Source organism: Trachurus trachurus (assembly GCF_905171665.1).
Source record: "Trachurus trachurus genome assembly, chromosome: 24".
Taxonomy (NCBI): Eukaryota; Metazoa; Chordata; class Actinopteri; order Carangiformes; family Carangidae; genus Trachurus; species Trachurus trachurus.
Window position 1 is genome coordinate 16,112,727 of NC_139910.1, and position 111,316 is coordinate 16,224,042.

The 111,316-nt window shown below is 41.8% G+C and overlaps 4 protein-coding genes across 6 annotated transcripts; 2 read left to right on the plus strand and 2 right to left on the minus strand.

Moving 5' to 3' along the window:
* Positions 1-787: 787 nt before the first annotated feature.
* sgpp1a (sphingosine-1-phosphate phosphatase 1a) lies at positions 788-7,960 on the minus strand. Its single transcript, XM_084001121.1, has 3 exons — positions 6,861-7,960; positions 4,079-4,168; positions 788-2,839 (listed from the first exon to the last, which is right to left on the minus strand). Exons 1-3 carry the CDS (start codon positions 7,599-7,601, stop codon positions 2,288-2,290), a joined length of 1,383 nt encoding a protein of 460 aa, XP_083857247.1. The 5' UTR covers positions 7,602-7,960; the 3' UTR covers positions 788-2,287.
* A 2,126-nt stretch (positions 7,961-10,086) lies between these two features.
* kcnh5a (potassium voltage-gated channel, subfamily H (eag-related), member 5a) lies at positions 10,087-23,710 on the plus strand (the record flags this gene model as incomplete). The annotated part of the gene is made up of 11 exons (XM_084000774.1): positions 10,087-10,159; positions 11,361-11,484; positions 11,660-11,766; positions 11,850-11,978; positions 12,664-12,779; positions 13,448-13,840; positions 14,296-14,725; positions 18,511-18,710; positions 19,898-20,150; positions 20,310-20,506; positions 22,556-23,710. The coding sequence occupies 11 exons, from the start codon at positions 10,087-10,089 to the stop codon at positions 23,708-23,710; spliced, it is 3,177 nt and encodes a 1,058-aa protein (XP_083856900.1).
* A 1,769-nt stretch (positions 23,711-25,479) lies between these two features.
* l3hypdh (trans-L-3-hydroxyproline dehydratase) lies at positions 25,480-29,077 on the plus strand. Its single transcript, XM_084001137.1, has 6 exons — positions 25,480-25,542; positions 26,304-26,801; positions 26,886-27,055; positions 28,049-28,171; positions 28,253-28,390; positions 28,794-29,077. The coding sequence occupies exons 2-6, from the start codon at positions 26,324-26,326 to the stop codon at positions 28,917-28,919; spliced, it is 1,035 nt and encodes a 344-aa protein (XP_083857263.1). The 5' UTR covers positions 25,480-25,542; positions 26,304-26,323; the 3' UTR covers positions 28,920-29,077.
* A 2,314-nt stretch (positions 29,078-31,391) lies between these two features.
* Positions 31,392-82,955, minus strand: LOC311007859 (disheveled-associated activator of morphogenesis 1-like). Of its 3 annotated transcripts, none has more exons than XM_084001221.1 (26): positions 82,819-82,955; positions 55,023-55,317; positions 52,286-52,375; positions 46,666-46,737; positions 46,211-46,305; positions 45,340-45,673; positions 45,120-45,230; positions 44,920-45,023; positions 44,591-44,657; positions 44,353-44,470; positions 42,620-42,758; positions 42,330-42,388; positions 42,062-42,249; positions 41,516-41,827; positions 41,325-41,432; positions 40,281-40,310; positions 39,500-39,597; positions 39,320-39,404; positions 38,507-38,613; positions 37,693-37,781; positions 37,241-37,409; positions 36,912-37,019; positions 35,824-35,884; positions 35,555-35,686; positions 33,923-34,093; positions 31,392-32,929 (listed from the first exon to the last, which is right to left on the minus strand). In XM_084001221.1, the coding sequence occupies exons 2-26, from the start codon at positions 55,206-55,208 to the stop codon at positions 32,717-32,719; spliced, it is 3,246 nt and encodes a 1,081-aa protein (XP_083857347.1). In that variant the 5' UTR covers positions 55,209-55,317; positions 82,819-82,955; the 3' UTR covers positions 31,392-32,716. The 3 variants fall into 3 exon arrangements, with proteins under 3 accessions (XP_083857347.1, XP_083857348.1, XP_083857349.1); XM_084001222.1 differs by lacking the exon at positions 82,819-82,955 and adding an exon at positions 66,077-66,599; XM_084001223.1 differs by lacking the exon at positions 40,281-40,310.
* Positions 82,956-111,316: the final 28,361 nt, after the last annotated feature.

The window sequence follows — 111,316 nt, forward strand, 5'->3', positions numbered from 1 at the left end:
CTTGTAAAATGATAACAGGTAACTTGTGCTTTAACTCTTAAACCAAGAAATTACTGCTACAAGATATCAGTCAGTTATATTATACAATTTAAGTTTGTTTAGTCTGTCTATCTGGTGTCTGGTACTATCCCTAATAGGATTAATGGACATGGGTCTTTAAAAGAGATCTATTTGTAGCTATTAGTGATTTAGGGTGCATGGGAGAAAAGCCCACCTTGAAGAGAGGCCTACTTAAAAAAAATAGAGCTGGAATATTGTTTCACAACTACAGTATGTCACAAAAAAATAAATTCTTGTGAACCATGCTTTCGTCAGTACTGCTTGAAATCCTGGAATTAAAGGCAAACTTTTTTTGTGTACTTATTAAAGTAATACTGGTGACGAGGGAGGCTCAGGGACAGTCAGGCATTGTGACAGTGAATTCTTTGGATTTAGATACCAAAAACGGGCCATCAACCAAAGTTCAGTTTATAAAGACAGTACAGACTCCTTATCTAAGCTGCTCAAAGGTTGAGTGTGGTATTTGGGCGTAGGAGGTGAAAACGCAACCTTGCTTGCTAAACTACTGACCTCTTGTATTTTGAGCTATCAAAAAATCAGAGCCGACAGCAAGCATAGAGCTGTCGCAGCGATTCTCTTTATCTGAAATCTGTTTCTTTTTTTTTGTCTGAGAACTGAGATAAAAGTAGAATACGTAATGTTCTACAACTACTGATGCACTGGTTAGACTTCAATTCTGAAAATAACATGCATTCAAAACGTTTTCCTCTCTTTTCTTAGATTATTTTATTTTTTTCAGATACAGTCCTTGCATAACAGAAAAAAGGATGAGTGTTGATGGAAATATTAGATCTATAAATATTCCATGAGTACTGTTGAAATGAGTCTGGGATTCATAATCTGAGATGGACATTAGAGAAAACCATTATCACAACTTAACATCTGGTAAAAACAACAATTACAATGTTTAGACAAGTGCTAGAGTCAGTGTTTTATATACTGTAGTACAAGCACAGCTGAAATGCCTCTCAAATTCCTTGTAATAATATATTTATATTTCTTTTCTCTGGAGCATCATTTCAGGTCAAGATAGTTCAAATGATAAAATAATTTATCAAAAATATTTACTTTTCTTAGTTCTATACTTTTAAATGATTATTTAGGAGAACACCTGGTTGACATTTGTGCCAAAATTAGGACTGCAGCACAAGAAATGTACAAAAAGAAGGCGACAAGATAATGCTGACGATGGTAGAAAAACAGTAATAACACAACAAACCTGCACATTGACAAAAAAAATCTCCCAGATTTATATAGATCACCAACTACCCTGACACCTGTGAGCTTTAAAACTTCGACTATTTTACCGCCTCCAGGTTGTTTTGCATTTAAGCATGGCAACAAATGATACATGAAGTGCCTTCACACTGATTCGTGGTTTAGTTTATTCTTAGCGTATGTAATTCTCCGATAACATATTATGTTTTTTATTTAAATCAAACCATGAAAATGTACAACTTATTCTCCCCAAAAATGAACACAAGCATTGTTACAGTATACCTGGCATGTTTTGTATATATGTATGCAAAGTTCCAGTTAACACTTGAATGTGTGGCCCACAGGAGGATTTTAAAGGATGAACCAGGTCATATTCTATATTTTTGAGCTTGAAAACAAATCTAAACGAAAAAGTCAAAACCAACGCCGTGTTAGTTTGTCTCACGATACTTTTTAACTTCTCCCAGTGCAGATTTAAAGCTTTAAAATAATCACAAATATATACTCTACACTTTTTTTTTTAAAACCCTAAATAATTCCCTAAAACAGCCAGGCTCTGCAATTTGTATCCAGTCACAGCTCATTTGTCAGGGACTAGTTTTAGCCACAGATTAATGCATTTACAACTGCACATGTTGGATTACATCAAAATAAACTAGAGTGATTCTTTTTATTGGAATGAATAAACATGTCACTCAGTGCAGCTGTGTGGCTCACTGATGCATCTTCATAGCATTTGGCACGACAATGGAGCTGTGTTGGATGGATAGGCCATGTCAGGCTTTGGCTACATACACAATACTTGTTAGTATTAAGATACATTCATTGTTAAATTTGGTTCTGGGATTTGTTGACATTAATAGCAAAGAAAAATACAGAATATAACCAGATGAATCCTTAAAGTTTTTTTTAATTCTCTCAAGCATTTACCTGCATGTTATTAAGTGCTGTTTGCCTTCACCGTGTAGATGAACATGTCAGCAGTGCATCGACTGTTTCAACAACACACTCAGGCAAGGTTGAAGATACTGAAGAGGAAGGGGACCACAGAGACGCAACTAAAACCCACGACACTGTAGACAATGTATCGGTATGGCAACTCTACTCTCATGTGCTGCCTCGCTCGTCTTACGTCATCCGAGGGCAGCCCGAACAGTCGACATAAGAACGGAATAGTCACTGCTTTCATAACCATCCTCGTGACGAGGAGGACAGCGACTCCGATGAGGAAGCGCAGCAGGGAGCGGACCACCAGGCCGATGCTGACTGATGGTAAAGTTAGAGGAAGTGCGGACAGCGGCGGATCCAGCAGCAGCCCCAGCTGATAGTTCACGTGGGTAGCCAAAGCGGCTCCCACGCCGGTGCCCAGGGCCTGAGCTGTGTCGCCCCGTGACGTGCTCCAGGAATCCAGGGTGAAAGCTACGAGTCCGAGGCTCACGTGTGACACGATGATCACGAGCGGAGCGTAGCGGCCCATCATGTAGAAGGTGTCGATCTTGTCCAAAAGTGGCTGGAAGAAGGCGAGAATGAGAAGGCTGTACAGGAATCCAGTGATTACCTCCTGGAACAGACACACAGTAACAAGTTATTATAAACTCTGCATGAACTCTTTTCTAATAGCTTTATATTCACGTGTTTGATGCACTTACGGTCATCCATGCAATGTTTATGATTCATTAAGTGCTTTATGACATAATAAAGTTCTAACTAAAATGGCTACTAACACCATCACTCAGTCCGAAGTCTTTGTGCATCATCAGCAAACAACCTGTAGGTGACACCAAATGACACTTTCCACCGGGGCGTTTCACTTACAGTAAGCAGCAGCTTTTTCCTTGAAGGTCATGATGACCTGCTGAAGGTGTTACTACTGAACAACATAAACAATGCCTCCAAACAGCAGTTGCACTACCACAGAATCTAATCTGACTTTATCTGTTGGCTTCAGTGAGTTTATTGGTTCTGATTACCCGCAACTTTCCATCATGACCGTCATTATACCTTTGTGTGTCTGCTCTGTTATCAGCTGCAATAACGGGGTCACACATTCATATTGTCATTTTTATATTTCTAAATGTGTGGAAAAAAAGAGCAAATTAATGAAAAAGCCAACGAGCTTTGGAATTGAGTGTGTTTATCTAGTACTTGTGTTATTAGTTTGTACTTCAAACTTCAAGTTATTGTGTTCGGTAATCATGCAGGTTTTATCCCCTTTTTACAGCACGTAACCAGAAAAGGTGTCATCTTTTCCTCTTAATGTCATACAGTCAGACCTACAAGTGAAGACTGAAAAACTTTTCACAGGAGTTTGTTTTGTGTCTTTACTGAAGCCTATTTTTAACAACTGGTCTGACGACTCCTCTCACACAGAAATCTCAAATATGCACCAATGTGTTCAAAAGATGGATAGGATCGATAAGCCTGGTGCTGGCTGAGGATGTTCTCCATAATATGCAAGACTGGTAACACTTCATAATAAGTACTATTAAGCATTAATGAATACTGAATTCTTTATTTATAACGCATGGATACTCATTATTATAAAGTGTTACCGAAAGACTTTATTATCATCAGTGCAACATCAGGTACTGGAGTCATGCCAGAATTTACAATCATCCAAGATGCGTATCATTTTGTATTATTTAGGACCAATGGTGCCTTAAGTGCATTTTGTTTTCCTAAAGTCTCTTACCGTCTCTTACCATCCTGAACTGGACTGCAAACTATTGATTTAACTCTTATATTAGTGTGGTGGGATTGTTGGTTTGTTTTTTTGACATGATTTATTTAACGTGCTCACCAGGATAGAATGCATCCCCATGTAGACTCTGCTCACACAGACCAGGACGCTCCAGCTGAGAGCCACACTGAAGCCAAACAGGAAGGTGTACTGTGGGAGAGAGCAGAAAGAATTAGGTTTTTGAGAAACTACAGATTTGAGAAATGAATCTGAAGATGATGCTTTGAAAAATACAACCACCACCACCACCAACACACGTTCCTGGAGGAGCCATTTTAGAGGACTATTCACTATTCACATCCTGCTGACCATGAGTGAAGTATAACCCAGATATTCCAGCAGCACTGCCCCTTACAGGGAATTGACACTTAATTTCAATAAATGCAGGCAATGCATGCAGGAAATATAAGGTTTCAAAAAACCACAGTACATAGTCCATTTTGTAGAAAACTCACTGATATCATTCTCAGAAAGTATCCAGGCAAAGGTCACTGCATAGGCACAGTGTCTTTGAATGCCTTTTAGTGAACTCTTTGAGTCGTCCTCCCGCCCCGGTGGCTGTTAATAGTTTGCATCTTATCTCCTCTAACCTTCAGTAACCTCTGCCTTCTGAGTGCCTCGGTGTCTCGGCCTTGAGAGTCACGACGGCGGAGGAAACTTGATGACACTGGGTAAGAGTTCAGGCGGTTCAGACCGTCCAGCTGCATTGCATCCCCCGCATGGCTACGACTGCATACAAACCATTTGTGGTGTTTAGCTCTTCCTTCCTGGCGGTAACAACCCCTGCCCTGTCTGTCTGTTACATCCTTTGTGTCTCTCTCTGCCTGTTTTCATACAGTTGAGTAGTTTATCTCTCTGCTGGTGTTGGAAAATCCAACCGCTGCATGTCATATCAGTAGAAGAAGTTTTGTGGCTTTGAGCTCTGACCTGGGTGATACCACCCTCCACTCTTCTCTCGCTCTTTCTCAGTAACCGTCCCATCACTCTTTCCTCCATCTTATCCAAAGAATATTCATATCCTCCTATATGTGACTGTTTTTTTCTGTTCATTTGCTCTACTGCCAATTAAAAACAATCACTAAAACCTAATTTAATACTTTCCCATCCTCTAAAACTCACAGTTCCTTCTGTGTCTTTTCTCCTGTATTTTTCCTGTCACGTCCTTACAGTCTGCTGAAACAGAAAAATGTTTGTTGTCAACATCTGCAAGCATCAGTTATTACAAAGCCTAAATGTATTTAGCCTCATTTAATTATTCGGACTGGGCTCTTGTGCCTCATAAAGGACCGGGCTACAAGGATTAACAGGGATTTAAGTCTGTGCTTTTTTCAATCCTTTGGCCAAACTCACCCACTGACCCTCATTTTGGCACCGTGTGGTGCCTGCCGATAAATGTCATATGCTCTGTATACCTCCTAAACTCTGATCTTTTCTCAGACCAGCCTCTTGATGTTGATGTTACAAAGCAAGAAAAAGAAGAACACAAAGAAGAAGAAAAAAGAAGAAGGAGAGCACGTGCATCGCATTGTGAATTCAGACGTATCAGACTGTGGCTGGTACCAGTTCTCTGTAATAACACATTTCTACTTCCACATTTTGCAGTTGCCATAACACAATAATAGTCTAGGGAAAGTGGTGGAGGAGGCCTGAAAATGAGCAGTGGACTTCATTGTGCCCCCACCTCCAATTCCCCCCACTCCCTTTCCTCCTACTGATTGTATTCTTTAAACGTGGCTATTGTTAAGTCAGTGTACAGACTAATTTGAAAGGAGAGGGGATGAAATGGATGTGGGCGGCTTTACTGCCTCTTTAGAATAATTTCCTTAGAGGACAATGTTCACTTTAAGCACTGGACTCCAAGGCAAGATTATAATTAGTTTTATTTGATCTCATTTTATTGTTTTTATTGTACAGCTATTATTGTTTTGAATGTCTTTTAATTTATTAATTTGTATTTATATGTAATTGTATGCCTTATGTGAGCTGTTATGTCTATTATTCTGTGCAGCACTTTCATCCACTGTGGATGCTTTTTAAAGTGCTCAACAAATAAAGTTGGATTGGATAGTCTGTTGATTACCTAATGCTTTAATACATTTTTTGTTTTCCCCCCCAAAAACCCCAAAGATATTTCATGTGGAAAAAAGTGAATATTCACACTTAAGGGATGGAACCACCAGATAAAACACCAGTTTTAGCCTCACTACACTGGCTTCCTGTTTAATTTAGGATTGATTTAAAGATTTTATTGTTTGTTTTTAAGATCTTAAATGGCCTAGCCCCACCCTATTTATGTGACCTTTTAAGTTTTCAAGTTGCACCCAGAGAAACAAGATCAGCAAATACGCTTCTCCTGGGGGTCCCTAGAACAAGATGCAAAACTAGAGGTGACAGAGCTTTTGCGGTAGAACAAGCTTCCTAGACACATAAAATCTGCTGAAGATGTTGTGCAATTCAAGTCTTTGCTCAAGACCTACTTTTTCTCGCTGGCCTTCAATGTGGGTTAATATGGGAAACTCAGCTATGTGTAGTATGCGTATGGATCTGGAGTCTGAATGTGTTTGATATTATGTGTCTGATATGACTTGTACAGCACTTTGGTCAACAATGGTTGTTTTTAAACGTGCTATATAAATAAACTTGAACTGAACTGAACTGAACGTATTCCTACAAAATAAAAGTTTACCCCTGGAGGTCTGGGTTAGGTGACCCCTTTGCTCCCTTTGCTTGGAACTTGGTTAGTTGCCATAGCTACTGGTTGGAACTTGGTTAGTTGCCATAGCTACTACTTTTTTAACTGTCGTGCTGCGGGACATTTAATAACACCGCTGTGACCGCTCACCTCCCAGCGCCCGTAGGTCAGCATGAAGAGACAGAAAGGTATGGCCGTGCCCGTCATGGCGTGCGTGGAGGGCATGCTGTACTCGGAGTTGTAGAAGACCTCCACCTTCACCACGGGCGGGGAGGCCGGCCGGGACCAGCGGACCATGTCCTTGGTGGACTGGCCCACGAACAGGTTCCAGGCCCAGACCACGATGAGCCTCCGGCTGACCAGGGGGTCGATGTTCCAGAAGAGGAAGGGGAAGAAGACGATGAAGAACATCTCGTTGCCGAGCTCAGTCCCAAACGTGAACAGGTAGAAGAGGAACTTGTTGTGGATCAGGAACTCCTGACCCACGTCCCCGGTCAGGGAGTTTCTCCGGAGCGGTTTGGCTCTGACGGTGTCCGAGTCGGCTTCCTCATCATCCGCTCCCGCTCCCGCCGCCGCCGCCGCTGATGGGGATGATGATGGTGATGATGAACCGTCGGGCCTAACGGTAGCATCACCCTGCATCCCGTTAACCTGCGGAGCCGCCGCGGCATCCACAGCCGCTCCGTTCCCGAGTCCGACATCCGAGCCCGGGACCCTCCTCCTCAGCCCGGGACAGTCCGGGTCCGGCTGTCCGCTCTCCGGCTTGGTGGTGGAGGATTTGTCCGGAAACGTCCCCCTGACGCCGCACAGCTGCTGAAACCTCGCGACATGGCAGGGCTGCTGGAGGTAATTGCACATCTGCACAAACGACTTCACAAAGTCGTTGGCCATGACTTCACACAGCGAGGTTTTTTTTGTTTTGTTTTTTGTTTTTTTTAGTTCACAACACACGACTCTGCTGCTGCTGTCTGCGTAAAGATGGAGTTCATGTTCGTCGACTGAGCTCTAAGGAGAAGAAGTGCAGCTCGGCGGCCGACGCATTTACTCCGTCAACTAAACAACACAACACAGCGGAGGAGCAGCTACTTACACCTGAACTCTACCCGGCAACCGCACGCTCAAAACACCGACTTTGTACACCGACGTAGAAGTTCTGGACGACAGCATCCAAAGTCCGTTAGAGTTAACCATTACTTGACGGAAACACAGATCCGCTCCTCCGCAGACTGACGCTCAGCCCTGCGCCCTGTTCACGCTCCTGCTGCCGCTGCTGCTTCTTCTGCTGCTGCCGTTTCCTGTCGGTGCATCCACGGTGGAGAGCCGCAGGTGTCGCCCCCTGCTAAACATGCGGTGAACTACACACGGTGGATACATATTGAATGAATGATTTTCTGAATGATCTCTGTCCATAATAGGATTTTTTAAAGCAAAAAAAAATAAAAAATAAAAAAAGTCAGCATTTATCTCGGTTTGGGTGAAGAGTGCAAAATCATTAACTTTTATAAAAGGACATGGTTAATTTACCTCTTTATTTTTGGCATTCCCATATTATCTCAAAGGAATTTTCAATCGAAAGCAACTGGACTTGGTTATTTGTCTAGGAAGACGTTTCACCTCTCATCCAAGAGGCTTCATCAGTTCATGTACGCATCTGACCAGGCTGGGACTGGTCCAACTATCTGGTGTGGAGGCCCAGGTATTTAACCTCTTGTGGGAGCGTTCACAAGGCTGGTGATGTCACTGGTTCCCTTTTTTGTGCTTTTTTTGTGCTCCTATGAGAGGTGAAACGTCTTCCTAGACAAATAACCAAGTCCAGTTGCTTTCGATTGAAAATTCCTTTGAGATACTATGACCTGGACAAATGAGAATACAGGCCCATTCCCATATTAGTAACAGTAGTAAATGGTATTCCTTCCAGCACATTGATTCTGTGGCATCCTCCCCTTGCTTTACCTCTTGCCACTATCAAACTAACTAGCAACCAGCTACACATTGTAAGGTAACGTTGCAATACAATGAAGTCCACTTAGTACTTCAGTACTTGCTTAGCCTACTTCCTGTGTGTCCTTTCTTTTCTTTTTCTTTTACTCTAAACACAAACAAACAACAATATTGTTTCCTGTGTCGACAATAAAAAATAAATAGAATAAATAACAAGTACATAAACAAAATGTGAGAACCCTAGTGTTGGTCACACCCCTCTTCTTCCCTGTACCTGGTGAATACCATGTGTTTGTGTCACTGTTTGAACTTGCTCATGGTTGGACAATTGCCAGAATATTGACGCCTCAAACTATAAATCTACGCACAAGCCATAAAACATAGCCTACAAATCATTTCCCATCAAAATGAAGTGAATATAAACTGTATTGTGGGACTATTTAGGCACTACAAGTACAATGAATATAAATGTTTTTTATGAATGATGACAACGTAAATCATATTCATATTTGTTGTGACCACACTGACTTTTAAAAAGCACCGAATTCCCATCGACTTCTACACTTGCACTCAGTTTTTCCTGTGCCTGACAATTAGGTTTTTCAATACATCACAGAGAGCAGTTTCCCTCTGGATTTATAAGTGTCTCTGTCCCCTGGATCACTACATGATTTTGAGGACTCCTTGTTCTTCTTTCTCTGAGGATATATGTTCATATGTGCGTTATATAAAAAATGCATAAAATGGAAATAAACAATTTCATTGCCTATGCCTCAACATTGTGTTTAAGCACCATCAGTTCCAGTTAAATTTCTTCTCTCTCTACATATTGGTGCAGTAGCTAAGAGGACCTGTGGTATTTGAATTATAGCCTAGAAATTCCATATTTTCTAATATATTACAAATGTTCTTGAACTATAGTTTCCAAAACATTTTGCCACTTAGTATCAGATTATTATCTGCATGATTATTGTTACATGACACATGCATAATAATACATCTCTATATTGAAATAAATACATATTTCATATAAAAATTCAACACAAATTTCACAGATGAGGAGTCAGAAACAAAAAAAAATCTGAATAACACCGGAAGCAAGTCGTCTTACCTTCAAAAATAATAGTACCACACTACCCTCCTCCTCTTACTCCTCATAATCATATGATCCTAATCCTAACCGTAACTACATCTGTGACTGTTCTGATGATGATCATTATTACTGAGACTGATGTCTTTTCCAAATAACAGATGAATAAGGCATCTCTATCGACAATACGCTGCTTTTATTTTGGAAACTCTGGCCCGGACATTCACGTTAAGTATAGTTAACTCGACGGTGTCGATCCACGCTGCTCTCGGGCTCACAGCTGAGGGGCAGTCAACGTGAGGACGACCACCGAGCAGCAGCGAGTTTCAGTCCTGAACCCTCATAATGCATGGGGGCAAGAGAGGACTGGTGGCCCCGCAAAACACTTTTCTGGAAAATATCGTCCGGCGCTCCAGCGGTGAGTTTTCATCTGCAATAGAAACAGTAATGACTGGATGTTGTTCTGACATGTCACTGGGATGCTAAAGTAAACCTATAATGTCATTTATATGCCAATTAATGGGGAAAAGCTTCATCTAACTCATCTTTATAATTTGCATTTTTAAAGCTATACCCAACAATGAATAATATGCACTGAAAAAAGAAAATGCCATGTGCAAAATCCCAGGATTAAAAAAAATGAAATTAGAAGGATAAGGATATTAATTTATTAGTTTACATATTTGCATATTTTTTTAATCCCTGAAATGATTTTGTTTGTTTGGTAATTTGAGTACAACTGAAGAGGAATTTCACTTCATGAAAAACCTTTTTATCTTTCATTTAGGGCTTGTAGGCTGTAATTTAATTTGTGTTTTTGACTCAGTTGCACTCTGCTGCATTGTACTGTATCACTGCAGGTGCCCATGACCTGCTGAGTGGTGTATTGTGTTGCTGTAATGTTTTCAAGAACTATAACCTATTTATCTGTGCAAAACCGACAGTCTAAAACACACGTTAGAGTGAATGAGTGTGAGACTGTTTTTTTTTAGTATAAATGAAGATGCATGTTGGTGTGATGAAAGATCCTGCAACATGGAGGTAAAGTCTGTAAAGTTATTGTCTACAATATTGTGTAGTCAGCAGATTTTCTCTGTGGTGATGATGACCTAAGCTCTATTTTCGAAGATGAATCTGCAGGTGCTTTAGCTGCTTTTCTGGTGACTATGTATTTTTACTTGGAGACAATGTCCTCACTCTTTTCTCTGGAGGCTTCAAACTGCTGTGAAGCTGGAGAACTTTGCTGCTCTGCGTTAATATTTAATTAACATTAAGGGTGGAACATAAACATTTTATCTACAACTGTTTCTACCCACTGACTTGTCTTATTACTACTGTTGTTTTAAATATTCATGCTATTTGCCCCTTGTTTACATAGGGTTATTTAAATGTCATTGGAGAGTTTTCTGTATAGAGATTTAAATAATTGCACTAAATATTTCAGGTAGAGATTCACATTAGTTTCCTCACAAAGTTGTTCAGCAACTTTAAATAAAAAACATCAAAATGTGAGATTTTAACAATTATTTTCTTATTGGGATTTCCTGCAGGTGTGTTATTATTAACCTGCAATTTTATTTTTCAGGCTTTTCAATGCTATTTTTCTGTTTTTGTTGCAGAAACCAGTTTCCTGCTGGGAAATGCACAGATCGTGGAGTGGCCCGTCGTTTACAGCAACGATGGATTCTGCAAGCTGTCTGGTTACCACAGAGCTGAGGTCATGCACAGGAGCAGCACGTGCAAGTAAGATGGGCCTTTGTAATATCACGACAGGAATGTGAAGCTCCAGTGGATGGTTAATTCACAACAACTGTAGCATCTATTTAAAGAACACATTAAAATGAATAATATCTGTCTTTGATTATCTGCCTTTGTTTCTCCTTTTTGATTCCTGCTTTGTTTTGCTCTTATTTTGTAGTTTCATGTACGGGGAACTGACTGATAAGAAGACTATAGACAAAATCAGACAAACCTTTGACAACTATGAGTCCAATTTCTATGAGGTGCTGCTCTATTCAAAGAATAGTGAGTATCACTGCTGAGTCACTTGTAGTCAGTGAAAGCATTAGGTGCATAAAATGAACGATTTTTCTTCTCTTTTCCCGCAGGAACACCGATATGGCTTTACATGCAGGTTGCTCCAATCAGAAATGAAAATGACCAAGTGGTGCTTTTTCTCTGTACATTCAGAGACATTACACTTTTCAAACAGCCAATTGAAGACGAGGCGACAAAAGGTGAGAGTTAATTTTCTATTCACTGTTTAACTACACTTGCATTTGTCTCAATAAGTCCACCCGTTGGTCTCATAGCTCAAATATACTTGATATGACCATTTGGGAGGCAGCGCAGCCAAAATATTAAGCACATGACTTAAGAGACGTTTTTGTTTCCCTGATATGTAACGTACAACTGTCCAGGTGCTGTGTGTGCGGGTCAGTGAACACTGGTCTCTGTGGGTCTCCGCAGTGCCATGTGCCTGGGGATTCAATGCGCAACTAAGTCTCTCACATACATCAAGCAGAAACAAAGGACACTCAGACCACATGGGGATGGTGACTGTATGAAAATACTGCTTGTATACAGAGGAAATGAAGAGATGTCAGTCCACTTTAACACAAGTGTTTTCCAGCGAATGGAAAACTGCTGACTGGCTTCACAGTGAAAATACACCAAGGAGCTTATATGTCCTACTGTATCACTCTTTATATAGAGACACAATATGCCCAAGAAATGCAGTTTAAACTGTGGATTTAAACTCTGCAGGGGTGATGCCTTCAGGTACAATTTTATGTGCTGTAAAAATGACTTAATGATATAATTTCTTCCACATAAGTAGCAAACTTAAGATTTTAGAGGTCTTGGATATCATGTCGCGCAGCATAATAAAGAAAAAGTATCTGTGTTTTTGTCTTGGAGAAGGATGGACAAAGTTTGCCAGACTGACGCGGGCACTGACCAACAACCGCAACCTGCAGCAGCAGTTAGCGCCACTTAGCAAGACTGAGGTCACCCACAAGCCGTCCAGACTGGCTGAGGTACGTACGGTCTGAATGAGGTTGTTGAATTTTCAAATGTAAAAGAAAATAACTCAAGTTCAATCAGGAAAGTCACTTAGAAATATAAGATCTGGAAAAATAGGCCATAGGTTTTGAATTTAAAGGGGCAAATATGCTCAGAATTTCAGTCAGATTTCAAGGTAAAAGTGCTTGAGAAGTTTAACAGCATACAGTCAAATGGATTCTTCTTGGAGTCATGGCTTTTCTATCAATGTTCAACAACCATGCAGAGAAAACAACTTTTTTGAATGAGGAAAAAACACAAAATTTCTAAATTAATTTAGCCAAAGTGGACCTGCAAAGCAGTAACAAGGCAGGCTGTGCTTTGAGGGTTAATGATCTTCATATTTAGAGAACTATGCAGGTACAGGCGCTTTTCTGCTGCAGATATAATACTTAATGGCCATTTGTACCTCATACAACTCTACTTCAAAAAAGCTGAACTATCATTTTAAGGTGCCCAACGGCATAGTTCCTCTTTAAACATCTATAGGCCAGACCACACAGATTGAAAACAGAAATGTTAACTATCTTCTCAAGGCATCTGGGAAATCTAGAAAACACAAACTGTGATTTATTTCTAAAGAAGATACAAACCTTTATATGCTTCTTTGCTGATGATGCTGAATCTTCTGTCTGAATGACAGGCTCTGCAGCTGGGATCAGACATTCTCCCTCAGTACAAACAAGAGGCCCCCAAGACGCCTCCTCACATCATTCTCCATTACTGCACCTTCAAGACCACTTGGGACTGGGTCATCCTCATCCTCACCTTCTACACTGCCATCATGGTTCCCTATAACGTCTCCTTTAAGACCAAGCAAAACAACTTGGCCTGGCTGGTGCTGGACAGCGTGGTAGACATCATCTTCCTGGTTGACATCGTGCTGAACTTCCACACAACCTTTGTAGGTCCCGCTGGAGAGGTCATTTCAGACGCAAAGCTGATACGAATGAATTACCTGAAGACGTGGTTTGTCATCGATCTTCTGTCCTGTCTGCCGTATGATGTCATCAATGCCTTTGAACATGTAGATGAGGTGAGTGATATTTATGATTTTCAGATTTATTCTTTGTTGTGGGATTTGAATGGGATTCATTTATTACTGCTCAATTGTCTCTTTGAAGGACGTCATCACATCCACAGTTCCGACAACTCATCTACGGGAGCCAAATTTCCACAGGAATGCAACGAAGACTCTTGAAGACTCTTTACTTCCAGTAAGGAAATAAGTTTTTTCACAAAGTTTGTCATTTGGAAAATAGACTAATTTCCTTTTTTTCTGGGAACAAATGAGTTGATTGAAACCACTTGAGTCTGTTTGCTCAATAAGCCAGCACCTGCACTCACTAGTTGACTTGTTAAAATCTAATTTCTTTATTCTTCATGTATTCAAAACATGTCAAAACAGACACATTACTTTAGGTCCATTCTCTAGTCTGAATCTACAGAGGAAAACCTCGTGAACAGTCACTGAAATGTGTTTTTCTGTAGGGTCTCAGCAGCCTCTTCAGTTCCCTGAAGGTGATCCGCCTGCTGCGTCTGGGCCGAGTAGCTCGTAAGCTGGACCACTACCTGGAGTATGGTGCAGCCGTTCTGGTCCTACTGGTCTGTGTGTTCGGCCTGGTGGCCCACTGGCTGGCCTGCATCTGGTACAGCATCGGGGACTACGAGGTCATCGATGAGACCACCAACACCATAAAGACGGACAGCTGGCTCTACCAGCTGGCTTTGAGTATAGGAACTCCATACCGCTACAACACCACCGGCACGGGCCAGTGGGAAGGTGGTCCCAACAAGGACACGCTGTACATCTCCTCGCTTTACTTCACCATGACGAGTCTCACCACCATCGGGTTTGGAAACATCGCTCCGACCACAGATGGCGAGAAGATTTTCTCAGTGGCCATGATGATGGTGGGCTGTAAGTACTCAATCCCCACATTCACTATTTATTCCACACTTTAATGAAATTTAAGTATTTTCTAAATATGTAATAAGCTCATTGCTTTTATATTGTTTCGGTTGATTTGTTTTATTATTATTATTACAAAAGTTTAATCTTTTTTTTTATATCGCATAAGAGAAAACAGCAAACCTACTATTGGATATTACATAACAGTGTACTGCTCACATTACTGCTGCTGGGACCAGTCGTGGTGTTTAATGGAGCAGTAGATGGATATGCCATTATAAAAACTGCAGCAAACTCACACAGGCATCGAAGAGATACAATTTGTATCTACAAACGTGCACTTTCCACGTTCACATTTAAACAGCCTCCAGTTAACACAAGGCACCCAGCCTCTCCTGTTTCCCTCTAAACCACTGACAATAACACAAACTGTAAATTCATCATCAATTGCCAGTGGACAATGGGAATTCAAGTCAACAGCTTAAATCAAAGTGACCACAGTGTTTCTCCTTCAGTGAACAGACTGGAATCAAACCCCAACCTTGACAGTCCAAATAAATCAGAGTATAGAGGACAAAAGAACAGCAGCTTCACTCTTGCCTCTGATGCATACAGTATGAAGCCCAGACTGTATGTGATGAAACATGGATTCATAACATAAAAAATGAAAATATTAGATCGCAGTTTTGACTGTGCTGACAGATACCACACCTTTCCAGTTGGACTCTGGTATTTTAACGATTATTAGCATTAAGCCAGTGGCATGTTGTAAGTTAAATTCTATACCAACTCCCAAGTAAAGAGAAAACAAATCATTACTATTATGAGTAATTTGGCTTTGAAATAATTAGCTTAACTTGTGGCTGACAGGCTACCACAATGTGATGGTGTAAACATGCCTGGTAATCTGCGAGTAAAGTGGGATAAACGTTCAGTTATATGCAAATGGAACAAATGAGTAACATGTCCTTCATTAGTACAATATGCCTGATCAGCAGCTACATAGCAGTAGCCACCCTTCAGCTCAGTCTCCCCATCACTCCACACCAAACGAAGCGTACAATCCTTTGATGCTGTTTTCATCTCACTCATCCATTCATAACACGGCAGAAGAACCTCGCAGGAGCCGAAACAATCTGGATGCCTTTTACTTGCATGCAAACAAGATAATGTGCTCGCGCAGCCCTGCTGGCGATCCAACAGCTGCACTCGAGCAACATATGGTAGAGAGGCTGTGAGGATCATCACAGACGATAAGTGAAATTCAACAGTAATGATATCAGTGAAGTTTCTGTTTTAGATCATGAATATTGGACATGGATATAAATTGATAAATTTACTTTATTTATTTATCGGAGATAGTGCAAATTAATGTTTTCATATCGACTCAGCAAGATTAAACCGGCATTATATTTGTAATAAATCAAGAAAAGAACAGTTAATTCTGTCATTTAATTTTGATTGCTGACAGAGTCTTGTATAAATAAATACAATCCAGAAATAGTCCTGTACATTCAACAGTATGTAGTATTAGGTAATTCACAGGCTCCCTTGACTCTCGCTCATGTAATTCACATTTCGCTGCAGTCTCAGTGCTCGAAGAACTAGGGAGAGCTCAGGACTCGGCTTTGTCGATAACAAAAAGTGACATGTTCGGCGCCCAGCCTGCTCTGTGTGTGTCTGTCTGAAGGTTGGTCATCACTGGCCTTTATTAAAACAGCAGTGTCTATGTGTAAATTCACTACTGCTAAAATTATTATTAACTGCTTTTCTGCTTCAAATTATTTGTTTGAACTCAGGCATCAAATATTTTTTGCATTTTCTTTATATTGTATTATCACTGATGCTCCATGCAGAAATACTGGAGATAATTTTTTTTTTAATGTAACAAACATTTTATGTTATTTGGCTTGTTTATCTAATTGTAAATCTATATAAATTTATATTTATGGTATTGAAGTTTTTGTGTGAAATGAACTTAGTGCTGATGTGTTACATACCTTGGCATGTTGCGTGACACAGTATAAACATTTAGTCTTACAATATCATGGTAATTTCAGGAGTGATGAACATGAGATTCATTAATATCAGCTTCATTCATAAAAATAACTGAGTGAGGTTATGATAAATGAAACAGTGAGTTAAATCATCCTGATATAATTGAGTGTGAACGTCTTCACAAAAATAGAAGTGTCTATTTTTAGGTGTCACCACTCGCTGCAGTTACAGTAAGAGCTTCACCTTCAGTGTCGGGGCCTCCACTGTCAGCCTCTTCTTACAGTTCCTCTGTCACTGCTCGCCTTCGTGTGCTGACCTTTGGCCCACTCCTTTAAAACAGCATGGAAAGTGATGCAATAAAAACAGTGAGGGGAACACAATCTGACAGCCACGCTTAAAGGTTCGTACTTCCCAAAAGTAAACACCCATTACTCTGGTGGCGCCTCGATCACGAAGATCACTCAGTCACACTGCAGTGTCGTGTACAATTACGGCCGATAAATCTCCTGCCACGGATACAGTCATTATGTGAGAGGAGAGAGGAGGAGAGGAGATGCAGAGTTCGCCCGCAGGCTCCAGTGTAGTAAATGGACAATGAGCCATCACGTTAGATATGTATCCTAACCTCTGTGATCCTGCTGTGACGACTGGAGACGACTCTTTTCCTCTTGAGTGGATAAAACCTCAGGATAAGAGATACTGACTGACTCTTTGAGGTCACTGCAGCGCGGCAGAGCAGTGCTCCCACTGAGGAAATGTGCGTTATGAATTATATTATTAAGACCACCCATTGTGTATATGTGGCTGTGTACACGTTAACCTAAATGAGAGCTGTATTGTCAGCTGTAGTATACATTATTATAATGAAGTGCAGTGAAGGAAGTTATTCAACATAATCGCAGCGTTTGCATTAAAACATGAAGCACTTATAGCTTAATGAAAACATTACTACCGTATTTATTTTATGGTAGTTTTATTCATTTTTCTGTCTCATTAAATGCATTTTTTTTTACTACCATTAATATACTGATCATTATACAGTATACAGTTTCATCTGAATCCTAGGTGCACATTGATGTATGAAAATATTATCTATTTATTTGCATATTTTAAAAGGATTATACGCTTTTATTACAGGTCTTTAAGAGGCCCCATTAACACTTTGCAATAAATATTACAAACCATCAATTATTTTGTATCTTAAAACTACTTTTTATGATTTTTTTTTGATTTTTTTTGATTAATAATGATGATTGTTAAGGTAATTTTATTGTAATAATGGGATAATCTATACATGAATTATGGATTGTGTCAAATTATAGCATTTGAATGATTTATATGTCTGCAGGATTATTAAGGGGTTAAAAGACCATTTAAAACACACAATAAAATCAAAAACCTTAGGGGTTTCCAAGAAAGATTAAAATTTATAATTTTCATGGTTCATCAAATTCATCCCATGTTTGGGGTGAATTCAAATGATAGATTTATGTCTCTGAGGGTATAAGTTATGTGCAATGCTATTTTGTATATTTAAAGACTTTAAGGCAGAACAGGAGATTGTGAGCATGTGTTCTGCGACTTAAATAGTGGGTGAGGAACCACAGACTGTATATAAAAAGCTGAGGACACTGAACCATGAACTCAAGTTTGATCTGAAATCCTAATGATCACAAGTGATTTCCTAAATTAAATCCCTCTGCATGTAGCTGATAAATCTGCCCTGTTCATCAATGTGAAACTGCATTACCGCTGCAGTATCTGACGCTATACTTTATTCTCTCTTTTTGCTTCAGCTCTGCTTTACGCCACCATCTTCGGAAACGTCACCACCATCTTCCAGCAGATGTACACCAACACCAACCGCTACCATGAGATGCTCAACAACGTGCGCGACTTCCTCAAACTTTACCAGGTTCCCAAAGGCCTGAGTGAGAGAGTCATGGACTTCATCGTCTCTGCTTGGGCCATGTCCAAGGGCATTGACACAGATAAGGTATCATATGTAGTAGTCATGATTACCAGCGATAGTACGAACATTCATTTTATTAAACATCCAGGTATAATTAGTATATTAAATAACTTTAAAATAATAATAATCCACAGTGTAGTGTACCCTAATCTATATAGTGCCATTATTTTGTAAGGTGAACTTGTATGTGGGTCATTGTAGTTTATTCCTATAGGGTTATCACAACTGATACCGATCTATAGTGGCCTATAGTGAACACGTTTCATTAGTGAACAGCATGTATGGACTGGGTGAAAGGTGAACACTGTGATGTACACTTCAAAGGTCAACAGAAGATTTAGTGCACTCGCTGACACATTCTGAAACTGGATCTTTTGCACTTCTAGACAGTCAACGTCACATAGTTCATAATCACAGACTCTTAGTAAGTCGTATTTGTGCTATGCTGCAGGCTGAAGCAATAACTGACTGATAGCTGAGAGAGGTAATAATCAATAACTTTAATACTTAATTTTAAAAAGGGAAAAATACGCTTTCATCCATCCAAGACACCCTGAAGAAGAAAAGGCCTGGAGATAGGTGTCAAATGATTTTATACCACCCTCAACTTATATTTATCAAAGGCCTTTATTTTCAATACTACGGCACTGATAGGAGCTGATATTTATCTTACCTAACTTTGCCTAAAGTTTCCTGAAGTGGACAAATTTATACATAAAAGAGATGTCACTGGTTTTTATCTTATCAATGTATTCTCTCATTTGCCAAGAACGAATTTGATATTGTTTGATATCAGGCTTCAGATCTGTATTAGACTTATTACACTTCTATCAGAGGAGGCCTGTGATAGTCTCTCATTATCAGACTGCAGCTCTACGATCCCTGTGGACACATTTTGGTTAATTACAGTAGCCTCAGAGAACTTTGTGTGAGCATAGATGAACTCTAGTGGGATTAATTTGATGTGTCAAAGAGGTCAACTGGTCAGTCCCAGTGCCCGCTGGGTTATGATATATATATGTTATGATAACTCTTGGCTTGGCTCTAACAGGTGATAAAATATGTAACATTATTCAACTCTTATATAACCGAAATCTGAAAACATAAATCTGATAAAACTTTATTGACACAGATATTTTATGTTTGTGTAGTCGTTTTATATGATGTTGAAACACCTCCGTATGATAACGTCTGTGATATCTCACCTTCAGGTTCTCCAGATTTGTCCCAAAGACATGCGAGCGGACATCTGCGTCCACCTGAACAGACAGGTGTTCAACGACCACCCTGCGTTTCGCCTGGCCAGCGACGGCTGTCTGCGCTCGCTCGCTGTGGAGTTTCAGACCACGCACTGTGCGCCTGGAGACCTTATCTTCCATATCGGCGAGAGTGTCGACACCCTCTGCTTTGTAGTCTCTGGGTCACTGGAAGTCATCCAGGATGATGAGGTCATCGCAATACTAGGTAATGCAACACAATATTATGACACAGATCAGGACAAGTTTTATCTGAACGTGATAAAACCAGACAGTCAGTCTCATGCCAGAGTGTGTAACTGTTACCTGACACGTGAGCTGTTTGTTTGTAGTCAGCGCTTTTCCCTCGTGACGATGTCCCATCCAGGTAAAGGTGACGTGTTTGGAGATGCGTTCTGGAAAGAGACCACGCTGGCCCGCGCTTGTGCAAATGTCCGAGCCCTGACGTACTGCGACCTGCACGTCATCCGGAGGGAGGCTCTGATGAGGGTGCTGGAGTTTTACACAGCGTTCGCCAGCTCGTTCTCCCGCAACCTCATACTCACCTGCAATCTACGAAAACGGGTAAAAAAAAAAAGACAGAAACACTTACATTTCTTAGGTTGTCATATGCAACATTATATGTCTGCTGCTTGAAAAATTGATGGATTGATTTCCCACTGGTTCCGTTGAAAACAAATGCACATAGCCGAGAGGAGGGTTAGCAACACTTGCATAGTTTCCCTTTAAAACTGTCAAACCAAACAATGCAGTTAAATATTGTTATAGTGTATGATCGGCCATTACAAACTAAAGAAAGAGATACCAAATATGTCAAGCCGAATGCTGAATTACATCATATTGGTTCAGGTAGAGACAGCATGAAGACAGATATGAAGGTACCTCTTAGCAGTGAGTGACAGCAGTTGTGGCTTCAGTCCAAAACAAGAAACAACAGTAACAATCTTGATTTGAGCCACATACTCCTGATCTCAGAGCAAAACACCTTGTTGGTATTGTGCTCTCTCTCACTCTGGTTCTTCCACCACCCACCAGTTCTGCTCTCTGGAAATAGTTACTGTAACCAAAAAGCCAAAGGAGAAAACACACAAGCACTGTCCTCTTCTTCCTGTTTTGGTTACACAGTGACAGACTCCACTTGTGCCACAAATCAAAGCTACATCAGTCTTTCGTGTTTGGTGTCAGACAGAGTCGCGTAGTGAAAGCAAGTAAGCAACCAATCTGAACATAGATAGTCACATTCATATATTGAGATGAAGTGGAGCAATCTCAAACATCATGAAAAATAGTCCAAACTAAGAAACTGATTAATATTTGATAGATCTTTTCCAGGCTATACATTTTAATCCCATTAAAGCATGATGATGTATTGCTTTCCAGTCTCAGAAGCTGTTATATATATATATCTCTGTAATATCATCCTATGGGAAACACATTATATAAATTCTTAATGGATAGAGGGGTAATGGGTACATGTGATTTATTGTGCTTTTTGTTCAGGGGCAACTTATGAAATATTTCTGAAGTTCAGTGGATGTGGATACTGAAAAGTCTCATTAATGAAGGAAGTGAACGGATGCATCATCTCAGCTTGTCAAAGCAAAACACAGATAATACAGTGAGAGTGTGTGTACAGAGACACGCAGGGTTATACAACAGGTCTCTGTGTCATTATGATTTATATTATCAAGAGTAACTACTGTATGAACTTTAAATTTACATCACTGACTTCTCTAGTTTGTTGGCGCTCCGGTCTAAAAGGCCTTATGTAAGCATTTACAGTGAACACACACATCCTCTGTGATGAGGCTCTAAATCTAAACAATTTCAAAATAAACCGTGGCAACTTGTTCAAAAATGTATGGCTCTTACTTAAAATGTATTAAATGATAAGAAAAGCATCTATTATTTATCTGAGCAGCTTCAGAAACTGCTCATGCCTGCAGAGGTTCAAGGTTTAACCCCCGCCATACTTAGTTCACTTTCGTGTTTGTGAATGTGCATTAAACCTGCACATGAACACAGACTGGAGGTGTTCATGTGGAATCAGTCAGCCAATCATTACACATCTTATTTTATCAGCATTATCAACATTTTAAACCTTTCCCTTCCCAAGGGGAATGAATCATTGATATAACTATTAAACAGAAGACTCTGGCCTTTTGTAGTTCTTAGAAAAGATGTCCCTGTTGGTTTCATAGGCTAAAACAACTAGGAGCTGCCTGCAGACATCACAGGTTGTTGTGGTGAAAGATATAATTGCGATTACTTCAACAACAGAGGTTGAAAATGTTTGCAAACACAGCGAGATGCTGAGTTGTTACAACTTTTCTTGTCTTCAGAGACAGAGCTTGGCTGGGCGTGGATATCGCTCCAGTATTGCATTATTGCTCCATTAACTGTTTCCCCAGTGCACCGCTGCTTTCAGGTCATTAATATTTCAACAAACACAGCGGGTCTAGAAGGTTATAGTTGCTTTAAAGCTACATTATATATGTACGTTCTGTTGAATCCAAGTAGAGCACGATGGGCAGAAAAAAAAGAGCTACACTGCTGTAAATTCAAAGTATAACCCACATCACAGTTCTCATGCACCGACTCTCCATCTTGCAGATAATCTTCAGAAAGATCTCTGATGTGAAGAAGGAGCAGGAGCGTCAGAGAAGTGAGGTGACTCTCTCCATTCCTGAAGACCACCCGGTGCGAAAGCTCTTCCAGAGGTTCAGGCAGCAAAGAGACGCTCCAACACCGGGGGAGGCTCACGCCTATGTTGGTCCAAACTGTGTGCAGGTGGAGCCACAGCGCCACCATCACCACCACCACCACCAACACCACCACTCTGACTCAAACTCCTACACCCAGAGTCAGACTGTGTCGTCTCTGCAGCCCGACTACGGCTCCACGGTGCAGAACAACGCGCCCTGTGCAGGAGGAGGTGGCAACATGGCTGCACCTGCACAAGTGTTTGTCCTCAATGAAAAGTCAGAGCAGAGCTCCACACAAGAGGCGGGAGCGTCTATACCGCTGCCTTGTGGAGAGACTCAGAGGGCGAACGCCCCTGCCAGACCCGGTGGTGCAGGTGGACTGGCAGCTCCAGGCGGTGCCAGAGGCGCCAGAGGCTGGGCAAAGTTTAGAAACGCCACCTCTGCCGCACCAGCACCTCCTGCTCCCGAGGAGCAAGGGAAGCAGACACCGAAAGGGGAAGAGTGGACCAAAGGATCTCAGTCCTCGGGGCAGCTGGCAGCCATCAGCATCTCTGAGGAAGCTGGAGAAACTCAGGCCACAGAAGGCAGCAACAGCGCAGAAGCGGACGAAGAAACAAGCGCCTTGCACAAAACGGACTCCTGCGACAGTGGCATCACAAAGAGCGACCTGCGAATCGACCGAGCAGGAGATTCGAGGAGCTCCTTCGAGCGAAGCCCGATGGAAAAGAGCCCGATGGAGAGAAACCCATTCGAGCACAGCCTCGGCGGTGGCGTCGACAGCGAGGTCTCCCTCAAACACTCCTTCGTGCAGCCGGCGTCCGAACCGGCGCTCCTTCAGGCCACGCTGCACGAGGCCAAGCTGGAGCTGAAGGGAGACATTCAGTTCCTGAGCGGTCGGATGTCGGTCCTCGAGTCTCAGGTGGGAGAGATCCTCAGGTTGCTGTCGATGAAGAGGAGACTCTCGCTGCCGCCGTCCGCCTCTCCAAAGGCCAGAATCAGAAGTCAAGACTCGGTCGCCGCCTCCAGGCCGGTCACTCCTAAAACAGACGAGGGGCCTTTTTGACTTCACTGATTAAAACCCCCCACAGACTGATCTCAGCTATCGTCACCGTGCATGTCCTGCTGCTGGACTCTGGCCTGCCAAAGAAACTTCTTGCATTAGACACTTGACTGCATGTGGAAATCCTCTTCCATGTTACCTTAGCACTACAGAAACCCAGGGATTTTTCTAACAGACTTTGACTTATGAGGCACTTTTTATGCTCCTGTGTACGCTACGTTTCCAAGAGCCGAGAGGAAACACGAACAACTCATGAAAACTAAGAAATTAGTATGTTTTTATAAGAACATGATACTCTCATGAAGGCTTTTGTCAAAACATCTCAGCCTGACTGGACCATCACTGGAAAGATGGAGGTTTTTTTTGTTTTTGTGGAAAATTTTAATTTTCATGGTCTTTTATTCTGAAAGTTCACCTGCTGTAACTTTCATAACTAAACACCCTGGATGTTCAGTTGATCTTATTGAGGACTGTCTTTCTATGACTCAGTTGTCAGGTAATTGAACATGTGCCTTACAATACAAAGCCTCATTCAGTGTCGCTGGGATGAAACAAACTGTATGAAATGACAGGATAGTCGGTGTATTTACTTTATAACCATGCATGTGAAACAGGAATGCTGTGATGACAGTTGATTAATTTAAAGGTTTATATTGTTAATTCTCCTTATTTGGAGATTTGTTTTCCTTAAACATGAAAGCAGTGGAACTTATTGTCCTTTACTTCATGTAACTTTGCCTCTTGCTCAGGTATGTTTGTTCTGATATTGAATTGCATTGTCTTTATTTCGATGTTAGTTACTTTGTATTTGCCTGCCTGTATGATTAAATTGTGATGCAAATAATGTTTGTAGAAAATTTTAAATTAGTCACTACACACCTTGCTATGCAAATCTAAATGAACCTATTTGTCTATTCTGTGTTGATAAAAAAAATTGTAAGAAAGTTGCAAAGTTTTAGTTTATGATGTTTTTGTTTTTTTTGGTCTGTCAGGATGTAAGCATGTGACTGTTTAATGATTTTATCTTGGGTACGTAAATGACCTTGCATGCACTCGAGGAACCTGTCAACGGTGAAGTGAATAATGAAACTGATGCCTGATCACAATCTGTTGTTTAGTCTCATCTGTTATGAAAAACTGTTGATACAGCAACATGAAAACTGTTTGTTTCTGTCGATACGGGTGAGTCAAAGGCTCTGAGGTTGAAGTTATCCCTGGGTACGGAAGTTACAGTGGCCCTGAGAGCTCAAAACACTGCAACTTGTGCACAGACAAAAATGTGCTACAAAGCCAAAAAAAAAATGTCATAGTTTTGACTCACAACATAACAGAAGTGCTTCCTGTGACACAATTACATTACAACACATTTGCAATCTAAATCCTGCAATGTTGATATTATGATAAACCAAACAAACAGCCTGGTTCGTCTCTTTTTTGTGTCCCCAGAAACACTTGTTATTTATTCTTTTTTTTAAATTGCAGAGTCAGTTTTGTCAAATATTTTTTTTTCTGAATCTGCAATGTTTCAAAATTTGAGCACTCAGGGCCACCGTAGTTGAGCCTGGCAACACACCTGACCTTCCACCTAACCTGGTCACAATTAATTAGCCTACTTTTATTCATTCGTTGCAGCAGAGACAGACAGGACCATAGATATCCAGACAGAACAGGCAACATGTGAGTAGCCTGCTTCATGTAATGCAGCCCTCCAGGACACAGGGTGGCGCTAAGGTCTCATTTTTAGTGTTAAGTGTAAACTACAACACGCAAGCACAAGAAAAAAGAGTGGAGGCTGCAAAAGTTTGAATCCGAAGTTCAGAGAATCTGTGGAGCAGGTAAATATGACTCTTTGTGGGTTGTCCCAGTTTAAAAAGTCGCTGGTTTTATGCAGCATTTCATTTTATCGGAGAGTGAGGTCACGTCACATTTTTCCCTACGAGTTGTTGCCGTTTCCCCAATTCACTTACACTATAAGCGTCTGAAAGGAAAATCTTAATGACATGATAATTAGTTTTGTGACGGTCGTATCCACTTTGATCCAGGTCTTTTGAATAAAAATGAGCCGCAGAGCTCAGTGAAGTGGTGAATAGCTTTTGCAGGAATTTGCAGCTGTGGTAGATACAGTAGCTGGGATTTCCACTTTTCTACAAGGTGCAGTGAACGCAACAGTGTGTCAAACTTGATCATGTCCAATCCAAACTGCAGTGCCAGTGAAGCCTGTTTTTAAGAAGCGTTTGTAGTTGATTTATTGTAGTTAAGTTATTCATCCTGCCAATGATATCTGTGCTCACTGGAGCTTCTGTGAAAGGCCAGAAACTTCATCATTTCTAACAGAGTCTCTGACTTTAAAATATGTTTGCACCTTGTAAAATATGCAACAGGTTGTGTTATGTATAGCTTATTTATTTATGTTTTTAAGACACCCTCAGGTCATGGGCAGATTAACCTCCATATATATTTTAACTTGGTAAATAATTTTCAATGTTCTCAATTGACACCATTGTAAATGAGGACCTTCCTCAATGGTCTTATAAAGGTTATAAATAAATAATAATAATAAACAGTTGTTTAAAAAACTGCATTTTGTTGTTTTCAGTCTTTTTAATCAGCGCCGAGATGGAAATGCAGCTTCCACCTCATGAGGGAGACGAGCTCTCGGTGGTCGACATGCACACAGGTGGAGAGCCTTTACGCGTCATCCTCAGCGGCTACCCAGAGGTCAAAGGTGACAGCGTGCTGGCCAAGCGGCGGTACGTCCGGGAACATCTGGACCACCTCAGGAGGGTGCTGATGTTCGAGCCCCGGGGACACTACGACATGTACGGCGCCCTGATCGTGGACAGCGAGATGCCCGAGGCCGACCTGGGGGTGCTGTTCATGCACAACGAGGGCTACAGCACCATGTGTGGACACGCCGTCATCGCCCTGGGACGCTTCGCTGTCGACTACAAACTGGTGAAGGAGACCAAGTCCCCGGAGACACAGGTGAACATCCACTGCCCCTGTGGGCTGGTCAAGGCCTTTGTTGAGTTCTCTGGGGGTAAAACAGGAGGAGTGAGGTTCCACAGCGTCCCGGCGTTTGCATTTGCTACAGGTAAGATAGAAACTGGATGCACAAGAAACCAAACTGTTTTTAGATCTCCCCCCCGGACCAACTTCCATCACCACCTCTCCCTAGATGTGAAGGTGACCGTGGAGGGGCTCGGTGATGTGACGGTGGACATCAGCTACGGAGGAGCCTTCTACGCCTTCGTAGACGCCCAGAAGTTTGGCCTGGATGTGTCCAAGTCCAGGACTCGAGATCTGGTGGACGCAGCCTCAGCTGTGACGAAGGCTGTCAAAGCTCAGGTGAGATGTTCATGTTGCACAGACTGTGATGATCGATGATCGTGATGGTGTGAACCTTTGGTCTTCTACAAGTCAGACAGATGTGGAATGACAGCAAGGAAACTTCAGGTGCAAGATGTTATAGAAAAACCTCTAATTCAGAGTTTGTCTAAGTCACAATTTTTTTTTTTTTAAATTCATTTTAAACTCTACACTTGCACTTTAATTTATTTTAACTTATTTTATGTTCTTGTGCTGTCTATGCTCTATGTTAGTTTGTGCTCATTTGGATGAATTGGAGGTGTGGCTGTTGGTATGTTTTTTTTTGTGATGGGCTCCCTGACATTTGAATTTCCCTGCGGGGATGAATAAAGTTTAACTCTACTCTCCTCTCTACTCTATTTGGACACCAATACCTGACACAATTCACGGTTAAGGGCGTTGAAGGAGGAAATCCAGCTGTCATTAGATGACACTTTGCACTTTTTATTTTACTTTTACATTCGTTCCCAAATTTGCATTCATTTTGTTGACCTTGTTAACCATCATCATGAATTTTTCAAAATCAAAAGTTTTTTTTTTAGAGGCCTCATGCATGGAAATGTGTGGGAACATGGTGACAGCACATGACCAAGACACTCTTCTTGTACTTATACGTTTTGCTACAGTGGTAGGATTTCCCTAAATTTTAACAAGATAGATAGATGTATACTTTATTGTCCCCCTGGGGGGAAATTTGGCTTGGGCACAATGCCGCCAGACCCATCAACCACATACAAAAAAAAATACACATAAAAACATAAAAATCGCCATAGAGAGTGCACACTAAGATTTACAAAGAACACAATGGATCATAAAAAATCATAAAAAATGTAGCTATTTTAAGCTCCTGTTCAGAACACCTAGAGGGTTAAGCCCAGTTGTTAAAGCTAACCTCAGACAAGAAGTGTCAGGAATATACAGTATATTTGCATGTGTTTTTTTTTCACAGTATTTTCCCTTATTCACTCCAAGGTGAAGCTGCACCACCCGACTAGTGACGACCTGGCCTTCCTCTACGGCACCATCCTCACTGATGGCAAAGACGATTATTCCTCCGAGCCCACCGCCAACGTCTGTGTGTTTGCAGAGGCTCAGGTATTTTACAGACACCTCATCATTTGATCATGGCTGGGTTATTAGTGTTACGGTTAACCGGGTTTTAAATGTTGTTCTCAGGTGGACCGGAGCCCCACGGGCTCGGGCGTCACAGCTCGAGTGGCTCTTCAGTATCACAAAGGTCTCATCCAGCTCAACCAGACCAGGACGTTCCAGAGCGGAGCCACTGGTTCCCAGTTCACAGGGAAAGCTGTGCAGGTACCTGATGAGTGGACTGACATTAAATGAGTGTGTCTGTGATTATTTGTTTGATATATTACAGTATGTTAGAGTTTAATTAGAATTTGGGGCCTCCATCTCTGAATCAAACAAATTCACCTCTGATCCCTCTGGTTGTACATAAAATATCTCTTTTGTCCATCTTTAAAACATGCACTGTTTATACACACTGCTAACATCACACGATTTTCTTTTTTAATTAGTTCAACTGTGACCCACAAACCCCCAGGACCAGGCACAAGTGAATTAAAGTGTTTCCCAAAATGCTACTTTCCCATTACAAAAAACAGAGCTCAAAAACTTTCCTGTTCATGTCATGTTACCTGTCGTGTTTCATGTTAGGAAGTGTTTGTGACTCTCTCTCTTTTGTGTTTCTCATCAGGAGACCAAGTGCGGAGACTTCAAGGCCGTCGTGGTGGAAGTCGCTGGCAGAGCTTTCTACACCGGAGTGTCACGCTTTGTGCAGGAGGCGAATGACGAACTGACACACGGGTTTCTGCTGAAGTGAACTTCAACTTAAAAATGGAAATAAGCAAAGGCGGTTAAAAATATTGAATTGCAGCATTAAAAATATTAGATTTACAAAATGAATCATCTCAAAACTCTAAGGAGGGAATTTAACCTACAATAAACTCTTAAAGAGATACTAGTTTGTTTTACTACTATAACAATAACTCTCTGACAGCACCAAACTGCTTTAAGAAATAGAAAAATGACATTGCCCTGAAATAATACTGTACATTAGCGAAGTTAGTAGTACATGATACTAGCTGACATCCTGACAACATTTCTATGTGAAAAAAGCTCACTTTTTAGTAATAACACAACAAATCCAGGCAGTCTAATTTTTCAGTCTTTTTTTTTGTAATGCATTAACATTTGATTAAAAAATGATATAAACAAATCTGTACACATGTTGAGTGTCTGAAATTTTGAACAGGTTGTATCAGGAAATGTTTGGATTTGTTTTATCTGTAAGAGGTGGAGCCACAGTGGGCTGTGAAGAGCAGGTACTGACCTGTAGATGGCGCTCTGAGCCTGGCTGCTGTCAGGGTCCGTGAAGTTGGATACACAGAAAAAAAACAAAGAAAGATTCTTCTGAACCAATAGTCAGGGGGCTTAGCACCCTTTTTTGGGCTTACCGATACGGAGCGGATAAAAGCGTGAAATTTGGCACGAGGCTACCTCAGTACCTACTATACGATTTTAGCCTAGGAGCCCACCAGAATTTTTTTGAAATATCCATAAAAAGAACCATATTCTCTTGATCGAATTATATGATGAAAAATGTCACTTTTCTGAAGTCTTAAGAAGAAATTGATGGTAGCTAATTTGCTCTTTATAGGCCATTGTATAACCTGAATCTGCTTTTAATTTGTGCACTGACCAGTAACCTTTCAAATGATGCGTATAAAACATGCATTACAGTATCATTATGGATTAATTGTGCAAAGATGCAAAAGCATCTGGAAGGGGTGGATAAGCACTGGAGACTTATCATTCCAAAGTTATTATAAATTAAATTAAGTTAATGAATGTCGTAAATTGATAATCTATTACTAGAATGGGCAATCCTTTGTTGGATGATTTCAAAGATCTCGTAACTCTTGACAGTTGCAACTGCACAGATGCATCTGGGGTAAATACAGAGACATAATTGTAGCAGGACACAGATCTGGACAAGGCTACAAAAGAAGACCTGCTGCACTTATTGTTTCTAAGAGCACAGTGGCCTCCATCAAAGGTTTGGGTCAACCAGGACTCTTCGTAGAGCTGGCCATCCAGCCAAACTGAACAGTTGGCGGAGTTGGTTTGAAAGGTAACAAAGAACCCCAAAAACAAAAAAAAAAGCTGAGCTCCAGAGATCCTTTTGGGAGAGGGGAGAAAGTTACAGAAGATGGCTCAGAAGATGAGCCATTGCTGCAGCCTCCAACAAGCCTCCACCAATCTGGGCTATACAGCAGAGTGGACCACAGTGTTACACACATGAAAGGCTGCGTAGAGTTACTCACAACCTTTAGGTGGTTGTTTGCAAATTCGAACCTTTCATATGGCATTCACTGACCACCGCTTATCCTGCACTATAGGGTCACGGGTGAGCTGGAGCATCTCACTTCACTGATGAGAGGAGGGCCCCAGCCGGTGGGTTCGAACCCAGAACCCCCTTGCTGTGAGGCGACAGTGTTAACCACTGCACCATCATGGCACCCATAATTAGCAGCCTGAAATTGAAGGGTTATCAAATTTCTTTTTGTAGCCTTGCCCAGATCTATGCCTTGCTACAATTGAGCTCTTGGGGCAGTTCCTTTGACCTCATGGATCTCACTTTGCTCAGATATGCAAATGAGCTGTATTAGCTGTATCTTATTGAGGTGTGTCTTTCAAATCATGTCCAAACTATTTATTTCAATACAGTTAGGCTCAAAGATGAATAAAATAAGTTGACAGCTCCTGAATGGCACACATGAGCATTGCAGCAAAGGGTCTAAATGTTCAGGTGATATTTAATTTTTTCTATTTTTATTAAATTGCAAACATTTCTAAAATTCTGGGTTTGTGCTGTCATTAAGGGGGGCTGGGTGTAGATTGATGAGGGGGGAAAAAAAAGATTTTATTTTCTTTCTCGCTTTTAATATAAAGCTAAAACTATGCAATATACACACATATACTGTATGTAATAAACACACATATGCAGCACACACACACACACACACATATGTAATGTACCCACATTTTGTGTGAGTATTCTTAGATTTTTTAAAATCATTTTATGATGCTTAGAGGCTTAAAAATAGCAGGTGTTTTGGATTGATAATGATGATTTTGTAATATGATATTTTACAGAAAAATTTTTCAGGGCTCCTAGGTTAAAATTATTTGTTAGACTATAAAGAAACATCATACAAATTTTTACGCTTTTATCCGCTCCGTAACGGTAATTCTGCTAAGCCCCCTGACTACAAAGACCAAAGCTCAGGACTGTTTTCTCCCATTTATTTTCATCAGGTCATTGTACAATGGAAGGCAATATTTAAATTATAAAAGTCCAGTGGGGGCTGTGTGTGTGTATGACACTGGATGGATTCACGCAGCTGCTGAGGGGACAAATTGAAATCAGAAGGTACATGCTGCAGAAGGTTTTCGTTCTTGTAGAAGACCTCACATGTGGATCACAGACTGTAGAATCAGGATGTTGATCCTCAGTTATTTTTCTTTGTAAATGCAGTGTAAATCCAGCCAGCGTGCAGAAAACATCTTTCATCTGTTCAAATAAAACTTTAAAGGAGGGCTTTCCCCTCAGAGAGGAAAAACAAGTGTATTGCATCGATTGGGGATGGTTTTAATGGTATTTTAGCATAGTAATTATGAATTCATATGTGCAAGTGTAACAAGCACGCAACCTTATATATAGATATATGTAATCTATGACATGATGAGTGTCCACACTTGTTGAGAAATTGCAGATTAGGCCCAGGCCTTTGAGAGTATCCACTCAACAATTAAAGTCAACAGAGTTAAGGCCAGCTCTTAACAGGAAAACGTTCAAAAAACATACAGTGATCAGATATATAAATGCTGCGTGTCAATAATGATGAATAGAAAAAAAACAAACAAAAACACTCTGCCTCTCAACTGTGCTACTTGCAGTTAAAACCACGTCTGTTTAAAGAAGCAGCGTCCCAGTCCTCTAATGGTTCTGACTGCAAGAGAGTGGCAGCGTCAAGAGGAAGTTCAGATTCAGTCCTTCTCTTTTTGTCTCTCGGACAAAACACTCGCAATCTATGAAATCAGTCCGTACAAAATGGCCCCTTGTGTTTTTTAATGGAATCATCTTCCTGTTTGGATCGAGCGTCAAGCCCTGAACGAGTCTAAAAGCTGCACGTTTTCACTCTGTGCATAGATTCTGACGTACAAAAAGCAGCGCAGAACGCACCCTATCAAAACCGTGACCATCTCTCACACCTGGAACGAGACAGAACATCCTGGTCCTGCGTGACACAAACTTCTTAAAAACGTTTCATTTGCCCCAAAAAACTGATCCTTCGGCGGGAATTATCAGATTTTGGTCATTAATAATAGTTTTTGGCTTCTGCTCCGTTTAACATCGAAATCTGAGAGGATGAAAGGTCCAAACATGTGCTGTGTGTGGCTTTGCTGCGATGATGCAACCGTGGTGCGTTCAGGCAGCGCTGGGCGGGAGCGGAGGAGGCTGCTGAGGAATGTTAATGTCAGTTTGACCGAGAGGGAAACTAATGATGTGCAGGGGGAACGGCTGCCGGGTGGGCGATCCCGACCTCTGCTGCTTTAGAAGTTGAGCTTTGTGACCGGTCGCTCTCTGCCCGAGTCCGTGCTCTGGTTGTTGATGCGTTTGCGGTTGCGTTTCATTTTGGACAAGTCCTTGTCGAAGACTTCGCCTGATCGTAGCGCTGACACCAGGTCGTCAAACTCGCCGCCGTCATCCTCCCCGTTTGCCTTGGCTTTCCGGGCCTTTCTCTCCTTCTCTCTCTGTTCTTTCAGCTGGTGACACACAAACACATGCTATCATATTAATAACAACAAACAAACAACAAACTCAAGTAATAACACAATAGTTGTCAGACTCGGACACCATTCAAGAAAAAAAGTTCTGCCCAGATGATGCGTCAAGAACAAGCTGCAGTAAGTCCCAGGCCAGAGCTGCAGGAAAAGAGTGACGTCATTCTTTTCTTGCAGCTCTGGGGGAGAAAACCAATTTCTCAGCTCAGTGTCGTCAAATGGCCGTTGCATACTCCACAGGAACAGAGACTGAAGGTGTGGGGACACAGTTTGCCTGGCTCTGTCTAAAGGTGAAAAAAAAAAAAAGACCCAAAAGCTATTTTCTTGGCCCGTGGCAGGGGCTTCCTCCTTATCAGTACTGTCAGGTTGCTAGGCAACCAGCTGAGAATCAGTCCAGCACATAACCCCAGAAACACAAGGTATTGTTTTCCTGTTTGTGCGGATTAAAAAAAAAATGAGATAGTGTGCTAATTAGTGATCTTTAGGTGCTGCTGTATGAAGTTTGTTAGCGTTGTAAGGAGGCAACGCTAGCAGCTTCCCTGTTTATGCTCCCTAAGCTAAGCTAAGCTAAGCTAAGCTAAGCAGCAACACTTTATAATAAAGTACACACTATTATGCATTAGTTAAGCATTAAATACTGAATTCAGATGATGATGAAAGTGTATTTGACATAATGCCAAATTAATATCATAGATGTCACTCAGCAACAATAAGCTACAGGTCATACCAGAGGAAATGGTGCAGCAGTGGCAAGACCCTGAATGTAGCCTATGAGTTAAGCTACGTGTATATAAAAGACTTTTCTTTTCTCTTCCTTTAAAAGTTACATGGTTATTTTCTATAATACTTTGGTCAGTGCTCTTTAAGACTGCTCTAAATGTCAGAGGGTTGAGATCGACTGTGACAGGTTCTGTGTAAACAGAGTAGTGGTTCTTTTTGTCAAAAATCACATGGAAGCGGCAAACGGTGATGTACCTGGGCTTCCATCTTGGCCCTGCGCTCCTCCTCCTCTTTTCGTCTTCGCATGTTCTCGTTCTCCTGCTGAGCCTCGGTGAACGACTGCAGGAACTGGTCAAAGATGCCAAAGAACTCATCTGGCTGCATCTTGCTGGCATCTTCACCGAAGTGCTTTACTGCCCTCAGGAACTGTGGGACCAAAGAGAAGTGGGCACACGGGGAGGGGGGCATGTGAGATTAGATTTACAGCAGGACACAGTGAAACCATGTTTTACTCCATCTTTGACTGTTTTACAGGCGACTCATTAGGTCTGAGCTCTTTGAAATCAGAGCAGGGTACCAGTAGTCGGGCTTTGAAGCCCATGTTAACCCAAGTCTGACCAGCTACTGATTACAGCTGAGGCCCGAGACTGGAGCCAGGGCCCAAATTAAGGCAATGTGTTTGTTAGGTATTTCTCACAGTAAGTAAAAGACGGAGAACATCCAGATGTGAGATCATGCTGCGAACATATACCCTTAGAGATCTGCACGCTAACGGCGACTCTGCCCATGTCACGCAAACTCCAGAGATACAGGTAAGTTACTCATCAGGTCAGAAGATATATCAGGTTTTTACCTTCTCAACAGGAATCAATTGGATGTAATTTCTATGAGGCATGACTACAACGCATGAAATGTCTTTTTTTTCTCCCCTTAACATCTTCGTTTTCTGCAAATATATATTATATGCACATACACCCACCAGATGGACGGAGGTGTTTAGAGGGTCAGCGGGGGCTCTCTTGTTCCCAATCATGAGCACAGAGGACAACTGTAAACACTCTCAAATATTTAACTGTGGGACACCGTAAATGATTCACAGAGACTAATGGTTGCCATGTGACCGAGCTGAGTGCTCAGGTCAATGCAGCTCAGTCTCGCACTGTGGGGCGAAAAACATGCTCACGGATGAAAATACTCTTCCTGCCGTCCACCAATAAATGTGGACAGACGCATAAATCTGACTTCAGGGTGTCAGGCGCTCCATTAAAAGGTGAATATGCTCAGGTTTCTGCTTGTAAAGAGCCCGAGTCCCTCGAAAAGGCCATCTGCAAAAATCAAAGGTTTGTTTCTTCTGTGCTGTGATTGCTATTCTGCAGCACATGAGCTACGCCGGGGAAAGCTGAAAACTCATTGTGTCGGCCTACCAGAGCTCATTTAGCCTTTTAATTTTCACAAGGACCACCCGCGCTTTAATGCATTCACAAAAACGACATGTTAAAGCAGTTGGCAGGTGTGAGACGCACAATGTCCGTGTAATGCAGAGCACAGTCGTCTAAAAAACGATATCCAACCCTCCGCCTTATGTCCTGGTCTCGCTCTTGACCCGCACATAAGACAACGAGCCGACCGACCAATAAAGTGTCGGTGGCGCTGCGGCAGGAAGCCGAAACACTTCACTCCTGCTGTTAGCTTTCCTCCAAAGGTGACTGATGAGGTCAATACAGCGCGTAGAAACAGCTGTGTGGAGAGGAAATGGGATGCAAGCTTTCAGCGTCTGTGTCTACAAGTGATAGCGGCTCTATCCGGTCTGCTCAAACACAACTTTGTTTTTTTTCTTCTTCCCCCGAAGTGTGTCAGAAACACACCACGCAAGACACGATGACTTACCAGTTCTTTGGCCTCGGTGAGAGAGTCCTCCACATCGGAGAAGCTGAAGCTGGCCACGGTGATGAACTGACTCACCACAGACACAAACTTGTCTCCCAGCTCCTGTGGTCGTTTTTTCTGGTACTCCAGCTCCTAAGAGGAAGAAAATCCAAGAGAGGAAGCTGAAGGAGAGCGACACTAGATCTGCACCGAACACACAAACAGCACAACTACGTGACCAATACGATAAAAATGTACTGTTTGTATCTGAGAGATCTTTTGTGACTCACGCTCTCGACGCTCTTCAAGCCGCTGCGCAGGTTGCAGATATCTTTTTCCAGCTCTGTCATACTGCAGACAAAGAAGAGATGGTTGTTGCAGATGGAGTGAAGGGAAACAGAAGCAGCTTAGAGTTGAGGAGCAGGTTCTCCAGGGCAGAGGTTCCCAATCTCTTTAAAACGACACCACTTCGTTTTATCGGGTCACTTTGGACTTGTCACAGGGTGCATATGTCTTACGGTTTAGGTTGATGAGATTTTGAAAGCAGAACGACATAAAATAATTCTGCATTACTTAAAGAGACATGAGGGAAAAAAATGAAACAATGTGTAGAATATGCGTTCCTCAACTGCAGCCAGTCCAATAATCTGTCCCTGTCCTCTAACTTGGATGTGAAACAGAAATAAGTGGGTCATGTTGTAAACTGCACAGGACATTACATTACATCGGTCTGAAACGCTGTGAAACTGACAAAACTACTGCAGAAAGATTTAGAAAAGGATGTAAGGTCTTTTAATTGTGGGGCCTCCCATGTAGAAATATAGCCACTGTTAATGGAAAAAATGTTTTATGACTTTCTTATGTTTGCTGTGAGTATTGTGGATTAACGGCTCTTCTTTCTGTTAAGGGTTGGTGTAAAAACATATTTGAGTTGGCTCAAGTATTCGACATATCAAACAGGTCGCTTCTATTAAGTCTGGCAACACTGTCTGTGTATTGGACTTGATTTTTCCTCCATTATTGTAAAAGGAATCTCCTCGACCTGAAATGTTATATAACCTGAGATTTATCTGCCAGAAAGACGACTGCGACTTCCTGTAAACTTTTTAATACGCTTGCTCTCAGCTCAGTATCTCAGCTGCGTTTTTGTGTTCCTTGTGGATATTCTGTCTCTTTTACTGTGGAAAATATGACTATCCAAAACATATATTCAATAATAAAGAGCAGAGGTTAAATAAAAGTCAATAAATGTACTTTGTGTGGCAGAATCTGATCTAATTTCCAATCATGCAAATCATCGTGCAACCCATATGTTTTATCTTATAAACCCTATGAGGGCTCTGCAGATTGGGAACCACTGCTCCGGGGCTTCACCTACTTGACTTTGGCTGCCTCTGAGACGCTCTGCAGATCCTCCTGGAACAACAGGACTTTGGGGTATTTCTTCTCCAGAATGGTGATCAGGTAGTGCAGGAGAGTGATGTTTCTGTAACAACACAAGAGAAATACAGAGAGTCACATTGAGCTGGAGTTAATGTGTCAAATGTGCAATATACTGCTTTTATTATGTAGGTTCAAATATGAATGACCATATGGAGTTTCATAAATAACACATCCCCAGGTCCAGATGTGACTTTTATATCCCATACATTCACTCTCCTACTGGCTGCAAAACTTATAATGTTATGACTGAAAAAGTGCTCTTACTTGTCGATACTGGATTTGGTGTCTGCGATCTTGTTGAGTGAGGACACCTTGAAGCCGTAAGCGTTTCCTCTCTGACCCTTGTTCATGTAGTTTCCAAAGGCCAGCACCACCTCCAACAGCTGCTTCAGGTTTCTACTGTGTAAGATCTCCTTCGACGCTTTGGTCAAAGCTAGAACATAAAGAAAACCAATGTTTGTAGTGGATCCAAATGTATTTATAGACTTTAGAGGAACATCTGTCTCTGGTAGCTTGCTTGTTAATTCCTTGGCAAATATCAAAAGTTAAAACTACAAAACATAAGAAGTTTGAAAAGCTTTGGGAGACAATACTTTCCTTAAGTGAAACACAAGGGCTACCAAGTTAGATATAAATAGACTATAATGCTTTTCAGTCCTACTCTTTTACATGTATATGAAAGAAATCGTATCTTTGGTGTACAGGAGTCTTCCCACCTTCAACTTTGGGTTTGAGCTCAGCTATCCTCTCTGCAAACTTCTTTTTGAAGTATAGAGACTGCAGTCTCTGCTGGTAGTGGTTTATTCTGGACAGGAGATGGAAAATGCGTGTCAGAAGAAGGGAACGAAAATAGACAAAAATCATAAATCTCGAACAGGGAAATCCACAAATTTAGACAAAAAGGCCACGAACATACACATTGTGCTCAAGCAAAATCAAACAAACCGCCTGTTTGCTTACATGTAAAAAGTTTTAGTTATGGTAGTAAAACATTTTTTTTTTTGCAGTTTATGATTTTGGATTATAAACCAGCAACTCCACAGCTAATGACTAACACTGTGACATCTGTCCACCAGTCCATTATGTGTCCTGATCAAATGCAAATGTAACAACTGTCAAACTACAGTAAATTGTGAATTAAATTGAATTAAAACACAGTTAAATATGTTTTTACTGTCAGTCTAATGTGGGAACCGCTTGGATCTTTGCTAATGTATTTCTGCACTTACGGGCCGATCGTGACATGTTTCATTTGTTCCTTTGGTGTTACAGGACTTTGTTTACAAAACCGTAATTCAAATACTGTTATTACATTACGGATTCTATTTATTCACCAACAAAGTGATTCAGACAGACGGCCATTGTTCCCGGCTAAGTAGAAACCCATGTGTCACTTCGTTTATCTAGTATGACGGAGAGGAAACAATGGCCATTGTTTGTCAGCTGATCTGCAGAGTGCCACGCTGACCTGAAGGTGTCAGGTCTGAGATAACAACATGTTTAATACTGAATTAAAAAGCTACAATTTACCTGCTCATCTCGTAGAGGAAGCGGTCAGGCTTCGCCATTCTGTCGAGCTCGTGTTTGTGCTCTTCCAGAAGATCCACATCGCTCTTCTCAGGGACAAACTTCAGCAGCTGAGGAACAAAAGCAAACTCTTTACTCAACATTTTTAACACACATTCATTTTTTGCTTGTTGAGTTAAATGACAGTGGAAGCATTAGCCAGGCTGTCTCAGTGTGTTAAATCAAGTTTTCATAAGATAAGGCTGAATCTCTGCTAACATGCTATTGCATCTCACTGTCCCTTCACTGCAAGACAAACATTTTCTCCTGGAGAAAATACATTTATATCATTTTGGTTGATATCACACTGAAATTGGGCTGCAAATATATTGTGTCATTGTGGATTGTGCATTCAAAGTAGTGATGTTGCAGGTTATGTAATATCTGTGACATTTCAGTTTGTTTCAGCGTTTTAATAAACTTACAAAATATTTCTATCATTCTGTTTTTGATTTGCCACTGATAGACATGAGGCTGTAACATAAAAATGTGATGAGATCCGACGAATCGAATGCACCTGCATACAGCAAGTCAGGTCACTATCACTTAGTCAAGCAGTAGCAATGATACAATGCACTGCTCCTTAATTTATTTAGCTTTTTTTGGCGTGAGGAGTGACGGTGCAGAGCTTCTTCAACAGAGAATAGAAAGTGACTTACCAATAAATACTAAATAGTTTGTGTTGGTTTACTACCTCTCTGTACCAGCTGTGGCCTGTTGCTTATAAACACACTGTACACTTGACAGCAATCGTGTGCAAGAAACTGGATGAAGTACCTGCTCCAGCATGTCTTTGGGAAGGTCCTCTTGTTCATCCATAGTTAGAATAGCTCGCTTCATCTCCTCATTAGAAAGCTTCAGCCTGCAGCACACAGCAGACAAATCCATTAAAAACCCTCAACTGGGCTGTGTCAGCAATTTGTATTTCAAGGGGTTACAATCATGCTTTAAACCTACCTCGAGAGGAGGATGTTGCAGTTTTGAGCTCGACGGCCATCAATGACTGACAGCTCCTTGACTTTTTTAGAGCTCAGTGTGTCGTCCTCTGCCTCTTTCTGTGAGCACAATGATAAGGGTTTGAGGGAAAATGGCCATTTTTAAGACACAACAAAGCTGTGAAAGCAAAAAAAATGAAGACTGACACATGCCATAAAACCCCAAACACGAGCCGAAGACATCAAACAAGAAATAACGTGACACACATGGACAAAGGATGTTGACCTGGACAAGAAGGTCTATGCTGCTGTATAAAGTGTACATATACAGTTGGACAACGATGACACACACAGCTGAAAATACAATTATAATGTATAACATGAGGCTGCACAATTAATTGCAATCTAATCAATATTGCAATATGGCAAAAAAGCAATATCCAAATCGCAGCAGCTACAATGTTTTTGAGTGTTGTGTGATGTTTTACGTGTTGTGTTGCTACAGAGACGCTGCAGCCAACGAATCATATTCTCCAGATGTAAAGAGATGTGTTTGTTTTGTAGGAGACCCAACGAAAAAAAAAATCACATCATCAATTTTATGTTTTTTGCGTGAAAATAAAAAGCACATTTGAAAACTAAAACCACATCACAATTGCATTATCTTCCGATATAACTGCAATATGATGCGATATGATTTTGCATATCGTGCAGCCCCATGATTATCATGTTATAAACACACAATAAACAAAGTCTGATCGATTTTCCACACTTTATATGTATGGTACTGTACGTGCACTCACCTGTTTGCTGTTATTGATCATAAAGAAGTCCTAAAATGCAGGCAGGAAGCAGGGAAGATGTAAGCACTCATTAGAATAAGTAAAAGCAGTTACGTGATTTGCAGCCCATAAACACAAACAGCAAATGAATCAGGCACTTAAGACGACAATGGATCCATCAGTAATGAAGTGAGCAGCGGAGAGACATGAGTGGCTGTTCAGGTGATCAATACGTGCTTCTAGTTCACATGCTGTGCACAAATAATAAATAAATCTGGAGTCAAGGGTGTCTTGTTCCTTTTGGCAGCTTTTTGTGAAACTAATCAGGCCCATGCTGAGGATCTAAATGGATGTTTGTTTTGTATTTGTGGATGTGATTAGAAAAAGACCAAATGAATAATTTTTTAAGCCTCTTATTATGTGTATTCATGCTTAAGGTCAGTATGTGTGAGCGCTGCTATTTAAGACTGATGTACAGGAAAAGGCCTGTTGACATCTCATTGTGCAACTAGGACAGATACTATTGATTATAATGATCTACTGACTACATGGCTTGCACACTAAAGCCACAAGAAAGAAATAAAAAAATAGCTGATCCTGAGCAGCTCATTCATGCATTTTAAAATCACATATGGCAAAAATGATCAAAACCACAAACAAAACAAAACAAAAAGGCAAAATGTAGCATTCCGGTCAAATGTGAGAAGATATTTAAGATGATTCAAGCATGAAAGGTTTGCATTTAACAAAAATCTTCCTTCTGCTTTAAAAAAAAAAAATCCAGGATGACTTTTGTTTTATTTTTTTGCAGACTACCTGACCTCTTCCCCTTCTTTCCCCTATAACTCTGCTTAAGAAACCAAAAAGTTGCAAAACATATGAAATTTTTTTGAGAATCAGAAAACAAGCCAAGTTGAATTTCAAAAGAAAAGCCAAGCCAGCTGAGCTCTAAGCCGCCCCTCCCCTCCCTCCCCCAGCCCTCTCCTCCTCTCTACACACAGCCTGCTCTGACACTGGATGGGAACCAGTTGGTGAGTTGATGATGAATGGCCTCGTCTTCAGTACCTGCTGTCTCTGATAGGCTGAGAAGGTTTTTTCAAGGTCCTCCAGATCCAGGATTTTGAAAACCTTGCCATCGTCCACATCCATCCACACGGTGCCGTCCAGCTTATTCTGAACAGAGAAAAACAACATGTTTATACCTCATAATCTAACTCGACGCATCCAGGTTCTGTCCGTGTCTCCGCTGCTCTCACCTCAGCTAACTTGGACCAGTTGAAGGACTTGAGTGCATTGGATGGCTGGGGAATGTTTTTCTGCTTCAGGGATGGCCCCAGCGGCGCTCCCGGCGGCGGAGGGATGCCTCCGATGGGTGGGCGTCCGGGAGGAGGCGGAGGGCCGCCCGGGGGAGGCGGCGGTGGAGGCGGAGGAGGCATCATACCACCGGGGGGAGGAGGCGGGGGAGGTGGGCACAGGCCTGCAAAACCTGGCACGGGCGGAGGAGGCAGGGGGCCGCCGGGGGGGCCGCGGGGGAGGGGGGGGCCTCCAGGAACAACAGCTGCCTGCCTCTGCAGGGAGAGAGTATGACATCAGTGGTTTCTAACGTTTCAACCAGGACAATGCAGCGATTTTAAGGACTTTCTGTAGCAACATGTTTGTGTTAACTTTCTCAAGTTGGATAATGTTTGTTTTTTTCCTTAAACGTACACGTCTTTCTTCAAATATATTTTATGTGTCGGGTTTTATTTTCAGGGTCATCATAAAACGAGCCAGTGAATATGTAAAGGGACAGATAAACGTACAGTGCTGAGTTCATGCAGTCTTGTAGTGAGTTCGGCCACTTGCTGCTTGACATTCTTGTGCTCGGTGCTCTCCTTCTCCAGCTTCTCTTTCATCTTGTTGAGCGTCTGCATCATGTCCTCTTTCTCCTGGGTCTTTGCATCACATTCACGCTCCTTCTTGTCAAACCTCTGCTGCAACTCGTGGTGTTCTGCGAGGGAGACGTCACTCAGTCACCCCGTACAACCTTTGATTTATTTATTTATTTATTGCTATAGAAATACTACTCACCTTTTCTCATTTTCTCCGCCTGCTCCTTCCATTGTTTGACCTCGTTCTCATTGACCAGCCTGCAGAGAGGATGGCCCACTTAATTAGCTGCAGTGTCTACCAGAACAATCCCTGCGATTGTTTTTCAGAACTTAAAGGGAGGCTATTTTTGAACCGACGCTGCTCAGCACATGTCTTTCAGATCTTTGACAAACACATTACAGTTCTACATTCTTCAGCTAAGTCATCTGTTCCAAGCATTTATTCATTCATGTGTCGGTCTGTTTTGCTGCGGAAACTGGAAGACTCACATCCGGACGACGTTCTTCACGTTAAAGTTCTCCAGTGGTGTGACGTCGGGGTCGTGACCTTTGTCATTCTGCAAGACCATCTGCTGGACGATACGATCCAACAGCAGCCAGTACTGCACCGTGTTGCCACTTCTCTTGTCTGGAGAAAAAGACACAAAACACAGAAAGAGGAGCACGTTTCCCATTTAGTCTCTTGGCCTCAGTTACTCCCAGACATCTTGTTAATATCCCGGAAACTGATTGAAGCTGGATTCACACCTCCTCTTTGATTATGATCAAACTCAAAGGAATGGTGTGTCATGTTCCAAAATAACAGTGATGAGCCAAAGGGAGACGGTGTGACTGCATGTTACAGCAAGGTGACACATGTATTAGATTGGTGAGACCACATCTGTCATGAGACGACATGTTAACTGCTGCTCTGTTGTTTAGACTGAAAACTTCAACACACGCGTACAAAGACAGAATCTAGTTGGGGCGCACGTCCATTTATTAGTCCTTACCGGGAAAATCGCAAAATGCTCAATGCACAACATCTTATTTAGTAATATCATTCAGATTCCTCTTTTCATTCGAGTGCCATCAAAAGATTGCAGTTGATTAACTCACATAGTAACACTTGTATTTGCAGCTGAAGTGTTAATTACGCTCTTTATGCCTCAGCATGACTGTAGAGGGTCTAAGAGCCACTCAGAGGGGAAGCTGAGCAGCAAGAAGAACTGCTTTTTCACTTCCAGTCAAATGATGTGGGAGAGGTGGCCAACTGGAATCTGACTTAATGCAACTGTTGCAGAAACTAGACCAAAAAAATAAATGATTATCCGTCAAAAGTCGGTGATTTCTGAATATGTGCAGTCTTCAGATTGGCTGGGAATGAGCGTATCCTTCTTCTTGACAGTCTAATCTGAACAGAGTCAATACACTTATCTTTTCTGGCTAGAAACCAGAAGGTACATATGTTCTGTGTATTCTGTGGACGTGAGACGGCAGCGTTGCAAAACTCTGGACATGCGTGGGAAAATTCCACAGTGAAAGGAGTAAATACGACTACTGGAGCAAACAAGGATCAAAACATGTTACCGTTGATGCATTGTTACTTTTTATTTCACGGTCTTAAAAACAGCTCCTTCTAGCTTTTTTTTTTTTTTTTAACAACTCGAACTATCCAGATGTTGCTTTGCGGACTTCATTTGCTGGCTTTTTGTGATGAGGTCATAGGTAAGCTTTTCATGTGATGAGACTGTGTTCCTGCAACTCCTTTGCGGTCGCATGGGAGGTTTTGCTTTGCCTCTCTGCCAGACAAGAAGCAGACGAGAAGCTTTATCTGAAACTTCTCTTGGTCTTTCAGATCATAGCATTTCAGTTTCAAGCTGGAAGCACTTTGAATGTTTTTTTATAGCCCTGCTCTACTTTGTGGGCATCAATTAGAATTCATTTTCTCACCACAACGTTTGAAGAGTCAGCGAATTCATCATCAGCTGAGAATTCCTAATGACGATTACGACAACCTGCTTTAGAAGTCCTAAGACGTCAATTAAGGCCTAATGAGTTAATGAAGTTCTCGGTATTTTACGAGTAAAAAGATGCCCAAGCTTTTTGCACGTGATGCAATTGCTAACAGTGCATTAACTAACACAGCAGACAGACATTTTCCATTCTCCAAAAACACTTTCTGAATGCACTGTGTGTAATATGCCGTTCATTGACTTATATTAATATAGATAATCACTCACGTGGCATGAGGAGACAGTGATGAAGGACAGACATAAAGTGCGGGTATGCATCCGTGTGGTTCATCTTCTTGCGGATGAGATCAAAAACTTGGGTGGCACTTTTGGTATCTATATGTGCCTAGAGGAGAAGGAGTAGACAGAAGAAGCAATCATTGAATAAATTCATCAAAATATAATTTAAAACAAACACATAATGCACGAGTAAAGAGGAAATGTGTTCTTTTTTTTTTAAACTTACCGACTCAAATCGTTTTGACAAAGCCAGCTCATCCTCATTCCGCAGCATCTCAAAGTAGTCTAAATGCCTGAGTGTCAGAGGGAAAGACGGGATTAGAAAATGTGCATATGTGATGCACTCAAGTACTCTTGACTCAGGGAGACGCACAAGAGGTTCCTATGTACATGCCCAGTGATGCACCTGTGCAAATGGCAAATAAATTCAAATCTAATCTTATTTGAAAGATTTAAAACGTGGAGGAAAAATCTATTTATAATTATATAAGATTATAATAATATATACGGTATACATAACTGTGTTTTGGACAGACTTGTTTTTGCATAACTCACCTGTCTAACGTGGAGTTTTCATGAGAACGTAGCTTATCGATCACAGGTTGGATGCCCAGCATCAGAAACTCATATCTGAGGTGGATACGGAATTCCAAACTTGTCTGTATTTGAGAAAAATGTGTTTAAAAACGGGACACGACGACCTTGTAGAGCGACAGGGAGCATGACAAATGAGCACAGTGCAGTGTATAATTCACCTCTCCAGCTCCTTGACTCAGCACAGCATTAATAAACGACATGATGGCTGTTTTCAGGTTGACCTCGTCTCTGTATCGGCCCGTACTCCGGTCCAGATCGTTTATTAGCGTCTGAGGGAGCAGACAAGTCAGTTCACTCGTTAAATGCTGCTTTTAAATGACTTAATCTGCGAAAGATTTAAAACCGTGCACAGTGCACTTGGCTTTTTCTTCACCCCACCTGGAAGCGCGTCCTCTCGCAGGCAAAGCGCTGGTAGTGCAGCATGGACTCCAGGATTTTTTTGTGGCCACCGGGCACCAGACACACAGCGCCCATGATCTCCAGCACCGCCACCTTGGTCTTGATGTTCTCCGTGGCCAGACTCTGGGCGATGATGTTGATGCTCTCGGTGTGTGAGAGGACGTGCGCGCGGCCCTGCGAGTTGTTCATCAGAGCTTTGATGCAGCCGATTAGAGAAGTGTGGATTTGCGACTCCGTGGTCTCGTAGTCCATGCTCTTCAGGAAGTTCAGGATACACGTCAGGCCGTCCAGGTCGATGAACCGAGTCACGAACCTGAGAGGAGAGGAGAGCCGGCACAAAGACGTCAACCTGGTGTTCTGACAGCTTTCATTTAGTATTTCTAAGGTGGACTTGTTTTGAAAGGAGCAAAAGTGCTGCAAATATCCTGAGGTAATGCAGGAGTTTCAAATGTCAAACAGAAAAATGATTGTATGTGTATGTATGTCTACCTGTCCTCTCTTTTCCTTAACTTAACCAGACAGTTATTGAATTGTCTGCAGCAAATGTAATAAGTAACTCTGGACATTTGCTTTTATAGTGTAGTGAAAAGCTCAGGTTCCTAAAATGGAAATTAAACATTTCCATAGCCCCTGTTTAATGTATGCTGACATCAATGAGAAATCTTTAACCAATGCTGCAGTGACCTTTATGGCTGCCCAGTTCTTAAAGGACTCATTTACATACGGCTGTGAGGAAGTGAAAAGAGTGACTGACAAGGTTAGAGGTGAACTGAAAGCGATGAGAGTTGACATTAAATGTAAAGAACAGAGACAGCGGAGAGCGGGAGAGATTGTAAAGAAATCTGTCCACCTCATCGGTTGCGTCCTCAGAGCCGTCTTTAGGCTCTCTATGGTTTTGTTCCTCTCCTCCTCATCCTCCTTCTCCAGAGCGAGGAGCGTCTTTCTCTGTTCAACCAAAGATGAAACAACATAAAGAAGAAGTTTTAGCTCTAAGTCACAACAAAGTCAAAACAAGGCTGGATTTGATTTTATTATGACAATAACATAATTGTTATGGTTTGCGTGTTTGTACATGTCCAAAATTGCAATTTCCCACTTTTATGGCTTAAAGTGAAGATACAGAATGTGATGAACAGCAGCATGTGTGCAATTATAGTATTACACAGTTTAATGACACTGTTGTTGTTTTGTTCCTATTAGCACGGGAGAGAAATCCTAAGATGTCTGTTCAAGTTGTATTATTGTGGCTATTTTCTGACCATTCTTATACGAAAGAAGAATTAAGTTCATGTTATTATTACTTACAGCTGCCATTGAATTGAGCTGGTCAATGTAGTATTCTGGCCAACTAGTTGCACTTTTGTTTTCTTCTTGTTCCTGAAAGACAGAGAATAACAGTCATGTCACACAGTGATAAGTGAACAGACAGTACATGAGACACATTAACGTGACAAAGTTGTCGTTTTATGAATATTAACAGTGCGTGAGCTGCACAACAGGACGTGAAGGGAATAATTCAAAAAGTCAAATGAAGGGATAAGTTATTTGGTTTATGTTACATGTTTGAAACAAACCAGATGCAGCGTTTCATACCATTGTTTTTCAGATCGTTGGCCTTCAAGGACATGAAACACACACAAACACCCACAAACACACATGGAACAGAAGGTCTGAGGCATAAATAGCCAAAAGCTGAAAAATGGAGCAGGAGCTCAAAAGTAGGACGACACAGATATCCTTCCCATTTTATCCTCCAGCGCTTCTCTGAGTTCTGAGCGATGGTGAGAAGTGCCGAAAGGAGAGCACAGCCGCTTTGGTAAAGTCTTGAGATTAGCAAATGAATGCTAAAACGGCAGATTAAGGATGTGGACTGACTTATGCTGAGATTAATCTCCTGACAGGAATGTTTTTATTACACATGGAGGGAAAAAAAAGTTACTGCAAGACATTTCTTAGATGATTTAATTTTCAAACTCATGTGGAACACTGAGGAGAAAATGACTTGACCCTGAACTTGGCTTGTACATAAAAGGCCCACTGGCTTTCATTTTGACTCTTGCTCCATTAAGCACAGGCGAGCTGTGACCATAAGAAACTAATTGGGCGTCAGTTAATAAAGCGGCCTTGGCAGAGACTTGGCCGCTCTTGCAGAAACTGCGGCCCTTGGCTGGTCTGCAGGGATCGTGCGGAGACAGGAAGGCCTGATCCCGCTGTTCCACTTGCGCCCAGTGCCAGCTTGACCAGACTGGTGCTGGAAAGAGTTCAGTCCATTAGAGGTGGGGATGACTTCCTTTTACATCTTTAAAGAGTTTATCTTTTCGAATTCGGAAGTCAGCGGTCTTCAAACGCTGACAGTTCATTTCAGGTCATGATGATGAGAGGGAAAAGAAGGGGAGTGTATTTCAGGGAATTTTTCCACATTTGCGAAAGTAAAGATCAAAGGCGCATCAGGAAACAGGAATCAATCTCTGTTATTTAGGGGTTATAGGACAGTATGCTTGAAAGAGAAGCTCTGTCCTCTCAGAAGTCAAACTGTTTTTTTTTTTTGTTTTGTTGTGTTTTTTGATGAAATTTGAAGCCTTACTGCAAAATCTCTGCTAACAACCAGATCAGTAAATCTGCTTCTTGGCAGATGATGTAGCCGAGCAGAGAGCTGACAAGAAGCAGGAAGAAGATTGATTCTCTACAGCATGATTTCATCAGCTCAGGTGCCTGGCCAAACCAAACAGCTAAAGCTTTCTTTGACTGACTCTCTCGGCCCAGTCCAACTTCTCAAGGACCGTATTGCCAAGAAATGATTGGCGAAAAAGAGCATGCTCATCTTTCGCGAGCTTGGGGCGACCCGATAATGAACCCACTTTCCTCCGTATCACTCCCCCCAGACTCGCATACAAAAGCTGCACCTGTGGAAGTGAAGCTTTCCTGTTTGCCTTGGACAACCGAGCACTTCCTTTGCCTCTTTTCTCCGCGCGCACACACACACACACACACACACCCTTCCTCCCTGAGCTCAGATGCTGAGTTTGTATCTGTCTGGGCCGGGGCCAGAGCCTGCTGCCGAGTCAGCAATATCGATGCCTTTCTCTCCGCACATAAAGATTTTTGGCTCGGCTAAAAAACCCGCCCTCCCTCCACCTTTACACTGGAACGTCCCGACATGTTCTTCTTGAAGCTGAACAGAGGCAGCGGAGTCAGGTTTATTATGAGGCGACTTTGGGGCTGTGAGGCCATTAACTGGGCCACAGTAGGAACAGGAGCATGCACGTGCTGTTTCCATTTCCACTATCTTCCTTTCATCGCTCGCTGTGTTGCTGCTGGCTAGCGGACGCTGTGTGCAGCCAAAGTCAGCCATATGTGCATCAACACTGAGACAAAGACAGAGTCTGACAATGTAATGGCCTGTGACGTCACGTGTCTAACACACTGTCTTTACTTACATATCTACTGTAAATCCTTCCGAGGCTTGATGAGACTAATTATACCACTTTATGTCTGTGCATTAGCGTAGCAGCTGGTTAGCTTAGCTTAGCATAATGGAAGGAAACAGGGGGAAACCCAAGACCAAAAGAAAATTCAGCCCCTCCAAGTTTCCTAAATCCAACACATACAAGTCTGTGGTTCAGACATGTGAAATGCAGATTTACAGCGTGTCTATGGTGGCTTTTTAAATTTCGTCATGTCATGTCCGTCTGCAGCTGCGTTCACACCGACACAGACTAAATCCCACCACTCCTCACGTCCAAGTTTGTTAACCGGATGTAGGAAAAGATTTATAAACCTGCATTCCCTGTCTGCATATTAGTCAGGACAGGATATCCTACACACTCATACCTACGGCCTTGAGAGCCACTGCAGTAAAAAAAAATGTAAGGCAGGAGGAGACAGGGCATCATCTGTCATAGCTGGGAAGCCCGACTGGATTTGATCTTAACTAGAACAGGCGTCTGCGTTTCCCTGCTTGCAGCGGGCGAGTTCATACACAGGGAAAGGAGGAACAGCTGACGTTTCTCTTGTCAGGCAGAGACAACGTAATGAAATACGACACTGTCACAGAGCCACGGAGTATGTTATGGCTACGTGGACGCTTTGATATGGAACAGGTCTATTATCTAAAAGAAGAAACCACATGATTAAAATATCCTTGCCTCGGTGGGACAATCAAACAATGAGACAAGAACCTTATTGTCTGGGAGAAAAAGCACAACACTTGGGAGGTACAAGAAATAAGATACTACTTTTAAATTCTACACTCCCGCAATATATTTCAGTGCTTTATAATACCTGACAATGCCTTCCCTGTTAGCGGATTATCTAATGGAACGGGCTGGATTTAGCCTTCATTTTACTCCCTCTACACATCACTATTTTTATATCCACCTTGTGTAACATCTACTCAAGCTGAGTAAGTGAGTTATTCATGGTGGAGCTTTGATCAGGTGCTTCAGACGTTTATGTTGTGATGGAGAAGAGTGGCTGTTGAGGAGAAATATAACACACTGGGGCATAAAGATACTAAACTACACTTAAAGTGACATGAATGGTATGAGGTGGTTTGACATGTTTGGGCATTTCTGTCAACGATATGTTAGATAGTGGTGTACGTACTGTAACATTACATAAGGTTTTGTGAGCTTGATCACTGAAAATGATTAACATGTACGTCGTTAACCAGTTACAACGATGAGAACAAGTCTAGGCCTTTATAATGATCAATGATCGTCTCCGACCTGCTGGGACAAGCCGCGGTGCCATGAAGGTTACATATGTCTTCAGGCAAAATGTCGTCTGCACCGTTAAAAGCAAGCCTGGGTGGCAAAGTGAAGAAGCCTTTTACAGTAACTGTTTCACATCTGTGATAGGCCGCCGACCTATCGAGGGTGTACCCCGCCCTTGCTCAAAGTCAGCTGGGACTTCTTCTCCTGTCCCCTCGTGAACCTAGAAGGATAATGGGTAATGGGTCGATGAATGGATGTAACAGTTTCACACCATCGCCTTCTTACTGAGAGCTTGGTAGGAATAGCTGGGTTGCATTTTAAAAAATGAAAACAAATCTAGTTCAAACACAAGTAAATGCACCAAAAATATTTTATATTATAAGTATTATACAACCATATATTTAGACCTATTTATATTGTTTTTGATGGATGTAAAGAAAGATATTACTTAGGTCCTGGTAAGAGATCTACAGAGATCTACATAGTACATAGCTCCATACACACCCTGGATTATAGCATATAGGATAATTCCTGCAGGCCACACCTGTGAAGGAGTGGGTTCATTTGAGGGCAAAGGTTTGCCTGCAGTGCTTTACAGAATCTAGTTGATATGACTTGCTCTAAACTAAAGGATTTACGATATTATATCCAAGATTTTCAGGTGTGTTCTCATCTCATAATCAGTTGATATACATCTCAGGGTTTCCCGCAGCGCTTTCCTGTTAAGGCGGCCGCCTTAACAACAAAGAGCTGCCGCCTAAACTAACGTCTTAAAAAAATTAAAATGTAGCGATATTCACAGCACACACACACACGACGGTGACATTAACGCGCGCCGCCACGTCTGCTCATAGCGCAGCAACAATGCAGCAGCGTCAGGCCGTCACTGAAACGCTCCGTGGAACCGAGACATGACACGGCGGGCCCGGTGTAAAAGTTCTCAGAATCAGCCCCGGTGACCGCGGTGCTGACGATTGGGGGTGAGTCGCGAGCGTCATATGTCTTGGAAGAGCACGGCCGCTGCAGCGACCCTCCGACAGTCCCATCGCTGCGTGTCAATCCCCCCTCTCACTTTCTCTCCGCGTCCCCGTCTCTCTCCAGCTGCCCTTTCAAAATAAATGCATAAAAAGCCAGAGAAAAAAACAAAGTAGGGGAAACACTGCTTTGTTTTCTCTGTCTTTTTATGGTTTAGTAATTCTTTCATTGGTGTAGTAGCAGCGTTCAGTTACAACGAGCATAGTTGTGACCTGTTGTGATCATAGATGGCGTGGCATATGTTTTTTATGTAAGTCCCTTCGAAAAGTCCCATGACCAGACAAACTCCTAAAAAAAGCGTGATTTATAGTTCATAACATGGTACTTTTGGCATATGGCACCAGGGCCGTTGCTAGGAATCCTGGCCCCCCTGAAAGTATACTAAAGTGGGCCCCTGCCCCCTGACTTTTCCACTTTTACGTATCTATTATCATTTCTTATTTAGCCTACTTTGTTTTGATGCTAATGCAGCATTACTATGAGTATCAGTCAGGGTCTTATGCAGAATAAATCAGTCATACAAAGATTAGACTACTAGGTTTTTGTGGGCCCTACTGGGCGCTGGGCCCCTATAATGATCATCACCTTTCTCCCCTATACAACGGCCCTGTATGGCACTACAGGACCAGTTAAATATAAAACACAATTTTATACAATATACTATAAGTAGGGGGTCCCCGCTCCATCTCTCCATCAGTTTGGGGGTCCTTGGCCTGGAAAACGTTGAAGACCCCTGCTCTACACACCACAGAGAAGCGCACATGCATAACAGCAGCGCGCATGGTGAAAGCGAAACTTAATACGGCGCACCGACCCCCCCCCCGCCAATCAATCGATCCGCTGGACCCAACAGGACAGACACCACCTTAACTAACACATTTTCTGGGGGAAACACTGCATCTGATGTTGAAGATTAAAAATGATCATCTGCACTGCAGTCCCCAGATGGAGTTTGCAGACAGCACGCTCATGCCGGGGCTTGTCGTAAACACACGGACACAGTGATGCAAGGCACTGTGGTCTGTGTTTTAGAAAACAGTCTTCAGGAGTGACGCATGAAATCGCACAAACAGAATATGACACATTTTGCAGATATTACTCAGGACGTGCAGCCAGACACAGCAGCAAACCTCTGGAGGATTACTGTATGAGGAGGTTGACATAAAGCCCTTTACCTTCTTTTTGCTGCAGTAGATTTGCCACTTCTTCTCCGCAGGCAGGGCGAACATGGCTTCCCTGTGTTTCTCGGTGAGGTCGAGCTCATCCTGCAAAGTGGGGAGGAAAAAAAAAAGGCTTAGTAAATGTTTGGGAAACTGGATGAAAAATAACTATTACTGTGTTCACAATCCTTCACGGGTGGCTGAACGGACAAGATAATATTCACTGCTTCGAAATAAAGCATCGCCCTAAAAACATCCTTCACAAAGAGCAGACAGGTTTCCACAGGCTATCAAACCATCATGCTGCAAATTTAGAAATATCTACATCAGTCAATTTTGTTTTGTTTTTTCCACCCCCAAAAAACAAAAAGCATGTGCCAGAAGTAGTTGCAAGCAGAGCTCTGTTTTCAGTTTTGATATGGGTTTGTGCTAAATCTCTCCATGTTCGGTGGGATATCACCGGGTGCTCGCATCGTAAATTCAGTATAACTCTGAATCAAATCAGATGTCTCGCAGGCTTCAGACGTGTGAGTAATGGGGGAAAAGATGAGGCGTGGTCTGCCTACTCGACATGTGGTAAATAACATCTGGAAACAACATGCGTCACAATGTGTAACAGATATTTCTCGGAGGCACACAAAGGGTGCTGCTGGGAGCTGTTTAACTTTGAGGGAGCTCTGGACAATTGAAACATATCAACGCGTTTTAATTGGCATCTTTACCGTTATGGAGCATAAAGCGGAATTTTAAAGTCGGGGTCAGGATGTAAAACGCTTTGTCGAAAGCGCTCAACGTCACACATTCTTGGGGGAGAATTCAAACGGGAGACGAGACACAACTCAATAATTTAATATTGCATCGACAACAAAGAGTCAACTGTAGATTTGTAACTTATGCAGGAGTTTTCCGCGCTTTTACATACAGTATTTGTGTTTCAGTCCAAATTCGTTCCAGTCTTAAGTCAACTATAGCTAAATGTGCTTCATGTGAGAGATGCTGTAAGTCATGAGAAGGCTTTTAAGTAATTTAACCCTAAAGAGAGACAAAACAGCAGTGTGAAGTCTAAACACAGCCTCATTTCTTTCTTATGGCCATCTGGGCAACAAATAAAATCTGCTAAAAGTTTTACAGCGATTCCTCATAATGAGAATTGGGGATGTTTTTGTGCTAAAACTCCAGTGAATCAATATGTGCACTGATCAAATGGTTGTAGGGGGCTATTGATTGATCTTGTGAATTAGGTCCACATCCTCACTCATAAATATTGAATGGTGAAAAGGAAGCTGATTAAAATGTGTGCTTTGCTGATTGGTTCATTGTTTGATAGTAGATTAGAGTAACTGCGTCTCTCTGGGTTCAGTATAGGAAAAACAAACAAACACGTAACCTCCATTTACAGGTTTTTGGAAAATCGTTCAAGTTCAAAGGTCAGGTTTTATTGATCGTAACAGCAGCAGAGCACAACTTCTTCCACAACGTGAGTCTTTTTTTTTTTTTTTTTTGAAGCAAACCCGTTCCGATTATGCACGCACATGGTGGCTCGCCTCGTACTGGGTGAAAAGAAAAGCACGTGGCTGTTGTCTTTTGGTAAACAGAGCAACTGAAAGCCTCCTTGTCGTCACACTCAACTTACTCAATTATGTCTTCATAAAGGGTGGTAGACAAAAACAAGCAATTAGCAGACGGAGGAGGCCGAGACATTAAGAGCTCCTGAATGAGGTCTATTGATGTGCAAAAATGTCATGCTTAGATTACTGTGGAAACCATGGGAGAGAAAAATGGGGCCAGAAAAGACAGGAGAGCACGGCAAATTAGAAGTGACAATAAGACAGAGGAAGAATGGCAGCCTGGCCCCGTTCCTCTCCAGATAGTGTAAACAGGGAGGAAGTGACGGTTCATTTGTGAATGTCTCAAGACGTAACAGAGTAAACAATCAGGCAAGAATATATGTCAGAGACTCTTCAGACTTCAATAATGATGAAATGCAATGGCTGAAGTGCAAATTCAGTAAAAGAGACTGTGTTTTTTAGTGTTAATATCTTAATCTTGTTGCTCCATCAGCTCTACGACAATAACAACTCCAAAATCTTGCGCAACAGATCAAAGGAGGGGTGCTAATTATCAATCATCAATTATATTCTGATAACAAAAGGAGGCTGAACATTATTACAACAGTTGGTTCTTTCACACGAGATATGCATCACTCTGAGTTGTTAAGCTGACTTAAGAAGAACAGAAAACTGATATGAGGGTTTATTGAAGGATAAGTGACGTTATTTTTCAATGCCACAAAGAGACCAGATCCCCCACGATGTGTAATGTTTGTAATACATTCCCGCTTTGCTTCCCTGTCTCTGGTGCTCAGCCCCAGGCCCAGCTACGTCAAAATAAGAAAAAAGCAGCTCAAACATGTATATTTTCATTTTTGAAAAGGGCTAAAACAGCTGGGTCCTGTAGTTTTTGGCTGACATCACCCAAACAGGAGTAAACGGTGTATCTGTTCTGTTGGGGACTATTTTCAGCCGTGGACACTGTTGAGTATTATAGCAGCAGGATGGCGTAGGTGGGGTTACTTCAGTGCAACGATGTGATGTTTTTTTAATCGTTTTTTGTGTAACAATGGAGCACAACAAAATAATCTACATCAGGCTGTAGCTTAACAGACAACTCAGATTCACCCACTTTATCAATTAAAACAAGCTTTAAAAGATCTACACTGAAACATGAATGGACACATTGTTGATTATCTTACCACCAACTCGGAGAACATGCCATCCAGCTCGTCGTATCCCGGCATCGGCAGCGCCGGCTCCATGGCCTGCAAGGCAAAGTCCTCCCGCAGCCTGTAGGTGATCTCTGGGTGATCGTTGCTGTTAAAACAGCAGAAGATGAAGGAGAGGCCACCTCGCCCGCCGCCGCCGCGCTTCCGAGGAGCCATGGCTGTCCGCTTGGGTCCAGCTGGTCAGGTAGGGAGGGGGTGGGAGAGGCTCCTTCAGTGCCTCTTTACAGCCTCCTCCACCTCAGAGTTCGGCCTCCGTCAGAGAGAACTGCGGACACGACGAGGGGAGACGATGAGTTTGGAAACACAAACACGAATCAAGCCTCAAAAAAGCACGATTGAGTCTTCACTTAAGTTTGTGATTTTAAATTGGCATTCATGAAAATCAGTAACAGAAGTAACAAAGTTTTCCCAGAGACGGTTGAATAGGAAATAATAACTTCCACAAATACAAAGATGTATCAATTTGAGCAGTACCAAATACAGAGACTAACACTTTCTGTTCTCTTCGATGATCCAAATCCCCATAACAACCCTTGGGCCAAACTGGCTCGGGACATATTGTCATTAGTGGAACTTTTCAGCAGCCGGTTGACACAAGCCCTATTAAGACCATGAGGCTTTTACACTTGGAACATGAACCTCTGCCTCTGGTAATGAATAAAAGCCCAGGGTCATCATTATTGAGAGGAAACTACAATACACTGCAGATTTAATTACGTTGTTTTCACAATAGCGTCTCAAGAGAGTGTGATTTTTTGAAATGGAGACCATAATTTGCCAGGATTAGCGTATTATTCAACCCTTTTCATCTCCCCTTCCTCCCTATTCAGCATCAGCTTTCCTCTAAGGACCTAATGAGTACTGATTAAAAGGGTGTGTTTACAAAGACTGCGGTGAGAGGTGTGTAAGGCCTTTTGTTGTTTTGGAGACCGGCTTGGTCACAGGCGCTAAGAGCAACAACAACAGTCGTTCTTGTAAACCCTGAGATGCTTAAACGGCGTCTAAGTTGGCCTGCAAGCTGTCTGAATGACAGGTGATATTTACAACATTTGGAGTCGGCATCAAACTCGAGCATACCCTGCCTCAATCGTCATCACCACCAGCTCCTTTTCCTTTAGAAGACACAATCACACATTTGGTTTGTTTTCTAGCAGCTGCAGCTTTACTAGCAGCGTAGGAAATGTGTGCAATCCTCTTGGACTCTTGCCCCCTTCCGCCGCGCCTGTATATCACGGATAAAAATACATAGAGATCAGCTGTCATAAATGAACAGAATTGCTGAGGAGGGTTGAGCGCATTACAGGAAGTTTCCTTCCGCCAGATGACAAGCCAGCCGGATTGACAGCATCGCCAGTTATGTAGGTTTCCCAGTGCTTAAGGGTATTTTTTGATGGGTTTTTTTTTTTTCTTTCAGTCGTGCTGAGGGGTGGGGCTCAAGAGATGGCAATGTAAGTATATCTGTCAACACAGCTATAATCTAGAGTGAATATTTCAACATCTAGATGGATTACCATCAAATGCTCTTTGCATGAAATGTCTTGACAGACAAATGCTAGTACGGTTACATGCTGAACTTGCATGGTGAACATCTTTGATATATTATCTGCTGAACATCAGCATGTTATCATTGTCACTGTCATTATGTTGTCATGCTAGCTTTAGCATTCAAGCCGTACCACTGCTGTGTCAGAGTACAGCCTCACAGAGCCGCTACCATGGCTGTAGACTCTGGATCTTGTTCATGTCACAGCCCTTTGATCGTCTCCTCTGAGGATATTTTAACCTGGAATCAGATAAAACTGTATGTGCATTTGGTCCTCAGGTTACAACGATCAAAACATTGGAAGCTTAAATTGTTACTAAAGCTAGAAACTTAAGATTTTAGGACAAGACAGTGCTAAAATCTTACTAGCAAAAGCATAAACTGGTCTGGTTTGTGACAAACTACTAATTCACACAAACACAGTGTGTGAGGGAGGAGACAGCTGCGGTACGTGTTCTCTGAGCCGCTGGCTCGACTCCATGCTGGGATAATGGACAAGATAATAAGTGCACTAGAGTCGTCCGCTGTGTAGCAAATAAAAGATGTGGTGTTCAGATATCCACGAGGACACTGTCGTCAGCAATGTCACAAAAACAGCGCTCCGGTCTCCCTGCTGCATCCAGCGGTGTGATGCCAAGTGTCATAAACCACAGAGGCTGTGCTGACCTGCAGGAATTTCTGGACGTCTTTTCTTAGTGACCGGCAGCCCGCCGAAACATAACCACATTCACTTGACCTTTCCCAGTGATTTCCTATAAGTCAGAGGCTTCGCCCCGGACAGAATGCATCATAATGCCGCATAGTGCATTTCTAAATTCAACCTGGTCAGGTCAGCTCCCTCATCTTCTCTATGCTCAGTGGGCTGAGGCAACAGACGACAGCTAAAGTTATCTCTTTCCAAAAGGGAAAGTGAGGACATTTCCAACGGCGACTTTGTCTAAATAGAGTCTGCTTATAAAAAGTAAATTTTGTGGTCTACTTAAATAAAGCCTGATGCCATCACTGTCCTATTTTAGTCACTTTTTTTTTTTTTGCTTCATCTGTGTTTCCTGTAACCAGCGGCTGTAGGTTTAACATTTTGGAACAGACTCTAGAGACCTCGTTTTTCATCCTAAGAAGTTCTTTAATCTTTGCTTGACACAGGCCTGCTTTAATATACCAATGCTAACAAAAAACTAAAGAAGCTAATCCCAAGAAAGGAATAGGATCAAAACACAAAGATAAAAAAACATATATCAATGTAATATTTGCTTCCAAGGCAAACTAATAATGAACTGCTACAATGACCATTTGATCACACACAAGAGTCCACTTTACAACTTCTGTCTCATGCTGGCTGACAAACTACCAATTACTGCACAAACTGTCAAAACAAAACTAACAAAAGCAAAATTTAAGTCATTACTAAAGTAATCCCTCTGCTCTAAATAAAGACAGCAAATGAATAAACATACACAATGTTAAATGAATGAACAAGCTTATGGTGTACTACACAGACAAAGTGCCAGGGGACAAATGGCCAAACGTGGGGTAAAGTACACACCAGCTCACTCCATGAACACACACACGGTGTATTTATTTTGACACATCCTTGACTTTTCCAAATAGACTACCACAGGCCTAAGCAGCAGCCGCTCGGCTTCACGCTCACCATCTATTCTAGTATGAAGGGAAGGAGCCATTCAAAGCCCTCTTTGACCATATTAGTCCACAAAACTACCCATCTTTTCCATTAGCTAAAGCGAGCTGTAAACTTTGTACAAACCCCTGAGGCGGAGCGAGACCGCGCTGGTCCCCGTCCAGAACTCAGGAACCTGTGGATGCGCCACAGCTCGGCCATGTGTCGGGGACGCAGAGACACAGAAACCACAAAGAGGGCAAAGAGACAAGGAAGCTTTTAAGCACATGCAAACTGTGTTTTAATGTGAAGACTTTGTGTCGAGCGTGGTAACTGTTAACCTGTGAGACGTGAGTGCTCTGATAATAACCCCCCCTCCCCTGGAGGTTGGTTGTCTGTCAGACGGTCAAGGTTGCCAACATAACAGAGGCCTGTTGGAACAAGAGGACATTCCTCCCATAGCCAGGTGAGCCCTGTGTGACCCTGAACAACACCCATACAACAACACCTTCGACTGTCACCTGCTCGCTCTGAGAGACAACACAGACTACCTCTATGCAGTTCGTGCATGTGTAACTTAACCTGTCAAACAGACCCTTATCTGTTAAATCAGTAAAAGCCAGCAGAATCAATGGTTATACCAGGAATTATCTTCGTATTAGGCACGTCTGAAATGTTAACAGTGTGCGAGATGATGATGATGAAGCTATGAAACAGCTGCACTTTCCACATAATCAAGACAAATACCGTTTCTACTAACATAAATAGAGTCTTGGACTGCGGTGGAGAAACATCATGACTTTTCCTGCTTATAGTACAAAGCAGCTTGTTTCGGCGGATTATTTTGCACTTCTTCATTCATACACGTCCAATAATTAAACCCGCCCACCCATATTCATACAAACACTTCTCCCTTTGTCTGAAGGAGATTTCTATCCTTGGATAGCCTTGTTGTTTTCTTGACCATGTGGTTTAGTGGATGACCTGGCACGAGTCCAGACTGTAAAAAAGGATCCCAGTGTTTGTAAAGTGAGTGCGAGCCCTCGCATGGTGCCTGCGCAGAGACCTCTCCGTTAAAAAAAAAAAAAACCTGCCGCACAACTCAACTGTCAGGTCGGCTGGAGAAAAGGCAGAAGTCGAGAACAGCATCTCAAGCTAAACACAAGAGAGAGTCTCACGTTACTAAACATGTGCGAAGAGGAATGAAGAACGGAGAGCGAGAATTCAAAGATGATCTGACACTTTTCATCAATCTGTCTCCTCTTCTTTGTCTCTTTTACATTTATTTTTGTTTAGTTCTGTCTGTTTTATTCAACCTCCTTTCCTGTCCACACTTATTTTAACACTTTAATTATTTACTTAATGGTATTTCAGCACAGACAGAAACAAAGCAGGATAGATTAAAAATCTTTAACTGGTCAATAATTGATCATTGCAGTGAAATTTGAGCTGTCCATATGCAAACACTTAGAAATAAAGCAAAGACTTGTGTTGAACCACAAACCAGCTTTTATTCAAAGTAGACCCACTTAAATACTACAATCATGTAGTCTGTCATTAAATAATTGCCGGCATAAATAGGTACCTTCTTTTTTTAATTTATAAATAAGAACAGGTCAACTTTAAGCTGATGCTAATAACCCGACATGTGCCTGACTTGGAGCAGGAATTCAACCTTGGAGAGAGAACACAGTGGACAGTAGAGTATTGAAAACAGATGTGTGAAATACCTTCTTCTGCACCAGCTGGCATCTCTCAGCAGTTTCTGGCTCTGAGATGTACTTTACTTTTAATTTTTTTTTAAATCTTAATCCACTAATGGCTGCCCGTATCACAGACCACACTATAATACTGGTGGGGACAAGACACAGCTGAACACTTCTCCTGCCATGTTTCTAATTAAGCAGAGAAAAATGTGGGCCAAGAGCAATGTGGGGAAAAAACCTTGAATAAGGATGTGGATATAAAGACACTGTTCTGCTCGACTCTGACCTTCTGACCTCTGTGTGAAAATGAAATTACTCTTAGGAAATGGAATCAATAACGCATTATGGCTATATTAGGGCTGCACAATACCAGGTAATACAATCTATTTCTGCCATATAATTTAATTTGCTAACAAAAGAGTTGCAGCACATCATGATGAGAATGAATGCTGAAACAATATTAGGCACTTACACTCATCATGTGCATAACATATGGTTTCAAATGATCATATAATGTGTTGCATCAAAAACTGAATTCAATTCAGCATTTCATGAGATGCTTTAACTAAAGAGAAATGAAAATGATTGTAACCAATGTTGACCGAGTGCTTCAGCATGTCTATAGCTGCAGATGTGTTATAGGCGGAGCAGAGAGGCATTTGGTGCACAGAAGTTTAATCTTCTTTTCTGATTTAGGATTTGGGATGGATCAGACTTGCGATTTGATGATCATGTCATCAGAGTATTTCCAACGGAAAGCAACTTGACATTGTGGGCAGAGTTGGTTCACTCTATTCCATTAAAAACTGTTTCTCACGCAAAGAAAAAGCTAAAAAACTGTTACTACGTGCAAAAAAAGTGTGCTCATTAAAAAAAAGCCAGCAGTCACAGTTCATGGTTTAAGGATTCCTGTGCGCTTCACTCCAGAGGCTTATGGAGTTTTGGAAACCCCCGCGACTGTTGTGCACTGCACTTGGTAATTTATTTTGGATCAATGTGGACAGCTGCATACAAAAGGCTCAGGAGTCAAACTGTGAGGACTAATGGTAGTCCTTCCATCAAAACACCGAGCCTGAGCCTGAGCTGCCCGGCTGAAAATCAACCAGAAACCCACATTTGGAAACAGACTGCTTGCTTAACTCGTGAAATTCAAAACTGTTTTACTCAAGAGAAGAGTTCACAACCATGAGATATGCAACAATAACAACAATCAAAATGCTCTCAAAGGAGATGTAGTATGCATCTTTTTTTCTGAGGAAGAAAAACATAAATGACGACACTCTTGGGTCAAACTAAGTTAATATTGACAAGAGCTAACCAACAGTTACAACTATGTTACTCCCCCAGACTGTAGTAGCTATTTGGCAGTTGTGTTCATGTTCAACACGGTGTTTCAAATTGTGAAACTGTCTCTGATTTAGCTACGGTGCAAATGGCACAGTGGTGCCCGATTGTCTTGCACAGCTGGATGCCATGCAGAGTGCTCATTCTGCCAATTACTTAATGGCACCCTCAGTACACAATGAGTAAACACACGCAGACTTGGACACACATCAGAAAACAACTGGGGCATGATAAAAATGCTGACTGGCAGGTTAAGAGGAGATTAAAATCAATCATTTCTCAGCTGAGGTCAGTTCAAACAAGAGAGAGCCGTCAAAACTGTCCTCAGTGTTTGAAAGCAGTAACAAAGTCTTTTGGCCCCTGATGTGTAAATGTGTGTGTGTGCCCATGTTACAGGATTACGTGTCAAGATATGACAAAGGCGTCGGCCCTGGAGCATTATTGTCACATGGTCGAGGGAGTAGTGAGTGAGTGGCTCTCAGATTACAGGATTAACATACAGAGACGGAGAGAGGGCGCGCAGAGAAAGGGGTATCAGCAAGGAGATAGACAAAGGAAGCGTTTCTTCCACCAGCTGACACGTTTTACACACATGGCTGAGGGTTAACAAAGTTCACATCTTGTGAGACTGTTGACTGTAACCAAGTTTGTCTGAGCTGGGATGGTTGTGAAAAGAATTACATATGTTTGGATGTAATGTGACTCCTTTGGTGTGGTTATCCCAGTTTTCATGATGACATACAGTGTGTCTGTGTGGGTTGATATATATGTGTTGATTTCTAAACAACAGTAAAGGGAGCTGCTGCTGGTTGTGCTATATATTTAATCAATCACTATTATTAATGGAAGTACAATTTAACAAACAAATGGGAATTCATTCAACTTCATCAATATTATTGCATAATTATTTGTTGGTCATTGCAGACCCAAAACGTAAAGAGGGCTTTACGTTTTGGGTCTGCAATGACCAACAAATAATTATGCAGGCTGAAAATATTAAAATTTATCTCCCTTGGGCTGTGGAAAGTGATTTTTACACATTTTACAGACGAAGCAATTTATTAATAAGCGGGAAAACATATCTTATTTGCAGATCCAGTCCCTTTCTACTCATTTTGAAGATTTATCCAGTTTCTAGATCTTTATCACAGCTGACTACAATGTAAAACAATGTAAATTTAATTCCCTAACCAAAATAGTTAGAGGCTCACAGGAGTGTGTCTACGGAGGAAAAGTCTGACCTTCGGCTCGCAAAGGCAATAAAGTCAACTCTCTACTATGGAAAGTAGATTTATCTGAAGAGTCCCTATATTTGTAGCCAGGTACTTTTTTTGTGGGGAAAAATAAAAAGTAAATAAGAAGCACTTCAGTTCTCAACGTTGCTTGTTCGTGCGAAATGGGGAAACTCCATCACCCGGCCATCTGACCTGTGGTGTGGTCCGGCTAAACAGGAACTCTGTAAACCATGCCACACAAAGGTAATCTAATCGTCGTCCTCGTGGTCTTCACACGTTTCATCTGGAAACAGTATCACGGTCACAGTCTGTGATGACTCAGATTAGTTCAAGAGCAGCCTCTGTATCTCTAGTCACACCTGTTTCCAATAGTCAAAGTTAATAATCTAGTCGAAAATTTACATAAAAGAGGAACAGAAGAAAGATTGAAGCTGTGATAAGAGATGACTGAGTCAGCGTTCGCTTCTCGTGCCGTACTGGATGTTTGATCAGCAGATTCTCTGATAATATGAACTGTTGACATGTGAGGTCTGGGAACTTGCTGCGTTATTTCACGAACAAAGGGGTTGTGCAAATGCAGTACTGATAGATGTTTGTCAGTAAAGTTGTTGTGTTGCTTGGGAAAGATTCAATCACTGGTGAATCCAATTTGTGGTACCTTCCAGCTTTTTACAAGCTTTTTCCCTTTAAAAGAAACCACAATGATTTAAAAGCCTGGAAATTGTCCATTTAATGGCCGACTCACCATATGTTTGTTTTGACTTTTGCACTTTAATGAGCTGCGTATTAGAGTAGCATGTTTTGCACAGAACCAGAAACTATACCATGGATCCACAGAGAAACTTCCCGGACTACTTTGAACTAATGAGCACGGTCCTGCAGGGGAATTCACAATCACCTAGTTGGAGTCTCACACAAAAGAGTTATAGCACAAAGCAAAAAATGTCCATTTAGGATTAGGGAGTGTGCGGCTGAAATGTTGGGGAGGACAGAGATTAAAAAGCAGGTTAAAAGGCTGCTGCTCTTTCCAGGAGAGGTTGTCAAACTCGTTCTGCAGACAGACTCTCCAACCCCCCACTCTCAACATGTTAGCATTCTTCCTCGGGTCAACCCTTCAAGTGGAGGTTAGACTTGGGGCAAAGAAGGAGACTACTCAAACATGAGACAATATGCTTGCCAGGGTTTTGTCTTATTCATCCGGGTTTAGCTCGTTGGCTAAGTTCCAATCAAAACAGTTTAGTCTAAAAATAGCACATGAAGAAAAAGTTGTCTTTATGGTGAGGCATCCCAATTGTGACAAATTGGAAGAAAAAAAAATTACCACAGAGCACAGATGTTCACATCTGGCATACACTAGTTGTCTATTTCACAACAGCAGCTTAACTTTAATGATCTGTACTTGTCATGCTAGTTCAGGCGTTTACTAATTTTCCACTCTGATATTTGCCCACTATGTCGCGGACGTTCTGCATGTGCAGCTCCTGCCTTGAATGTAATGAACCAAAACATATTATTCAGTGAGCAGATGGTGGGAAAACAATGCGTTGTCATTAAGATTGGATTATCCAGGAACTTGAATTTATTGTGGGAGGAGGGTATCAAATGAGCTGTCGGTTGTATCCAGCACTTCACAATCAGGGAAGCACACAATGATAATCTGAAGAAAGCCCTACCGGGAGCATCTAGGCCTAGTTGTAATAAATGCAGACTCAACTAGAGAAGTGATTTCCAAACAGGAAATGAAAAAAATGTTATAAATGTAATCCATATTTTGTGTAAACTGCAACACAACAAAATAATGAATACAGGTTTGATATCATAAAGTATGCGATAAACTGTTGAACTAGAGAATAATACTGAGAGATAAAAGTAATGGGTGAATGCTTGAAACATCCACATCTGCAACAGCAGGTGGTAAAAAAGTGGATGAAACTTTGACTTCCTATTGAAAAATATGTTTAAAAAAAATCCCTCTAATATAATGAGTAACATCCATTTTAAACATGTTGGGTGATGCTGATGAGGGAGCACTTTAGCTCATCTGCTACAGCTGCATGGATTTAGTCTGACAGGTTGGGAGCTACTCAAGCAGAGGATCAATAAGTCATTGCTTATCAGCAGAAAAGAGAGGAGAATCGTTACCATCATCGAATTAGTCATCTCCAGGCTCTGTCTGCACTTTTATCAACATCAAAAGACAGAAACAAATGAACGCTTGGAAACAGCACCAAGAGGCGCCATCGTGATCTCCCTCTCTGTGTGTGACAGGAGAGAGAGTTCACATAATTATCTGAGACTGCACCACATCTGGATACGGTCCAACATTAGTCACAAGCGTATTTCTGAGCAGTAAAACAGCCTCGACCTCTCAGTTCATCAGAAATAGGGTGTGGGGAGCGCTGTAATCTCTTCCAGGATACTTTGGAGCTGCAGCGTTTCCTTAAAAAAAAAAAAAAAAATCCCTACCTCTTCCTCAGTTGCTATGGTAACCAGAGCAGTGGGTGACCGGTGCAAGCTGGGTGGGTTGGTGATTTAATGTAAGCCCCTTTCCACCGCACATTACCCTCCTTTTTAATCTGCTCGGGATGTTTATAGGGGGAGAAAATAGGATTGTCCCTCTAATTCAGCAGACAAAAACAAATATCCAAACCATTAAGGATTACAGGGCGAAATCTCGCTCGCCGTCACTCAGAGCCACCGTGAAATCCTGCAGAATTACAAAGCCGCACGTCCTCCGTTACATCGTCCCCGTATGGCGTTTTACATACATACATGCATGCACTGTGTGCCTCCTCTTGAGAGAAGACGAGGGAGTGAGAGTGCAACCTGAGAACGACGGGCAATGACAGGAAATGAGCGAGGAGAATGAGCAGACCCTCCTGAGCTCAAGGTGACTTTCCTTTTCATTGACCTGATTATCTGCACTCCACCCCCCCATCATGGAAAAGAGTATGCCATCCTCTCTCTCTCTCTCACACTCTCTTGACACTGATAACGGGGCTGCGTTCGCCAAACCACAGAGAGAAGCCGGTGGGAGGTATAGCAGCCTGTAGCCTCTCTCTGTGTGTGTGTCTATGTGTGTGTAATATGTGTGTGTGTGTGTGTGACCGCATATTTCTACCACCACCTAACCCTATCTCTGCACCAGCCTTGTCATTAAGGGGCATTCCCCGCATACAGAGGACAAAACTCTCTCACCACGAAATCAGCCCCCCGGGCCCATGGGTCGGAGCAGCCCTGTCATCCTCCCCGTTCCCCCTTCCCCTCCCCCCACGGTTACTACGGCAACACCGCTTTCCACACCGACACCTCCTAATTAGACAGACATGACACAATCACCTATGTCTTGCTGAGAGGAATCCAGTCTGTATCCTGGGGCGTGATAAAGAAACCATCAGCCCAAACTCCCCTCATTCAAACACACACACACACTGACATGATAGCCTCGGACTATCTGCCACACACACACAAACACACACACACATTCCAGTCAGCAGATAGCCGGCTCCTGCGCTCCGTTTCCTTGCACTCATTTGATTACAGGCTACAACAGGAAAGATTCATTGAGCTCGTCTTACCCTGTCCAGGAGTGAGCTCGCCTCTGTTGTGCTCTGAGCATTCCCTTTATATCCTCAACTCACTGCCAAGCTTTCTGTCCCACTGTCCACAGAAACGCAGCGATGCTTGTACACGGCACGCAGCAGCAGCAGCAGCAGCAGCAGCAGAGCACAGCAGCATTTCCCTGCGCAGCGTTTTTGTAAATCCACGCAGGTTCAAAGTCGTCTGCTCGGGGTCGGAGCTGCTAATAAGCACCCTGAATCACAGAGGCTGTCAATATCAGCACAGAGGAAAATCCCAGATAGACGAGAGGCCGTTTTAGAGTGTGGGGAGGGGAGGGGAGAGAGGGGGGCAAACAAGGGATAAACTCGCCATGCAGCATGAGCTGTTGTTTGCAAAGCCAGCTGGCCGGCAAGTACTTCTTCTCCTCCTTGGCGTATCCACACTCCCTCCCTAACCTCCGTCTCTTTGCCTTTCTCTGCAGAATGCCGTGGGGGCAGAGGGGACAACAGGCACAGATGTTACTGCCTCCAGCGGGCCACGCCCCTTTTCAACACTCCCAGTCCTAATAGGATGCAGCCGAACCGTGGCCGCCGCCCAGCTCACCCCCTCCCCCTCCACTGCACTGGCTTTGGACAACTTGTTTAGGGTTTGTTTGGAGAGGGCTTGTTTGGAGAGCTGCAGGAGGGAAAACAGAGCTAAAAGGTATAAAATATGTAAATGTGGATTATGGCAGGAGAGAACAATATGGGAGGCAGTGAGAGTGCGACAGGGGTTAGTGAGGAAAGTCAGATGGGATGGGAAACATCCACAGAGAAACCTATACGTTAAATCATGTAGCTTAAACTTTTCCTGTATATAATAAAACACCCTCCAGCCCACTGAGCAGAAATCATCCTCATAGTCTGGTTATGATGAAGCTACAGACGAAATATCCAGAGGAGTTTAATCTAAACAATCCCAGACACTCCCGTATGATTTACAGCGCAAGCGTCACCTCCTGCATCTCGGCAAAGTACTGGCTTATAGCATCCAGAAATCTATAAATACTGCTACTTTGCAAAATCATGAGATTTTTTTGTTACACTGGATAAACACCAATGCGATGAAAATGTGTTTGGAATTTAGTTTTCTATGCAGGAAGCTCGTCACAGACAGTACTAGTAGTATCTCAGTTGGAAGAAATGCACAGCACACACACAACGTCACAGTAATTTGGCCTGTTGCTGCAAGACTTTGCATGCAAACCGGTAATGTAATAATGTAAGAACTATTTCAGTCAGGTCAGACCAGGTCCTTCATTTCTTGTGTTTGCCAAGTGACTAAGTGCATAAGTGAAGTCACAAAATGTTATTGTCTTAACAGAAAATCCCATTACATGACTACGGCGAAAATGTTTGATTAATGCTGCAGCTGACAGCGACGGAGTCAGAACTTCTTCCATTCTTGCTTCGTTCCTCGCATTCTGCGGTGAAAATAAAAAATGCAGCATTTCATCCGAGTGTTGTTTTAAAAATATGATGTAAATTCTTTCAAGCATTAATAACACAGGATGATTCCTACTACCACATGCAACATTAATGGTGTACACAAAGACAACAAAATAATGTCATTGAAACACATTTATAATTCATATTGAAAAACAAACTACTGTACATGCCGTTTCCTCTGGAGGAACCAGGGTCCGACTCCGCACTAAGTTCTATAGAGATACCGAAATCCCCTCTCAGATGGTAGAGCTTCCTAAAGGATCAGGGAAGTTCAGGGAGGAGCAGGAAGTGCTGAACATCACTGACTGGTCACTTGTGTTACAGTATCTTATATACCTGACATTGTTAAAAGCCTGAAAGTGCAACACACCCTTTAAGTTGCAGTTTCCTGCCAACATTAACGAGGAGGGAGCAGCCCTAGAGGTTTAATTCAACTCCAGGGTGTATTCTCCATTTTTATTATCACGTGTATAAATGACATGACAGGCTGCCGCAACGCTTTTTCTACGTCAGCAGACTCATTTGCGTAATCTTTCCTGGGCTTTGCCCCTGTTGCGGAAGCACTAATTACTACTCTGTCACCTCCCTGTTCATACAGGAGGTGAGAAAATCAGACATATTGTCATTCGAGAACAGAAGTCGAGTGCCTGGTTCAGGCCCTGCAGGTTTCCGTGCAGGTGTTGACAAAATAATTGTCTTTTTTTGTGTGTTCTTCAGAAGTGAGTCAAGTGTTAGCCATGCATATTGCAGACACAAGACGTCAGGGAGCTTTCTGATGTATATTGTGTTACTCAACACAGCAGAGTCCAATCAAGTTGATAGGAAAATGTAGCAGGAACACAGTATAACATGGCCTGTAACTGAGACTGTAACTGAGACAATGGATTTATTCAATCCAAGTCTCAGAAACTCCTCTGCCAAAAGGAAGTCACAAATCAAACAGAGGGGATTTCAAACTTTTTCCTTCACAGCTGAGAGCAAGCACTCGGACGGCCACATTCAGCATCAGACACGTTGCCTTTCTCAAATCAAGCCACATGCACCGAGCTACATGATTTCTTCTAACTTCAACTTCTCCTTCCAGGTGCCAACATGTAAAATTGCCTTCAGCTTAAAGATTTCTGGTCCACGTCCAAGTCACATGCTATTGATGGCTGATGCTGTACGTCATCTCGTGAAGCGCCTCTTAGATTTACGTTCCCATATTAAGCGCGACACTGTGGCTCGATTCAAGAAAGCTGAGCTCATGTGAAAAGCTTTATCTCCACAGCAGGGCTGGTGTTACAGACATCAATGGCGATCCGCGACGGTGCAGTCATGAATGGATAACAGTGGAAGCCGTACAGTCCTGGGTAGCTGCCTCTGAAAAGAAAGTCATGCAGCTGGAATAACAGACAGGTCCCGTTCCCATGGACGGCTTCTGTTCTGGTGGGACAGATCATCCCTGTCAGACTCGGTAAAAGCCAGCACGGTTGTTTTGGTGACCTTGTGGGCACCAGCCAGGTACATGCAACAGGAAACATACGCGACTCTAAAGTATGGTGACATTTGTCATGGACTGTGTTATTGTCCTGTATCATTTGTATTGGAGAGTTTTGCTGCAGACTGGTCAGGAGCTTGACAGCAGATGAGCAGAAGCAATCAAACTGTCACAAGACAAGGTTGAGGATTTTTCAACCTAAAACTTGAGGTTAAAGAAGCAGCTGAGTTGTTAAACAATCTCTAGCACAACCACACTCCGACAGAAACTGAAGCCCAAACGTGTTTGTGTGAACCTTTTCTCTCTTTCCTGGACTTTTCCGTTAATTATTAAGCATGCAAGGGCAGAAAAACAAAACTTGACCCCTTTTCTATCTGGTTTTCAACAGGCAGTAACACTTTTCTGCTGCTTTGGTGTTGCCTTTTTATGATTTTGTGTCATCATGACCTAGAATAAGCAGGCAGCATAACAAAGAAATCATAATAACACACAAAGCTCAAGGCAATATATAAAAATAAACAGAAATAAAATCACCTCTGAGCTTCCAATAACCACAAAGAGAAGTGCAGCATCTTTCCAAACATTGCATTAGGGATACACTCATTCTGACAAACAAGAATTAAGTTAAAAGTTGAAAGCAGCTGAAGCTTTGCAGAGAAACAAGGAAGCATGGGAATCCGATTGGCTGCAGACTGTAGATGACCCTGAAAAGTTCAGCTGTGATTACAAGCTTATTGACCGGGTTTCTCTGGTTCAATCGAAAATAAAATTACTTTGGTTTTTAACCTCTGTGTGTACAGTGCAAACCGTGTTGTCAGTCAGACACAGAAACGGGGTCAGACACAGTGGAAAATGATAATGTCCCCAGAAAGCCATGACGTTGTGATGAAGCATCTCTGGAGTTTGTGAAAACGAACAGAAAGTTCTGCAGCGCACCGATGATAAGCATATTCTCAGCTGAATTAGGGCTGGGCGATATGGACCAAAAGTCATATCCCGATATATTTTGTCTGAATATCGATATACGATATATATCCCGATATTTTTCCGCAAAGTGAGAGCAAATGTTCAGTCAAAGTTAAAGCCAAATATAACAAGTCACAGGTAGTTTTATTGAAACCGGCTATTTCACTGAACAGTTGCAAAATCAAATGAATAAATAATAAACAGGTTTCTTCATCTGGTTCATGAATAAATGTTCAGTTGCTCAAATAACAAAATATAAACATAAATACTGCCTGACAAGAGTACCTTTTTTGAAATCAAAGTAATGGAGTAATGGATTTTAGAAGGCGTGATTCCATAAGGCCTCTTCTAAGATCAATGTTAAAAGTTGGCTGGAAATTTGAAAATATTGTCATTATCATGTATAATTTATTATAAGACATTTCTGTAACATAAACACCAGCTATAGCAGAGTCTTATAGAAAGGCACTCTTGAAATAAAAAAAAACTATCAATTGTCTGCACTAAAAACTAAAAAACAACAACTGCCTTGTGTCTCTGTTATTTCTCAGAGATTTTTTTTTTTTTAACCTGGAGTCACGTGACGTGCCCCACGTCTTTTCCGGTCAGTCGTCATGGAAACGTCACGTGACACTCACGGACCCACGGTTTGGACCAGAGTGAAAACAAACGTGTGTAAACCATGGATGTATTATATTATCATAGATCCATGGGGTAAACGCGAACCTTACGAGCTGAATCTGGTGAAAGCACCGCGGCTCACAGAGGTCTGGAGCTCTGACGCTGCTGCAGGGGACGACGTGCTAATGGCTAACGGCTAATAACAGCTAACGGCTAACAGCCCTGCTACAGCAGCTGACTGAGCCTCTAGAGCCGCGGCTCGGCTCGTTAACGGCAACGAGGTCGACGTGGACTCGGTGCGTTCCTCTCGGTCAGCTGGTGAAGCAGCGGTCTGATGAGCATGAATAAAATAGTTAGAGGAGGGGCGGAGCGGAGCGCTGCGAGCAGTGCAGGGAGCTCCAGATCAGCAGCCTGAATGGAGCAAGGATCACAGCGCAAATTTGAACTATATCGATATATGCGATATGGTCAAATTCCATATCCCATTAAAAAATATATCGATATATTTTTTATATCGATATATCGCCCAGCCCTAAGCTGAATCATAACTGACGGCCCCTAAATAAAAAACAGTTTCTACTGCGAAAGGAATGTGTGAAGGGGGAACGTTATATTATGGCTTGTATCATGTGGTGGAAGGCAACAGGGATACTCTGTACATATGTTTCAGTCAGGGTGGGGCCATTTCCATAAATTCCACTCGTGCAGCCCTTCCCTCGTATGAGACCCTAACCATCACAAATTAAATGCCAGGATTAAAAAGGGTCCTACCGGTCTCTTACCCACCCTCTGGAAGCCTTGTAATTACCCCCAGAATAGAAAGGTCTGTCCCAAAGGGGTGCACGACTTACTGCACCCACTAATCTCTACAACGCAGCCGAGCAATTGCACAGCAAGCAACTGCAAACATAACAAGAAGGTGGAAGTAAAGATACAGTGGTTTATCGAAGAACACGGCAGTGGAGTAAAGTGTATTTAAAGGAGGCGAGATTTTACAGCTCGCTTTTGAATGGGAGGTAATGACATTAATCTGATGTTAGAGAGATAGAGTTTTTTCAGTTTATACAGTACCAGTTTGGACATAGTTTCCCCTTTGTGTGTTTTAACGGTTACTGGATGTCATGGCTACAACATCCACCTCTTATCTCACATGATCACAAAGAACTGGTTTGTATTTCCTGTAGCCCAATAATAGGGCTGACACGGTGAAGCGTGTGAGTTTTCCAGCGTTTGTGGTAGACTTCCCCCACATATCAATGAGTATCTGTGTCTGTATCTGTATCTGAACAGATGTCTGATAATAAAGTTCTCGTCTTTACAAAAGCCCCAGTTTGTGCGATTTCAATGTCTCTTTTCACTATCAAATATCTAGGTGCTGTATAAATACTGTGAAAGGATTAAAATGTTCAATCCAAATGCACACAGCGTCTCACTGTGCCTCATAATGACTTCCTCAATTCTATGATGTCACAACGAAACAGTGACCCTCGTCCATGCTGACACGGTCAACCCACCCAAACCAATACAGTATATCATTGCGAAACCTTCCCATGAACTGTAACAGTAGAAACCAGTGGGTATTTTTTCTGAAATTCACAGTATTTTAGTGAAAACCTGACCATCTATTTACCTTATTTCAGCGCTGACTGACCATGGCCTGAAGTGGTGAGTTTGACCAAGCTACAGTCAGCTGCAATCTAGTCATGTGTCAGTCTGAGAGAAGTGTGAGAGGGGAAATGTAAAACTATGCTGATAGACTTCTCTTAAATTGTTTAATAGAGGAACTTTAACAAAAAGAATCTTGTTTCTTCAGAGTGTAGTCTGTAGGAGTGTTCACATAATTTCTTACGCCTCCTCAATGGATGAACATAAAACCTTTGAAAACATATTTATTATGTTACAAGGTCAAGAAAATGCTGTTTTCAACTGCTGACCCTCCTCAAATACCACTGATCCACACACAGTTGATATATTTACTATAATTCCTCATCCGATCATTTAAAATGTGTATCTTGTGTGAGAAATTACTCAGCGTTTTAATAAACAAAAAATAGAGTACTGTCTACACTGTGCATTTCTGCTTCTTTGATCCTCAAATTGTAAATTCACCTCTGTATTCACAAGAAAACCTGGAGAATTTAGGGGATACAAAGATGAAAGATCTTCCTGGAAAAAGTGGAAGACACTGCTGCAAAAATATTATGACGCGGAGCTGCAGCTGCAGTGAACGTGCTTGTAATGGATTGACAGAATTTGAGGGTTAAAAGGCTGCGGCTTAACGTGTTGATCCCTCCAGATGTAGGCCGAGGCCCCGTATAGGCCCTGAGAAATCAGAGGTTAAGTTTTCGAGCAGAAACACAAGAGAGGAGGCAGCGCTACAGTAGATGTGGCCCATAAACAAACAAACAAATCAAATAGAGTAAGGTTAATTCAACATAATCCTATCAGTATCCAGTCTGCTCCGAGGGTGAAGACTGCTTCAAAGCAACTGTGTGCATATTAGCTAATGTCACACACAGATGCTCTGCGAATTAGTTCACCAGACTAAATCCCTGAGAAAAAAGGTCTGAGGTCCCGGCCTCATATTTGACCGCCAACATAGATGTGAGACTGGCTTATGTCCAGCTTGACTGACACAGAGGCAGAGTCTAAGGTGAAACCAAGCCAGCGTGCAATACACGGCCATCTTGCATGGCTGGATGGCTAAGTTACAAGCTGCTTATCTTAAAGTGTGTCATAAGCTCAGTGGAGGGGGGGAAAACAACAACCTGTGATCAGACACAAGTCAAAACAAAATATTACTGATAGGAAAATCAGGTGGGTGGTTCGACTTATAAGAGCTGTGCAGTGAAAAGGAGACCAAAACAAACAGCAGAGGAAGGATGTTTGGGTACGTTAACAAGGACACCTGCTGTTTAACAGGATCGACCTGACAGCCTCTGCCCTGTGGCATCTCGGCTATCAGCTGTACAAAGCAAACTACTGGGACACAAACAACGATGTTCAGCTTCAACATGGAAAGTCTGGGTTTGTTTGTTGACTAATTACTTATTTATAATCTGGTAATGTCGGCGTAATTTCCCCTTTATTTACATAGATGAAACTGTAAAACATCCCCCAAACGACGCTTTATTCTAAGGGTTAGAGCATGCACAGATGTTCTAATGGATCACCAGTAAATCACAACACCGGTAAAAGTATAACAAGTTGCGTAACTGTGAGAAAAGAAAGAAATATGGACGTGGACAATGGTCGCCACTAAAAGCTGAAATACAATCACTCCCAAGGAACATTTTAGCTGTTGACGCAGCTGGTTTCGTCGGTCTGCGTGGCTGTTTTGACGGCTTCTCTACGGTAATGTTATCACACAGATACGTTATACTGTGGGAACCTGCTCGTCGTAGCTGCAACTCAAAACCCTGCCCTAGGGGACCGGGACATCTTAAGCTGCTGGAGTGAAGTGGGTGGCTATACAGGCTGCGACAGTATTTTCAGAGAAACTGAAAACATTAATCAATAGATTGTCCCAGGAACTGAATGAAGATAGCAGAGTCTGTGAGCACGCTGCCATTCATTACAATGGGCTTTCATGAATGTTGTTTGTAAGAAGTCACAATGTGCTTCACAGTGAAACAACAAAGAAGCAAATGTGCTTTTTTAAACAATCATGAATTCTACAAATTCAATAAGAATGTGCGTGACTGACATTACTAGCTCCGGAGACGCCAAAACAGTTAACGGGAAATTACATTACCATGGTAAAAATACCAGGGACATGATGAAGAGCTATGGCAAACGACATGGACAGGCAAAGTGATAAAGCAGAGCGTGCATTTATTTCCATAGATTACGCAGTGGATTATCTCAAATCAAAGTAGTCCTCTCCATCCATGATCAAATTCCAAATAATTCAACCTTTCCCAAATCTTTTCAGCTGCATCAATTCACAACTTACAGACGGATAAGGGAAGTAGCCTAAACATATTTTTCCGTCCTTGCTCTTTTGCTGAACAACTTGTCAGAACTTGAGCGTGCTTTCTTCAGGGCGGGGGCAGCATTTTAAGAGCAGGATAAAGCATGCCGTGCTCTGGCACTGTCTGCAGCTGAATCTGATATCTGTCTGCTGTTTCCAGGCCTGCTATACGTGCGCTGGTTTGTGTCTGAGGAGGGGACACGTTGGCATCTGACCTATTCCAGTTGGAGGGATCGGTCGAACAAGATCGGCATTATTCTAAAAAAATCTGCATGAAACTCCTGAAAAGAGATGTCGTCTCTAAAAAGCTCAGAAGCATGATTAGAAAATTGAACCTGTTCATTTTCTGGTCATCAAGTTGGATCTGCAGCACCGGACGTCAAAACAAGTTTTATATTCTGGTGTTAGAGATTGTAATCGAACAGCTGTGCTTGCACCCTTATGAAAAAACACACACACACCGAATACCGCCACTGTAGCCTTTTCAATCTTTTGGGATTCACTCATAAGGTTCATTGATAAGATATTACGTAGGCTATAGGAAATGCTCTGAACTAGGATTTAATGCATGAATTGCTGTTATATGGGCAGAGCAATAGTGGCTGCGATGGTGAATGTGATAAGCTTCACTTTGATACGCTGAACATGAGTCATATTACAATGATTGAGGTGCTATTACATAACTACAAGTAGCAGCCTGAACTGATGGGTGTGCACACTTTGCTGTCAAACTAAATGCTGGCATCCGACCAGCTGTAACCTAGCAGCAATACAACAAAAAAAACTAATGATAATAATAAGACAGAGGGCGCACAGACCCACCAAAACTGCAAACTCAGACAAATTTTTTTAATTTCCCTCATGTCTGCTTTGGGAATTGACATTAATAATGTGACCTAGACGAAGGGAATAGAGGGAAGCAAGGACTGAAACATGAATCCCTCCTGGCCCATAAAACCCCCTCCTACCCTCCCAAACCAACATCGCAGTTATAGGACTCCCCCCCCCCTACACACACACACACACACACACAGGACAGAACCCACATGCTCCCTTTGTTTGAACCGCAGCGTGGCTACACTCTTTCCACATCTTATGGCTGGAGGCACACAAGTGATTAATTTTGATGCTCATTGTCATGATAATCTGAGGGTTTAGCTACAATTCTCTGAGTTTGGCGAAAGAACAGTCACTTTCTAACTTTGTTAACTACGACCGACTGCACTCTTGAACGGAGGAGAAGCAAAGCAAGGCTACTAATTAAAAAATACACAAGCTGAAAAAAATCAAGTGATGAAAAGGCTTTGGTCAGAAACAAAACCGAGCGAGCAAATATAAATATAGCCTCTGTCATGAGCCATAATGTAACAGCCTGAGACAATTATGTCACTTCAAATAACAGGCACTTAACCAAGAGTGACTGTTTCCCAAAACTGAAATGTTAATAAAGAATGTGTGCAGAGCAATTACCACTGTGCTGAGCTAGGAACAGTTATAGGAATTAAATAGTAAAAAAAAATGTTTATGGGCCATTATGTGCAAAAAAAAAAAATTACATTAAAATTTCACTTTTGAATGTGATATCTGAATAATTCTGGTGTTTGTTCAGTCACTGTCCATTCACGTGGTCATTGTGAGACCAGGGGCTGCATGGTTCACATAGATATTATCATAAAATAAAGTCTTTACCTCTTTAAACAACCTCGAAAAGGAAACTATCTTCGCAGGAATTAGAAGTAGCACAGCTTGTACTGTGCTCTCTGGGGTAGAGCTGCAACAAGTTCAGAACGGCCCGAATAATAATTTCATAGGTCACCCAGTTCTCGTTATAGAACCATAAGACTGCAAGATCAAGGCTTGTTTCTCTGGAGGGATGCCTGCTCTGTGGAGATAAGTCAGTGACTGGGCTGCACACACTGGTTTTAGTGGATGGAGGATAATGTGCTGACTTCTGCCAGCATTTTAGGGATTATACTGAACTCTAATAGTGACACAGAGTTGATCAGATTGCAGATCCTTCTTAATTACTATGTGAAATCACAGCAACTAATTAAGGGACAAACATCCGCAGTGATTTAGAGAGTCTTTGCTTCTCCGTTTTTGACATAAACGCAGTTCACATTGCCTAGTAGCTGTTTTTATTGCTAATAAAATTGGGGAAAGAGTGAATGACTTGCCATGAAGGATCCATTACTCACCAAAGGGTCTGAAAGCTGTCAGCCTAAAGCCCATTAATTAAAAATCTGCCACCACTGAGTGGCTGAGCTGGAAACAGGGTGCACTGCTCTTTCACCTCCCAACAATCAGCGGGGTCAAGAGTCAACGGTCTGGAGAGGGGACGGGCAGCGTGCAGCCACTGGGTGGGTAACTAAACCCGTCTGCTACGTAAAGGTCTAACATGTGTTTTTATGTTTTAGCTGAAAACATATAAGGATAAATCACCTTTTTTAGCAGCTATGATCTAGAGTTGACCCCAGTAAGTTGTTTCAAAGCCAAGATGGGAAGTCACCCAGGTCCTGATATGACACATTTTCCCAAACAGCCACATGAAATATAATGGCTTTCCCTCTGTGAGATCATACATCATAATGGTTTATGTTTTATTGCACAAATATCCAACATTAGTCCATACGGACTCAAATAGCTGGATCAGATATTGTGACAACAGTGCTGATCTATTCAAGCAAATTCTGTGATTTAATGTTTACATTTTACCTGCAGGTGCCAAATCATGTGTTGATTGATTGATTTATCATTGATTACACACATTATTTGATAATTGTATGGTTTTATATTACAATTTTAATTCCTGACCAATTTGTTGCTGAATGAAAAGTTGTTCACTTCATTTGAAATACCTCTTGATTTTACTTTATAAAGTTTGGAAGGCAGTGTGTGAGTTTAGTCTGCTGTTAACATTCAAGAATGTTCCTAGCCTCCACCACCACCAGTGAGGTTTACAACTTTTTAATTAAACACTTAGGCAATATTGAAATGGATGAGATGTCCATTAAGCTCAAGGTTAAGGGTTAGGTGATTCTTGGGTTTATATAAACTTGGCTTTAACTGTAACAAGCTGAGAGGTTCTGCAGCTCAGCCACAAAGCAACTAAATGTTAGCCTGAGTCTTGGGTGTGGCCAACAATGGCTGTCTAAACCCAGCTGTCCCAACAGCGGGGACAAGTGCAAAGCCAGGCCAGACTGGGGGCAGGGTGTGGCATGGCCGGGGTGCCATGGTGACAGAGCAGGCCTCGACAGAGAAAGGATGCTAAATGAAGCCATTGTCTGGCCCAAGTGAAGCACACCGCACAAAGAATGGCACATTCAAACAGTCATACTGGCGTATTGTTGTGGCAGGCCAGCAGAGCGCTGCAGATTCACAGTTCATCCCACAGGATCCACTACACATCATACAGAGAGAGCTCAGTGGGAGAACATGAAGCTCTCACAACAGCACAACCAGCAAGAATAACATCAACCCGGGAAACATTTCCCCAACAATTCAGGCACATTTAGTTCACTTCCTAAAGCAAAACACAACAACAGAACACTTTATATTTGTGCTTCTCTACTGTGTAGAAGTAGTCAATCTACTGTATATTCAACAACTAATTTGAGAATCAATCACTTGTTTGTTTTTTGTCAAATTCTCTAGAAATTTTGGTTCATCAACAGAATGATCAAATTTTAAATATTTGTAGGATACATCCTTAATCTTGAGCCAGTAGTTTGATAAAATCCTTGATCACAGACTCCCGTATATAGTTTGAGATGCAGTTATGTTTCAGGAAACATGGGCGTGGATTGTCTATTGACATGAGGTGCATCATCAAATTCAAAAATCATATAAAACTGCAACATTACCATCACATACTTCCAGTATTGCTCCCAATGGCCTCGTACACACAGAGACGTAACACTGTGATTATCACAGTATCAATGGTACGGCAAAATCAGTGACAGTAGATATATTTCTATTGTCAGACACTAGATGGAGAGAGCACAGAAAGCATATTTAGGTGTGACAAATGAAGCGACAGTCAATAGAATAGATAATCCGAGTCAAACAACCACGGTATGTATACTAACTGGATTTACCACCTTCCCAAACTATAGCCATTCTTGACCTGACAGTAACAATTCATACTTTCATATTTCCATAAGTAAACATCTGCTTATGCATAATTGAAGTAATTACAGACACCAGCTCCTATCTAATGAATGTTAACCGGTTGGACAGATTTTGAGAGTGCATAATTTACAGTGACAACACCTCTGACAAGGTCCAGGATGCTAAAAGAGAAGCTATTGTAATATAACAGTTCAGTTGTGATATATTTTCATTAGTCTCAGGGGGAAAAGTGTAATTACGGGGCTGCGGTTCAGCACCTGCCCCTTTACATTAATGCCACCATAAACATCCAGAAACCACGCTGACATATGGTGGTCTTTGGGGCTCAGCTGTGTCGCAGCTAGTGCTGCACGATTAATCTAATCGCAATCGCAATCGCGATGTCACGCCGTGCGATTACGTAATCGCACGAAAGAGTGCGATTGGCGATTTAAAGTACATAAATGTGCGACCGCGTGAGCCTGTAAACGGGACTTTAACTCCTGTAGTGTGCGGAGCGGAGCCGCTAATGTGTGCAGCATAGCAGACTCCGTCAGTAGTCATGTGACCAGCAGGTCTAATCACGTGACCACCCAGCTGGCAGACAGCGCTCCGTGTGCTGCAGGACCGTCTCCCCGTGATTACAGCAGGTGTGGAGCTTTAGCGTCACGGAGCGAACTGTGTTTTCCTCCGCAACATGTGCAGTGCGTTTAAAAAACGAGGAGGTATATGCCTGTTGGGGCGAACGACCAGAAAGCTCCGGTGTTTGGTTTTCTTTTAACTGTCTTTTTTATTTATTTTTTATTTTTATTTTACGGTTACAGCCACACTCATTTGCCGTCTCCTCTCGTCCGTTGTGTGTGTGCGCGCGGTGCGTGCGTGCGTGTGTGTGTGTCTGTCTGTCTGTCTGTCTGTCTCTGTGTTACCTGTGTACCTGTGTACTGTGAGAGGAGGGAGGGGGGAGAAAGGCATTGTAATAAATGATGGCATCGCAGTAGACTATGAAACTGCACAAAAAGTTACCTATTTTTATTTAATACAAAGATACTGTAAGGAAACACTTATTATTTGAGAAATACACTCCTAAAAAATGGTTATTTCCTGTGCTGTGCTTGATAATCAAGCAAATAGACTCCTTACAGCATTAATTTACAATATCGTAATCGCAATCGCAAATCGCAATATTTTCCACCATAATCGCAATCGCACATTTTTATCAAATCGTGCAGCACTAGTCGCAGCCACTCCCAAATGACACCCACCATTGAAAAAATAATTAGTCTATACCTCCCCCACTGTTGTTGGTGCTGTCGTTTACTCTGTCACTCCGTAGTGCTTAATATGAGCCAACCAGGGAGGCCGGTCCCTGCTGCTGCTACGTTGCCAGTCCTGTGAAACTTAACACTCAGCTCATTAACTCAGTTCCCCTGGAGAACTTAAGGAGTGTTTGTGCGTGCCGATGGACAGAAGAGGAGGAGGCACACAATGCACTGACACAGTTTATGGACTGGCAACTTTGATGATGCTCTGTGGAGAGTAGGGATGTCGCAAACTCACTTTTACTTGTTTTCACAGTTAATCGCTGTGTTAAATCACAATCAATTCATCGCAAAGATTCCTAATCACTGTCACTTTCCAAAAAAAGATTATATCGGCAGATGTGCACCAAACGTAACATCGAATTGGTAGGAATTTAAATGACATAGACAATAAGATTAAAATAAACTTAAACATTTGGTATAGATGACAATGACTCAATTATTTCAAAGACTTGGCCCTATACTTATATTTTTTTGTAAATAATTGGTAATGTTAGCCTATATTCTGACTATATTTAATTTTACACATTCATAGTGTTGTGAAATTTATTAATTCATAATAATAGTGATAATGGTAATACCGTGATTATTTCTCTGACAAGAAAATCTATAATCGTGACATCCCTAGTTGAGAGAGAACCAAACAGAAGAGCAGTCAGTCTCATCATGCATCTACCATCAGCTGTAGCAGCTTTATGTGGTCGGCCACACATGCTCTGATGAAAGCTCTGGAAGAAGAAGATATAGCAGCTTTTATCCCAAACGATGTGAGTGACAAGTGTGAGCTTCGGTTGTCCAGCACCAGTGCCAAACTGAAACTGAGTCACAATGCTGCAGTGCAGTCGGCCTCCCCAAGGACGGCTTTAGTTCATTTCTGTTTCCTACAGCAGCGGCGCAGGCCGTGTTCGTGTCTGTGACAACAAACAAATGGGTGCCAACAAAAACTAGTCAGTAGTTGCTGTAGCCGTAGGCTGCGCTTGTGCAGAGGAGGCAGCACCATAATCTGTCACCTGCTGCTGTGCGTATGACTGCTAAAGGTGACTGGCAGAGCTGCTAACAGAAAGTAATAAGCAGAACCAAAACAGGATCACAAGCTCTTTTTTTCATCTGTCATGCATTGTCAAAAGTGTTTGCTTATCTCGTCAGGCATGAAGACATGATAGGGACTTATGGTTTACCACCTTAAATCAATATCAGCCAATATTGTTGGTTTGTGGATATGTATAGGCCAGGGGGTGAGGCTGGGGAAAGTGTGTTGTTACAACACAGATTAATCATCTGCAATGTTCACCTATTCAAAGAAACAACACACGCAATTCAAGTGTCAGGGCCTGTCTTTGCTGATCTGAATCGGCCAACTCCCTGTCTGAGCATTAACACTGTGGACAAAATAACAGCATGGTACATCATGTAAGCCTTCTCCTGTGTTTACAGTGAAAACATGCCTGCAGATCTCACCACAGCAGTAAGCCCTCTCACAAGGTAGCAGCCCATTACAAGCACATACAGGCCCCTCAATGATTTAGAGCATTTTAATTCTCGGGAATGCAAGTCTTTTCTGATAAGCACCTAACTCTGTATAGGCCTCACCACTGCAACGATTATACCGTGATAATCTCTCAGTGTTGTTGCTCTCGGACTGACCTGTAACTCCACAACCTCACAAGTGAGTCATTCCACTTCTCAGCAAAGCGAAGCAATTGAATATTAACTCAGAACAGGTGAAGTACCACAGCTCAGCACAAACTGGTCCTTTTTTCTTTTCTTTTTTTTAATCAAAAGCAATGTGGGCAGTTTTGTGATGGCCATGCAACTGGATGTAAACTAAAATAATCAAGGATGACAGTAATCTGGGAATGGGATGTGAGAAGATGATGAACTCATATCAATGAGAACACAAATGATTTATTATAGTGTCAAATATATATTTCTTTTTTCTCTCTTTTGTTTGCATATGTTAGAGCTCCAACCAAAACGTAATCTGCACAACAGCTGAGCTGCAAATTAAATCTGATCAAGTCTTTGTGGATCTGCCTTCAGATTACAATCAGAGCGATAAATCGGCCAGGCAGATGCACTGAACAGCAGTGGCTTTAAGTATACTGTCTATAAGCAAGACAACTAAGAAGTATTTGCTAAAATCACCTTTTGCATCCCATTCCAACAATCACCCCCTATCCATTCATACACACATTAACAACACTCACTTGTGCACCTTTAAGCATTGTGTAACATTTTAAGTCTAAATAACTAAGAACCTGGGAAACATATAAAAATAGATATGACCTGGTACTGACTTATTTAAGCCCGAAAGCATTTACACTCCTGTCCTGTGCAGCCTGCATTGGCTTTCAACTTTCTCTCACTTTGCTGAGGGAGCACTGGGACTCTCTCAGGGGTGGGGGGGGCCTGGACCCGGGTTTCAGCCTGGGTGGGGGAGCCAGCCGCTGATGGTCCAGCTCAGTGCGGGACGGGTCGACCTGCCTCACAGAGACGAGCTGACAAAACAAAAACAATTTGCAAAACAGATGCAAATGTCACCCGACTCCTGTCTGGAGTGGAGCGAGTCAACTGTAGGTCACTGACGACGAGGCTCCACGGAGAAGCTCGACACTTTATTACAGAAACGACGAGTCTCGGTAGCTGACGTTAACGGCGGCTGCAGCAGCCTGTGGTTCACCGGTCACCACCAGCACCGCAACCAAACGGCCCGGTGTGGTTGCTACGCTGCGGGTATTGTTTCAACCGTTACGGCGCTAGCTGTTTCTTTGTTTCTGTCTTTCTGTAATGATAAACCTCTTACCTCGTCCCGTTGAGCATTTCCCTGGTTAACTGTGTCCACAAGTTCATCAGGTAAGAAGTAAAAGCGACAGAGAGAGAAAAAAAAACACAAGAGTCCAGGCGGCGAGCAGGCAGATGATTCAACCGACTGGTTGGTCGGGAGAGTCGGAGCTGCTCGTGACGTCATTGGTTTAGTTAGTAGCAAGTTACTGCGCATGCGCCGTCCTTCGCCGACCGCAGTGGTTCATGGATAATGTAGTGCTCTACTACTACTTCACGGACACGTTAGAGATAGCAGTTAAAGATTTACAGCAGGATGACCAAGACAGAGGCAGAGTTTTCCATACAGGCTGTAAACGGTGTTTCTCTTTCTGAATATGATTATCGACCCGTTTTATTTTTTTCGTGAATTCTGGTGTTTATTCTTCTATCATTGATTTGCCTATTATATTACTATACGGGGATATTGAAGTCTAGTCGGCTGTAAATGTGTGTGTGTTTGGCCTTTGTACTGGTGGTTAACATGGGTTCAATACGTCACCCTGGGCTCGGAGAATCTATCTAGCCCCTAACCCTTTCATTTTTGTTTTGACATTTTGTTGACCAAATGATTAACTGATAATCCTTGTCTTTAATCATCACTGACTTAATGTGTAGCTATATAGCCTATGTGGCTGTCCCTCTCGGACCATATCTGGTTGACATTGATGGCTATGTTTGTGATTGATGTTTGTTTTACATTGAACTGTTGCATGTTTTTATTGTCTGTCTTTTATGTATTTTAGTCCCTATGGACCTCTGGATTGTGTCCTTAATAAAGTCTTATTATTGTATGTAAAGTAGCCTATAAGAACAAGAAAAAAATATATATATAAAAAAAATATAGGCCTAGTTGAGACTTTTAGTTCAAAGATAGCATTTTTCTGCAACATGAGGCAGGTAGGTATTGCCTCTGCTGATAGAATTGCAACCACGACTACAACCAAAACGTGTATGATGTCTCCATCTAGTGACTTGAACAGGGCCTAACAATCAGTAGACTGCACCATGCTATAATAAGTTTAGATATAACAAAGAGACTTCATGGTTTTTCAGCAACTGTGAAAACAAAAACAATGGGAATTTGATCATGTTTGCCACGACTAAAATTTTAAGTAAAGACTGATCCTTATTACATTATGTTTCAGTATTGATGATGTAGCACTATAAGCTACATATTGTACACAAACACATTTGTGATGTTGTGTGTTTGTTGTACAGCAAATTCTCAAACTCAAGGCCACGAGTTCACATGTTTTTGTTCACAGTATATCATCATTATGTCAAGAAGATATTAAAGGGAATTTAACCCATGGCCCAACGCACCGTGACACCCCCTCGAGGGATTAACTCTGCTGACCGCTTCTCTAGTTGTAGCAACTTTAGCAAAGACTGCACCATAACAAACAGGGCAGTCTATCCACGCGCAAACCGCGACCAAAAGGCCACTCATAGCAGCACAAATGATGCTCAGAACAGCACCAAACGTCATCAACAGTACAAACAGGGTCCCAGCACATAATACGAGGCATCAAACATCTGTTAGCTTAGCCTGGTTTCTACTGAAAAGAGACGAAAACAACTCACCCACTCTCCTCCAGTTATGCAGCAACTTTCTGCGTCCAGGCACTGACTAAACACGTTCACAATACATTCAGTCTCAGCGGCCATGGTCAGGCAGTGACCACACATGACCACTTGATTTCCCCCAGCACCCGGACTCCACCGGCAGCTGTCCGTCCCTCTTTCACTTTTCTCCTCCATTTCCTTCAGCTCGTCTTCGGTAAACTCGGTCTCAAACTGATAGGGGCGCCCATCGAAATGAAACCAGTTGTTCTCAAACTGCATAAACTCAGCCGCGTTGTCCTGCTTCACAGTCAGTCTCTTCCGGCAACAAACGTCGCTGATCTCGCGCGTGACGTCACGTCTAATCTCGCGCTTGTTTTCGTGATTTTCTCCCGCAAATATCTCAAGTTAGAAATGCCCGATTCCGTTCATTTCCCTGTGAACACTCGATAATAACTTTTATACACTGATAGACAAGATACATAGGAACTTTGACTGCATTGCATGGAGTAATATTAATCACACATTGCATCCTTGAGCTGCAGGACTCTACTTCACTCGGTAATGGCCTCCATGCTACCTGTACCGTTTTTGCTGTAACCATGGCAGTAACAAGCAGACATCACAGAAGGGACAACACGGCTGAGTTTATTCAGTTTGACAACAGCGACGACTGGTTAATTTCGATGGGCGCCCCTATCCGTTTGGGACCGAGTTTACTGAAGACGAGCTGAAGAAAATGGAGGAGAAAAGTGAAAGAGGGAGAGATGCCGGTGGAGTCCGGTGCTGGACCTGGGGGGTTCGAGTGGTCATGTGTGGTCACTGCCTGACCATGGCCGCTGAAACTGAATGATTGTGCTGCCAGTCGGACTCAGACGTGTTTTGTCAGTGCCTGGACTAGTGTTGCCACCCGTCCTGTTTTTCCCAGAATTGTTCTCTTTTTTCATCAGCTGTCCCAGGAAAAAAACAATCTCTCCCGGGACACAATTTGTCCTGTTTTAGGGGGGAAATGAAAAAACTTCACACACACACAAAACCTTTGGTCGAGTGTCCCTTTTATTCACAAATCCAAGGTGGCAACCCTAGCCTGGACACTAGCTGGACGCGGAAAGTTGCTGCATAACTGGAGGAGAGTGGGTGAGTTGTTTTTGTCTCTTTTCAATAGAAACCAGACAACGCTATGTTTGATGCCTCGTATTATGGGCTGGGACCCTGTTTGTACTGTGGATGACGTTTGTTGATGTTCTGAGTATTATTTGTGGCTATGAGTGGCTTTTTGATCGCGGTTTGTGCGTGGAGAAAATAGACATGCTAAACTGCTTGCTACAACTGGAGAAGCTAGCGGTCAGCAGACTTCATCTCTCGAGGGGGGGTGTCTAACTTTGGTGTCACGGTGCGTTGGACCATAGGTTAAATTTACGCCGGAATATCCCTTTAACATGTTTTGGAGTAGACAGAGTTTGGTGAAGAGATAGTGCGACACCTGCTGGTATTTGCCAGTAACTACTTTTGCTGTGCTTAGTCAGTTCTTTTCCTTTCATCTCTGTAATTATTGAGAACAGACTACCGTCTGTAACCCTAACCCCTGACACACCAGCCACAGAAGAACCTGGACCTGAATAACCAGTGCAATTCAGTGATGTGCTTAAAGTTTAAACTTAAAAAAAAAATCTTTATCTTGAAATCTCACAAAATTCCCATAAGACACCTAAATCAGTGCCCATTCACTGTGTAGAGGTTACCATTAAGCTAAAAGAGCGAAACATGATGACTATGAAAGAAACTGACAGACTTTAAACATTTCCTTATGAGACGTCCACAAGATGGTGCAAGAGACCATGAAGATGCCACAGTGATGTTTCCTCCTGCAGGGGCATGATTTATTTCAGTAATGGGTCCAATAAACAATGACTGAAAGTGATTCACAGTCCTCAGTCTGAACTCACTGACACTGAAAAAAACATTTAAAGAGTGAATTCAACCATAATTTGAAGCAGAGATGGGTTAATATAAAGAAAGTATAGAACCTAAAGGATCAAGATTTCTGTATTACTCCTAATTCTATTAAACCGACAAGTTAAACAAACTTGTATTGAAAGTAACGGGGGGGAAATGTATAAGTCAGTTCTTTGTTCAAACAGCTCTATCAGTGTTGCAATTTAAGTTAAATTCAATATAGCAATGAGATGCTTCCTATTAGAGCATGAGTCTGTCACTACTTTCTTAAATTCATCTGTATATTTTCCCTCAGAGATTATTTCCTGTTTTGCAGCCCTTCAGTCCCAACCAACAATGAGGGGAAGGATCTTACTTGCTGTCTAGACTTGTGTCTAACACTCTCAGACACTCTGGCTGTCTGCTCAGTTTCTCTTTCTGCTTTGTTCACACTGTGTTATTTAACAAACTGTTTGATGCTTAGAGACATCAGCTGTGTCTTTGCTTCACAGATGTTATGACACATATTTTCTAACTTTACTGTCATTGAGTCTCAGCATCCGCACACTGCCAATTATTAAAGTCATCAGTGATATTATCATAACAAAACTGATGGGGTGACAGGTGCTGCAACAGAGGGCAACTATGCACACATACCAGTGTTTAATGGTCACCTCAGCAATTTGTCACACGTATCACAGTTTATTGTTGTGTCCATTTTATCCTCCAGGGTAAACAGAGGCGGATTAGGTTGAGGGTGTGAAGAAAACAGCTTTGTCTGTCTGTTTTCATATGAAAAACAACCTTGAACAGCTCCAATAAAAAAACCCTGGAGTCTTGCAGAGACAAATTCAACTCTGGGCAGAAAGGTACTCTCTGCCATAGCTGTTCATGGGACCTCTGCAGTGACCCTTACAACAATGGTGTTGCGGCAACATCCATCAACAGCTCTTACACTGCACCATCACACACGCCTCGTCCGCGGCGCTGCTTGTTCTGAGCTGGACTCTGGTGCAATGCAGATGAATGTGTTTCCATCACTCTTTGAGTGCACATTAAACAAACGGGGTAAAGTGAGTTCATCGAAAAGATTGAGAAGTGTTGGTGGGTGTATTTTTGAAATATGGACAGAGCCAGGCTAGCTGTTTCCCTCTGCTTCCAGTCTTTATGCTAAGCTAGGCTAACTATACCTTGACTCTGACTACATAGAAACACAGGCTGATGTTAGTATTCTTCCTGGAGAGGAAGCAAGTATCTCCTATAATATTCAACTATTATGTAACTATGGGTAGAAAAAACAAAGCTAAAGGAAGGTTAATCTGTTGAGGTTTAGACCAGTAGAGGCGCTGTAGCTACATCAATTCATCAGGATATCTACTGTATGCATCGTGTGTCATCGGTGTGCAGCCCCTTTACGTGCTGTGAACCATGTAGTCTTTCAGTGCAGTTTGGTAATAAAGATAATCTGTTAAACACCTGTCAGATGCACTGTATGTCATCCAAGAGGATCAACTTCATCACAGTGACCTCCTCAAAGATCATTTCTTATTGTGTACGCTTTGTCACCGGCAGCATTAACTTATCAGTATATCAAACTACTAGAAACTTCTGCCTGTACGTAGGACATTTGTTTGTGTGCGTTTCATTATCTTAAGTGAGTGACATGTAGCTACTGCATTTGCATGGACATTTTCCTAACATATAGAGATAAGAGTGTACTCTGGTGTGAGAAAGTTGTTGTAAATTCCAACTGCAACTTTATTCAGTTGCCGTCTGCACTATACGTACCTGACCGCAAGTCTGCTATCATGTGGCTGGCATCGGTCTGCCTCCGCACCTACACTGTAGTGCTGCGGTAACTTGACTTCCCTTTTCTTTGAAATGCTGTCATACACGTAGATGCCTCAGCTGTGTCTTGGCTAATAAACTAACTTCCACGAATTCTTCAACCACATGTCCTGCATTGACAATAGGTCTGCCGGTAAAGGCCTCTTGACCCGGCGACTCAGTGAAGCACCGTGAAACATGTCCACTGTCAACGAAAGTAATACCCCTTTAGTGTTGAGTTACAGTTAGGATAAGTCAAGATCCTGCCTTCAGGCTGGAAATGTGCAAAAGAAAGGATGAAGAGGTAGAGGGTTACATGCAAAAAAGCTTTTACAAAGACACACACAGGAAGATAATTCACTGCACCTGCTCTGACAATGTCCAGAAACCTTACACCGGCTTTTCCTGGACGAGATGACACCTGCATGAATGAAGCTGTTGCAGCTGGGTGACAGCACACAATCGCACTTTCATACTTCACACTCATATACGCACACAGAAAGGGAAGATTTGCATGCTTACGGAGCCACGCAGCGGAACAGCTGCTCAGATTTTGTGCACAAATACACACACAGACAGTGAGACAGAAGTGATGTCAAAGAGCTTCAGTGGAATATTTTGGTTTGCAGCAAAGACAAAGACACTAACAGGCGATCACTTAAAAATGCAATCAAAGCTTGAAGCGTGGTGCTAATTCATCTATTTTCTGTTTCAACGCAATGCGTCAGGAAATCCAGGAAGGTTGACTGAGGTCAACATGAAACCCAGAAGTTTAAGGGTTAAGTCAGTTTTGATTCACGACATTTGAGTGGTGAAGTTTTTACTCATTAGTTTGGCAAGGAAGCGAAGGCCCATTAAGATTTACAGCTGGCTAATCACAGTTGCCAAGCCTGCTGGAGGTTCAGTGGAGGGACTCGGTGTCTCACTGCAGGCTCTCTAGCACCGAGTCTGGATGAGTCAGGACTACACAGCTGGAAACATTTTCAAATATCCATCGTTGTGTTGTGTAGGAGTGCAGGTCATGGCTTGATTTTGTGTTTAACAGCATACGCAGAGAATTATACAACTTACAAAAAGTTGTCCACATATCAAATTCCACCTTAATGAACTTTATGAACTTTGGCACTGCAGTCAGTAATACGTTAACTGCTGTTTTAGTGGTCTATCCAGCATGCAGGTTGTCTCATTACAACACTGCATTATTACTAATTGGCCCCCAGGAGAGCAGCATCATTTGTGAATACTAAATGTTTGGTTTTTGTCCGTATCAACCTGCCTTCGATGTTGTCTATGTTGTTGTTTTTACTCTCACCATCCACCCACACAGACCGGTTATATTTTGGTAGCTTCTTCAAGAGATAGGAGCTGCTTGTCAAGAAGATGTCCACACTGTCATTATTATCATCTAGGCCTATATACAGAGATTCGGGGGATTTTTGGCTCACGTGTTGATGTCTGTCAAGTTTAATATTATACACAGATGTGTTTCTAGAGAACAAAGATGGTTTTCACTTCAAAGAAAGAGTTCAACATTTTGGGAAATACATTTATTTCATTTATTGCTGCTGAGAGCTAGATGAAAGGACAGAAACCACTTTCTATACCACATGTCTGTACTACAGGAAGTATTAAAGTAGAGCAAAAGCCAATTAGCTTAGCGTAGCATAAAGACTGCAACCTGCCCCTCACTTCACTTTGTCTATCTAAAGTGTACGCTGTTACCTTGAGCTGTCTCTAAACTAAACTAAGCTATACGTTAACCACCTTAGCCATCAGCAAATAAGCAAATTTCCCAATAATATCTTATCAGTCCTTTAACATTTAAGATACCTGAATATTTACAGCAGAAGCTCTTATTTACTAGTTATCAAGTAGCTAGCAAATGCAGCTGTCTGGTTTTCTGATTTTACTTTTCTACACAAAATCTGTGGTTCTCTTTCTTTATTGCTTGGCATGTGTTGACGCAGCAGGCTCTATAAAAATGTGTTACACCACCGCTTTTGGAGAGATTATGTGTCATGGATCAACACTTTTATTTGTGGAAGAAGATGCAAGCAAACCTAATGACAAATCCATCTGACAGAAGGCCATTATGCCATTAGCTGGTGGATGATTTAAAATGCAACAGCTCCCCCGGCAAAGAATGACATGGGTTTTAAAACATGGATGAACAAGGGAATAGTAGAATTGCAGGATGTATATGAGGATTTTACTCTAATGTCATTCAATGAGTTAAAAGCAAAGTTTGATATACCACAGAAACACTTCTTTAAGTATTTACAACTTCGAAGTTTTATTCTGGCACATTTAAACAACTCGGTGCAACAACCTCCATTATCCACCTTAGAAACACATATCACAAAAAGTTGTTTTGGGAAAAGGCTGGTCTCCCGGTTTTATAATATGCTGGTTGAAAACCATAAGGAAAACTCTGATAGTAAGAGGCGGGAGTGGATACGTGACTTACAAGAAGACATTTCACTCAGTGAATGGGGTAAAATATGTTTGAAAACACATACTCAAACCATCAATACTCGATTGAGAATGATACAATTTAATTGGATAATGCGAATATATATTTCCCCTGTACAATTAAACAAATTTGATTCTAATATACCTGATCTTTGTTATAAGTGTAAAAACCACCAGGGCACATTATTTCATTGTTTATGGAAATGTGAAGAGATTCAAAAGTTTTGGAGCTCAGTGTTAAAGTATATCTCACAAATCACTACTTCCCCTGTACCCCTATGCCCTAAGTTATGTATTTTAGGCATTTATCCAGAGGACTGTAATTTATCTGGCAAAGAAAGAAAAATGATTGATCTTTGTTTACTGCAGGCTAAACGCTGTATTGCATTATGTTGGAAGAATGTTAATGGCCCCTCTTTTACCCAATGGTTGAATAACTTAACATCAAGTTTGGCTCTTGAGAAGCTGACCTATATTGTTAGAAAGAGGGCTTCTGAATTCTATGACATTTGGAAGATGTTTTTGGAACTGTTGAAAGATGGAGATTTAGAGGAGGCAATGGGAGAATGAGATAATAAAAATATTGAATGTGTTGATAGGAGTATACAATGTAACCTATATTGAGAATATTATTATTATTACTATTTTATATGATTTTTTTTTTTTTTTTTTTTTTTTTTTATTGCTCAGTAATTTTTCTGACCAATTTTTATTTAATTTATCCCTTTTTAATTATTTATTTTATTATGACAATTTATTTATTTACTTTTTCTGTATTTTCATTATTATTTGTATTTCTGCCATATGTTTAAAGTGTTATATGTTGTTGTATGCATATAAAAACCAATAAAGATATGTTTAAAAAAAAAAAAAAAAATGCAACAGCTCGAACGATGCCTTTGCATAATATTGAAAATCAAAAGGCATGGAAGTATCAAAATGCAAGATCTGGACGTACAATAGTACAGACAGTAAGCATCGTGGATGATAAATATAAACGGTGTGGTGGTGACGTTACCAACCACATTCTGTCTCATGCAAAAAGAAAACATCAGGTGCATCTGCTTATCTGTTTACATGGAAAATGTGGTGTGAAAATTCTGGTAATTTAAAGTCGCTTGGCAGGAAACCAGACTCTAATACTACCACATTTTTACATATGCTTTCCCTCTACTGGCAACTCTCGCTATAAGTGAAGATGCTTACCTTTTACAGTGCAGGCAATGATCTACAATGAATCTTTTCATAATGACGTGTCGTTGTGGTTGATGACAGCAGTACAGTCAAGGCAGGAGGTCAAAATGAATGAAATGAAAACATATTCAAAGTACAAGCTCCTTTCTGACCTAGATGTGTTGAAAATGAAAGAGTCCTCCGGGTTATGGCTGACCATGTGGTTTTCTCCGTTTTTATTGCTTCTCTAAAAATACAAACTAGTTGTTAAGAATACGCTGCGTTTGGATGTCAGCATGGTGTTGATGCCCTTTTTCAAATGATGATTAGGTTTGTATTGTTCGAGAACTGTTTTTGACCTTGTCATCACATGACTGAGGCCTGATGCACACACTCTCCAAAAGTATTAAAAACTTTAATTTTGTGATAAAGAACTCCAGATGACCCGATGTTAAAACATTAAAAGTGCATTAATTTTCCACATGCTTTTCTCTCAGGGACATGGCTTTGACCCCGGTCTCAAGACCACAAGCCTGACTTGTGCAGTTATTTGTACATTTGTTAAGTTTTTTTGTTTTTTTTGTCTTGGTCTGAATCAATGGCAATGACAGGTTTAGTTTGCAGCTACTCTGGACACTTTCAGCTGAAGCCTGTTAAAAATCTTCACATCTTGGCACGCCTCACCGAGTCGTGTAACAACCTCAACTGATTGCATTTGCAGCTGGTTGGCTTCAACAAGTGCATTTTCCCATTTGAATAGACAACACATGTGGACTCTCTTTGTTTGCAGAGGTTCAGCCCCTGATTTTTCCCTCTACTAAAGCTTTCAATAACACTTTTATTCCTCTAAGGGCCTGGCATCTGCTCTTATGGCCCTGGACTTATAGAATTACAGAAAATAAGAGTCTGAAATAACACTTCAGATAATGTATTCTCATAACAGAGTCATCTAGTGTAGCTATCAAGATTGTCAAAGAAAAGTTGTATTTTCTCAGTAAACATTCAACCTTGAACAAAGCGTCTCTGCCTCCCCTCCCACATTATGAAGCACATCACGTTCAGGCTATTTTAACTAATAATCTTCTTATGAACAGAGAATGAGGCAGATAATACACACCATTGTGAAAATGAATCTTGGTGAAGGGGGTTACTGATTATGTGGTGGAGCAAGCTGTGTGCCTGTTTGGCTTTAATTAGAGTATTAGCAGGATGCCGAGCCATGCTTTTCATCAGTGGACCAAAGGAGGGAGAAGTTTCACAATGAGATACCCTGCAGAGCTGGTTTATCACTGATGCTGATAAGACTAATCTTCTTCATGAAGGTTCAGATATGATGTTGAGTGAAAGTCTTATAATAATTAACATGTTGCTTTTATATCTTTATTAAGCTGCAAGACAGATAATTATTTTTCAGTTTCATAGTTAAGGGTATGTGGTCTGTTCATTCTTGGCATTCACTAAAGCTCCTGGCTGCCATGAGAGATCAATACTGTATGTTTCAGCTTTTTGTAAAAATTCATTATTATGTTTTGACTGAAAGGCTTCTGACAGGGTGAATATTTCCTGATATCTATGTATCCGTCAGCACCCTGACTCGTAACACTTCTTATATGAGGGATGCACACGCGCCCACATAGAGGACTTTTCCTTGCAACAGGAAATATTCATTTAGATAGGTTGTGGGTGTGAAGTTTCTCACTGTGGGTGACTCACTATGAACACAGAGACGTTTCCTCAAACTTCCACAACAACTAATAGTAAGTGAACAGGTTGCTGCCGGCGTTCTTCTAAAGCATTGTTCTCACACTGAGCAGCGTACTGCATCAGTCTTGTGGACAAAGAATAACTTTATATTAAGCTTCTCTCTCTCTCTCTCTCTCTCTCTCTCTCTCTCTCTCTCTCTCTCTCTCTCTCAATCATCCGTAATCATCTCATCCCCCTCTCTCCTGACCAAGCTCAGTCTGATAAGTAACCACCTTTCCTACATTTGTCATGTCAAGTGCTACTTGCCTAATATTACAGTCTATTATGTATAATTTCTTTTAACAACTTGATTTACTATAGATGATTGTAATTCATTCACCCATGAGACCTAATGAACCATTCTGCTCAAGAAACACTGTTATAATTGTGTATATATTTCAGACCACAGCCATCATGTGTTCAGTTGAGCTGAAGCAGCAAATAAGAAAATAAATTGTGGAATCAGCACCTGACCTGTTGATTTAAACATTAATTTGATGATTATCTTTTCTTATGTACTAAACTGATTACTACAATGTTGGAGTTAGCGTAGTGCAAAAAGGAACCAACCCAACCATTGATTGTTATCTCACAGGTTCGTTTATAGGTTTGACTCAGCATGTTGGGTTGTAGTGTTACCCTAAATATGAGTTGAAAACCCCCCTTAATTCTAGGTCATGACTGTCACTGGCATTCAAATTACTCATTTCAGGTCATTTAACTTCCGCTGTAACTGTTACAAAAAATGAAACACACGATGTCCTGGCCATTCTTTTATTTTATCTTATTTTTTATTTATTTATTTTAAGTTCAAGTTTAAGATCAAGTTAGCCATTCAAAAATGGGTAAAATACAAATATTCTAAATTTGTGTTTTTCATACCAGTCTTTTTGTTTGCATGGAGCGCTGTGAAGAATGATGCTGTGTGTAGTTTAAGGATGCGCTTTCAACCCATAGGTCACCACATTTAGGCTATAGTTAAGTCAAACCTATCCAACCAATAGCTGTACAACCTCAATGGCTTATTTAGAAAACATTAAGCTATTTTATTTTTTAGGCTCTTTCTACAGACAACCTATTGATTTATATTTAAATCTTGACACATCTCTCTAAGTGTTGGGATTGGTCTTCATCTGTTTTTGGATCAAACTTTGTGGTTTTTACCATCCCTTCTTTAACCCACTGTGAATAATTTAATGTACAGGCCACACAATGTATGATGAGTTCATGTGATGGTCCAACATTCATATCCTCAGTCTCAGAGTAGTGGTTTAACAGTTACTGTCGGGCCCAAATCTGTGGCCATTACACCCAGGCTGATGGAGCGATGCTGTGAAGGCCGATGGCTTGGGTGTCAGTGAAATTCTATATTCATTGGAAAAATGGTTGTGATTAAAATACATTCAGCAAATACCTTTGCCCAAACAGCAATTAGAAGAGGTCTGGTTCCCTCCAGCAGTGTGTCTAATACCGGAGGGTTTCATTAAGCTGATCTGGAATCTCACAGATGTCGTGGACTGTCCAAACAACAAGTTTGTTAAACTGGTCATTTCGCAGTCATGGCCTCCAGGTTTGAACTGTGACCTTGTCCTCTCAACTCGTCTATCAGCACCATCATTAACACAGCTCCACTCCGGCCCTGGTCCGACTTTCTGCTAACAAACATGGGAGAAATAATTGTTTATAACAGAGATTTATTCATGTAGAATTTGACCTCATGTTGTTAAAACTAAACACAAATGCAAACCTTGTTGCCTTATTCTTACACGCCGTTCTCACAGTATTATAATTCAGCTGTTTAAGGACGGAGAGAACGAAACTCTGGAGGGCAGAACAAAAAGAATTAAACATAACTTTTCAGTCTTCTCATTTAAGCCTGTCTCTCAGCACTTTCATTGCCCTCGTACCCCCAAAAGCCTGTAGCTATAATTATCTATCTAGTGCACTGTGAATGGGGAGCAGCCTTAGGTTTCCAGATTAATTACCTTTGCGTGAACTTCACTGCTGGTGTTACTGCATGAATAAAGCTGTCGGACACACTACACCTGACGGCTGGGAGAGGGGAGGCTCACACTGTGGAGCTGCACTTATCTCAGAGGGTTAGACAAGCCTGGGGAGATTATGGGTGCTAAATGACGAGGAACAGAGTCTGATGACAAAGAAGTTTGTCATTTTCTTTTTTTTTTCACATAATGTCACACAGAAAAAATCCTTTGCTCATTTAATAATTTGCTGTTTAGCTGGATTTATAATTAACTTTGATGTTGACTTTCCAGTGAAGCAGAGGTTTCTGAATTTAAATCATTTATAATCACAGAAGAACAGATCTTTGCTTTGGATGACATCTATTTTTGCTGCTGTGTTTTAAAGGTAATTCATTAGACCCATTGCAAATCCAACTTTTGAGCTCTGGCTTATTTTAGATCATCTCTGACATTTTCACTAATCTTGTTACCTCTGACCATCAAGAGCTGACATATAGGACCGTGCATTATGTCCATAATGTTGCCCTTCTTCCTTTATCCTGGTCTCGTGTGCAGAAAGAAATCCCCCCAGGGACGTCCCAGGATTTAAGGGACTTTAAGCGGGGAATTCCTTCATTAGCCTGTCACAAGTAATTCTGGCATAAATCATGACTGAATACCTGCTGGCTGAACAAGGATAACTAGACTATTACGAGCCCATTAATATATAAAAGTGGTAATTTGGATGTATTTATTTTTTAATTTAAGGCGGTATTATTCACTAGTTGTGATTAGCTGGAGCTGTGAATCCTAATATTGCGGTCGGGAAGAAAGACAACAGGAATATCTAAGCCACAGTACAACCAGATTTATACATACTCCTTTGTTATTACCTATTATCATCTTTTTGATTACCTAACCCTTCTCTGTTAACTAACACAGTATTTATTCATTCAATTATTTCTTCTTTCAGGTGAGTTCATTCAGTTTTGAGTTTGCTCCATTGTTTGGATAATCTCTGTACAGAGATGGAGCATTTGATTGATTTAACTTGTCACTGGTGTCATGAATCATCTGTGCCCAAGAGATGAACATACAGGCGCTGCTTTATTCACTAAGTAGTGAAACAACATTCTGTAATCCATTGATAGTGTGTTTAAATTCAAAGTGCAAACATACAGAATATTTCTGGGAAGAGCTGTTGCATTAAGTTTAGTACCGAACCTGGTTCAGTTTGGAAATTCGGTGTCAAAGGTCTGTTTGTATAAGAACTGAACACCTCAGACCACATGCTCTGTTTAGTTTTTACCATTAAACTGGGTTATTGTTCTCTTTGGTAATGTAAAATGGAAAAACTCATTATAATTATAGTGAAACATTTGACAAGTATGTGTGGAAGCATTTGGGATTTGACAAGAAAGTAAAATAGAAAGTCAAATACCGGCCCGACTCGATGAGGCCGTGGCTGCACCATAAGTGAAAGGATCAACATTCAAAATTCAAATTCATGGCTGAGTTTTTTATTAAGAGATTAAAAGAGCAGAGGCCAAATTTCTCTTTTCTAAAAGATATTGTGCCCTAAAATTGATTCACATGTTTGTAGTTCCTGCCTTTTTTCTGCTGTTTTTCTTGTTTGTTGGCAACAACAACGCGCATGAAGGACTCAGCTTTAACATCCATAATGAGTTGCTGCATTTGTCAAATTCATTATGTGAGAAAAAGATGCCAAACCATCTCTGTAAGTTATAAGGGCATGATTAAAATTTGAAAATTGTGAGTTTATCTGTGAGTCTTTATGAATTTTTTGCATGGAGAGTACACGTGTGTGTGCCTGTGTGTGTATGTATGTGGCCATTATCCTTTGTGTTACTGATGTGAGTTGAAAGTTCAGCTTGAACGCAGTGTGAGAACGCCTCGGGCTGTTCTCTGGGGAACCTAACAACCATCAGGGGTCACGGCTCTGTCTAATGCTGTGACATATTAGCAGGTAATTACAGACCACTCTACAGCTGTATGCAACACGCCCGTACATGCAGACGCACAAACACACTAAGTGCACTCGTGAATACTGTTGCTGCATTGTGGAAGAAACATTTTATACCTGAGTGTTTTGAGCCAGAAATGTGTGTACATTTCTGTTATAGTCAAATGTTTTTTTCTTTTGAGTACAAATGTCTTGGATAGAGGGGAGGAGGTAAGAGGAGAAGTCTTGTGTGATATTGCCTTCAAGTTGCACATTCAGTTCCTATCATGTTTGGCTTTGTCTGCCAAGCCAGCGTGGGATAACTCACTGCACCATGTGACCATATTTTCTGTGGTGAGCTGCTTTTCTCTGCCTGTGTCTTTGGCTATTTTAAAAACAGCATGAAATTTAGAGGAAGAAGTGAGTAAAGAGAAGCTGACGAGAGGCCAAAACCCTCATCAAATACTGTAGATTATTATTTTTTAATTTACAGTAAACATGGGAAGAACTGAGCGATTGTTACCTTTTTACAGTAATGTGCTGGAATCGGTGTTTTTCAGTCACATCAGTCACGTCTACATTTTGACACAACACATTTTTCTTCTTTCTTCATCCACACATACACACAGGCTCTGTATCAACACACTGTAGATCCACGATGCAGACAAAAGTGAGTCAGAGGAGTCATAGGAAGTCATCACCTCAATCTGGGCCCATTCTGTGAACAACACAATCAGAGAACTCATTGTATGTCTCTTTCCTACAGAGGAAACAACTGTCAGTGGTTATTCACTGTATTTTAACCTCATCTATCAACACTGTGCCACGGGGCAATAACAAACGAGGGTAGGATGACTAACAATGGCACTGAGGGCAGATTCACATCTGCACTGTTTCCCACCTGAACTTTACTGTGGTGGAAGTATAAAAGACAGCGCTGTCATAGAGCGATGACCCCCGCCGCATGCTGGGATACGCTCCAACACACTCTGTGACCCTGAACAGGATGTGTATGTATGAAAAGCTGATGGACTGATGAAAACCAAACTGAACTTTAAAAATTTTGGCATTGGAACAGAAAAAAACACTATTCATAAGTTTAAAGATAATAACCATGAAACCAAATCATGGCATACTGTAGTTTAGAACGTTTTCTAAGTAAAACACTGAAATGAGAAAGATTGGACTGGGTGTCAGGGAGTTTAATTTTACCTTGAATAAACAGATAATTGAATCCTCTAAAATCCTAAAAACTTACTTAGTTTTTAGGTTTTTTTTTTTTTTTTTTTTGTAAAATCTTGCTTTCCAAATGTGTTTTTGGGCAGACATATTAATCACACTATGACAAATTAGCAAAACAAAGCGAATATTCAACCACATCTCTAATGTAATGAATAGCAATTTCAATATTTTAAAAGCTGGTATATTAACAGCGAACTTATGAAGTGAAATTAAAAGAGTCCTGATACTCTACCGTATGAGAATGGATTGATGACATTTAATTTTATCATGTGAACACATTGATTGGTTGCATGTGAAACTGAATAGAAACATGTTCCATGAACACGGTTATTTCATTTTTAAGGGATAGTACCGGTCCTTTGTTTTGTGATCAAGATTCAGAGAAGAAGAGAAGGAAGTAGAAGTGTGATGCATAGGACCAGAGAAGAAAGAGAAAGAAAGGAAAGGAAAACCGTAGTTCCTGGAAATCTGGCCATGCAGACAGACTTACAGTAGAGGCTGAGGGCAAGTACACATGCATACACACAGTTTGTTGTTGTCATGTTTGGTTCAATGTAAATTCATACATTTCCTTTGCATGTAATTCTTGGAGTTTCCCTCATATCTTTAATACATTTTGTCTCAGTATGGATCTAAAAAATTGCATCTGTGATGCTGCTTTTGATATTCACAGTGGATCAAATTACAATATATGATTTGAAAATCGTTGCATTACAAATCCGCACAGAGAGAATTATCTCCAAACTCTGTGGATCCACTAAATGCTGAGGTGCATTTTAACATCTTTCAGCATGTTGTTTTGGTTTTCCTGCAGCTTCACTGTTTTGACCTAAGTGGCCCAAACATGTACAGTCGCAGTAGATAGCATAAATGGAGTTAACGGGTTCAGGAGCAGGGCCACGCCTCAACCACACCTCTAACCACTGGTCAAGCCTACTGGTCAACCCCTTCTTCCTCCGTTTGCCTCACATTTTTCTAACCACGTCCTTCTCTCAGACAGTCCACACTCTCATCCCTCCATCCTTCCCTCCCGTCTCCCATCCCTCTCTATTTAACCAGCGCATCCCCTTCAGGTCTCCGCCAAGGTGTTGTCTGGGGGGGGGGATGAATCCAGCTCGGACGGAGTCTCACTCCGCCGGTCTCCAGTTCATCCTCCCAGACCAGCAGCACAGATGACATCCTCCCGTCACCTTTACCACTCTGTAGCCAATTCTTCCATCCTCAACACTTTCATTTCCATCCATTATGACGTTTAACGGCACATTGTTGTGGCGTGGTCCTTGCTAGTGAAGTAACAATCAGCAAAAATGAATGAGAATCAAGTTATACTATAAAAAATGGATTTAATCTTTATTGGGTAGATATAATACATGACCCCAAATAAACGACAAATTTTGTGCCTCAGCTGCTGGGTGTGTTAATTTGCTAACACACCCACCATATCAGCTTTAATGGGGGTATTATGTCAGTGTTAGCTTTACAGCTTGGTCCACTACCCCCTTAAGTGGACAAAACATGAATTAATCCTGCTTTAGCACCTTATTTATTAGGGGTGTGTATTGGCAAGGACTTCACGATACGATACGTATCACGATACTTGGGTCACGATACGATATATTGCGATATATTGCGATATCCAAATTGTGCGATATATTGCGATATTACATAGTTCGCTGAAAAACTAAGAATGTATTATGCATTTTAAAAATTCGAGTTGTAGGCCTATATTTACATTAAATGATAGTAGTAATTCATCACCAAATGAAAACTTTGTTAACATCTGTGTTTTCTAATAAGACAAACTTCTCAGTCTGTTTACCTCACTTCAATCTTTTGTATTGATGCAAAATGGGCAAATATATGCATCTGACAAATTGTTTGTATTTCATACTAGTTCAAATTAATTAAATACAAACATGTAGATTGCTGCACTCCTACAAGTAAAAATAAAATTAAATATGTAGTTTTACATTTAAATAAAAATGTTAAATTGAAAATGAAATAACCTTATTATCTGAGACTGACATAACCTGCTGTATATTTACACTCCTGCGCTTCCACGTCCTGTCTGGCAATAAAGGCTGCAGTCACACAGACTGCAGTCACACACAGACACTGGCAGTGAGAGACACTCGTCCGTCACACAAACACAACAAACAGCTGTGGATTTCCACGTGTGCTGAGCAGTGAGCGGAACCTACCGCGGCATCTCGCACCACAACAACACCAGCTCCCGTTAGCTTAGCGGCTAGCGGAGCCTGTCGGCTCTACAGTCTATGGTCAGCTCTGTAGCATTAGCTCCTCCAGCTGGGCTGCAGCGCTCGCGGTGCTCCGGTTCTACCTGGTTTCCGTGACAACGTGAACACAGCGGCTCCTCCGCTACGCTGAGAAGCTGTGAACAGTCTGCAGTAATCCGTGTTGTTGACGAGGGAGCGGACGCTTGGTGGCATGAGTGCAGGCGCTGTTAGCGTGTGTGGATTAGCATGTAGCTCGGCACAGACGCAGCCTGGCTTGCCCCGTTTAGGTGATCTGACAAGCCGCCTGAGGTGACGCCTCGGCGGGGTTGCACCAGGTGCAGCCCCGGTCTCTCCTGGTCCTCCACGGCGTAGAAAGCCGAGCTCATCCAGCACACTGCACTGGGGTTTGCTTTGCTACGGACGAGTATCAGTCGGTGTCGGTCGCACTGTGGCACATTCTAAACTTTATAAAACATGTGCATTATGTTTGATTTAAACAATGATGGGGCTTTCCTGATCTCTTCCTCTGATGCCTCCAACAACGCCATCTACTGGGCTGAACAAGCAACTACAACTTTAGTACCAAAAAAAATAAATTTCACCTTTTTTTTTCATCTCAATTTATATAATAAAATATCGATACTTGGCGTCCTTGTATCGATACAGTATCGCCGTTCAAAATATCGCGATATTGTGCCGTATCGATATTTTCTTACACCCCTATTATTTATATCATATTTCATGACTACTCCTATATGTTAATTAACAAAAACATGCATTCATTGTTTTTTATTCTGTCTCTGGCACAGGAATCACATAGTAGTTGTTTTTTCTCACTGTAGGAAAACAGCCATCAGTATAAATAAACAACAACAAACCCGTCTGAATTGCTGGAAAATGTTGATATGCAGGCGCCAATTTTTGCAGTTTTAAACACAGTTATATTACTGCAGGAATAAACTGCAACACAACTTGGGTTAGGAGTCAAAGACACTAGTTCCTCTTAGGGAGTTTGAGCTTGACTTTGATATTGATATTTTGTGACTGATTTGTCTTGTGAAATAAGGAATTAGTGTTTTATCTTCTGTGGTGCATTACTGCAGAGTCACAGTGGACATTTTCATTACTCTTTATATGAAAAAAAAAATAGCAGGGTGTCAGATTTTTCCCCACTTTGAATGGCTCTCTGACATTTCCTTTGTCAATAAGCAATAAAGTCAGCAGATCCTCTCTCCATTTCCTTAATATGAACATTAACACTGAGGCTTTTTATCCAGCCACAAAATATGTCACAGGAGTGAAAAAAAGCCTGCAGTGTAAATCCTCCCTGACAGGACTGCTGAGATAGCTCTGCGTCCACAGCAACGCTCAGAGAACTGCCTGCCTCGCCGTCCACACGGCAACAAAGCTCACACAGCAGGCCTCGACCAATCAGGAAGCTCCAAAGGTGACAGGCCCGGACCAGGTCTTCCTTTGCTCTCTGTCGCTATGGCTGCTGCGTTTTTTTGTTTTCCTGAGAGAAAAACCTGGAGATAGACGGAGAGAGACTGAGTGACATAGAGATGGAGAGAGAGAAAAACATTTCTCCCACTCACGCAGGAGTCCTCTGAGGTAAAGATTCAGTATAACACACACATACTGGCTGTCCCCTGAATAGACACATTCACAGTCGGGGCTGTTTTTATCTGTGTTGCCTCTGTGTTGCCGTGCATGACTGTGAAAGTTGCATTTAAAGATGACGTGTGAGTAAGCGTGTGACTTTCTGTGGGTGGCACACATCTATTGAGTTTGCACCTTTCTCATTTTGTGGTTTGCACATGACTATCTGCTTTTATTTTTTCACATATGTGTACGCCCGTCTGTCTTGCATTTGTCTAGACATTGATACCACAAGTACACATTTTTGGATAGATGAATTCCACTGTGTAATCGTTATCATGTTATTTTGCGTATGTGTTGGCAACACACCCAAGATATTCTGAGAAAAGATGAACCTGTTTGGGTTTGCACACTGGTACGAATCAGAAGCTGCAAACTTTCTAGAGCTGCAACCCATCCTTGACTACAGTATGTCTTTAGGAGCTGCAAATTGATACTAACTTCACAGTTGGAGACAATCACAATTGCACATGTATTTTTAGCCCACACTCCTCACTGCACCAGTCTTTTTGGTGCTGCACACAGAGAGATCTTTCAGACTCAAACTGTTCTGTACCATGCTGGTGTATTATCATCACAAACCTTTGCAAGACATTCTGAAATATTCCCTAGAAGAGTGATTGTGTTTTACATGAACCCCCTCCCGGACCAGTAAAAGCATCCATGCATGAAGCTCACTACCTTTTTTTTGTTGTTGTTCTGGTCTCTGTTTATATTTCAAACTAATGGTTCACCAAGTACTTCTCCTCAGTTTGCTGCTGATGCAGATAAGGTCTGTGAGCAGAGAAATATCTTTGGACAGAGACAGCCAGTCACAATGTATTTATTGTGCGTGTATCCTGAGGTGACCTCTATTCTCTCTCTCGGTGAGTGTATTATTGCTGGAGCCTGTTGGAGTCCATCTGGGTGTTTGGATATGGTCGCATCGATCCATGCCAAGAACAATACTCCTTCCTCTTGCGGCATGGCTATTCTGCTGGCACCACTTCACTACTTCACTCTCACTTTGAGTCTTGGCACCGGCCCCTGACCAATTAAGGGATACAGTCCACAAAATCTACAGCCACTTCGGAGCGATAACCTTTGGTTCTGACAATGGTTTACTTTGAGAGATCTGGTGTTAATGAAGCCATTTTGATAGTTAGTTTGTAAAACTTATATTTTAAATAAATTACTCAAATTCTCACCTTTATCTTGCCAAAGATGACTTGTTGACTCTTTTCCGTTTGTGAATGGATCTGACAGAACAAAAAGTATGAGTTTTTTTTTTCTTTCCCCCACCACAAAAGGATTATTAAAAGTTTGAGGATTGGAAACAGGCAGGAGTGTGACACTGAAAACACAGGTCATGTGGTGGATAATTGCTGGCACTTGCCTTCAAAGTCAGCAGATCAAAGGAGGCAAAGGAACCTGCACTGACCTCAACCGTCTCTAAAGCTAATCTAGTTGTTTTACCAGTTCACCTCTTCTTCTAACAAACCGACAACTGGACATCAAATTGATGTTTTGCTGAACCCCTCCTCTGCACAGTGATCATCCAATCACAGATTAGCAACAGCAAGGCCTGTCAAGCTTTGAAGTTGTCCACATGTTGAAGTGGATGAAAACTGTGGAGAGTGGTGTATTTGTTTTTGTAACCTCTCATAATTTGATTTAATGGTGTCTTCATGTGCTCTAACAAACATCCAAACTTAATACCTATAGTAACAGAGTGTTACTTCCAAGAACAAAGAGCAAATACATCATTATCAAGAGGATACATTTAAAAAAAAGAGACATATTTATGACAAGCACATCCACCAGTATTAGTGTTTCTACCCTGTGTGGATGCTGTTTATCAGAGCAACCCCAGCAGTGTTACCCAAGATAGTGCAATGTTTGCCAAACCTATGTGTCAGTCTCCATCCTATGCCTTTTTCTCTTGAAGCATTAAAAGTGAAAACACACTGTTTTGAAAAATATGAACGAGTATGTCACAGTCTGACTTAATATTTACTCTTTTCAGTCTTACATTTACACTTTTTTACACTACATTTACTCATCAGTAGCTTGTTCCACCACCGAGGATCCACAGTCTGGATTGTGTGTGATGACCTTGTGTGCAGGGACGGCAATGTCAAACCACATTCCCTGGAGGAACACAGCAGCCGAGAAGGAGCATAAGGCTGAATGATTGAATTCAAGTAGATGGGTGCAGGGGTGTTCAACGGTTGAGTGGTTAAGAGCATGTTGGCATTACCCGAAGCAGGGATTGTTTCCCAATCTTTACTGTGTGTCTCTCCTCATCTTCCTGTCTCTCTCCACTGTCCTGTCAAATTAAGGCAAAGATCCCCCCCCAAGAAACTTTTTTTTTTTAAGTAGGTGGGTTCAAATCCAGATGTTGAAGGAACATCAGGCTGACAACAACCACTCAAACTGCAATCTGTGAGGATTTCATTGAGCAGACGAAGTAGAGGCAGGCCAGAAGGGGTTTGCAGCAGTACAATAGGTGGTGGGCTGACTTGAGTAAGGTCAGATAGTTCTACACAGGACTCCAGTGCAACACAGGAACAGTGTTGTTTTCTTTGTTTTCAATACTGGGACATTTGGCCTTTCCTATTTAAAAACAAGTAATTGAACCCTCAGGACTGAAAAGTGATTTCACCAGCTGGAAACGAGAAGTGGCTTTTCTACCTCTGTGTGAAATCAAGGACTAATTGTCTAAAAAAATGCAGCTTATTTCAAAGGTAAACGTGCCATCTGTGAGCCACACATTCAAGGACAGAAAACTGCACAGACACAAAAGGTCAATTCACTCTACAGTAACTTTATCTGTCCACAGTGGATGAAGATGCAGTGTATATACCATGCTATGTTTTTTTTTCACACATTTTGCAGTGTGTTGGACAGTCAATTCGCATGCTGAAACATGCACGACCACGCGAGGCCACAGAGCTGACCACACAATGGACTACTTCCCTTTAAACGAGTGATCTCGCACGCACACACGTTCAGCTAATGTGAAGTGTCACACGTGTTTACCAGCACTGGGTGACATTTATTAAAAAATCCTCTGGTGCTCCTTTAAGTCACATGTCGTTGCTGAGATATAAACAATTCTGTTGAAAAGTGTGTTTAACCACATGCAGCCAAACTCAGGTTGAAGACAAACATGTCCGACCCACCATTCAGGCTCAGACAGTGTGTGAGACGTGGTGTCCAAAACCACGTCTCAGGACTACACTCAGCATCATTATATCTAATTGACTTTATGGTGAGTGTTCATTAAAAACAGTGTAATGCCTTGTGCACTGGCATTAAAAAGTGCAGGAAGCCTTTGTCTCAACAAGCTCATTGAAAACTAATTCAATTGTTTGTGTGGTGCCAACCATGTTAATTCAATACAATACCTTTTCTTTTGAGCTTTTCCTGTTTTAATAAGTTGGCAAATTTTCCCTACAGCCAGTCAAGACACCGTTTTTTATTTTATTTTAATATACTAGCTATGTAGCAGGGCTGTTGTAGGGGAGGAAGGTGATGATAATTCTAGGGGCCCAGAGCCCAGTAGGGCCCACAAGAAACCCCAGTAGTCTAATCTTTGAATGGCTGAATTATTCTGCATAAGACCCTGACTAATACTCATAGTAATGCTGCATTAGCATCAAAACAAAGTAGGCTATATAAAAAATGAGAATACATACATAGTCTAAGAAAAAAAGTGGAAAAGTCAGGGGGCAGGGGCCCACTTTAGTATTCTTTCAGGGGGCCCAGAATTGCTAGCACCGGCCCTGCTATGTATTCATAGGTGAATCTGAAGTGACGCAAACTTTCATTAAATTAGTTCCTCTAAAAATACGCTCAGTTGATTAGAATGTAATTCCTGCTGATCTTTGACACAAAGAGCGAGGGGGACATTTGGCAAGTCAAGTGCTCCACCGCGCTGTAAATTTAGCTCCTGGCCCTCAGCTGGCAAATCATCTCTTTACTCAGCTGAGGCAGACTAACAAAACATCACAGCGCTCTGCCCTCTGAGTTTTCCCACGACCGTCTGTCCTCAACAGTTGGCCCTGACAGTTAGTGAGACAGGTGCACAGCTTTCACTATGCGGTGCATTTGGTGTCGGTGCTGCCCCACCGTAATGACCTTGACTTATAAGTGAGTGGAGAGGACCTCTCTGTTTGCATTGACATTAAACTGACTCGTGCTTACCGTGTAACATGACAGTTGCTGATGATGACACTGGACAAGAGTCTGCTTGTGTACGACATGTTTGCTCGCTCATCATGTCATGTGTTTTGTCTGGATCTTCAGGTTTTGCATCTGTTCCTGAACATGTTGTAACTTTATAGATGAATGACGCTCAGTGTGATTGTGTGTAAAAAACAAAACAAAACAGCCACACATCACAGATCAAATCATCAGCCATGACTGACCATCATCAGGGGGAAGACAAGACAAAACAAAACAAAAAATGGCACGTGTGCTATGCAAAGATCTGCAGCGCCGCTTCAATCCAGAGTCTATTTCATCCTCTTCCTCATGTTGCAGGTTTTATCTGAACAGTGATGGTTGAGGGCTGAGTTGTACATTTAGCTGCAGATGTCTACACATAGGGTTAGAGGTCACACATGTTGGAAACAATCCAATTCAGCATCAGTAGGTCTACTTGACCAGGAGGCTGATATTGTAACAGCACAAAGAGAAAATGGAGCCAAATGGAGCAAACATCAGAGTCTCTATTGCCCCACCAGAAAAAAAAACTTTACAACACAACATAACTGTAAAACCCATCTTCACCTTGGCAGCACAAACACACACAAACACACACACACACACACACACACACACACACACACACACACACACACACACACACACTGCTGACAAGAGTGAAGGAATGTAGCTGCAGCACCATCCCATCCCAAACCTCCAGCCCGAGCTGCCCCCCAAATGAAAGTTTTGACCTTGTTGTTCAAATTACTAACTTTTTGACCTCTGCTGAAGTTTGCCTTGACCCCTGCACATGTGCACAATGCCCCCCGGCTTGGACCGGATCGCATGCCGCAAATACCTGGAGCGTGGGTTTACGTACGGGGGGTAAAGGCGTGCCAGCGGAGCGCTCTTGGGCAGAGCAGCAGCTGCCGTGTAAAGCTGCTTGTTATGAGGCCGTGATACTTTCACATACCAAACTATCAGCGAGTGTGGATGTGAGAAGTGCTCAGGGGAGTGACACAGATATGGGTGTAACTGATGTGTGACCGTGTCTCGTGTGTGTGCGCGAGTTTGTGAGTGCATGATGCAAAAACCATAGCTGAGTGCGAGCAATGTGCTGTGCACGAGATTCCTGCTAAGATATGCAATGCATGTGCACAATGGACATGTTAGTTCATGCACCACTATGATATTTACACCGATCAACCATAACATTAAGACAGGTGACTGGGTTTTATTGTTGTGGCTGATCGGTGTGTATCTATGGCTTGATTTAAGAGTTTGCTCTCTGTCATTTGTGATAAGATTTAAAAAACAAAAATAATATTAAAACCAGTTTTTAATGAGATGGGTGGTGTATCAGTGCTATGCAGGGTAGAGGTTGCATGTGTTGCATGTGTAAGGAGATAGTGTTGTACACGTAAGTTAAAGTGGGAGTTGAAGAGATTGCTGCATAAGTGTGTGTCTGTACATGTTTGTACAATACACCCTCCTACACATGCTCCCACAACTTAAGATAAGGTTCGGGGTGGGTGAGGGGAGGTTGGGTGGGTGTATGAGGGTGGTGGGGGTCTGTATAACACAAGCCGACAATGCTGATGGAGACACAGTGTCTTAATGAGACAGGCAGAGCAGGAGGAGAGTGACAGTGATACCAGCGGTACGAGGCCGTCTCGGCCGCTTCAGCCCTTCAGTTTGAAAGGAAGCCTGTAAGAAAACAATGAGGGATGTTTCCTTGCCACACAGACCATTATAATGTGGGCTGCGATAAGAGCGATAACAACCTCACTGCCATGCTGTGCTATTCTGGGAGGAGTGGGCTCTGGAAAAACAGGATATCCCCCTTTGTTTTGGTTGGTGTTGGTTGTTTTGTATCAGTGTGTGTGTGTGTGTGTGTGTATGTGTTTTAATGTTTTTCATCTGTCTCAACAACAGTCTGTTCTTTCGTGTGCCGGTGGTTCTAGTGATAGTGACGGGCTGTGTCACACGCGTCACATTTATTGACACATATATTTTTCACTGTCATGACTGCAGGTTGAGATTTGGGTCAAAAGGTCATCGGGGTCAAACGCAGGGTTACAGCTTGTGCTCTTCAGTAATACATAGATAGACAGTCCTCTCCATATGAATGACATGACAATGCAGGGAATAAAAACTCTTTTTTTTTAATAGCAAAAAGAAAGAGCAACATGGACAAGAAAGTATAATAATTATACTTTCTTGTCCGTCTTGCTCTTTCTCTTTTGCACGAATGTTCATGCAAACTAATGATAATTAGAGTTTTAACACTGACATCTAGGTTTAGCACGTTGAGCATCACACTGTGAGTCTGTCCTATTCAACAACATGCAGTCTGCAGTCAGTGAGGTTGGTTAGTTTGTGTTATTTCCCAACACGATGCTGGAACTTGTGAACAATGTGCAGGACTGTGCTGTGATTTTACTAATGTAATTTCAAGAAAAACGTCACATCTGGTTGCGTAATGTCTCTCTAACTCTGATATGTGGGTCAGTCTGAGCAGAGATTTTCCCTTGTGTATTTGTGGAAGAGCTATAGGGATTTTTTTTTTAATGCTAAGCTAAGATAAGCTAAGCTAAGTTAAGCTAAGCACCCTCTGCTTGAAGCTTCAGACTTCATACACAGGCATGAGTCATGCGATAAAGAGTCATGAAACTACTTAATCTCATGGAGTTTACTGTTTACTTGTGTGTTAATGTTTTTCAAGCCTCAAGACCTCAACACAGAACAATGCTCCTTCACATTATCACTTATTTAGTTTCATCCCATTCTGTGGTTTCATCTCTACAATGTGCAATTATGTGTTTCTATCTTCATGGCGTATTTCTTCTCTTCTCTTCGCCCCTCTCACTCCATAACTCGCCTCCTCCCTTCTTCTCTGTCTCAGTACAACTATAGCTATCTGTCAAGGAGGGGGGGGGGGCTGGGTGAGTGGTTGGGGTATGGGTGGGTGGTTGGGGTTGGGTGCACTTATCCGCTCTCTTGTACATTACATACACTGGCAGCACTGGAAGGATTTGTTTGTCTGCATTCCCTTCATCTCTGATCTCATCTTACAGTGTCTGTCTTTTATACTGTCGGTTTCTTCTTTTTCTTCTTCTTTCCTCACCAACCCCTTTTTTGGATTGTCTTCAAAACTTGCTTGTGTGTTGCCGTTGACCTGCAAAAGTAAAGTGTTCTGTGTCAAGAGTTACAAAGGAAAGTGAACGTTAAATGACAATTGCGTGACGCCTCCAAGTGCGACTCCATTGATTATGATACATGGCTGTGTCTGGTCAGGAAAACAAACTGCAGCTCCAAACTTAAAAAACGACTTAAACCAACTCATCACTCTGTAAATCATTTCCACTATTCTCCTTTCCTTTTGAATGGAGACAACGTTTTTTGACGTAGGACCTGCCAAGTCTCTTTATTTGAGTTGCAGCATCAAGGTTTAAGTGCTTTTTTAAATATGAATCATGAACATCGTTTGGTGAAAGTCGTAGAAGTAGTCTGTGTATACTTTTAGCACCGTAGCTTTACCAAATCTGACAGCTGCTCTCACCTGATTCTCATATTTTTACGTTGTGTAGTTAGAGGAGACCGTGCTATCCAAACAAACCCACTGCTCCAACATGCTTAATGTTCATAGTTTCACATGATTATACTGTAAATACTGTAAATACTTCAAGATAGCAAACTACAAGGACAATGGAGTAATGACAAATGACAGCTCTGGCCTGGTCACTGGCACTTACAGCTGAAATACAGCCAAGAAGTGGATGTGTCCTGTGATGAACTGCCGGACCGTCCAAGGTCTTTTCTTTGCTCCTCAACAAATGCTCACTGGGATAGACTCCAGCCTGCAGCGCTCGAAAGGAAATTCATTTATTTGTCAGCCTGGGGAGTAATTTTCATCTTTTCATCCACAGTGACTCTTGGTCACGATAACATTTTTTTTTATTGAGCTGTAGAAAAAAGCAGATTCCTGCGAGAACACAGTCAAAGCCCTCTTAACAACTTTCCAAAGAGAGGAGATGGTTTTCCCTTCAGCTCTTGTGTCAAACTATACAGCAGTTTAGCACAAGTAGCGACAATTAGACAGAATAACGGCATTAAAGCAGAAGTAAGTGATATATTTGTGTTAATATAAGTCTTAAATAGTTATATCTTCCGACAGCAATCACTTACATAGAGTGTTTGGACTGAAACACAGGTCTGTCAGTCCCTCTGCTCTGCTCTGAGCCGAGGAGAAAACATTTATCGTATCCTACAGTTTTTATCCAATGAGGAGAGAGAACGGCATGCAGGGCTGTGTGTGCAGCCAAGGGACGCCGTGAATGTGGTGACGTAGCGACGAGGACTGTTATGGTGCGTTCAAGGAAACTCGTATTTTTCCGACCGTGAAGTGGTACCAGTTCGATCTGGTACGAGTTCACCGGTCGGAAGTTACGAGTGGCCGTTATAGTGACTTTCACCGGTAAAACAGGTCGGAAAAACACGAGTGGGTTG

What these genes read in the sequence shown, in the direction of transcription:
- sgpp1a (XM_084001121.1), bottom strand. Translation starts at nt 7,601, where the DNA reads ATGGCCAACGACTTTGTGAAGTCGTTTGTGCAGATGTGCAATTACCTC. An exon ending in TGACCTACGGGCGCTGGGAG is followed by an intron (nt 4,169 to 6,860) that starts GTGAGCGGTCAC and finishes TCTCTCCCACAG; the next exon opens with TACACCTTCCTGTTTGGCTT. An exon ending in TGGGGATGCATTCTATCCTG is followed by an intron (nt 2,840 to 4,078) that starts GTGAGCACGTTA and finishes TGTCTGTTCCAG; the next exon opens with GAGGTAATCACTGGATTCCT.
- l3hypdh (XM_084001137.1), top strand. Translation starts at nt 26,324, where the DNA reads ATGGAAATGCAGCTTCCACCTCATGAGGGAGACGAGCTCTCGGTGGTC. An exon ending in GGCGTTTGCATTTGCTACAG is followed by an intron (nt 26,802 to 26,885) that starts GTAAGATAGAAA and finishes ACCTCTCCCTAG; the next exon opens with ATGTGAAGGTGACCGTGGAG. An exon ending in CGAAGGCTGTCAAAGCTCAG is followed by an intron (nt 27,056 to 28,048) that starts GTGAGATGTTCA and finishes ATTCACTCCAAG; the next exon opens with GTGAAGCTGCACCACCCGAC.
- LOC311007859 (XM_084001221.1), bottom strand. Translation starts at nt 55,208, where the DNA reads ATGGCTCCTCGGAAGCGCGGCGGCGGCGGGCGAGGTGGCCTCTCCTTC. An exon ending in GAAAACTCCACGTTAGACAG is followed by an intron (nt 44,658 to 44,919) that starts GTGAGTTATGCA and finishes TCTGACACTCAG; the next exon opens with GCATTTAGACTACTTTGAGA. An exon ending in CAGCCTATCAGAGACAGCAG is followed by an intron (nt 40,311 to 41,324) that starts GTACTGAAGACG and finishes CCTGCATTTTAG; the next exon opens with GACTTCTTTATGATCAATAA.